Source organism: Camellia sinensis, chromosome 4 (assembly GCF_055761805.1).
Source record: "Camellia sinensis isolate YWXY chromosome 4, ASM5576180v1, whole genome shotgun sequence".
Lineage (NCBI taxonomy): Eukaryota > Viridiplantae > Streptophyta > Magnoliopsida > Ericales > Theaceae > Camellia > Camellia sinensis.
The window spans coordinates 221,647,659-221,791,837 of record NC_138964.1 but is presented as its reverse complement, the minus strand read 5'-3'; the positions used below and the strand labels follow the sequence as shown (position 1 = coordinate 221,791,837).

Here is a 144,179-nt window from a genome sequence, read left to right as displayed (position 1 = left end):
CACTACTGAAACTCAGAGAAATTTTAGTAGTGGAAACTGTGTTTTGAGGTCTCAAATGGGTGGGGGTTGTCTCCCCTCCTCTTTTCTTGTGTGCTTGTGTTGATGGCTCATCAAAGTAGCATGTTTGTTAAGATTGTTTTGGCTCCATCTCAGCCTATTTTTGGCCTTATTTCAGTATGGCATACCTCGGTTTTGGCTTAGTTTAGGCCACCCTTGCATGCTTTATACACTTGTAGTGTAATCCTTGCAAACTAGCCTTGTATGCTTGCTATTGTAGCTTATAATTCTAGCATGTTTTGGCTCCACTCCAGCACATTTTTGGCCATTATTTAACATGCTTTAACTCTATTTTTGGTTTGTTTGATCATTGGTTGCATGCTTCATGCACTTGTAGTGTAAATCCTTTTTGCTAGCCTTGCATGCCTAATGAGTTAGCTTGTTATTCTAGCATGTGTTGGCTTAGTCTCAGCCCATTTTTGGTGTTATTTTGACATGCCATAACTCTGTTTTTGGTTGGTGGAGTCACCTCTTGCTTGGTTTGTGCACTTGTAGTGCAATCTTACTCATTAGCCTAGTGTACTTGGTGTTTTGGCCCTTCATGCTAGCTTACCTTGGCTATACTCCATACATGTTTTAGCATTATTTTGACATGCTTTAGGACTGTTTTGGGTTTCCTTGGCCATATGACTCATGTTTTGCATAGCTATAGTGCAAATGCCTTGATTAGTCCTGAGTTTTGAGGTCCCCACCATGCTATACTTGTGATGTTTACATGCCTTGGCATCATTTGGTATGAAATTTCAGAGCTTATATCTTTTCCATACTCCCATGTTTACCACTCTTTAATTGTGTTTAAGAGTTGTGCCTTTATATCTTGTTTGTGAGCTAATACATGAGCACATCTTTCTTGCCATCTATGTTGCGAGTCTAGCATGTTTTTGCTACTATTCTGACCAGCCTTAGATCTGTTTTGAGTGGTTTAGGTCATTTGAGCATTGCTTAGCATGGTTGTAGTGTAAAGCCCTTGACTAGCTTTGTATTTCAAGTCTCTTGGCATGCTTTATTTGAGCCATGTGTATGATTTGGCATCATTTAACATGATATTTCAGGGCATATAACACTGTCATGTTCTCACTTCTTTCACTCTTTGAATGCTTTTAAGGGTTATGCCTTTATGCCTCGCTTATGGCCTAACTTGTATGCATGCATGCCTAAGCTTTTGAGCTCCCATCTCAACATATTTTGGTCTTTGTTTTGACCTAATTGAGCTCTATCCATGGTTGGTTCAATCATTTGTGCCATGTATTACATGCCTCTTGTGTAGTCCCTTTTGGTAGCCTTGTGTCTTAGGCCTTCTAACATGCTGTGCTTGTGTTGTTTGGATGATTTGACATCATTTAATACTTGATTTCAGAGCATATAGCATTGACATATTCTCATGTTTGTCACTTCTTAATCATGTTTGAGAGTTGTGCTCTTATGCTTAATTGATGAGCCATTACATGAGCATCACCATCTTGCCTTTCATGTCATCATTTTAGAGCATTTTGGCCATTGTCTTGGCATGCATGAAGTCAGTTTGGGGCTGGTTTGGTCCATGGAGTATTGCATTACATAGCTCTTGTGTTGCATCATTCACTAGCTTTTATGCTTAAGGACTCTAGACTTGACATGCTCATGTTGTTTGCATGTTGTTTGGAATATTGTTGCATTGCATTGTGTTTGGATTAAACGTTAATCCAAACACGAGAAACGAGGGACGTTTCATACTTGAAGTGATGAAACGTGTCTCATTTCTCGGTCGCCGACCCTCTTGATCAAGTATGATAGAGGTGAAGGCCCTTATGTGTTATTTGTGCATTCATTGACATTGAATTGTGCAAACTTGGCTTCTCGGCCATCGTGCATTGCGATGCTTGGTTGGTGGCCCGAGAGTCGAGAACCGCACTCCCTTGAGCTCATGAAATGATAGGGAGGGTGGTTGTGCACACATACCTTGCAAATACACTGCTGTGTCCTTTCTTGTTCTCTGTTGCAGCAAAATGGAGCTTGGGCAGAATTTCTGGTCGGCAGACTAGAAAAAGTAGCTGGCCGACCACTTTTTCTGGTCTGTAGCATGCTCAGGTGGTCTACACCACTATCAATTGGTCAGCAACGCTCCTGGGGGTCCCCATTTTGGAGTAGAAGCTATCTGGAGCTTTGTGCAGTGTTCTGAGATCAAATGCAAACAGAGGCAAGTTGTGGCATAGCGATGGATTTCCGAGCGAGGAACCAAATGCATGCATTGCTCAACTTTCCAAAGCAGAGCTGAGTAGTGTAGTTTAATGCTTATTTGTCTAGCTTGAATTTGTAACTTAATTAATTTATTGATTAGTTAAGGTGCTGTAATAACTAGTTGTAGCTAGTCATTCATTTTGTTGTGTAATAACTAGTCTAATTAGCTTTATTAGATTAGTTAGATAGTTTAGCTTAGATTAGCTAGTTAGCTTATTATTCAGACCCTCCGTCGAGAGGGCACAATGTTATAATAAGCGTGCGTGTGTGTGTGATTGTCTTCTAACCCCACGTCTTTCTCCCTTTTATTTACCAGCTTTTGATGGTTAGTTTTAGGGCATGTTTTCATTAGCATCCTTATGCTTGCATGTTTGCATCCATTCATTCGTATTGCATGCACCGGGCTCGGCGCATCATTCAAACTACATTGTATTTCAATTCCTATTTGAATACATGTTATCTAGTTACATTCACATGACATCTTAGAATAGCCGAGTCTATCTTAGTTGCATTTTTGCATGTGTTGCATTAGACATTCTTGGCATAGCTAAGATTATGCATTAATTACTAACTGGCTTTTGTTTTAGCTCGGAGTACAGTGTGAGTGTTTACGCTTTAACATCCTTGCATGTGTGTAAGTGATTGCCATGATAGCATGCTTGCCATGAGGCTATGTGCTTAACTGCTATAACTGCATAAATGCATGTGGGTGGAGGCTTGATTGCCTGAATTGGGACAACTCGATGATTATAAGTTTTAAGCCCACTTGAGGTGGCAAAATCATGTTTTTCTAAGCCCACTTGAGGGTGGCAAATCCGCGTCTTAGCCTACTTGTGAGTAGCACTTTCAAACCATTTTCAAAAACAAACATGAGCTGTTTTGTTCAAATTCCGTGTGATTAAGTCTATACTTGTATGCTGTGCGCATCACGTAGTAAGATAAGTTAATAAACCGGAATAAGAACACATGTATTTTCAAAAAAACATATCATGTTAGTAGAGGCCGATCCTTTGATCGGGCGAGCGAGGGTACTCATTTCAGGACCTTCCCCTCTCGTACCCAAGTTCCCGAATCGAGGCAATTTTGGTGATGACGGACACATGGCCTTAGGCACGAGTCAGCGTTTCCTAAATTTTCCAAAAATAAAATATTTAGGTGGCGACTCTGAAATCTGGCAAAGCAGTTCATATTTGGCGCTTTTTTTATTAAAATCGATTTTCCAAAACGATTTGCCGGATTTGGACTCTTTGGTGATTTATTAGTCTTACATTGCACTTTGTGATATTAGATTCAGAACCGTGACAGGAGTCCGAACTGTAGTAGCTAGAACTACAATTCGCGCCCTCGCGCACAGAGCGGAGTTCGGGCGGTCTACAGCATGTTTTAGTTAAAGACAACTTAAATTTTAAAATAAAATAAAATTTAAAAGTTTATTTAATTAATTTTTATGTAAGTTTGTTGGTATTTTGACCGATTTTAATGATTTTATTAAATACATATATTATTTTTAAAAGGTATGTTTAAATTTTATAACAAACTTTAATATAGAAAAAAAATAAAACTAAAAAAATTATTAAACGAAATTTATTTTTATTTTATCATAAATATAATTTTTAATTTTTTTTTCAACTTTACCAATTAAATAATAATATCTATATTTTATTGTGAACTTAGAATATAAAAATAATGACATGACAACTGCATTATCTATTTTAATAAAATGATTAAAATTTAATTTATTCTAAATTGTTTTTATTTACTTTTTATATAAATTTTATGTTTTTATTTAATTTTAAAATTATTTTTAATTATTTATTTAACTCGTGCATTGCACAGTTTCATATGCTAGTTCTTAATAAATGTTAATGTTAAATTAAATTGACACAATATAAAAAATTGAGACAACAAAAATCAAATTAATATAAAATCTAATCACAGAAACCATACGTATAATTTACTTTATATTTAATTTTATGCATGTAAATTTACTCCGTACACATGATGAAATCCAATAATGAGAATGTGGAAGCTCTATAAATTTCAATTCTTAGGTTTTGATCAACTACTTTCTGAAAATTTTCCAATACAAATTGAATGTGGGGCAGCAAATAATTAATAAATGTTCAATAACTGGCCTTATTTTTTTTTTCAAACCTAAAATCCTAAAATATAAAATAAAAATAAAAAAGTAGTTCAATGTTATTCAAGTTCCTCTAACCCCATAGGGGTGGTCTAGTAGGTGCAGTTTAAACTCTCAAGGTTTGCTCTCTAGATTTCGGATTCAACTTCTACTTAATGCTATAAATACCTTGGAGCATGTGAATTCTGCTTGGGATTTGTCTGATCTGTGTGGAGGGACGTTTTGCATAGATCCCATAATTAATCGAAATACGTGTAAATTAATTTAGACACCCAGTCATAAATAAATAAAATAAAAATAAAATAAAATTCTCTAGGACACGGTTTGATATATTTCTTTTTCACAATTTTGTTTTTAATGTATTTATTATCCTTTTCAGTTGTTGGTCAGTCTTTTTAAAAATGATCTAGTCCCTAAGTTATATGTCATTTAACTTATAAGAGTGAGTTGTGAACTTTCATTGTATAACGTGTTTAAGTTGATAACATTGTATAGACTAAGGTGGACACCACTAGTGGCATCAACAACTTTTGTTGCACGAGCAAGCAACAACTAATTTCAACTTGAGAAATGATTTTTTTCCCAAAAAAATCATTCCCCCGAATCTCCCGAATCTGAAGAAATCGAAGGCAAGAGAGAGAGGCGGTGAAAGAGAGAGGAGAAGAGAGAGGGAAACAAAGGGAGAGAAGAGAGAAGAGGGAATGGAGAGAGAGAGAGAGGGCCCCTCCTTCGCCTCCGCCGCCGCCGATCGATGGCAGATCGACCGACCGATCGTCGCAGCAGCTCTGATCATCGCCGCCGTAGCTCGTCGCAGCCCCGCCTCCGACCGCCGTCGCCTCCGGCCCCGCCTCCGCCTCCAGCCCGATTTTGTTGGCCCCCTTCCCTCCAGTTCTTCTTCTTCTTCTTCTCCTCCTCCTCCTCCTTCTTCCTCTGATTTTCTTCTTCTGAAGAAAAAAAAAAAAAATCAGAAACGACGTCGTTTTTTGAATTCGGGGGATTAGGGGGGCTCAAACTCGAGCTACCAATCACTACTCTTTCAGCCTTTATTGTACAACAAACTTAAAATTGTAATGTTCAACAATAATCACACGAAATGGCACCTTTCTAATCATATTTGATACATTTAATTAACTAATGTCAACCTTCATTGTACAACAAATTTAAAATTGCAATGTTCAACAATAATCACAGGAAATGACATTTTTCTAAATCATATTTTGGTACATTTAAATTTTCTTACCAGTTTTGTATTTGGGATTTCAAGTTTAGAGATGGAAGGGATGCTAAAGAATCCAATATTAATTTTGGCTTTTGCTTTTCTAACCAGTAAGTTCAATAATTTCTAAAAATAAATAAATCAATCTATCAATTGAGGAAGCTGTGAATATAAAATATATAGAATTTCACATAAATTTTTTTTTTTTCGAATTGTTCATTTCATTAATTTAAATAAGTTGTATCAAAAGAAAAATAAATAGACTATTTATTTTTTAAGAGATAAATGTAATAACATAAAAAATTTATTATTATTAGATCAACTTAATTTTATTTATAAATGATATAAAAGACTTTACAAAATAAACAGTTTAAATTTTTAAAATAAAACCAGTGATGAGCCTACGGATTGTCAAATTGTCAGTTCATGTATTAGTCTATGAGGACACAACACTTTGTATTTTAAATTAAGAGATATGCTCTAGCCTCCTGATGATTTCCTGTAGTCGAAAGAGCACGCCTACACAGATGATGTCATTTATTTATCATACTGTAATCTAATCTAATCAAATACCTACTATTGTAACCATCTTGACTAAAATAAAGAAAATATATATATATATATATTATTAATAAAATGACCAATAAAAACTTCAATAGTAGCGATTAGAGGTATATTGAATTAAGTTCAATCCATCTGCTCATAGTTTTTAAAATCCGGGTTGACTAACTCAACTTTATACTCAATTAACCAAATATATAAAGAAAAATGTTATACAAATTAGCAAATTTTATGATTTTTTAAATTAATTAATGTTATGCACTAATGGAATTTTAAAATATAGAATAATACACGTCGATTTCAATAATAAAATTTTGAAATATAAAATAAGTTTCTTTTTAATAATGTCATAAGTGACATATCAATAAAAAAAAGGGGTTTTTTTTTTAAGCTCCCTAATAATAACAATTTTCTGCATAAAGGACATTACAAAATCTAATACTGCCTCAGGTCCCTAACCAAAATACCAGCTCATTTTATCAATTTCTTGGACCAAAATACCCTACGTCTGTTGGATATTCTCCTTTGTCATGCTGGTACTGGTGTTGGGTATTTTCCGGTGAGTACGAAAACAAATTCAGCAAAACAAAAGTACTAAGTTTGGCAAATTTGATTTTCTGGGTAAACAAACAGAGTGGAGTGGAGTTGATAGATGTATATATATATATATGATACATACATATATATATATATATATACAATCTGTTGCTTACTGTCTTGACTAGTATATATATCATAATTAATCAATTAAGACCATTTGCAACCATAATCAAACAGTCACTCTTAGTTATCTTATCTATGGTTGCAAACATATATATATATATATATATGATACATACATATATATATATACAATGTCAGCACATATATATATATATATATATATATATATATATATATCCAGTGTTGAATATAATATCTTCAAGTTCAGAGAAATTTGAATTTTCTCTGGATTCAACCCAGAGAAATTCAACCCAGAGAAAGTGATCCAGAGAAATTTGAATTTTCTCTGGATTCAACCCAGAGAAATTCAACCCAGAGAAAGTGATCCAGAGAAATTTGAATTTTCTCTGGATTCAACCCAGAGAAATTCATACCATTAAGTTTAAAGAAAATCTATCACAAACTCATAGAAGAACTATTAATTTGTTTGTGCAGGAAATTGTGATTGAATCAGCAGCAGCAAAACCAATGACAAATTGATCAAATCAGAGTTTTATCATTCCAGAGAAATTCTGGACCAGAGAAATTTTTCTCTAGGTTGAATCCAGAGAAATTCTTTGGAAGTCCAGAATTTCTTTGCTTCCAACTGATGATGGGTTGCTTTCCTTCCAACTGTCAAAATTGAACTGCTTTCTGTGCATTTGGGGCTTCTTATTGAAGCTTCTTGTGTTCTTGTTTTTGTAAATTTCTCTAGCTTGTTACATTTGTGTTTCTCTATTGTGTAATTTTATCTGGCATGCTTATGTTTCTGCATTATTTTCTCAAGCAAATTATCTGTGGCTTACTACTCTATTGGTGTGGCTAATTTTCTCTGGCATTTATAATTTTCTCTGGCCAAATTACTTTTCTTACTTGTGTGTTTAATTTTCTCTGGCAGCATTTATAATTTTCTCTGGCCACAATATGTTTATGTCTTGTGTCTAATTTTCTCTGGCATATTTATTTTGTTTAATGCTCCATTTCCTCAAAATTTCTCTGTTGTGTAATTTTCTCTGTCATGTTTATGTTGCTACCTTGTAACACAACATATAAGTCCAGAGAAATTTGTAATACTTATCATTTGTAATACAATCATATGATTTTCTCTGGACTACAAAGAAAAGTCCAGAGAAATTTGTGAACTCATATTCACTTTCAATATAACAAAAACAACACATTAACATCAAGAGACAAAAATATATCAAACACAAGCACATAAAAAAATCACAGAGAAGATCTGTTATGTTCACAAAACATTCAATTCAAAAAATTAAAAAAAAAAACAAAACAAAACACTTACTACTCTATTGCTACATCTGTAAATTTCTCTGCCTACTTACAATTTTCTCTGTGATTTTCACTGCACTACAAGTTTACAATTTTCTCTGTGATTTGAGTTCAATTATAGTAACAAACCTGCAATTTTCTCTGCACTACACAAAAAATGCAAAGTGAACAAAAAACAGAGCACAAAAACGTAAAAAAACAGAGCACCAAAAAACAACTCATAACCATGTTGACAGAGAATGAAAAAGCAACTCCAAAAATCAAAATCAACTCCATCGAAAATTCATCAATAACAGATAATGAAAAATTAACTTCAAAAATCAAAAACAACAACACTGAGTTCGTCTCTCTCACATTGATCAAAACTAAAAACAAAAACCTAATTCAACACCTACACGATCAAATCAAATCAAAAATTGAAAACTTATCTAATTCAACTCCACATGAAATCAAATCAAACACAATGAACCAGATTTCAACTCCTACACGATCGATCAACATCTACAAATAACGAACATGATTTCAACTCGTATAGGATTTCAACACCTACAAACAACGAACAGGATTTCAACACCTACAAAAACCCTAGAAAATCTCCACAAAAATCTGAATCGTCAAGTTCATCCTCACGTAATCTCCCACAAAATATCAATATGATCTTTAGCTGCCAAATTCAAAAAAAACGTATATCATAAATAAGGGTAAGACAGGTATTTTACACTCTAAAATAACATTGAGGGACCTTAGGCTACAAAAGAACACATTGTGGACCTAATCCATTACTAAAAGTTGGATAGGGACCTTAAACCGATTTTCCCTAAAAAAAATTTATTATAAAATTTATTAATATATACTTATATAAACATATCCAGCAGATATGACGATGGCAAAGTTTAGTCGTGATTGGTGGCAAATGCATGTTTGGCGCACATGTTGTGGTCGTAATTGTTTTTATTTTTGAGATGTTCTCTATTTCTAAAATGTTCTCAATTTTTATGTTCAAAACCATGTTGTGCCCACAAACCATGGGCTGGCCATTTCATCAGAAACCATTTAAGAAATAAATAAACCTAAAAAAAAACTAAATTAAAGGAGCATTTACCCCTAACAAAGCATCGTTGAATAAAAATATAAATGAGATTAAATAGTTTTGTAGAAATGTCGGAGAAACAAAAAAAACCAACAAAGTTTTTTGTTTTTAACTTTTCTAAGGTATGGTTATTTTTGGCTTACAAAGTAAATTCCAAATACATATAATCACTTATTAATCACATGTATTAAACGGAAAATTATTCAATATTCTCGAAGTAACACGTATTTGTACTCCTTCACTAATCATCATTCAATGTACTCTTCATGTTCTCCAATCACTCAACCCAATATATCAGCTACCTACCTACCTTCTCCACCAATCACAATGCTATGAAATACCACGTGTCTATACTCCGAGATTACTGAATAAATACCAATATTAGACGCATCTAGATGTATTATAAAAAATAATTGTCCAAAATGTTAGAATTTACCATTCGTTTCATTTTAGGAATCCTTAACATCTGTGAGAACAGAACACGTTGGTTAATTAATTATTTCAAAGTTTGTTTTTAGGTTTTATTTGTTTTATAGTGAATTTATCTTTTAGTGGTGGAGGTAAATTTGCATTGAATTAACATTTATCTTGGTAATATGTACTTTTAAAACACATGAAAAAATTATACATTTTTCTTATACTTATTATTTTTATGCATACTGTATAATTATTTCAAGCTGCTCATATGTTAACAAATTCCTACTAATAATATTTATAAAATAAAATAAAAAAGAATTAAAGAAAAGACAAATATAAGAATAATATGGATAAAGATGAGATGTTTTTGTGAAATTTTGTACGAATAAATAATGGAAGGTGTAGGTGGTACAGGCATCCCAACAATTGGTGAGTATATATGACAAATTATTTGATATTTGTAGAGCACTACGTGGATACTTTTTCATCAATCACTAATTACTATGTTTTTGTTATTTTTTATTATCCAATACAAAATTATAAATCATATTCTTTTCATCAATCACAACACATCGAGAATATTATTTGATCATACTCAAGACCACTAGATAACTTCTTGAGTATATATAGATTTTTTTTTTTTTTTTGGGGGGTGTGGAAGCATATATGGACTTTAAGAGGGTCCATGTAGTGTCCGACTAAAATATCTACAAAGTTAGTTTGGAAGATGGGAACGCACCAAAAAAACGTACATTATTATGATGATATGTCAAAACAAAAACAAAAAACGTGTCAAATGCATTTATAATTTCAACAATAATTATGTTTATAAGAAAATGAATGAATGGTGTTAAAAAAATACATTATTGTGATGATATGTCAAAACAAAAACAAAAACAAAAAGCTTGTCAATGCATTTATAATTTCAACAACAATTATGTTTATAAGAAAATGAATGAAGGCTGTTAAAAAAAACAATGAATGAATGAACGAAAAACAGACTGGGTAATTGCAGTGCGGACTGGTACCCCACCCACGCCACTCACGCCGAATAGTGCTCCATCTCTTTTACTAGTAGTTGAGAATCTCTCTCCTAATCTCACACGCACATATATATCTATTCTTAATTAATTAGACACATTTTATACTTTTAAATATTATTATTGGTAGAAGAATTAATGGAAAAAGGTTGGTAGGAATGCCCAAATTATTCAATTCTATCGTATTTGTTTTTAGGTGAAATATCAATAAATTTTAAAAATATTATGAATTATTAATGTTTTATTTTTTTTATGAATTTAAAGATCTTGTTAAAGTGAAAATTATATAAAAGCGTAGTCACTTACTCGTTTGGATTTAATAATTTTGAAAAATTATCTATAAATCATATCTTGAGAAGTGATGATCCATTTAGTCTCAAGAATTTTCTTATAAACCAATTAATCCTATTGATTTTGGAAATGCAGATTTAATATATTATTTGAAAATTAAATTTATGATTATATTCTTATTTCTATTATGTTTCCTTCTATTTTTTTATTTTGTGCTAGAAATGTAAGGTATACAATTTATGGGAATTAAATTTTGAATGAATTTTTATATGAAAATCTTTTTTATTTGGAAAACATTTTAAAAAGAATATAAAAATAACTTGAAATATGAGAATCTTCAAAAATTTCAAAAGGATGTGAGATTCTTCAATTTTAAAAGGAGTACAAAATCTCCTTAGTAAATTTTGAACAAATGTATAATTTCAAATTGTAACACTCCAATGTAACACTAAAAAAAAAAAAAATCCTAATATATATTTTTTTCAAACATGACACTCTAAAAAAACTTCAAACCATTTCAGAAGGAGTACAACAATTTGTTAATAAATTTTGAGTAAATGTATAATTTTAAACGGTGACGTTTAAAAAAAGTATATTAAAAAATTTTTAATATTTTTTTATTGTGTTACATTGGAGTATTATATTTGGAATTACATTAATTGGAGTGTTACATCTAGAAAAGTACACTAAGATTTTTTTTTTATGTGTTATATTGGAATGTTACGTTTCGAAAAAGTATACTAAGAAGTTTTTTCAGAGTGTTACATTATTATATTTGAGAAAAGTACAGTAAAGAGTTTTTTTTTGTGTGTTACACTGGAGTGTTACATTGAGATATTATGTCTTTGTTCGTAATGTGAAATTTGTTCTAGAATGATGAAAAATTCAAAACCTTTATAGTATGGATTGCTCAAATGTATAATTTTACATTTAGGTTTCGTTTGGAAAGTGGGTTGACTTTTTGACTTTTTTGACTATTTTAGCCTAGGGTTAAAAAGCCTGGTTTGTGAAGGACTTTTGATTTTTTTGATCTTTTTGTGAGAGAAATAATTTAATTATTATGGATTGGATGTAATGTTTTATCTTATTGGGCTAAAAAATCTATTTTATTTTTTGTGGCTATTTTAGTCAAAAAAATCTTCAAACCCAACTTCCCAAACATAGAGAAACTCATTTTTATTCCTAAAAAATTAAATCCAAACATGTAAATGACTACATTTTTATGTAAATTTCATTTTAATGGGACATTTGGATTCATAAGGAAGAAAGGAAGAACTAAATAGTTCACAAGATCACATTTTAAAATTTATTGGCACTTCACCCTTCAATTTTTTTAGAGATAAAAGTAGGTTTCTCCAATTGTAAAATTACGTATTTGGACAATCTGCACTATGGAGGTCTTGGATTTTTTCTCATTTTTGAACAAATCTCACATTACTAATAAGAACTTAACACTTTAATGTAACACACTAAAAACTATTTAGCGTACTTTTTTCAAACATAGCAACGTAACACTTCAAATTTTTCCAAACGTAACACTTTAAATTTTTCCAAACGTAATGCTCTAATGTAATAAAATATATATATATATATATATATATAGTGTACTTTTCCCAAACATAACACTTCAATCAATGTAATCTGAAACATAATACTCCAATTTACATTTGAAAAAAGTAAATTAAGAATTTTTTTTATGTGTTAAATTTGAGTATTACACTAAAGAGTTTTTTTTTTAGTATTACGTTTGAGCGTTATATTAGAATGTTAGAGATTGAAATTATACATTTGCTCAAAACTTAAGAAATTTTCGTACTCCTTTTGAAGTATTTGAAGAATTCTATATTTTAACTCATTTCAAATAAAAAAGATTCACATATAAAAATTCATTCCAAATTTAATTTTCTTAAGTTGTGTATCTTACCTTTCTGGCCAAAAGAAAAAAGAAAATATAATAGAAATAAGGGTATATTCGTAAATTTAAATTTTAAGTAATATATTACATATAATTTTTTAAAATTAATGAAATTAATTGATCTATAAAAAAATTCTAGAGACTAATCGAATCACTATTTTTCAACATAGAATTTATAGGTAAAAGGTTCTTTATTCTAACTCAATTTTAATTAAAAAAAGGTTTGAAAAAGTACCTGTAGGTAGGATAGGGTGAATTGTAGGGACGGATAGGTTAAAACTATCAGGTTTAAGATAACAGCAATGCTACAGACCCCACTGGGGATGACCCCCAGTGACCCCCCAGTGCCACGTGTCGGCCTGGGGTTGGCTGAAAATTTAAAAAAAAAAAAAAAAAAAAAACTTTTTTTTTTTGGACCAATGGGAGGTGACCCCAGTACCCCACTGGGGGTCCAAAGCTTTATTCTTAAGATAAAATATGAAATTATTTCACTAAAAAAAATGAATTTAAATTCTAAAATCCCAAGCTTTGCTATCTATGGGTGGGGTTGTAGTTACACACCAGTTAAGTGGATGCATAAAACCAAACCCATTTGTTTGGATTTATTGGATAAGAACTCAAACGTAGCAGCAGTATAATAATACAATTTTTTTTATTTTGTTTTGGGTTGCAGTATAATAATACAATTTTTTTTATTTTGTTTTGGGTTGGGGTCTGAAAAGAACAAGTTGACTGAACTAGGGGTGCAACTCGGGCAGGCTCAACCCGAGCAACCCGAGCCCAGTCCGAGTTTTTTTAGGGCTTGGGCAACTATATCTTGTAATCTGGACGGGCTTGGGCAGATTTTTGATGCCCGAATTGCAATTCGGGCCGGGCTTGGGCAGAACCAATAGCCAACCCGAGCAACCCGAACCCGAATTCAATTTAATATATTATATAAATTATATAATATATAATATATAATATATATATATAATTTAATAAATTATGTAATATATATAAATTAAGTAAAAGAGTTAGTCTTAATTTTTATTTATTTATTTATTTATTTTTTGGTTAGTCTTCTATTAAGTAAAAGAGTTAGTCTTAATTTTTATTTTTTATTTTTTTTTGGTTAGTTTTCTACCATTAGATTAGCATCTTTTATGTCTACCCTTAGATCTACCTACAGGTTTCTGAACTCGGGCAATTCGGGCAATTCGGGCAACCCGAGTTCAAAATACAAAACTTGGGCCGGGCTTGGGCAACAATGTTCGGGTTCATGGTCGGGCTTGGGCGGGCTTGGGCAGTGCCAAATACAATTCGGGTCGGGCTTGGGCAGACCCCCAACCCGACCGAACCCGCCCGAGTTGCACCCCTAGACTGAACCCTCATTTGGATCAGTATAGGCCCGTACTTACTATTGATGGGGTTGAACAAGTTGATGGGCTTAAGCAATATTTAAAAATATAAATTTGGAGGCCGAATGGAACGACCTGGGCTTAAACAAGTTGATGGGCTTGAAGCATCTTTCAAGTTGGATGATCAACGTCAAATTAAATTAGACGACGGGGTAGGTAGGTAAGTAAAAGAAGCAAAATATAACGGGAGTAAAAATGTCACAGATTTAAAAACTTCTGTTAAAATTTTTATCAAATATTTTATATAGAGATGGGATTTCTATTAAAATTTTTATCAAATTTTTTATATAGAGATGAGATTTATATAAGATTTACATAAGAAATATTTAGTAAAATTTTTGAGATTTCTACATTATTCTAATGGGAGTGTTTGGCATGTTGATTTGGACTATTTTTTGGTTAAAATTTATAAAAAAATGAAATAAATTGAAATAATTAAAAAAAAAAATGTTACATTAAATTCATAATTTTTTTTTTTTGTACAAACGTGACATTCAATTACAAAAAAAATTAATTATCTTCTCAAAAATAAAAATTTCAACTTATTAAAATAATCAAAAATTAAAATAGTAACTTTCCAATGGGGCTAGTCTAAAAACGGACATCGTCAGGAGGACATCCACATTCACATCCACATGCCAGCAGCAACAGATCTATCTCGGAGTGGATTCCAAGGCCAAAAGATGCCGACAGCGAAGATAGCACTGTCGATGCTGTCATCGGACTTCGCCAACTTGGTCTCTAAGGCCCATCGCATGCTTCACTTCGGCGTCGATTGGCTTCACATGGACATCATGCTCTCTCTCTCTCTCTCATAGTTTCTTTTCTGTTATACTATGTTTAGATTGGGTGATTTGGAAATAAAAGAAAGGAAATTGAAAGATATATATTTTCTTTACTTGTTTTGACAAGTTTAGTAAAGAGAAATGGAAAGAAATTGAGAGAAACTTATTTACCTTATAATCCTCATTTTCAATCTTCCTAAAAGTAGAGAGATTGGAAGAGAAAAGAAATCAAAAGATTTTTATATTTTCATAATACCAATTTTATCTCTATAAAAATAAAAGAAATAAAATGATTGACACCTATATCCTCAAAATATAAAAATGTTATTTTGGTAATATAACATAAAACAGTTTATTTTTTTTCTTTTAAATCTAACCAAATAAAAGAGAGAAATTATAATCATTTCGTTTCTTTTATTTGTTAATTACCCAAACAAGAATGAGAGAAATTACAATTTTTTTTTTCTCTTATAATTTAAGTAATTATTTCTTTTCTTTTTTCTCCTCGGTTCCAAACATAGTGTTAATTTTGATTTGGTTTTTCAGTATATGTTTCGGGGTGATGGTAAAAAAGACAGAAAGAAAGTGATACGAATGCAATGGGTGTTTCGAGATTTTGCATTTCTGTTTCCAAAACCACAAAAAACTAACAGAGGAGTACAAACCAGAATTTTTTAACCAATTTACTCATAAATAGTAACTACGGTTCAAATTCATTTCACTTATATATCTACGCTTCAATTTGATCTCCATCATGAACAAATTCTGGGACCATAAATCTAGGTTCCTAACTTTTTCAAAAAACTAAGGACAGATTATACTAATAGTTTTATAGTTTGGAAAACTCATCTCATTTGGTTTTAATTTTTTAATTGTGACATATTTGATCTGAATTTTGAAACTTGTTCTAAATAAGAACAATTAAAAATATTATTGCTTAATTTCAAGGGTAAAATTACCAATTTGATAAAATATAAACTAATTTAATAAAAATAAATGTCAAAAAAATATTTTAAAAATTTTAAAAATTATTTCTATCCACAAAAGATAAAATTATGTAAAATTGATAAATCTTTTAAGCATTTTTTTTTTACCAAATTAATATTTACTATATATTTAGATGATGATTATGTAATGGATGTTTGTTAAAATTTTAATGTGTAATCGATATATTTAATATATAAATTGTTTTTAATTTTGAATTTTTTGATTTAATAGATAGGTTTGATAATGATATCAAAGTTGTCGTCATATTTGACTTTTGAAAAAATAGAAACTAATTTAATGAAAATAAAAACAATCACTCATTACATGATTATCATCCAAACACATAATAAAAATTAATTTGATAAAATAAATAAATAAATTTCTAAAAGTTATATAAATTTTACATAATTTTATCTTTAGAGTGTGGAAATAATTTTTAAAAATTCAAAAATATTTTTTGACATTTATTTTTGTAAAATTTATATTTTATCAAATTGACGATTTTGCCCTTGAAATTAAACAATGGTATCTTCAATTGTCCTTATTTGGAATAAGATTCAAAATTTAGGATCAAATGTATCACAATTGAAAAATCAAGGACTAAAGTGACACAAAACTCAAATTATAGGGACCGTTAGTACAATTTGCCCAAAAAACTAATAAGGAAATTTTGAAAACTATACCAAACAAATCTAGTTTCTACCTTAGCTAGGATTTATGCTAGATTTATCTTCTTCTTTTTTTCTCTTTTTTGGCAGCTGGTATATGTTCATTTGGTTGAACTGATTTTCTCTATCAGTTTAAATAATTTTCTTCCAAAAAAAAAAAAACTTACTGGGTTTTATGTTGGTTTATCTGCAGGATGGGTAGGTTGGACTCTTGGCTAAAACCATAATATCCTTACCCGTCATTGCCAGTAATGGGATCTCTAACTTGTAACAATTTTATTGTTTGAACTTATGTTGGGTTTTCTTTTTCACAGACACTTTGTCGCAAATCTCACAATTGGTGCTCCTGTCATTCAAAGTCTTAGAAAGCACACAAAGTAATGTCACTTTGCTTCTAAATTATTCTAAATATCAACTTCAAAAGGGTGTTGGAATATTTTCAGTTTAGAAAGAGCAAGTATGGTTTCTTCTTTTCTTCAAGGGCGTATTTGGATTGTCACCTTATGGTCACAAATCCTATTGATTATGTGGAACCTTTTGGAAAAGCTGGTGCTTCCGGTTTTACATTTCATGTTGAGGTATCCAAAGGTGTGCTACTCTATTGTCCGGATTGTTCTTTCGTTTTTCTGGGTGTTTGTTTGTTTCTCAATTTTTTGATGATGGAAGGGTTACATGGTTTTGCCTTTTACAGACAATTGCCAAGAACTTGTTGTGGGGATATATTTTCTGAGTACCAACACGTGGCAAGGTGATGCCGACGTGTCAGCCGAGGTGCCACGTGTCTTGGTCGTGACGCCGAGGTGATCTCGGTAAAGCCGAGATTATCTCCGAAGATATCGGAATCCGAGATAAGCGGATAAGGGACAAAAGTCCTAGAATGGGAGAAGACTTCAGTTTGGATTAATATAAGACTCTTAAAGAGTTTATCCTAATTCAAGTGTGAGTCCAAGATTAGCAGTAATCCTGAGTCCATAGAAGTCAGGCTTCTATTGAGACTAGGTTTATGTTGGCTATAAAAGAGAGGCACCCCCATGGGTCTAAGGTATGCTTTTGATACTCAAGCTTATGAGTTTAGTACTTGATTTATCTTTGAGAGATATGCTGACTTGATCGTCGGAGTGCCCCCGGGTGGTCGAAACCACCGCGGGATTCTTATATTTCTGTTGCAGGTCAGTCAGGTGCCATCTATTCTGCTGATACTCTCCAGCTGGTTACTAAGCGGGCAGTGTGGTCGGAAAATCACCCACACAATTTGGCGCCATCTGTGGGAAAGAAAGAAGAATAGATGGCCAATGACGGACAGAAGGATCAGATTAGAAACAATGCTCCTATTAAGAGTGGGAGACCTATCAATCTCGACATTGAAGGGGACGATCGCAACATAGAAACTCGTGACCAGAGTCACAGAGTGAAAGACGCCGGCCAGGAAGGTGACGCACCAAAGACAACAGATCGAAGCGGATACTACAACGAAGATGACCTCCAGGTATGGAAGGATAGATACTTGCGGAGGAACGAAGACCCTTCCAGAAGGGATGCAAAGACAGGGGGCATGAGCACTCCCAAGGAGATAACATTCAAGTATAGAAGAGCTCAACTTGAGTGAGCAAAACTCGGATCCCAGATCCCAGAAGACATGATCTCGACCTAGATGAGTAGGTCCGAGAAAAGAAGCGCTCAACTTGAGTGAGCAGATCCAAGATTCCAGAAGATAAGATCTCGGCACCTGAGTCCGAGAAGAGAAGAGAACAATGAGCAGATCTCAGATCCCAGAAGATAAAAAGGAAACACACAAGATTAGACTAAAGTTGGCCAGAATTGAGACGTATGCTAGGGCCAAGGAGGACATGCCGGGAACAAAGGCATCGGAACAAGAAAAGAGAAACGGCTCGCCGATGCGAGGCCGAAAATCAAACTCAGGTTAGAGCCAAATAGAGAAACCAAGGCCGACAACCTCGGCTTGAATTCAACCTCGGCGACAAGGTCGAAGCTACATGTATGATGAGAACCCAAATGGATTTTAAGTTCACATTGGGGGCGCAGAGAAGAAGAATGTGTTTACCACTTGTTGAAATTTGTGGACAATTTACAAGTTGGTTAAACCGAAAAGTATTGCTTAACACTTGTTGAAATTTGTAGCAATTTACAAGTTGAAGTTAAGCCGAGATGGTTCCTTATCTTCACTTGTTGAAATTTGTAGCAATTTACAAGTTGAAGTTAAGCCGAGATGGTTCCTTATCTTCACTTGTTGAAATTTGTAGCAATTTACAAGTTGAAGTTAAGCTGAGATGGTTCCTTATCTTCACTTGTTGAAATTCGTAGCAATTTACAAGTTGAAGTTAAGCTGAGATTATTCCTTATCTTCACTTGTTGAAATTTGTAGCAATTTACAAGTTGAAGTTAAGCCAAGATTACTGTTTCTCTTCGCTTGTTTAAATTCGTAGCAATTTACGAGTTGAAGCAAAGCCGAGGTTATTGCTAAACACTTGTAGCAATCTACAAGTTGGTTAAAACAGAGAAGATGCTTAACACTTGTTGAAATTTGTAGCAATTTACAAGATAACGTTAAGTCGACATATAATCATCTGTTGAAATTTGCAGCAATTTACAGGTTGAGGAAAAAGCTAAGTATGTTGTTTAAACACTTGTTGAAATTCGTAACAATTTACAAATAGATTATTGTTTAACACTTGTTATGTTAATCCTTGTTGATCCCTGTTACAGTATATGTTAATCCTTGTTGAAATTTGTAGTAATTTACAAGTCAGCTAGACCGAGATCACCGTTTAAACACTTGTTGAAACTTGAGAAAAAGTTTGCAAAGTTAACATTGAGTAGTATATCTTTCGCACTTGTTAGAATTTATGAAAAGTTTGCAGGTCAGTATCTTACCGAAGTAAAAGTTTTTTAGCTATTATACCCGAGGTATGTAACCCCGAGAAGATTGCACAAAGGAGGCAAAGTATGAAAGGCATGCAAAATATTCTAAGTATAGAATCATGCAATAGCAGTTAGAAGAAGATCAAGACAGAATTCATGGTGATTGACACGCCTTCACCATACAATATCATCTTGGGAAGGCCATGGCTGCATACAATGGGGGCAGTTCCCTCAACGTTGCATCAACTACTGCGGTTCCCAACAGAACATGGGATTGAAGAAGTCAGAGGGGATCAACTGCAGGCGGAGAATTGCTCCATGGCAACAATGAAATCCACCTGCAACATTCGAGAACTAGAGAAGGCAGAGATTGAAAACGAGGACATAGAGGTACTAGATGATGTCAGCAAGGAACCAGTCGAGAGGTGTGAAGAGACACTGAAAGCCCTCGTCCAGGAGAATGATCAAGAAACGCTTCTTTCTTCTCGGCTTAGGCTTAGCCGAAGAAGAAGAAAGGGAATTGGAAGCTTTTTTGAGAGCAAACATTGAGGTATTTGCTTGGACACCTTACGAAATGCCTGGCATTGACCCCGAGGTCACGTGTTGCAAATTGAACGTCGACAGGTCAACCAAACCTGTACTCCAACGAGCAAGAGGCCAACGTTGATGCACGTCGAAGCAATAGAAGTAGACAGACTTCTGGAGCTCAGGGCCATCCGAGAAGTCAATTACCCGACATGGCTATCAAATACAGTGAAAAAAGGAATGATAATCAAGGAGCAAGAGATGTTAACATCGGCCAACAACAGACATTTTTCAGAAACAAAAAAGTTAGCTGGGAGAGTTTCTCTACCATGATCTCGGCGACAATTTTAAGAAGGGACGTGGTTCTAAGACTATGCAGAAAACAGAAACGAAGACAAGAATCTGGAAATACAACAAGAAAAAACAAGAAAAGAAAAATCAGAGTCAAGAAGATGACAAAGTTCAAAAATAAAGCCAAGTGCACAGGCACTAAGTAAGTATGTAAAGAACAAAAAAGTAATGACCCAGACACAATGCTAGCAACAGAAAGCGGATATGACAAGAACAAGTGCCAGGCATTCAAACAATTCAAGACTTGAAGACAGATGAAAATAGAAGGCAACAGATGGCAAATAAACAGATTTAAAGTAAACAGATTCAAAAGACTTATGAAAGATTGAGCTTAATAGCAAATAAAGAGTTTATGAACCTACAAAGTGAAATGAACGCCGATATGAAAATCGCCGGAGTCAAATAGATGACTGGAAATCGGGAACTCACCAGAGAGTGTGAGTGGAGCAGTTGCAAAGCTCTTGGAGTTTACGAATTAATGGAATCAGAACCTCTGCTAGGAGGTGTGATTTCAAGCAGCTTGGAAAACATGAAGCTTGATACTTGACACAAGTGGACAGTAAGGTCCAAGGAACTTTGAGGTCGGCGAGTTCGATCTCGGACAGAGGGGCACAAATGAACGAACAGTGTAGGTTCTATCACCTCAGAATACCGAGGTAATAGAACCTAGGGGGCAGTTGTGGGGATATATTTTTTGAGTACCAACACGTGGCAAGGTGATGCCGACGTGTCAGCCGAGGTGCCACATGTCTTGGTCGTGACGCCGAGGTGATCTCGGTAAAGCCGAGGTTATCTCCGAAGATATCGGAATCCAAGATAAGTGGATAAGGGACAAGAGTCCTAGAATGGGAGAAGACTTCAGTTTGGATTAAGATAAGACTCTTAAAGAGTTTATCCTAATTCAAGTGTGAGTCCAAGATTAGCAGTAACCCTGAGTCCATAGAAGTCAGGCTTCTATTGAGACTAGGTTTATGTTGGCTATAAAAGAGAGGCACCCCCATGGGTCTAAGGTATGCTTTTGATACTCAAGCTTGTGAGTTTAGTACTTGATTTATCTTTGAGAGATATGCTGACTTGATCGTCGGAGTGCCCCCGGGTGGTCGAAATCACCGCGGGATTCTTATATTTCTGTTGCAGGTCAGTCAGCTGCCATCTATTCTGCCGGTGCTCTCCAGCTGGTAACTAAGCGGGCAGTGTGGTCGGAAAATCACCCACACATTTGTCAAACAGATTATGTCAAAGGGTATCCTATCTAAAAAAAAAAAAAGATTATGTCAAAGGGTATGAGTCCTGGTGTGGCTTTAAAGCCTGGAACTCCTATTGAAGATGTGTATCCACTTGTAAGCATTTGCCTTATTTCTTGTTATTTTAAGTTCTTAAGTTTTGATATTTACCTGGCATTTTCCCTTTAACAAAGTGAAGAAGTTACAGTGATGTATTTAAACTAAAGATTATTTGATAACGTGTGTTGGTGAGTAGAAACAAATTTGCATGCTTCGTTAGCGGAGTAGAGTTACATTGAAATTAAAATAAAGATTGTTTGATCCTTATTTGTCATTAAATAGAAACTAAATGCTTCTGTAGAGTATGCTAGCATTTAGCAGTTTCCTACTCTGCAGCTCGATGGTGAAAATCCTGTGGAAATGGTTCTTGTGATGACTGTGGAACCTGGACTTGGTGGACAGAAGTTCATGCCAGAAACAATGGATAAGGTGCATAAACACCGTTGTTCTTTCTATTGATGTTGTTATTCCATCCTTCTCATTTTGGTTGTCCGTAACTGTGGTTTTCAGGTATGCACACTCAGAAAGACGTATCCATCACTTGATATAGAGGTAAGCCCATTTCTAACTGTGATGCTTTAGTTTTATATTCTACTTGAATACCGTGATTGAATTCACTATGCATGTTGCTGTTTTGCTAGTCTGCATCGAAGCTACCTGAAACTAACTCTCCAAACACCAAATGCTATTAGGGATTTTTTATTATTGGCATCTAGTGATGGATTCTTGAAACCTATCAGAGATTTTTTGGAAACGCTAAACACACTGCGTTGCTGCTAGAATTTTCATGAATCGAAAAAAAAACGTTATGAAGTTGTTTATAACGAGAAAATACCTGTCTTAATAGATGAAGGTGGGTCTCAATTAGATGTGTTTTTGAAAATGTGAGAGCAGTGACATCAAAAATTATCTATTAAGTGACGTCTTTATTCTAGCCATAGTGAAAAGAGATTGATATACATTAATGCTAATGTGAATTTAGAGCTTATAATAGTTAATTCACCTACTATTTTGCTGGTTCAATGCGAACTACATTCTTGACACAGCTGGATGATTTGTAGACTCAAAAAGACAATGCACTGCACCCAAATACTTAAAACATGGAACATACTTATGAACATCTTTCAATTTTTTTTTCTTGTTTAAAGTGACAATTTTTTTGGATGCCCTTTGACTTTGTTATGCAGGTGGATGGCGGTTTGGGGCCTTCAACCATTGACGTGGCGGCTTCAGCAGGAGCAAACTGCATTGTTGCGGGAAGTTCAGTTTTAGGAGCTTCTGAGCCAGCCCAAGTTATATCACTCTTGAGAAAGAGCGTGGAGGAAGCCGATAAAGGCAAGATACTTGCATGATGATTGAATAAACGCATTTACTGTGTACACTAATGATCTGTTAATGTTTTACTATATGAAATAAATAATGTAATGAAATAATAGGTTTTGCTAGTGTCATGCTTTGTTTTGGCATTTTTGTACTTTTTGGTGAAGCTCATACACAGTTTTTCTGCAAACTGTAAGTTTAAGTGAAGGTTTGAAGTTGAATCATGTCAATGTTGTTTTGCATATTCTCAATAAATGTAGGGTAGAAGTTAAATTCAGTTCTTGATTTTTCTATCATTCTTTTTTTTTTTTTTTTTCATTTGATAAATTAAGCTCATATTTGGTTAGCTGTCAAAACCCCAAAATCCAATTTGGGATCAGTTCTTCTACTTGCACAATGAGATCAGATCTTCTACTTATACAAAAACCAATTCATGGACATCTTCATTTGGGATTTCCAGACAATAATATCCAATTGATCAATCATCGCAAGGGAAAATCAAAATTGTGGAGGATCGGAATTTCGCTTCTTTTTTTTTTTCTTTTTTTTTTTTTTTGAGGAATTTTGCTGTTAGTGAGTGGGGGTTGTGTTTGGAACAAGCATAGCACATCACTCATAATTTGCCATCTCCATTTTGTCTCTTACAGCACGACACAAAAGTGATGGCTGCTTATTTGTTACAAATTATCATATCATTTTTTTTTATTTTTTTACATATTTTTTTTTTTATAAAAAATTAAAAAATTACTTAATAAATAATTTCCAAAAACATTCTAATTGGGGCATTATATGATAACGTCTCAAGATCACTCAATAACTTATTCTAAAATTCAGTAAATTTTTTCTGAGATAAAATTTTGGGTCTCTATTAAGGAGAATGATATGTAAATTATTATACAAAATTTATAAAAAGAATCATATGATAGTAATATTTATAAAAAAAATAAAATGAAGATAATAATAAGTATTTTTATTATAATGAATAAATCACGAGTATAAGAAAATTCTTTACATAAATTTGTTTGTCAATTAATGGCGTTCAAAAAAATGTTAACGGGTCTTAGACTTTTGGTTTCTTGATACGCCAAGTTGGTAGGATCACGTGTATATTGTATTTAACAATCTAAATTTAATGCACACGCGTTGTGTATATAATGAATCTCAAATTGAGCTTTTAGGTCACAAGTAAAAAAAAAATCAAAAATGTTAGAGGTCTCAAAAATTCTACTAAAAGTTTTACCAAATGTTTCACATAGGTTGGGACCCATATGGGACACATCCCACACTCATATGAAACATTTGGTAAAACTTTTAATAGAATATTTGAGATCTCTAATATTGCTAAAAAAATACTTTTTCGTGATGGTGATATTTGTGGAGTTCTTCCACAATAAAAAAGATGTCGGTGCGATTTGTGACACGTTTCCGATTGATTTTTTTTTTTTGGGTGTTGCAGTTCGTCACATGTTGTAGGTCATTAGATTATGAAGTCAAGAGTCAAACACATTCTTCCTTTCTCTAATGAGAAAAATTAGTTCGGCACATGTTGTAGGTTGATTGGATTATAAATTTAACAAATTTTTTCTCTAATGAAAATTTTTAGAAAGTTGGTCAAAATTTGATTTTTTTATTTTTTTTTTAAAAATATAAAAATGTAGAGAGGTGAGGGCCACTATGTAAAATTTAACTTAATATTTAACTTTTAACTACCGGACCTAATTATATCGTGATTTAGGGTTGCTATATTGTTATACTCTTATCAATTATAAATTATTATATTCCTTATTATTTTTTAATTATTTAATATAAAATTATGAGTCTCATTTTATTTGTCAATCACAATATACTGTAAATACTAGATCACCAATTAACTTCTCCTCCAATAAACTTCATTAATCTTCTACACCAAAAAATAAATTAAGAAAGAAAAATGGCATGAACCGAGACGTATCAATTCATAATTAATTTAGAATGTGTTTGTATAGTGCATATTAAATAGATAAAGTGTGAAACCTATAAGTAAAGTAAATTTCAACCATTAATTTTTTTTAAAAATAAATTCTAGGTTCATAAGTCTAAATTTTAAATTTATAGTGTGGGGATATATTTTCTGAGTACCAACACGTGGCAAGGTGACGTCGACGTGTCAACCGAGGTGTCACGTGTCCTGGTCGTGACGCCGAGGTGATCTCGGCAAGGCCGAGGTTATCTCCGAAGATGTCGGAATCCGAGATAAATAGATAAGGGACAAGAGCCCTAGAATGAAAAGGGAACTCAACCTGGATGAGGGACAAGAGTCCTAGAATGAGAGAAGATTTCAGTTTGTATTAAGATAAGACTCTTAGAGAGTTTATCTTAATCTTACTGGGAGTTCAAGATTAGCAGTAATCCTGAGTCCATAGAAGTTAAGCTTCTATTGGGAATATGTTTATGTTGGCTATAAAAGAGAGGCACCCCCATTGGTCTAAGGTATGCCTTTTAGGCTCAAGCTTGTGAGTTGAATAATTGATTATCTTTGAGAGATATACTGACTTGATCGTCGGAGTGCCCCCGGGTGGATGAACCACCGCGGGATTCTTATATTTCTGTTGCAGGTCAGTCAGATGCCATCTATTCTGCCAGTGCTCTCCAGCTGAATTACTGAGTTGGTAATGTGGTCCGAAAATTTCCCACCCATATAGTATTGTTGATAAATAAATACAGCATATTTGTAGAATTAAGGTGCGTTGAAAAAACCTTTTTCACAAATTAGTCTTATGGAGTTGATGCTGTTGGGGATGTTTCTCGAATTTAATCGGGAGATTGATAATATATAAATATAAAATTTTTATATATAATAATTTAACTCAGTGTAAACATTTAGGGATTATTTGAGATATTTTAAATAAGTGTATTTTTTGACTTTTTATGAAATATAAATTGGGTTTGAAATGATGTGGAAGAGAGATGATGTGACTTAAATAGGATAACAACTTTTTTAGAGATGTCAAACTTAACCTTAATTTTAAAACAAAGCACTTAAGAACACATATTTTGTGTTGTAAATAAATATAACTTCTCATAAATGTGCTAAGCTAAGGCAATTGAGAAAGAGAAGGATTAAATTAGCGAAAACCAACTGGGCTTAGCTTAATTGGTCATCATATTTTTCGTAGGGCTTAGTCCTAAGGAGCTTATGGGTTTAATTTTTCTTAGGAATGTTGAATTAAGGGAGTGCAAGTACTTAGGTGCTTTGTCAAAAGTAAAGAAATTTTGTCACATAAATGCTAATCTAACAACTAACAACTAATATTTGTCGTTAAAAAAAAAAAAGGAATAAATTAGCGAAGGGCACCAAGTGAACAAAAAGAATCATTAAGGCGGGTTGCACAAGGGGTGTCCGCGGTTCGGATTTGGACAATTTGCGGATCGGTTTGAACCTGCCCACTTCTATGCGGTTTGGGAAAAAGTCAACCCGCAACCACCCGCAGTGCGGTTTGCGGTTTGTACGGAGAGGGTTCGCGAATGTGTGGACGGTTGTGGGCAGTTTGCAGATTGGACTTTTTTCTTCAAAAATTTATTTTTGAACTTTTTTATCCCATTTTGTAAAAATTTATTTTGAGCTCTTTTCTCCTCATTTTTTAAAATGCTCCAACATTAATAATTAATGAATTAAAACTTATAAAATTAAAAATACAACAAAATCAATTTATAACACAAACAAATCATTCAAAATTTTAAATCAAATCATAAACTAACACAGGTATATATTTCAAAATCCTAAACTAAAACTCCATATTTATTAAGGAATTTACAATTCCAAATCACATTTCATCCGAGACAAGTTCAGTTATGAAACAATAACAATATGATCAATATTTATTCAGTTTTAGTTAATATAATACTATTAGCAAAGGTAATGCTAGAGTAAGTTCAAAACTAAATGGTGTTTTGTTTTGGGCAAAAATATCTAGGTAGGATATAAGAATGAAATCAACGGTTAAGATTAAAAAAAAATAATTAAAAAAAAGTACAGGTGGGTTCTTGCAGGTGCGAGTTAAACCCATAACTCGCCTGTAACCTGCAAACATGTCATATTTTAAACTACATCCGCATGTATTGTGTCTGCGAAACCGCCCATTTATATACGGGTTAGGCGGATTGGGCGGGTTTTGCGGATTGGATAAACCGTTGCCTACCCTTAAGCTGCACCCACTTCGAATTTTTTTTTGCCTATTTTGAGAAATGTTTTTTCTTTTAGTTTATTAATTTTTTATTAAAAAAAATGTATAAAAAAATAGAGAAATAATTTGACTCAAATAAATCAATAAACTATTTTTTATTTTTTATTTATAATCTTTTCCAAAGAGGCCATGAATTAGTGAATTGGACAAAATCTTTTATACAATAACACGTTACGGGTGAAATAAATTTCATTGTGAATATGAAATACGAGATAGATAACAAATAAAAATGCGAGATAGATAACAAAGATGCAGGTTGCTTAGGATCATTCATAGATTTTCGACTTCGAAACTGAAAACTGCACTAACCGTTAAACCCAAAGAAGTAAAAAATGTATCATCTCGTATAAAATATAAAATTGTTAACAGAGTTGGTACATTATAATTTTTTAAAGGACAAATTACAAAAAAAAAATAGGATTTCATGTGTTTTTTAATTTAAATCCCAAGGTTTAATTTGTCAGGTTCCAATTTTGACAAATTAAACTCTGAAATTTTTTCCGTATTTCAATATGAACCCTCCGTTCATATATTAAACGAACGGAATCTTGGCAAAATTTTCAAATTCAAACACACATGTTCAAGCACTTATATTTCTCTCATCGTAATTTCGTTTTGTCTCATTTTTGTGTCGTTGGATTCACCTCATGGCCTAGGTATTCATTTCACCCATCATACGCCTTGTTTCACCTCTTTTTACATGTCGTTGGAATTCTGAAAGTCGGCTAAAAATAAGATTTTTCTCTCTTTGTCAAAATTTTCAGATTTAAACACACATATTCAAGCACTTGTATCTCCTTCGTCGAAACTCCATTTTACCTTATTTTTGTGTCGTTGGATTTACTTCATGGCTTAACTTTTGTTTCACCTCTCATAAGCCATGTTTCACTCCTTTTTTCATACTGTCGAAGCTCTGAAATTTGGCCAAAAATAAGATTTTTCTCTCTTTGGACAAAATTTTCATATTCACACCTACATATTCAAGTGTTTGTATCTCCCTCATTGTAACTTCTTTTCGCCTCATTTTTGCGTTATTGAATTCATCTTATGACCTAATTTTCATTTCACTCCTCATATGTCTTGTTCCACATCTTTTTGCATGCGGTCAAAGCTTCAAAAGTTGGCCAAAAATAAAAAAATAAAAAATCTCTTTTTTTTTCCCCTTCTTTCTCTATTTTCTATCTCCATGCTTCTTCCTTCTTACTTTCTTTCCACTATTATTCTTGTTTTACCTTTTCCTTTATGGTCCTTCCACTGAGCTTGTGATGGCCATCGAACCGCCAACGGTGGCGGTGTCGTCAAGTATATATATATATATATAACTTACAAGAATGGAAAGAAGCATAAGAGTGGGGGAAGGGCCATGAAAGAAAAGGAAAAGAGAGAATAATTGTGACAAAAAATGAGAAATGAAGAAATATGGAGATAGAAGATAGACGAAGAAAGAAAGAAGAGAGAGAGAGACCTCTAACAACACATAAAAAGAGGTGAAACAAGGTGTATGAGGAGTGGAATGAAAATTAGACCATGAGATGAATCTAACGACACGAAAATGATGTGAAACAGAACTACGACGAGAGAGATATAAGTGTTTAAACATGTGTACTTGAATCTAAAAATTTTGTTCAGAGAGCAAAAAAAAAAATAATAATAATAATCTTTTTGGCTAACTTTCAGAACTTTGACAGCAATAAAAAAGAGATGGAACGAGGCGCATGAGGGGTGGAATGAAAACTAGGTCATGAGGTCAATTCAATGACACAAAAATAAAGCGAAACGAAGTTACAATAAGGGAGATACAAATGCTTGAACGTATATATTTGAATTTGAGAATTTTGCCCAAATTCCGTTAGTTCAATCGAACGGATATAGATGGGGGTTCATATTGAAACACGGAAGAAACTCCAGAGTTTAATTTGTCAAAATTGAAGCCCTAAGGTTTAAATTAAAAAACACACGAATTCTTGGAGTTTTTTTTTTTTGGAAAAATTATGCAAATAGTCTCTATAGTTTACACGATGTGTCAACTTGGTCCTTATTATTTCAATTTTCTCGATTTTGCTTCTTAATTTAACGAATTGTGTCATTTTAGTCAAATAAATAACGGTTGTTAAATTAATTTAACGGAAAGTCAAACAATGTGTTAATTTGGTCCTGAATTTTTCATAATGTGTGAATGTAGTCCCTGTCAAAATCGAGAAAATTGAAACTAAAATGACCAAATTGACACATCGTGTAAAGTACAGGGACCAAATTAACACATTGTTTAACTTTCTATTAAATTAACTTAATAACCGTTATTTATTAGACTAAAATAATACAATCCATTAAATTAACAGGTAAAATCGAACAAATTGAAACTGCAGGGACCAAATGGACACATCGTGCAAACTATAGAGACTATATGCATAATTTACCTTCTTTTATTTATTTATTTATAATTTGCCCTTTTTTAAATATAATGAAACTCTTTTGTCTTTTTAGCCCCGTCCATGTATGCTTATTTATGCTCGAACACTTGAAGAACAATTTATCATAAGAATAAATTAAATTTAAAAAATAAATAAAAAAAAGTATTACATTGGCCTGGAAGGCGCGAAAAAAGAACAGTAATCTGAAAGAATGTTATTCATAAGATATATACATTGCCGCGTGAACATGATCATCAAGATTCAAATGCATATACAGAAAAGTAGACAACGTAGTAATCTCTGCTCATCTAAGACATCATAATCCTAAATTCATCAAAACTGAGAACACCATCGCCATTAAGATCATAGTAAGCTATCATCAACTTACAGTCTCCAATGCTTTTCGACTCGCCAAGCTTCTTAAGCATCCTCTTCAAGCTCTTAGGCGTAATGCAACCACGCCCATCCACATCATACATTTTGAAAACCTCTCTCAATTCTCTCACCTTCTCTTCTTCTCCTTCCTCTCCTCCTTCCATTAACCTCTCAAAGTCCTCCAACCCCAACAACCCATCTCCATCAGAATCCATCAACAAGATCGCCGCCTCAGCCTCTTCAAGCGAAAGCTCGCCGCCTATTGAACCGACACAAAGTTGCAGCTCTGAAGCTGATATCTTGCCATTTCCATCGCCGTCGAAGTGGTTGAATACACGTTTGTATTGCTGGCTTAAGCTCTTCTCCATTTTAAAGCAAATAGTACAGAACAGATTGAATTACAAAGTATATTAAGAGTGGATATGAAATATCAATAGCAGAATTCAAGTTAAGTTAAATTGAATGAATGAGATATACATAGAGAAGAAGAAAGTATTTATTTATGTGGAGATAGTAGGTGGATACGTGTGTGCAGATATGTATGGATGGAGTTGGGGTTGGATTTGAGCTGAAAAAGGTGGGATATGTGTATAGAATTTGTTGTCTTTGACTAATATTATATTGTATATAGGCGTGGGCTTTACGCGTGGCAAGGGTGCGAGGTGGTTCTCAGAAACCGACTTTCTTTGCGGGGTCGATAGGTAAGAGATGAGAAGTTGCGGGGTGTTTTCGTAGAAACATTTTGGTTGGATCATCAACCGCCCCAACAATTTTTTTTTTTTTAAAAGAACCGCCATATTAAAAACTTTAATCATGTCTTCTATGGGTATTTATTAAAATTTAAATGATAAGATAGATAGTGTCACTCATTTAGGAGAAGTTGTTGGTAAGAATATGATATATATATATATATATATATTTTGTGATTGACGAATGAAATTAGATTCATAATTTTGTACTGAATACTTAAAAAACTTAAAGAAGTATAGAGATCTGTAATTGGCCTACTTTATAGTCACGGAGTGACTCAGAAATAATCAATAATTTTTTCTCTTCTTAATTGAGATATGTTGTAGTTTAGTATTTATTGTAATTACTATCAGTACTAGCTTTGACTTTTTCCGAGATCAAAACGGATACTAAATATGGAGCATTTCATATAGGTTTTTTTTAAAAAAAATGGTACTTACAAAAAGTCTATTAAATTTTGCTTAAATATATATAATAAAATTTACAAAAAATTAAAAAATATATAAAATTGTTAATAATTTTTTTTAAAAAAATAGATAAATAGTTTTGTAAAATCAATAAATAAATAAAATAGATAGAAAAAGAAAATACTTTCACTATTGGTGATGGATGAAAGTTGAGAGAAGATTAATAATGTTGAGTTTTAGGCCTCAAATTTCTCTTTTTTTGAACTTTAATTAATCTTTAGGTGACTATGGCCCCGTTTGGTAGAGCTATGAGAAACTGGTTATAACTTATAGCCTAACAGCTTATAACTTATAACTGTGAACATAAGCTGATTTTTTATTTATAAATTAAACTTCTCTTCCCTTACTCAAAGAATAAGTTAATTTTTGACTTACAAAAAGCTATAAGTTGTATTATTAAACTAAACCAAATACATCAAAATAACTTAAATTAAAATAAAAATTAAAATAAACTGAAAATAAATTCTAGCAAGCAGAACCTATGCGTAACTTGCTTTTGCTTTGCTCTAGGACTTCTCTTCTTTTTTTTCTCTCCAATTTTGATTGTCAGTAAAGGAGGCACGAACAGCGACACAGGTACTATGATGATAGATTGGTTGAGCCTAAAATTTCTTTATACTTTAGTTTTAAAATATTTTAGAATATAAGTCGCGAGTTATTTGGTTAAAAAATTTTATTTGTCAATTTTAATTAAAAAGTTGAAAAATTATAATAAATTATCACATCGCTCTCTTTATTTTTCTATATAATTTTTCATAAAAAATTAAAAAATTATTAAAGTAACATGTCTCAAATGAGATCTTAATTTAGATTTATGTATTTATATTGGGCCTTTTTATGAATTTATATTTTAGATTGGGGCTTTTATCCATTAAGAGATGAGAAGTTGCGGGGTGTTTTCGTAGAAACATTTTGGTTGGATCATCAACCGCCACAACAAATTATTATTATTATTATTATTTTTTAGAATGAATCGCCATATTAACAACTTTAATCATGTCTTCCATCGGTATTTATTAAAATTTAAATGATATGATAGATAGGATCACTCATTTAGAAGAAGTTATTGGTCGGTTTAAAAACAGTATTTATATATATATATATATATATATATATATTGTGATTGGCTAATGAAATGAGATTTACAATTTTATATTAAGTGATTAAGAAACTTAATAATTAATAACTTCATAGAAATCTGTGATTGGTCTACTTTGTAGTCACATGGTGACTCAAAAATAATTAATAATTTTTTTTCATCTCATAATTGAGATACGTTATAGTTTAGTATATATTGTGAATAATATCAATACTAGATTTGACTTTTTCAGATGTCAAAGTGGATATGGAGCCTTTCATACATATTTTTAAAAAAAATGATACGTACGAAAAGTGTATTAAATTTTTCTTAAATATCTAATAAAATTTACAAAAAAAATAAAAAATATATGTAAAATGTTCATAAATTAAAAAAAAAATAGATAAATAGTTTTGTAAAATCAATCAATAAATAAAATAGATAGGAAAAGAAAATACTTTCACTGTTTGTGATGGATGAAAGTTGAGAGAAGATTAATAATGTTGAGTTTTAGGCCTCCAATTTCTCTTCTTTTGAACTTCAATTAATCTTTAGTACTGTGTTTGGTTGGAAAATTTGGGGAGGAATCTGGAAAGACAAAGGAAAAAGGTATGTAAAATTATGTGAAATATAATTATATTTTATTCACATTTCACCTATCTTTTTTATTTCTTTTTCTAAATCCCTCTTCAAATCCCCTAACTAAATACATAAATGACTATGTGTAACTTGCATTTGCTTTACTCTAGGACTTCTCTCTCTTTCTTTCTTTTCTCTCCAATTTTGATAGTCAGTTAGCGCCTCAAATTTCTTTATACTTAATTTAAAATTATTTTAGAATATAGGCCTCGAGTTTTTGGGTCTTTTTAATTTGTATAATGAATTTGTATTGGGCCTTTTTATAAATTTATATTTTAGATTGGGCCTTTTATCTATTAAGTTTAAATTGGGCATTTCATTCATTTAGGCTTTCGAACTTGTAATATTGAATTGAGCATTTTTTTAATGAAGTTAGAACAAGATTATAAATATTTTTGAGATCCCATTTTCAGCCTTTTTTGGATGGCCCAAAGAAGCTACTCTGTGGGCTTGCCCAAAACCGGGCCAGAATACTACTTAAATGATGTAATATGGTATTAGAAAAAAAAATTTAATCTTTAAATACTAACTCAGAATATAGAAATCGATATGCATGGTGTAGATTAGTTTATGAGATTCATTATAAGTCTTATTTTAATTATTTAAACGATTTTTTTTATTGACTCATAATTAATGGAAAAAAAATTGATAATTATAATTACAAATTTTTTTATATTTACTTTCCAAAGAATAGGCAATAAGTATACTTTTGAAATAGATTATCTAAATATGATGAAATCATGTAGTTATGATTATCAATTTTTTAATTTTATTTTATTGATGAACTATATACTGCGACCAATAAATTGAATTATTTATATTATTGAAGTGGAATTCCTAATTAGTTTCATTGCCCAAACAACAACATTCTGCAATCCAGTTGAATGGAATGTGGGTGCGAATTTGAGACTTATTGCTACATGGTTGAGAGGCATTGCTATATAACACTATCGAAGGTTGACTAGAACTTTGACTCTTTAGAATCTAACCTCAAAGATCACCCATCCATAATTAGACTCTTTTTTGAATGCATACATACAGCAACAAAGACACAATAAGGCTAAGGGGGGCCATGTCCACCCTTGATTTTGAAGAATTCTTTGGAATGACTAAGTTAAACTCAATGTCAAGCTGAGTTGGATTGAGACAACTCATTTGCTATTATTACATAGTGTTTTGAACTTGGTCTAACCTGATATTTGTCAACTTCATCCTAGAATAAAATCTTTGACAAGCAAGAACACATTATGGTGTTGAGACTGTTGATTAAAAGGTTAGGAAAACCTTTCAAGGAAAAGCCCGTCTAGCTCAGTTGGTAGAGCGCAAGGCTCTTAACCTTGTGGTCGTGGGTTCGAGCCCCACGGTGGGCGTGTTTTTGTGAACCATTTTTTAAACTCTGCATGCAAGGAAGGAGATCTCCACTGTCTAGTATATCAAGTACGCCACGCGTCGTCCATCAAACCACTAACCTCTCTACTACAGTGTTTTTTTTATAAAAAAAAAACTAAAATAGTTAATAAAGATAAAATAAATTAAAATTATTAATAAAAAAAAATATCTCATAATTATTTTACTTTTGTTTTCACAGCTATCAAATTAACTATAAAAAAAATATTAACTATCTTTCTAAATACAACTATTTTAATTAGATTAAAGTAACTAAATAGTCAATTTTGTTCACGTCGGAACCTACTTAATGATTTTATTTCGTAAATTCTCTTTTTATAGCTTTAAATTAAATAACGAAATTGTAATATATTTTTTATATAAAAACAAAAATAATATTTTCTTAGTAATATATAATATTTGAACAGTAGTCTTGATGTAATATTTTGAGTTTTATCATTTTTTGAATATAATGAATCTCTCGTATGAATTAAGACTTTTTATTGCTAACTTGTAAATAATCTTACAATATTATTTTTACATCTTTACTTTTTGTATCAGACGAATTATCAAATACTTTTGAAACACTCATTAACAAAAATCTTTTTATTATCTATTTACCATATCCTCTTCAGAAATTATCTAGTTTTTCTGATTTTTTTAATTTTAGTTTTATTTTTTATTTTTTAAATGTATAACATTGTAATATTTCAAAGCGAAAAAAGCTAGAAACCTAAAAATTCAAAATTTGTTCAGAATTAATAAAAGGAAAATTTACTCATAAATCACATATGAGGGAATATTACTCCATTTAGGTCTCGTTTGGTAGGGGTGAACATGGTCCGGATTAGAATAAAATCAGGACTAATCCGTTATGTAAGATTTCTAAAAATTTGAAACCGATTCAATCCGTTCAAATCGTAGAACTAATCCGAACCAATCCGTTTAAACATGGATTGGATTGGATTAGGATCACGAATTCTCATAATTAAATAACAAAACAGATATGTCCCATATAAACAAAAAAAAAATTACTTGCAGATAGATTGATTAACAATGATACAAGTATGACAGATTGATTACTTACAAATAAATTGATAAAAAAAAATTTACTTACAAATAGATTGATTAACAATGATACCAAATGATTAATAATGATACATGTATCTCTTAAAAATAGAAAAAAATCAAATGATAAAAATAGAACTATAAACACACCCATATAAAAATAGAAAAATAATCTGAGATGAACAATAATCTGAGATACACACACAATGATCAACAATCAACATAGATTTTTTTATAGATCTCTACACACTCATATCAACAAAGATTTTTAAAGACAGAACTATACACACACCCATATAAAAACAGAAACACTGCAACAAAAAGTGTCTTTAGAGACGAAAATTAATAACGGAAATAAATTTTGTCACGAAAGACGTACCTTTTAGTGAAGAAAATAATATTTCGTCTCCAGATGTACCATTTTTAGAGACAAAAATAAAATTTCGTCACCAATCTACGTACATAATAAAAAAAATTAGGTGACGAAATTATTTTTTGTCATTATTTATATTTTTTTTGTCATCGAAGATTCTTCCGCTAATTTTTCGGATGGTGCCAAAATTTTCAGACTTTTGGTGAGAAAAAAATTGGTCATCAATTATAAAATTATTAATGACGAATATATTTTCGTCACCAATAATTTTTAATATTTTAATATCATTTAGTGAGAAAACTATTTTCGTGGTGAATAATTTTATCTTTTGGTGAAGAAATAATTTTGTCACCAAATCAATGGTTTAGTTGCTAAAGGTTTTAGAGGGAAATGAATATATTGGCACTTTAGATGTATTGGTTCTTCTTCTCACATACATATTTGACCACCAAACCTCACCCTACGTCACCTCACCTTAGCGCACACCACCAACGTCGCTCGCCACCACTCGCAGATCACCACCACCTCATCTTCACAAGTATTCTCTCACTCTCGGTCTATCTCTCTCTCACTCGCGGTTTGTTTTTCGCTCTGTCTACCTTGCTCACTCTCTCTTCCTCTCTGTCCCCCTTTCTCAATCGTGCTCTAGGGTTGTTATGATTTATTCAATTTAATTTGGTGTTGATTTCGAAAAATGGGTTTGGTTGAAGTGGTTTGATTTGTAAAGTTTTGTGGATTTTATGTCCTAAATGGGTTTGATTTTAGTAGTTTCATACATTTTCCCTCTTTTTCCTTTCTCTCTCATTAGTTTTAAAGCCCTAATCCATTGATTGTGTATGTATTTGCATGTATATTTGGTCCCTCATTGTGTATGTATTGAAATCCCTAATCTATTGCATTGAAAAACATTCTTCTAGGGAGTTTTCACTCATTAGTAAAAAATATTTTTTACCACAATAAACAGAGTGGCTATACAAGGATTTCTATTGTGACAGTCTAACTGATGGCAAATTTGGATCTGAAAAGGAGTTAATTTGGTAGATAAGGATTTATATTGTATTTATGTACGGGTGGTTTGGGTGCTATTTTTGATCATTTTGATCCCACATTTTAGCTTAATGGAATCTTTATTTGTTGATAAATAATAATAATAGCTTAACTACATGATGAGTGATAGAGTGAAATTGGAAATAGCAATCTAAAACTACATGTCATATTTGTAATTTTTCATGTCGTCTATGAGAAGTTAAGGTTGAAAGGGATCTCTTGATTTAACTCTACTTCTTATTGTTGACTTTGTTGGGGACTGGGTCCATGTCACTTTTGGTGTTGTTTAGCTCACATGATGGCAATATAGTTTCAAATTAATTGCACATGTTCACCTGTTATGAAAATAGAATATTTTAAATGTATTTGTAGGACACTTTACCAGTATAGTTTTGATTGAGAATATTTATGTATATGTACGTTGTGGCCATTATCAATATATATATATATATATATATATATATATATATATTGTATTGGATCAATTTTATCACCTAAAATAATGAACAATTTCAACTTCAACTATCATTTTGTTGATTGTGGCTGCTATTCCTATAACGAATGCAGTTGAGGAGATGGTTTGAGAAAGAAAATTACATATGAACCATAAGTGAACCAATTGAATTTTTTGACCTCTATGCTCCCAAGCATGCTCTTCATTATGTTGTCTATATTGAAGTTTATGAACAATTGTTAGTGTGCTGCAAATTTCTATCCTTTTTTTTCTATGTTTATTATTATTATTATTATTATTATTATTATTATTATTATTATTACAGGAAATTTGGGTGATAATGTAACAATCTGAAAATTTAAGTTATTCTTTAAATTTTATATTAGTATTGTTTAATTATAAATGAGAAAAATTCTAAATGTTTAATTAAATATTCCGTAAAAGTAAAATAAAATATTAAATGTTATGCGTGTATGAGATAAAGTGTAATTAAATTAGAGATTATATATTATCGGGGGAAAAAAAGAGTACATAATTAGTTTAAGATTTGGGCCCAAATATAATTAAGCAACTATTTAAACTTATCCATTGGAAGGATAAGCTTCAAATCTAGAGCGTAATAATAGCTGTGATATAGGAAGGCTACGTGGGGTGCTACGTGTCACCCCAAAACTTGTTGAGCAAGTGTTACACCATAGTATATAAGGAGGTGTGGGGCTGTGAACAAGAAGAAGAAAAATAAATAAGGAAAGGGGACGAAAATACTATCAAGAAGGCTTTGATAGTAGAAAAAAAGAGTGAGGTATTAATTTTAAGGTGAATTATATTATATCTTGAGTTACCATTATATGTTTTACGTATGTTTTAAGTTATCATAATTTATTTTATGTAAATTGTGTTTTATTAATCATATTAGCATTTCTAGTTTATGAATCTTATTTTATATAATAAGGAAAACCCAATGGATATAACTATTTATTAAAATGTATTTTGAGTAATTATTTTATAAGTACCACCACGGAGGTTCCATGCCTTGGGGACTTAAATAACCATTGGCCCTCTAATTAGTCACTTTGTAACCCTTTGTCTGTCACGGATCCACTGACACTTTGATTTGTGGTGTGGAGCAAAGTGCTGTACAGAGCTAAGTGCTACACTATTGTGGGAATTACCTCTAGAGTTCATACGAGCCACCTCTTGAGTTCATACATCTGTTCTGTTCCGTTCTGTACCGTGGTTATGATTATTTTATATTATATGTTAAAAGATTTCCGTATTATATATTCTGTATTTTAATATCAAGTCCTGTTTAGCCAATACTTATCCATGGTGAATTTTGTGCCCTTATGCTCTTAGTACAATATTTCTCACTCTGCCATATGCTTATAGCTGTTTACTAATTTTCAGAAAACAATGCAATTCAAAAATAACTTTTGGAAAGTCTTAGATGCAGGGCTGCGGAATAGACACACACAGCACTTTTATGATATTTTTATATGTAAATATCGCCCTTTTTGATCAATAAATTTTGTAATAAAAATAAAAGCTCCGGTAATTATTTTGGTACCCCCACTTAAATATTATTTCCGCTCGCGTTTATTAATTTGTTCAAGAATTGGCCGGAGGTAACTTCAGTTACTGGCCATCATGATACTTAACCTTTGGGTACGGGGAGCAGGTCGTGACAGATAAGGGTAAATTTAATTGTTCAACATTATTTGCCTAATATGTTCTCCATATTCTTTCAAGTTGTTAATTAAATATTAAGGCCTTAAAATAGTTTAAGTTACGACTTACAAATGAATCCTAAAAAAGACAAGTGGGTGCATGTAAACTCTCTATTGGTTGATGATGTGGTGGTGATTGACAACAAATTTATAGAGCAGTTTAACTATTTTATGAAAAAATGGTAATGTTGCTATGTGTATAGTTTCATTTTTTTTTTTACCCTTTATGTACTTTTTGTACAATTCTTATTCTTTTTTTCTTTTTTTTAAGATATTATATGGTTCTGTGAAGTTCATGGGATGGATGTAGTGATTGAATCAGTTTCTTACATATCACTGAACTGATGGAGGAAGTTACACTTAGAAGAATTTTAACTACAGAAGGAAATTAGCTAAAGACAGAAATCAAGAACAAAATGAATCAATGTGGCAGTGACCTTATTTTATTTTTGTGTATTACACTTTAAATAGGACCTAATATTTAAACCTATCATGCTATTTTCCTTGTTTTTTTCCGTTGGTATACTGTCAATTTATCTACAAATTGAATAGAGAGTAATTGGGTAACTATGTTTCTCAAAACCCAAATACTTGAATAATGTTCCATTTGAAGTTCTATATAGAAGACCTAGGGAACACCTCAAACACCTCGGGAAGGACCAATGTAAGTTGTGAAAACTTGCGGAACTAGCACAAGACTACCGGTTTGAAAACTAAGTCAAAAAATGCACTTTTCCAACACTTAAGCTTGAAAATAGGCCATCGGGGGGGCCAAAATCGTATAACAGCCACGAGAAGGCTAGGGGAACACATCAAACACCTCGGGAGGGACCAATGTAAGTTGTGACAACTTACGGAAGTAGCACGGGACTCCCCGTTTGAAAACTAAGTCAAAAAATGCACTTTTCCAACACTTAAGCTTAAAAATAGGCCACCGGCGGCCAAAATAGTGTAGCAGCCATGACAAGGCCCGAGAAACACCTCAAATACCTCGAGAAGGACAAATGTAAGTTGTGAAAACTTACAGAAGTAGCACGGGACTCCCGATTTGAAAACTAAGTCAAAAAATGCACTTTTACGACACTCAAGCTTGAAAATAGGCCATCGAGGGCCAAAATCGCGTAACAGCCATAAGAAGGCCAGGGGAACACCTCAAACACCTCGGGAGGGACCAATGTAAGTTGTGAAAACTTACGGAACTGACACTGGACTCCTGGTTTGAAAACTAAGTCAAAAAATGCACTTTTCCAACACTTAAGTTTGAAAATAGGCCATCGGGGGCCAAAATCGTGTAACAGCCACGAGAAAGCCCAGGGAACACCTCAAATACCTCGGGAGGAACCAACGTTAGTTGTGAAAACTTACAGAATTGGCACGAGACTCCCGGTTTGAAAACTAAGTCAAAAAATACATTTTTCCAACACTTAAGCTTAAAAATAAGCCATTGGAGGCCAAAATCGAGTAACAGCCTTGAGAAGGCTTGGGAAACACCTTAAACACCTCAGGAAGGACCAATGTAATTTGTGGAAACTTACGAAATTAGCACGGGACTCCCAGTTTGAAAACTAAGTCAAAAAATACACTTTTCTAACACTTAAGTTTGAAAATAAGCCATCGAGGGCAAAAATTGTGTAACAGCCATGAGAAGTCCCGGGGAACACCTTAAACACCTCGGGAGGGACCAATGTAAGTTATGAAAACTTACGGAAGTAGCACGAGACTCCCGGGTTGAAAACTAAGTCAAAAAATATATTTTTCCAACACTTAAACTTGAAAATAAGCCATTGGGGGCCAAAATCGTTAAACAACCACGAGAAGGCCCGGGGAACACCTCAAACACCTCGTAAGGGGCCATTTTAACTTTTGTAAACTTACATAACTAGCATGGGACTCTCGGTTTGAAATTGAAAAATACATTTTTCCAACACTTAAGCTTGAAAATAGACTATCGGGGGCCAAAATCATGTAACAACCATGAAAAGGTCCAGGGAACACCTCAAATACTTCGGGAGGGACCAATGTAAGTTATGGAAATTTAAGGAACTAGCACCGGCCTCCCGGTTTAAAAACTAAGTCAAAAAATACATTTTTTCAACACTTAAGCTTGAAAATAGGTCATCAGAAGCCAAAATCGTTAAACAACCATGAAAAGGCCCGGGAAACACCTCAAACACCTCAGAAGGGACCATTGTAATTTGTGTAAACTTACGGATCTAGCACGAGACTCCCGGTTTGAAAACTAAGTCGAAAAATACATTTTCCCAACACTTAATCTTGTAAATAGACCATTGGGGGGCCAAAATCGTGTAACAAGTACGGAAAGGGCCGGGAAAACCTTAAATACCTCGGGAGGGACCAATGTAAGTTGTGAAAACTTACAGCACTAGCACATGACTCCCGATTTAAAAACTAAGTCAAAAAATGCATGTTAAATTGTATATTTGATTAATAAGATAATTATTGTCTAACTTACATTCTTTTGTTTTTTTTTTTTTTTGTGTTTTGTTTTGTTACAGATTCGAGTTTAGATATGGACATGTTTGGTAATCTGAAGAGTAGAAGCTAGCTCATTTTGTGTTTTTGTTCATATTACCTTACAAGTATTTTGGTTACTTTGTAAATTTTATATTTTTGTGAGTATTACAGGACGTGTTTTGTAATCCGCACTTGATATTATATTTGTGTGGATATTGGTAGACATGTTTTTTGTGGATATTAGGAAACGTGTTTGGTAATTCGCATGCAGTTGATAGTGTATTTTTGTGGATATTGTGCTGAAATTCGACTGTGGTGTTTATGAAAATAAACAGATTTTTGTATTGATTTGTAATAGATATTTTATTAAACAGATTATTGAAATGTGCATGGAATTTTTAGTGAAAAGAAAATTTTGAAATTGAAAATATTACTCCCATTTTAAAAAAAAAATTAATTATTATTACAGATGAAAAAAAAATGTCGCTATTAGTTTTAGAACAACATGATGAATAATTTTGTCACTAATGATATAGTACTAAACAAATAATTTCCTCACATATACTAAATATTTCGTCGCTAAATTAAAATATTTCATTCAAGAATTTTCTTTTGTGCTCTTTTTGGTGACGAATTTTTTTGTCACTTTAATCTATATCATTGGTGAGGATAAATTGCGTCACTAAAACCTATTTAGTGACGAAATATTTTGTCGCTAAAACAATTAAAATAAAATATTATCTAATTCTGGTGACAAAATTGATGTTGTAGAGGATGAAAATTGCAACATTTAGAGATGAAAAATTCCGTCGCCAAAAAAAAAAAAAAATAGGCAACAAAATTATTTTTCGTCACCAGGTACTTTCTATGGCAACATATAGGCGGCAACCGTGGTGACAAAAATTTTTCATCACTGATCACTTTGATGACAAAAATTTGATGTTTGGAGACAAAATCAGTCTGTCACCAAAGGCCTTTTTTGTTGTAGTGAAAATAATCTGAGATGAACAATGATCAATAGAGATGAACAATAATCTGAGATACACACAATGATCAACAATCAACAGAGATTTTTGACAGATCAACACAGAGAGAGAGAGCTCACCAAGAGAGAGAAAGAGAGAGCTCGAACAAATTTATTCATCAAATGTAACAAATCTGGGACTGGAAAAATCAGCAAACAGAACATGATTCTCACAAAAACAAAATATAATATACATATATATATATATAGAAAGAGCTCACCGAGAAGAGAGAGAGCTACAACTACAAATCTGAGATGGATGATCTGAGATAAATGATGATCGGAGATGGAGGATATGAGAGTCTCTGAGAAAGAGAAGAGAGAGAGATGGGAGTGTGAGAGGCAGTGATTGAGCGGCGTGTGAGGTTGAAGATCTGAGATGGATGATCGGAGATGGAGGATCTGAGAGTGTCTGAGAAAGAGAAGAGAGAGAGAGTATCGAAAGAGAGATGAGAGTGTGAGAGACAGTGAGTGAATGAGCGGCATGTGAGGTTGCAAATCTGAGATGAATGATCGAAGATGCATAATGATCGGAGAGCGTCTGAGAAAGAGAAGAGAGAGAGAGTACCGAAAGAGAGAGATGCAAGTGTGAGAGGCAGTAATGAGTGAGCAAGCTAAGCGGTATGTGAGGTGAATTAGGGTTAGTGTTTAGCTTTTATACGAAACAAGAAATGATATTATGTGGGAGGGTATATGGTATAAATATAGACTAAATGTATACGGTATGGATCAGTTCAAATCCGGAATCATGAGGTTCAATCCGGAACCGATCCGTGGCCAATAGATTTTTAATTTTTTATTCGGAACCGAACCACGGATTCAAAAAACCAATCCAATCCTACCAGATTGGACTGAACCGGATTGGATTACGGATTATACGAATTTCTTGCTTAGCTCTATCATTTGGCATGCAACACTTTAACCTAAAAAAAGTTAAAAAGTTATTAAAAAATCAAAAAACTTATAACCTATTCCAAAAAGTTAAAGATTCTCTTTTCACTCTATTTTTTGTATATTTTTTCTTAAAAAAATAAAAAGTCATTTCAAACATACTAATTTTTTTTATTTCATATTTTAGCCTAAAAATCAAAAAGTTACTAAAATAGCATATTCCCAAACGAGACGATGATGAGAGTTTTCTTATGAATCAATTAATCTTATGAAAATTGTATCTATTTGATTTTGTGTCATTTGAGTTTAAGTGAACGCCTTTTTGTGATTCATTTTTTTTTTTTTTTTTTTGTGATTCATTTTTTTGATGGGAATGAAAACGTGAGGTATGGAAGATTCTTTTTAGAGGTATTGATGGATGAAGTATTGATTGTCAAGCATGAAAATTTACATTTCTGTTAATGTGTAATGCCCCCAAGATAATATAATGAACCCAACTCATAAGTGAAAGAATAATAGAAACAAAATGCTTTCATTCATCAGAGTTTGCATTACAAAAGATAACACATGCAATATACATGCATAAATGTTCATTCTGAAACTATAACATGTAATACTAGTTGATAATCAACAAAATAAATACCCTACGGGCTTATATCTTTCCAAAACGTTGCTTGGTTACAACAAAAGTAAGAGTCTAACTCAATACAACTTAAGCCCTTGGCTATACAAAATAAACACTACAAAAATGAAGCTCTTGCTCCAAACTCCCTCCAAGCTACTACCTTGGCGGAAGCATGTCACCAGCACCTGAAAATGGTTTTTCCCAAATAAGGTGAGCCACAGCCCAGTAAAAATAATCTAACACAATATATGAGATTTAACAAAGATATAAGTACAATATGCATAAACAATGCCTATGACAAAATATTCATATTTTATATAGTCAAAAGGTACCAAATCCAAATCTTTAATCCATTCCCATTCAATTCATTTCAATACATGAGCCAACTTCATTATCTTTTAATAACTTAATTGAGACTACAACTCAATGGTTCCATAATCACACAATTAGCACACAAACACTTCAATCTGTCATTTTACGGAAATTTCGTCCGTAGGATCAGCACCCATGTATAAATTTCGGGAGTTTCACCCAGGACACTTCGGCTAACTTAATTCTAACGAAGTTTATCCCCTTTCTCCTCCCAAACAGTGGAGTACATCCCCTTTCTCCTCCTAAAAAACCATGCATATACAATGTATTTAAACGCATAATCATACGTGGAGTACATCCCATTTCTCCTCTCAAACAATCATACATATACAATGTATTTACAACATGATCATATTCAATGATAACCAACCATGGATTAGTTTTAATTCACTTAACCCTCATACAATTTCTACAACAATCATAGTTATCTTCCACCGATGTTCCAATATGGTTATTTGTAAACAAATATACAATCTCAAGACATATAATTTATTTAAAATTTCTAAAGATGAGACGTATCATCTACTCAATTCCACCGTGTATCTCAATACTCGTCCAATTTTATGTTTACAACACCAATTTCATTTCTTCATACAAAATAAATACCATAATCACTTTAGGGCAAACTCCCTCTCCTCCCAAGTCTCAACCAAGTACCAAAATAAAAAAATTTAACACCATACAACATCATTTTCAAACCCCACAATCATTTATCTCTCATTCACCAAAAACCCCTCTTCTCATTTTACACCCAAACCCTGGGTTTGTTCACATTAACCCCAAATCCCACCATTGTTACACAACGACAAATAACTAAGTGAAAAACCATATTAAAGTGTAGAAAATCCCTACCTCAAGAAGAAAAGACCAAGCAAAGCAAGGTAGAACCCTCAACAATGCTAAGACCAAGTTCCAATTAGATCAAAATGAAGCTTTTGGAATGCTCTAACTTTTTCTCAAAGACATTAGGGTAAAGAACCCAAAGAATCTAGGCCAAAATGTAGAGAAAGAGAGAGAGTTTTAGAGAGAGAGAGTCAAAATCTAGGTTTTTGAAAAGTTTTAGAGAGAGAGAAAATAATGAAAAAGTGATAGAAAATATCAGTTTTGCGATCTGATATAAGTACAGTCCACTCGAGCAGAAGTTGACGCTCGAGCGAAAGACATAAAAAGTTATTCCGCTCGAGCACAATAATGGCCGTTCGAGCGTCAAGACACAACGAACGCTCACCGTAAGAATTCCCATCTTGAGCATAAAAAACACACATCCAAAAGTTTTGCAGGCAACAAACCAACGCTCGAGCGCAAGAAAGGTCGCTCGAGCGCCCACCCGTTCGAGCGTAGAAAACGTCGTTCAAGTGTGGAAAACACCCCTCCAGTACTTTTGCAAACGTGCAAAGTACTGAGAGTTTGCAAATCCCGCTTGTGTGCAAGAAGGCCCGCTCGAGCGGAGGACCAAAATTCTGGGCAACACAAGGTTTAAAAACTAAGCAACTAACCTGTTCCAAACACACTCAAAACACCTAAATAACCAAATTTAAGGAGGAATAAAGAGGAAAGACAATTAACAACATTCAGAAACCATAAACTCGAGTCCGGAATACAACAAGTGAATGGTCAAAACCGGAATCACTATATAATGTGGTTTTCTGGTGTTACATTATTTGTTATATTAGTGTGCTACGTTTGGAAAAAAATACACTAAAAAGTTTTTGTGTATTATATTGATTGAAGTGTAACGTTTGAAAAGAAAATACACTAAAAAAGGTTTTTGGAATATTACTTGTTACGTTTGAGAAAAGTATACTACGCAATTTTTGTGTGTTACATTGATTAGAGTATTACATTTGAGAAAAATATACTAAGGAATTTTTTTGGAATGTTACGTTGTTATGTTTGAAAAAAATATATTAAAGAATTTTTTATTATGGTGATGTTTGGGAAATGAGATTTTAGCATTTTTTAGACTAAAATTCACAAAAAGACAAAATAGACTAAAACAAACAATAAAATGAAATGTCACATCAAATCTATAATCATTTGTTTGACGATGTTTGTCACCATAGCATTTGTTTGGTGATGTTTGTGTTACATTGAATGGAGTATTATTTTTAATACATATATATATATATATATATTAACGAGTTTTTTTTAAGTGTTACATTTAGTAATTTTAACATTATGAGAAAATTTACATTTATCTCTCAACATATAATACACGCACATTTATACTTAACTCTTTCTTGATGTTTGCCAAAGACTTTTTTTGACTTTTTGAGCTAAAATTCACAAAATGACAAAATAGACTAAAATAGCTAATAAGACAAAATATCAGATCAAATCCATAATCATTTCATTTTTTCTCTCACAAACATCACATCCAACTACAAAAAAATCTAACTATTTTCTAAACACAAAAATTTTAGCTTACTAAAATAGTCAAAAACTAAAATAGCCTACTAAAGGGTTCGTTTGGGAAGTGGGTTGGCTTTTTAACTTTTTGGCTATTTTATCCTAGAGCTAAAAGTCTTGTTTGGAAATGATTTTTTTATTTTTTATTTTTGTCTTTTTTGACTTTTTATGAGAGAGAATGTAATGATTATGAATTGGATGTGATGTTTTGTCTTATTGGACTAAAAAGTCTATTTTATTTTTTTGTGGCTATTTTAGCCAAAAAAGCCCAAACCCTCCCTTCCCAAACAAGTCCAAAATTGCAACTTTCCAAACACTCACTTTATGTAATTTATATTAGAATAAGACATTTAAATTTATAAAAAAAAAATCAAATAATTTATAAATTCATTATTTAAGATTTATCGGTTATTCAACCGATAATAAAAATAAAATAAAATAAAAATAAATAAATAAACTGGTCTGTAATGCAGTTGATTTCGAAAGGATTAATAATTAAACTCGTGGCTCCGCTCTCATTGGATCGAAATACTTTTTGTGGGCCCAACGTTCATAAAACCCAGTGCATAGCAACCAATGCCATCCATCCATTTGGCATTCCCTACGGCTAGATCAAAGGGCATTAACGTAATTACAGTTCAAAGGCAGCGCCAATTTCATATTCTCTTCTCTCCCTCAAAACTCAAAAAGGGAGCTTCTATTAACACACATCATTTCCTCTATTACCACATACTTAACGATCTTTTTTTTATTACACTTTTGTTCCAAAATAAAATTACCAAAATACCTATTTCTTCTTCAACCAAAAATCCTAATCCTAATCACCCCCTCCGTCGCCTCTCCCACCAGCCCCCTCTTCTCAAATCGAAGCCTCTCCTCACTCCATCACTCGTCGCTCACACTCTCCAATCCCTCTTTTCTCTCGTTAAAGCCCCCTTCCTGTCATCTGCAACTCTCTCTCTCTCTGCGGCCACCTTCGAACCAAACATATTGATTCGAAAGTACAGTGTCGAACCAATGTGTTTTATTCGGATGGTCGAACCAATGTGTTTTGTTTGGATGTTGATGGTCGAATCGATGTGTGATTTTCGATCCTAGTTTATCGAACGGCGGGTGTGTCGCGATGGTGGGTCGCCGCTACGATGGTGGTAGTAGCAGGGACAAGGAGTGGTCGACAGAGGGGTTGGACGGATATGTAGGCTGCGATAGTGGGTGGAGGAATCGACGAGCCATGGTGTCGCCGACAGCTGGTTTAGGGTTAGGGTTTGGAAAATGAAAAATGTAAGGGAAGGTGGGTGGATTGAGTGTGTTAGAAAGTTGTGTATGTATGGATATAATTAGAATAATAGTGTGTGTAATGAGTAAATATATATATATATATATATATATATATATATATATATATATATTTTATTTTTATATATTTTTGTTTTGGGTGTGTGAATTAAGAAGGATGTGTATAGAGAGTGTTGTGTGTGCAAATAGAAACTCCCACTGAAAAGCCCTTTCGTTCACCTCTTTCAGCCTCCGCCTCTCCCTCTCTCTCTCTCTCCTCTCTCCGCCGCCATGGCCGCGCTTCGCCGCTTGATACCGGCGGCGCAACCAGAGGCCCTCCGCCGTCTGGGGTTCATCGACAGCCGAGCCTATGGATCGGCTTCTGCGGCTCAGCTTCAGTATGATTACGACTACGAAGAGTACTCGGACGACTCGGAGGGATCGATTCCAGGAAGAGGAGTGCAGTGGGTGATCATGGGGGATCCACTGGCGAAGAAACAGGTTTATGCTGAGAGGCTCTCGAAGCTTCTTCGAGTCCCTCACATTTCTATGGGCTCGCTTGTTCGCCAAGAGCTACACCCTCAGTCTTCTCTCTACAAACAGGTTCAATTGTTTTCTTTTCTGTTTGGTTGCCGAGAAAATGTGGCAATTGGATTTTTTTATGTTTTTAGGTTTCCACAGGTTATATGTTTTGATTTATCTTAACTAATTGTACCAATTTTGCAAAATATTTGAACGAATTTGAGATTATTTGATGCTTGAAGATACCCGAATTGTATTTATCAAAAAAAAAAAAAAGGAAAAAAAGAAGAGATACCCGAAATGTAGTACAAATATATGGAATTTTGAGTTCTTAGAGGCAAATCATTAACAGCTTCTTTTTTTTTTTAATTAACCTTTTGATTGTATTAATGTATTTGTTTATTTTTTATGGTGAATTTAGATTTCAAATGCTGTGAACCAACGGAAGCTTGTTCCAGAAGATATAATTTTCGGTCTGTTGTCCAAGAGGTTGGAAGAAGGATACTCCAAGGGTGAAACTGGGTTTATTCTGGATGGAATTCCTCGTACAAGAATGCAAGCTGTAAGTTTTAGAGTTTCTTTCTGAAAATTTTTCTCTTTTTTGGGGAAGAAACAAATACCCTTTGATTAGTAGTTCCAGAGGCCAATTCATTGGCATTGACAATAGAAAATTAAATTTTCTATTTAGGTTGTAATTACCCTGAAATTATGTCTGGCAAGGTTTAGTTTGTGTTGATTTCTTTCATGGTTGGGCTCGGTAATGTTTACTATTTGGATTGTTAATGTACTGCAGGAGATCCTTGACCGAATTGCTGATATTGATTTAGTTGTGAATTTCAAATGCTCAGAGGAGTGCTTGTTGAAGCATGTGAGAAATGGAATATATTCTACTGGTCAAGAATTTCTGAGCATGGGATCTTCCGGTGCTGATGTGCAAGGTGCTTGGAAAGAGAAACTTTGTATTCATGCAGAGCAGGTATACTTCATAATCCATATTATTACTTCTAGATCAGAAACTAAACTATGGTGACAATGTGCAAATTTAAGATACTTCTTTATTACCCCGATTTGATCCTGAGTATTCATAGTAACCTGCAACAAGTTATGTTCCATCTATCATATTGTATTCCAAAAATAACTAATAAACTATGGGTGTTTTTTGTGCTCTGTTTGTACGAGTCTGATGCTCTTTTTAGTTCTCTTAATACATTCTACTTGGGACATGACTGTACACTTCAAATTTTAAGAGATATTTTCTCATTTGTGATTTTAATCTATGACAAGGGGTAGTAAGATTTGAAGTTAGCATCTTTTCTGCTCAAGAATTGCATGAAAGACACTTTTCACTGATAAAGCTATTGATTTATCTATTTATCTTTTCAGAGCAAACCATTGGTAGACTACTACAGAAAACAGAAGAAGCTTCTTGACTTTCAAGTGGTTGGTGCACCCGGAGAAACGTGGCAAGGTCTCTTGGCAGCTTTACATCTTCAGCATATGAATGCCATCAATACTTCACAGAAGTTGACTGCATGATTTGTCCAATGCAATCTTCAAATTTACTTCATTTTTGTTCAGGCTCTATATTAAACATACGCAACTTGAGTGTAGCATAGTTGGCTGGAGTTTTCCACTTTGACAAATGTCCAGCTTAAGCATAGTTTTGAAGACTTCATTGTTTTTCTTTTTGTTTTCGTTTTCTTTTTTCTTTTTCCCCCATTTTTGTTTGGAAAGTGCAATGCATTTTTGGTGATGCTTTGTTTGTAATCTTGTTCCAGCAAGAAGCTGAATGGTGGAGAAGGATATTGGCGATTTTGAGCATTATATGAAGTTAGCCTATTATTTTATGTGTTGGTATTTGTTTTGTTTTGCTTTACGATGTATGTTTTTGTGCCCTCGTATACATTCAACGAGTATTTTTGGCTTGTCTCTCTTTCTCATAATATTTGAATCTTCATGATTAGATCTTGTTCTCTGGTTCCTGAATTCAATGGAAACTTGAAATATATTATTTATAGATCCGAGAGCTTTCTTAGAAGATTTCGAGTTTCACAATAGCAGGAGTGGAAAAAAGTCGTGTTTATTTGCAGCACCGGGAGGGCTAACTCATCCAGATACAATTCAAGTGTTTTGAGTAATGGAAATCTTCTTTGTGTTAGGTTGTAATATGTATTTGGGAGTTGGGATTAGGATTTGAAACATAATTTGGCAAATTTCTTAAATTCACACCTTGAGACAACTTTAAGCACAGTAACCAAAGTTCGAGCATGCCAACAGAATAATTTCCGAATTTTTGCTGTATGACCTTTGATAATATTTTCTTTTCAGAAAAAAAAAAAAATAAAAAAAAAAATGCAACACTTGAAATTATCACCTCCAAAAGGGAGTGGCTATTTTAGCCAAAAAGTCAAAAAGCCAACTAAAACTAGTCACATTGCCTCTCTACTTTTCAGCACATCTTTTCGTAAAAAGTCAAAAAGTTACTAAAATAGCTTGTTCTCAAACAAGGCTATGTATTTAAGGGTGCTGTTAAGGTTGCACACCATGTGCAACCAACACAAAAGGTGTAAATGGAAGGTGTAAACATAAAACAGGGCAGCAAACAAAAAGGCGTAAGTGTAAGGTGTAAGTTACACACTTAAGAAAAGTCCTATACTGGAACATCAATAACAAGGCACAATTACAGCTTTCCATGCGCACACACTAAAAAGAAAAAGATTATGTATACTCGTATATACATACACACTTCTTGTTATTTGTCAGTGCCAACTGAAAGGGGTCTATGTGTAGACAACATTGCAACTGCCATTTACTTTTGATATCAAGCAAAAATCCCAGAGACTGTCTATTCTTCAAAATTATAGGATGCTTTGAATCTGTCAAATCTATTACTCTTACTCGCTGTTCATCCATACCTCCCGAAGAAGCTGATACCTGACAGCATTTTGACTTCCTTTTTCCTTTGATATCCAGCTGGGTTTTGTCGGAGTAGGTGAAGCCTGGAAGGTCTCGACAATGGCAGTTAAGGGTGAATCCAATTCATCAAGCTCGTCATCACTAGTGTATGATTTCTTGAGCACTGAGGACCTGCTTCTTGTCAGCCGAGATTGACTGCCAATGTCTCCTATAATAGCAGCAACAGAAGATACTGGAGGTGGCAAGTAGACTATTGGAGCTGCACTGCACGGGAAGTTTGTGATCAAACCTACCTCGGCCTCAAGAGGATCCTGAATCAAATTAAACCAAAAATAGTACTGCAGTGAATTTTCAAAGTAGAATTTATAAGCTCAAGTGTTTTATTACCATGGGAAAACTATGACGCATACATGTTTTTTTGTTTATTTTTGTTTTTCAAAAACTTGGGAACTCTCTTGGAACCACAAGGTATATCCATGTTTAGATAACTTGGTTTTCAAAGGGACAAACCTCAGAATCCAGAGCTTCAAGGACAACCTTAGGAATTGGGTCCGGGCAAAATTCATCTGGGATGAAATTGTTAACAACCCTCTTGATCAGCGGCGGACCAAATATGGGGCATACCTTCAAAAATAAAAATAAAAAACATTTAACACTGATGACAACAAGTACAGCATCTATGGATCATGTGGACAAAAGACAAACGGAGGGGTTTAAAAGTTTCAGAGTCGAACCTCTTTTCTGGTTGACTGGCTTAAGAGCATGTCCTTTGGAAGCATCATGAGGTCACTCAGTGCATTCAGAAGATGGAAAGACTTGAACGACGTATCGTGGTCTTTTCTTGTGCCATCATCATCATTATCACAGTCATTCTTGTCATCAAGTGAGTCATCATCGTCAAGACCAAATAGATCGGTAAGCCATCTAGACCAGGTCCCAATCTGTCATCCAGAGCACACAAGTCAGTCATTAAGATCATATGGAGCCAACAGCAGCGATTCAGAATTATTAGCATTTACAAATAAATGAGTTCAATATCAGCGGGATAGATTTGTAATTCTCACCACATTTTTGAGTTGTGCACCAGCCCCAAAGCTTGCTTTCCCTGCTGGAATAGGAAGAACCTTGGCATCGCTAATGGGATCAGATACAGGATCGGTTGGAATTTCGTCATCAGATTCACGAAGAATAGCATTCAACATTGCCACGTCCAATCTAGCCACACATTGCTCCATTATCTAGTCAGAATTGGAGTAACATGTTAGTAATTTTCATTCTTTTCAATGGGTCCAACAAAATATATGAAGTGGAAGCTATAGCTTCATAAGAAAACAGATTTTTTTGAAAGAATGGGCAAAATAGAGCTTCAAGGACTGGACAGATACGCCAAACCATTGTGCATACAGAGACGGGACATCTCTACACATTTGAGAAAGGGGCAAAAGACCAGGTAATGCTCAAGGATTGTAGGAGTAATTTGGGCATAGAAACACGGTATGCTCCTAGACGTGTTCTCCTTAACAATGAATCGGCAAAGCATGGGTTCCAACATAGCATACACAACATGAATCTACGCCATAGATAGTCCCTAAGAAGCACGGATACAAACATGTGACACAACACCAACACGGAAATTTTCACAAAAATGTAGGACACGACAAGTGGGAGACATGTGCAAAATATATAATTTTATATATTTATTATGTTACATATAAAGATATGAATATTTAACTCAAAAGGAAAATAGAGCATATAGAATTTACCAATCTAGCCAGCACGGGTAAGCAACCACACTCGTGCCCTCCAGCTCGAACAGGACAAAGGCGTTCACACGCATCCTTGAAAGCCTTCTTCCAGAGCTCTAATGAAAAGTTTACCCTCTCTTGATCACCTGAACTAGATGTCCTTCGATAGGTTTTACTTGCTTTCGAAGCCATACCTGAACTTATTGCCTTGGCAGCAGCAGTTTGCATATGTGGTGTTAAAGTCTGGAGAAAACATACAACAAAGTCAGGTCAGCCACATTAAAGGGATTCATTTAGCCTGTGTTTGGATATTGGATTTGGATATTTCCTTTCCCTCCACAAATCCCTCACCAAATCGTAGATCCAAACACAGCCCTATGATTCACCTAATATTTGTAATTATTATCTTTATTAGATTTGGCACAGATCCTACCCCACCCAATGAAGGCAGCCTTCAAGCTCCTAGAGAGACTTGAATCCAAGTCCACGGAAATGGAAAGACAAAAAAATCCATTACTCAGTGGAGGTCCAGCAACTCTTTCCAACATGGGGAGTTGGGACAGGTGGACCAGTATCGGACATTAATTTCAAATAAATTTACAAAAAGAAAGAAGACATTAAATTATGGTATGACCTGCCACCAGACAGATTCAATGATTCTTGAGAAGATCCAAGCTTCGATCTTTTCCAATGCTGACGCAAATGTAGGAGGGTCCTCCCAGTCATCATAACTTGCAAATAAAGCACCTTTCTTCTCCTTGCTCAAAGAGAACTCTGTCCATTTTAGTAGAGAAAATTGCTTCTGGTTTCCCTTCCTGCTACCAGTCCTCTCAATACAAGGTCTAGCAGAATGTGGTAATTGAGCTCTGCTTATGATAGCTCTCAGTACAACCAAATTTGATAACCAAAAAGTCAACCTGTGTTTCACAGTGTAGGAAAGTAAATGAGCTCTTTAAGGAAAGAAAATGTAAAACATCCATAAAACAATAAATATGGTTAAACATCGTGCTTACCAATGTTCAATATTCACTCCTCAAGTTAGGTAGGTCTCTAGAGCTAGTTTCTAGATTTTCCTTCCTATTAGATTTTGTTCATTATTTCATCTAATAGAACAAGTGGTTCAAAAAAATAAATTATCATCATCCTATAAAATTGATAGGAACACTTGACGCAAATCAAATTGCCATACGAGCTATAAAAATTAAAAAGGTCACAGATTCTGATTTCTGCAACCAACCAATCAAAAAGATTTTATTTGTTGGTTCCAAAACGAACTTACATAAAAATAAAATAGGATGATGTATGGATGTGATGGATGTTTTCATGGGATTGGAACAAATATTGTTGTTTGAAAGTACCTTGGAACATCATTTCCACATGCTTTTGCGACCAAAACTAATCCGGAGGCAGCACTTCTAGCCACACTTGCTCTCCTTGATTGGGAACTCTCTTTGCAAGCATGAAGATAGAGCCTAGATAGGCGGCGAGCCGGAGCATGGACCTTATTTGTGGAACTTCCATGTTCTGCAACAACTGAGTAAAGGCTAATCTCAATCGCAGCAGCCTCTCTCAACTCTCCTTCAAGCATCTTTATTCTATGTTCCAGTTGTTGGATTCTACCATTAGAAGTGATGTTTTTTGTCTCCTTTGGATAAAGTTTGGTGTCATTTCTTTCATTGCTAACAAAGCGTAGAGCACCATTCTGAGCATCTCCCAACGTGCTACTCCTAACAGATCCATTGCTCCTACCTGATTCCACAAGTGATCGGACAGACTTCACATACTTCAACCTATCACTGTTTAGGATATTACCATTTACTCCAAGATTGTCCCCATTGTAAGATAGCACATCACTTCCCGCTGAGACTTGCTTCATGGTATCATCTTGTGAAAATCTATTCCACGGTTCATCTTCTACAGAATGCCAAGCATTACCGCTAATTTCACTTCCATCATTAGCAACCTTCTTCTCATCAACCTCCTGAATCAAACTGTCACAATCTTTGCTTCGAATGTTTGTGTTTACATCTTCCTTTGCACCTTCATAAGTTATAGATGAGGATGAAGATTCAACACTACGAGCACCAATTTTCTTTGCCATTGATGTCAAGCTTGTCTCGGGAAAATTGGATAATGTAGCCTGACCATTTTCTAGGCTGCCCCTATTAGAAGATAAGTCTGTTGATAATGAGCAAGATGAACTAACCTTCAAGATTTCCCACGGTTCATCCACAGACTTCATATCTAATTTTTCAAGTCCCTGCTTTGAAGTTAAGTGATGTTGGTTGTAAGCCTCTCCAGGGCTATCCTTAACTGTCTGTGAGCGGTTCTGTAATAGGAACATCAACTGATCATCAAATTATCTGAAACTGTGCAACTACAACTATCAAGAGAAGCCATGAAGCCAATGATCACCCGGAAGGTTGATATTAACCTAAACACAACATGCTATCCACTATGCCAGTGAACTGTTTCGCTACTACTTATATGGTTGGTTTATGTGTCAGGAAAGATGCAGAAATGCAGAAACAGGAACACACCTCATCAATTCATAGGACATAATTAAATGAAAGTTGTTGCAAAATGAACTATTGTTATTTAAATGAGGGTGGAAGTAGATATAGAGCATAATTAAAATGAAAGATGTTGCAAAATGAAATGAAAGATGTTGCAAAATGAAATATTGCTATCAATATGAGAGTAGAAGTAGATATACCTCTTCACTGTTTGGGGACAAACCCCCATTAGTCTCAAAAGCTGAAGAAGAAACAGCCAGAGATGAGTGGGAGGAAACATCATCATCAGTAACTGATGCAATCTCAGCTTCCTCAGCATGTTCTTCGTTCACCAAGACAGAAGCAGACTCGCTACCATTTCTCTCCATGCATGCATCTTTAGATAGGTTGTCTCTGGATGAGAAGCTGGTGCGCCCTTTTTCAACAGACTGAATTTTAATAAACAGAAACGGTTGTGCTGCGTTGTTAAAGATCCTCTTGGAATGAATTGGAACACTTACACTCACAATCTCTTTAACGACACCATAGTCTGCCAGGTCTATAATGGCAGTTCCCAACAATTGACCTCTCACCGTCTTATCCCTCCGAGGTTCATACAAATTCAACTCTAAACAATTCTTCTGAAAAGTATCACCATCCCCACTTTTAGTAGACATTTGCCTTAATAGTGTCACGGGAAGCCTAAAAGACTCATTAAATTCAATTTTTCCATCGCCAACACCAGACCCAAGCAAAGGGACAACTGGGTTAGTAGACCCAGAATTCCTACCACCATGTTCCCATTGAATGAGAACGGAACGAAGGGTTCTCAGTGACTGAGATGGGGGCCAAGGTTTAACCTCATGAACATGAATCAGATAATCTTGCTGAACAGAGGGACTTTTCCTGTTTTTTGTCTTCTGTCCCATAACCATAATTACAGTAAAACTTGTACCACCCTGTTATGCAAGAACGTGGTTTCAATCACAAAATAAACAATAACAAAAAGAACAAGCACGCCTACGTCCACGGCAGAGAACAAACAAAATTCACTATAGGCAAGAAGGATTACAAGAACAACTCCGCAACTCTCTTTTTCTACTCCAGGCCTCAGCCCTCCGCCTCTGTAAAAGGCCCTTACAGTACTTTACAGTAAATACAAGACACCTCACAATACACCCCAAATGAGCAGGGTGATACAAATTCAATCACTAAACACCTAAACCCCCAAAAACAAAACCAGTCAGAATCAAATAAAGTGGAAAAGAATTAACCCATAAATTAAAAATAAAAATATATGCTTGGCTTAAAAGCTTTCTTTTGGGATTCAAGCTATTCCTATAGCTTAAAGCATAATAACAAGAAATATATATCCTCAATAAACATAAATGTGGGTTTCAGAAGAAGAAAAATCCACTACGATGTGCTCAGTTCATTAAAAAACAAGCAAAATTCATTATTCAAAAACGAAAAAGAAAAAAGAACAAATAGAAAGAAAAGGAAACTAAACAATAAATGAACTCACAATCAAATCCACAATCACTTGTTCATATATATATATATATATATATACCTGAGTGAAATTGGTGCGCTTGAAGCTCAAACCACCGACACAGACAAGAAGAAGATGAGGATTCAGAGAAGAGGGAAAAAGATGAACATTGGCAGAGGCTTGAAGGACTGAAACATATCAGATCCGAGAATTAGAAACACAGTGAGATCGAAAGCTCATCAACCACAAACAAAGCTTCTACCATTGTCACCAACCGAACAAATTCAAACAACGTCCGTATCAAAATCAATATAGAACAAATCGTTTATATACTAACAAATACTAATGAGTAGAATGATATTCATAGCATCAAAATTTTACTTACTTTACAAGGAATTAAAAATAAAATGAGGGAAATTGAAACACTTTATATTGTGAATATCGTATTGTAAATATATGTGCAGAGAGAGAGAGAGAGAGAGAGAGAGACTGTGAGACGGTGAGCCTGGCGAGTGGAATAACCGCACTTTTTATCTTTTTATAAAAAAATTTGTAGAAAAATAAAAAATTGATATGATGAAAAATAGATTAAAAAATAGATTATTTTAAAGTTGTCAAATTTGGCGTAATTAGCCACAATATTCCAAAATATAAAACAAGAGCAATGCTATATGTATTAAGTAGCCTATCAATTGGTATATCAATTAATAATGTGGCATAATTTAAGAAATTTTTTATATTTATAATTTGTATAATGAGTTTAGTCAATAATAATGTCATAATTAGTGTTGGTATATCAATTAATAATGTGGCATAATTTAAGAAATTTTTTATATTTATAATTTGTATAATGAGTTTAGTCAATAATAATGTCATAATTAGTGTTGGTATACTAGTTAGTACACTAAGGCCATATCTGATTCCGGTGGTGCTACATGCACCAATTAATGTACTAACTAGTATACTAACACTAGTTATAATATTATTATTGACCCCACTCATTAATTATATTACAAAATTCAAAAATCTCTTAAATTATGTCACGTCATCAATTAATATATTAATTAGTACATTAATTGGTGCATAAAACATTATTCATTTGATTCACAAGACTAATAGTGAAGGTATTAATAGTCTTAGAAAAATGCTTGGGAGCACTAATTAGTGCTCCCACTAATTAGGTGGCAGTGGGTCCCGCCATGAATGATGTGATGTTTTGGTCTTGGAGTTGTAATTTTTTTTATTTTTTTTATTTTTTTTATTTTTTTAATGTATTAGTGCTATTAGTGGTGATATTTTTAGTGGGATGAATCATTGTTGATAATCTTATTAAATTAGTGTGGTATTCACTATTCAATTGGATTAGTAGAATAAATTATTCCCTGGCTCATTGTTTGATTTCCATTGAATAAAAAAACATACGAATGTAAAATTATAAGTATATTGATCTTCTTTTCTAATTTTACCCTAAATCAATCTTTCTTCACAATCTTTACTTTATCAAAATTTCTTCATAAAAGTGGTTTTGAAAAAAATTATAAATAAATAAATAAAAGCAAAATAAAAATACAAACGCCATGTTTGTTTGTTTTTTTTTAAATATAAACTAATTTGATAAAATAAATATCAAAAAATATTTTCAAATTTTTTAAAATTATTTTTAGCCTTCTAAAATATAAAATTATATAAAAATAATAAGTGTTTTAATTTTTAGTCAAGGGTAAAAGAGTTTTTTTATTTTATTTCTCAACTCAGGATATATAATTTCATTCCTACCCCATTATTAATAATTTTACAAATTTGTTGAATCAATTATCCATTAGATAAATAATTCTAAACCAAAATTTCAAAACAAATATAGGATTATTGGGTTCACGGATTAATAATCTCAATCTTATACTCTAGTCCTGTTAATCAAGCATGCCCTAATTGGTGTATGTAACACCACTGATAAAATAAATCAACAACATATAAACTAAATAAATTTTGTTAATCTTTGTTTTTAGAGACAATTATGCTATATTCCCTAATATAGTTGTGGAATGTAGAAGATTCTCCATAGAGAATATGAGATGAGATGATCCTTTCTGTATTCTACAAAGAGAAACCAATTGATCAATGATCTCCCTGATCAGATTTGGTCGGGAAGACTCTCTGACGATCAAATTAGACATGAGATCGACAGTGTAATATTTATTTATGGAGATAAGCTTTATACTTATTTTCTTTTTGTTTCTTGTCATTTCTTTGCTTTCTCTTACTTTCTCTTTTACAGTGTTGTAGTCCTGGTCTTGATCGTTCGATCGGCATCTTCATATAGGGGTCCTGGTTATCGCCAAACTTTGGTCGGATAAGTGGCCTGGTTGTTTCGATCTTTTGTTGTTGGATTGCTTTACTGTGTGTTGCTCAGATTATATCAGGTCTCTTAAGGATAACCTACTAATTGCCTCATTTGTCCAATCATGTTCATCAATGACCATTTTGTTTATACGGGCTACGTCTATACACCTATCTCTAGCGATCATGATCTTCACCATTCGTTGTGGATTAATTTAATAACCCTTTTGCATTCTACAGATCTTTTTCTAGAAGGCGATTTTGTTTAGGCCTTACTCACGTGACATTGTCCCTTTCCCTATCGAATCCATCAATGGTTTGGGCCTTCCATGATTTAAGGTTGCTAGGTTGGACTTGACTTTTAGGTTTTGGGCCGAACATGTTTAGTCATTGGCCAAATATTTTCCCCTCTTCACAATAGTAAAATATCATTTCGACTTCTAATGAAGTGGAAAAGAGATGAAGAGATGAGAGATAAGAGAATGGTGCTATATTTCCTAATACATCACTCTTTTGACCTCTAATGAGATGAAAGGGAGAGATAAAAAGAGGAGTCTAGGTCCCCTTCATATGGTCCATTCAATTTCATTAGGAGTGGATTGGGAGTGCTTAATTAAAGCTTCCAAGCATTTTTTAGATATGAGGAATAAGGGTTCACCTCTTTACATAGTCCATTACATATCATTAGAGATGAATTAAAAGTGTTCAATTAGTTCTTCCAAACATTTTTTCATGTTAAGATGTTTAAAAAGATCATACATCACCTTGAAAGTGAGTATACTAAAAAATATGCAAAATCTTTTAAGTTTTCTTAATATATATCCTAAAGTTACATGTTAACAAAATTTAAATTAAATATAATATTAAGTGGCATTTATGTCAAATAATAACAGAAACTCGAGTTAGAGGTCTATTCCAGTAACTATCGAGTTAATAAGCCCAAGTTTAAATATTTTGTTATCTATTTGTTCAATACTTACATATATGTATATGTTCAAAAGTTATATACTTGTACACGTAACACCAACATATCCAATTATGTGTTCAAATCTCACCTATTGGTACACGTGTTGCATACCTATTCACCTATCTATTCAATGTTACTTATTTACCCACTTCACTATCACCAATCGCCACTGTTGACCACCGTCATAAATTTTTCTAACTAATTTTTCGACGTTGATAACTTTTTTACGCGCATCTTTATCACAACAAAAATATATATATTAAACCTTAAATTAAACAATATATGATCCCATTTCACCACCCAATGACAAAACTTAGGTAATATTTTGTATTTTAGTTGGTACTTTTGTTTGCATATCAAGTAATATTTTTAACATTAGTGAACATGAGGTGGTGCGTAGAATAAATTGTGAGGTGGTTCATTTGACTTAGAACCTTTATACTGATTTGTAGTTTAAAATTTTCTACCCACATATGTTGTTTCTTATATATTTATTAGGATTTTTTCTCATACATTAATTATGTGTTGTATTCTATTTTTATTATTATGATTGTACTCCTATTCCTTTTTGTTAATCCTAAGCAATTCCTATTAAATGATTAGAAATATATGTTTTTTTTAAATTAGGATTATTGGAGCAAATGCTTTGAAATTTAAATTAATACAATAATTACATGCTTTCTACTATAAAAAAGAGAGGATAAGAACTCTTGAATTTCATTAACGTAAATTCTACACGACGTCGCGTATGCACGCTTTCCTTTTTTATTTCGGAATTTGGACGGCACGACGTGATGTTTTGCGAGTAAACAGAGATATTTTTTATCTCTATCGAGTAATAATGGATTATGGAACAGCTTAAAAAGTTAGATTTTAATAATTTTTCTAAGAAATTTTCTAAAATGTAAATGCTAATTTAAAAAAAAAAAATTAGCCATTTAATCATACAGAATAGAAAGAAAATTGTTAATGTCATATGTCTTCTCAAAATAATGTGAAAAAATGTGTCGCATCAAATTTTATTTATTTATTTTTGTAATGATACATGTTTTTTAATAGAAAAGGTCCTTCTTGGCAAGTTGTTTTTTAGCTTCTTTTTTTTTTATTATTAAAATAGTTAATAAAAATAAAATGACACATCCAATTCATAATCATTTTATTTTTTTTTCCTTATAATTATCAAATTAACTCAAAAAAAAAAATAAAATCAACTATCTTTCTGAATACAACTATTTTAGCCAACTAAAAATAACCAAAAAACTAAATAACCAACTAAAATAATTAACTTCCAAATAGGGCTATGAATAATTTTCAACTTCTAAAGAATGTTAGGTAAATCACTCCTTTAGTAGATCGTGTAATACATGCTCTGGGTTTGTTATATAGAGTGTCTATTACAAAAATGACTTATTTATAATTTATTTTAATGTAAGAGTTCATATTAAATTATTTTGGTATAGTTTTTGGATACGATTTGCTCCATAGAAATAAATTAAATAAATTAAAAAAATTAATTATCTTGAAATTAGGGAGAGATAATTTTAGCTTATGTTTTTTTTTATTACCATTAATTTTTAACTTACTATAAATTATGACCCTGTTTGGGGATTTTATTTTTTTATTAAAATAATTAATAAAGACAAAAAAATATTAAAATAGTTAATAAAATAAGGGAGGAGCTTCCCTCTCCTTCTAGATCGGATTGGGAGATATTGTTCGGCCTGTGGAGGCCTATCATGGATTGTGTTTCGATAATCTGAATTGTTAATGTGTAGAACTCGTCAAGTACTATATGCTTATAGACAATCATGTTGATCGGATATCGATAGCTATGTGATCAAATTAGTTTTGTAAAAAAAAAGGTAGATGGTGAACAAATTAACGGTTAACAGAAAACTGATTCGATAAGATAGCTATCGATATCCGATTAAAGTAATTCTTTATAAGCATATAGTACTCGACGAGTTCTACATATTGAACGATTTCCATTATTGAAACGGAACCCGTGATGGACCTCCACAAGCCGAACAGCACCCTCCAGTCCAATCTAGGATTGAAAGAAAGCTGCTTCCATAAAATAAAATGTCACATCTTACCTATCATCTTTCACAACCATTTATTCAATGGCAAAAAAATCACAAATCATCCAAAATGTAACTTTTTTTTCATATCATAAAATAGTCAAAAAATCAACTAAAATAGTCATGTTCGCATACTGAACAGTTAGGTCATGTTTGTTTGGCCCCATAGGTTGGGGATTGGACTATTAATCATGTGAATCCTACATAGCCCATGCTTGGTTAACAAAAGTAGAAGGAGACTAGTAGTCCCATGAGACTATGAATACCCTCACATAGACGGATTGGCTTGGTTGGATTTTGGATGGAATTAAGAAAATAGTGAGGGGATTGAGTCTATTTTATATAAAAAATTATTTTTTTTTAATTTTTTTTTTTTACCAAATGCACCTGTTTGTTTTGATATTGTTATAATTTTTTTAATATAGAAATAATTTATTTATTTATTTTATATAAAAATAATTTAATAATCTCATCATTTCATCTCCCATACTATCATCAAAACAAACACACTTTTACTTAATCTATTCACTAACAACCCCCACAATCTCTTTACTAACAATCATTTCACTAACAATCGCATCTAACCTAATCCGCCAAACAAACGTGACCTTAGAGAAAAAATTCTTGCCACATATATATCATAAACAAAAAAAAATATTAATAATTATTACGGGTAAGTTTGGAAAGTAATTATAATAGTAAAAAAGTTAAATAATTATATCAAAAAATCACTTTTTTTTACTTTTTGCATTTTTTTCTGTAAAATATCAAATATTTATTCCAAATATATTACTTTTTTCATCACATATTTTAACTAAAAAAATCAAAAATTACGAAAATAATTTATTTCCAAACCAATCCTAAATAGTAATACCATGTAATTAGTATCACGTTAAATTTTGAAACATGTTTTTTTCAGACTTGATAGCATCTGGCAACCGTCGTCAGTTGAATTTGGTGTTGTGGAGGTGGGTGTAGTTAGTACCAAACGAACCCAACTCGAAAACCGACATGTTTTTCATGGCACCTGTGTAATATGTAAAGCAAGCGTGCGTCGTTATTACGTGACTTGGGTTTGTTTGTTTTTATTCGCCGACAGCATGCATGTTTTCCGAGGAGACTCTAAAAACAGAAAAATTATAAAATAATTTCAAAATATCAGGTGCGGTCATATTTACCACTAATCATTATTTATTAGGAAAATGTTATCAATACTGAATAATTTATTAAGTATTTGACTAAATTTTTTAGGTGGGTATGAGATTTATACAAATTTACATATATGTAGATCTCACATCTATATAAGAAATTTAGTAAAACATTTAATAAATTATTTGGGATCCTTAATATTAGATTGGAACAGGGGTCCCTGCTGTACTCAAAGCACATCAGTGACTGTGGTGCCTTGTTTTGAGGTGTATTATGATTTTATTTTTATGATCTAAACCGTTCATATTTTAGGGTTTGTTGAGTACTTCATGCCTACCAAAAATCATATTAATCGGATATCAATAACTATATGATCGAATTGCATATTGTTTATGCTATTTCTCAAAAGAAAAACTTATTATTTATTTTTTTGGTTATCGATCATATAGTTGTTGGTATCCGATTAATATGATTTTTGGTAGACATGAAGTACTCAACAAATCCTACAAAATAAACGATTTGGATCATAAAAATAAGATTATAATACACCTCAAACAGAGGTACCACAGTCACTGCTGTGCTTTGAGCACAACAATAACCCCTTTTCCTATTAGATTCATTAAATTCACTTATTTTTTTCAATCATTTAATGTAAATAATCCATACTTCATATTATTTACTAATTATACTAACACCTCAAAACGCCTGTTTCCCTGTTTTTCTCTTTTGAAATGTTGTTTTTTTATTTAATCCAATAATCTCACACTTATGATTTTTATATGAAAATTACTATTCACACCTTTATTATAAGAAGTTAAAGAATTTTGTGCTAAAAGGTTTATTTTAGATGTTACATAGCAATTTTTTTTTTTTTTTTAAAAAAAATAGTTATTATTTTCATGATATATATTAGGAATATTGTATTTATGTTATATATTTTCTTAGTTTTGAGAAAAATTATGAATATTTGTGATGTAATTAGAAGATGAACACACCAACAATATTATATATAATAACATTTCTCTTTTGTAGTAAGCTATCCATCATATTTAGGTATTAATAGAGCTTAATACCTTAATATTTAGAACTCTTTTGGCATATAGATTTTTTTTGTTAAAAAAGATAAAATTTAACAGAAAGTTAAAATTAAAATATCACATAATATATATCAATTAATTTTTTCCTTCACAATTATCTATTCAATTAAAAAAATCATTCTAAACACATTAACTTCTTTCACCTAATAATAAAATTAAAAACTCACTGAAAAAGTCAAATTTTCAAACAATGCAATGCAATGCAATTTCTCTTCATTTTTGTCTCTCTTCTGTTCCAGTGTTTTGCATTAATTCCTTCAACTCAAACCAAACAATCATTTTACTCTAGAGTGTAGAGAGACAAAGAAAAATACAGAGAAAATAAGTTGAAATGTCCACTTCAAGATGATCAAACCAGAGATGGCTAATGTTGGTGGAGGGGAAATATTGTGCATTTATTTGAAATATTCTTTTATTTTATATTTTTATGGTAGGATTTCACTCTCCTACATCCCTATAACATATGTATATTGTAAGTTCTCACGTCACATCTTGCAACAACAATAATTAGGCCCCCATATATATACATAGTAACGTCACAAATTAAAAATTTATTGTTATTATAATTCGAAAAAATGGGCAAAAGATTAATTATACTAATCAAATTTGATCTAGATCATTTTTTTAAAACTTTTAAAATAATTTTTTTTATTTTTTTTATTATTTTTTTTTATAACTTGTAATTAATGTTATAAAAAAATTTCAAACCAAATATAGCCTTCGTTTTGGATATGGATTGACTTTTTTACTTTTTAGCTATTTTTAGCTTGGGCTAAAAAACCTCGTTTGAGATAAATTTTTTGATTTTTTTGACTTTTGTAAGAGAAAAATAAAATGATTATAAAGTCAATGTTGTCCTATTTGACTAAAATAGTCGATTTTGTCCTATATGGCTATTTTAACCCAAAGTAATATCCCAAACATAACCTAATCTCATACTCGTAACTATCACAAACACATCTAGCAAGTAAAGAGAAACTTGTATTTGGATCTCATTTTTTGATGTGCAACGCCTAGCCTAATTGGCTGCCATACCTAATGAGAGATTTGTAAATAAAAAATAAAAATTTAATGAAAAAATAATTTTAATTTCATTCACTTTTTGTTTTTTCTTTACAAATCTTTTTTTTTTAATCCAAAATTTAAAATATTATTTCAAGTTATTTATTCTTACCTTTTTTTTTCTTTTCTTTTTTTCCTTTATTTTTTTTTTTTTGGAACTAAGGCTTGTTTTGAGAAATTAGTTAAAAGCTGCTTTTTTTATTTATTTAAAAAAACATAAAAATAGAGATGTTGTGATTCAAAATAGATTAAAATTCAAAATTTAATTTTTAGCCATCTTTCTAAAAGAATCCCAAATTATTCTTACCTACATCATGTAGTGTTACTAAATGAAATGGGCTGCTCTTTTTCATGCTTTTTCGACCCATGTTTGCTTGGCCCAAAACACTTCACATGAAGAAGAAAAAACCTCGTTGAAAATGTTTGACCCAGGAGGGATAAAAAAAGATAAAAACTAAAAGGTAAACTTTTCCATTAACCGGGCTTGATATTGCCAATGAACCCTATTGCGATAGATGTTCAGTGCATAAAACAGATATTTGGGCTTAGGCCCAGAAAAGTAGTTCATTGGGTTGCCTTACAACTTTTCAGACCATTATAGTCTGCCCAATGAGCCTATTTTGTTAAGTTTCATGCTTTTCCAAATACATTTTTTTTTTTTTTTCTCTATAAAAATTTAAAAAAATACTCATTGTTTCCCTGTCGTTTTTTTATTTTTCTACAAAAATAATTTCTTAATATTAACTAAAATGTGGGTTGTTACAAACAATTTTTTTCGAACAAAACAATGAGTGACACCGTCAGGTATTGTAAACCCTGGATACTAAGCTTTGGGTTCAATGGGAGATCTGGGGAGCCTCCCCGCAAGGGATGGCGGGTTTGCATTGCCCTAATTTCTATACTTATAAATATATGAAGGAGGTGCCTCTTGTATTGTATAGAGTTGTAATCATTTTTTTATCATAGCAAAAATTGTAACAACTATAGACATAACTTTATTTTGCGGTGAACCACGTAAATTTTTATGTTCTTGTCTATGAGATTTTTTTTATTTTATTTTATCTTTTTTGTTTCGTATTTTGTATCTCACCGATCCTAATTAAGAATAGTCGATTTCTTAATAGACACAAACACTATTCCAAAGAGTAATAATGTGTTTGATTCATTTAAGATAAGTTACTTGACTTCATTATCACTCTTAAAATAGATGAAGACATGGCTTAAAGGGTTGGTTACCTTCTCCTTTTAAAAAAGTTCTTCCGCCCAAATTATTTCATAATTCGAAGAAGAAAAATCATACTTGCTTGCTTGTGTTTGACAACTTTCAGACACAAGGAACTTGATTAAAATTAGATTAGTTTGAGACAAATCTGTCTTCCTCTCTCAAAAAATAAAATATAAAATAAAACAAGAATACTTTAAGGTCCATATTGTGTAGAAATGATGACCCACAAACCATTTGTTGATTGATTCAATTAGGGATGGCAATGGATAACCTACCCTGTGGGTATTCATGGAGACCCAACCCAAATACATGGGTTTTCCCCTCTTTTTCTTATCCATTGGGTAGGGTAGGTGATATTCTTTAAATATCCACAGGGGATGGGTTGGGGATGGGTACCCACTAATTTCCCCATATGTTTTTTTTTTTTTAAAGATTCACAACTAAAACTAAATATACATTCAATCTTTTTTCTTTTATTTATTTATTTATTTTTTCAGGTTCACAACCAATTTTTTTTTTTTTTTTTTAAGATCCACAACCAAAGCTAAATATACCTCCAATCTTTTTTTATTTTATTTTTAAGGTTCACAACCATTTTTTTTTAATTTTTAAGATTCACAACAAAAGCTAAATATACATTTAATTTTTTTCCTTTTTTTAATTTTTTTTAAGGTTCACAACCATTTTTTTTTTTTAAGATTCACAACCAAAGCTAAATATATATTTAAATTTTTTTTTCTTTTTTTTTAAATTTTTTTTTAAGGTTCACAACCATTTTTTTTTTTTTTTTTTTTTTTAAGATTCACAACCAAAGCTATACATTCAATCTTATTTTATTTTATTTGGCTCAACAATAAAATCAAATACACATTAATTAACATTGTCACATTATTCTTGTCAAATTTTATGCATATCTAGAATTTTTTAAATTTATTTAAAAAAAATTAAGGACATTGTCTAGTGTAGGTTTCGGTTTGCTTTTCTATGTTATTTTATTTTGTTGTGTATTGTAATTTTCAGAATGGTTTGCTTGTTCTGAAATTTCAATTAACGAGTATGAATCTATTTGTTTTATGTTATCACACAATTTATACAACATATATATATATATATATGAAGGTATTTGAAAATAAGGAAATTGTAGAGAATCAAAACACGCATGAGTTGTGATTGGTTAGAAATGATGGGTACATAGATTTATTTGCTAGAAAAACAAAAAGGGGATACAAAGTCATACTAAATAATTTTTTTTAAATTAAAAGAATTTTTCTTAGTTATGAACAGATTTAACTGAAATCAGCTTGTTTCCCAATGTTATGCTTCATTTATTTAGATAGAAAATATTTTTTAATGAAAAATATTTTTTATAAAAAAAATTCAAAATATATTTTTTTATATTTGGTGGTGGTGGTGGTGATGGAACGAAGGTGAAAGTAGAAATTGTTACATAGTGGTGGGGTGATGGCGGCAGTGATGATGGTAGTGGCTATGGTGATGGTAGTGTGACAGTGAAAGTGAGAATAGTGGTGATGGTGTTGTGAAATTAGTAAAAATTTAATTGAAAAAACATTTTTTGTTTTTTAAAAGTAACAAACAACAAAATTCGTGGGGGACTAAAGGAAGAAGATGGAGGATGGATTGGGTGTGGTAATGCATAGATATCTTAAAATGAGTGGTTCAGATTTGTTAAAGGTATAATTAGATTTTGGATAAATTAAAATGAATTGTTCAAATTCGCTAAGAGAAAAATGGTTTAATGTCTAAATTGTTCGTGGCTAACAATTCCTTATTTATGCCCTGATGCAATTTAATATGAGTCTTATAACACTTTCTTCAAACAAACTTTTTGATTTTCTCAAAATTATATATTTGATTATTATAAAACAAACTTTTTAATTAATTAATTAATGTGTATTTGATTTTGTTGTTGAACCAAATAAAATAAAATAAGATTGAATGTATATTTAGCTTTTGTTGTGAACCTTAAAAAAATAAAAAATAAAATAAAAAAATAAGTTGTTAACATTAAATATATTAAAAAAGAAAGAAAAAAGATTGAAGGTATATTTAGCTAAAACCTTTATAAAAAAAAGACAAAAGAAAAACAAGAAGGTTGTTAACATTAAATATATTAAAAAAGAAAGAAAAAAGATTGAAGGTATATTTAACTTTTGTTGTGAACCTTAAATAAAAATAAAAAAAAAATTGTTAACATTAAATATATTAAAAAAGAAAGAAAAAAGATTGAAGGTATATTTAACTTTTGTTGTGAACCTTAAAAAAAATAAATAAATAAATAAATAAAAATTGTTAACATTAAATATATTAAAAAAGAAAGAAAAAAGATTGAAGGTATATTTAACTTTTGTTGTGAACCTTAAAAAAAATAAATAAATAAATAAATAAATAAATAAAAATTGTTAACATTAAATATATTAAAAAAGAAAGAAAAAAGATTGAAGGTATATTTAACTTTTGTTGTGAACTTTAAAAAAAAATAAAAAATAAAAAATAAAAAAAATAAAAAATTGTTAACATTAAATATATTTAATAAGAAAGAAAAAAGATTGAAGGTATATTTAGTTTTTGTTGTGAACCTTAAAAAAAAAAAATGGTTGTTAACATTAAATATAAAAAATAAAAATGGGGATTAAAGTGGGTTGGGGAAAATCCATACCCATTAAAAAATGGAGATGGTGGTACCCATGGGAAATGGGGAATGGGGAATGGAGAAAATTTATTATAGGAGAATGGGAATGGAGAATTAATATCCACCCCGTTGCCCCCCATTGCCATTCCTAGATTCAATTGTGCCTTGTTGTTAAAGCTTTTCCATGTATCATTTGATATAGGCAACAACAAGAAGGTCATCAAACTTGAAAGTGTGATAATTTGTTTTATGTATGAGAAAACTCATGATTGCCATTGACCCTACCTTTGCATCAGCTCCTTAGTGGCTCCAATGCTGTTCAAAATTTCAGTGATGGGGATCGAATTTCAAATATATGATATTGAGATAAGCTCCATTTGCTAGGCCCTCCTCATTGTTCTGGTATAAGTTTTTTTTTTTTTTTCCTTAAATAAAAACATTAAAAAATTCAGAAGAATGTGTGAGGGGTTGGAAGATGCAAAGAAGGGTCTACATTGTCTCAATTGTGGAAGACATGGTGGGATGAACTCCAATCTCATGGTAGTGGCCAAGAATGTCTGGTCCATTTTTAGGGAGCCTTTTACATGGGACACCCAATAAAATTTTCATAAGTTAGTGTTGGAAGTTTGTGTGTGATCATTAATTGGTTACATGACTCTGATGAAAAATTAAATTATTGATCGAGTGATAAAATTTTAAAAATAAAATTTAAGTTTCGTTTGGGATGTGAGTTGATTTTTAATTTTTTAATTTTTAACTTGGAGCTAAAAAATCTCGTTTGGAATAGGATTTTTTTTATTTTTGTGAAAGAAAAAATAAAATAATTATGATTTGAATGTGATATTTTATCTTATTAACTTTTTAACTTATTTTAACTTTTTATAACTAATTTAGTCACCAAAAAAAAAAAAACTATATACCAAACCAGGGCTTAAAGTTTTGAGTTTGTATCACTTTAAGGCCATGTTTGTTTGGGCGGACTGGATTAGCATTCTCATGACTAATAGTCCTAGGACTACGAATTCGTTGGATTATGTATCCTATCTTAACTAATAGTCAAGTTTAAAATAATTAGTCCGTACTTCAATTATTTAATCAAACATCGGATTAGTAATTTTATTGGATTATTAGTCCAATCCCAAGCTCATGTCCACCCAAACAAACATGACCTAAGGGTTTATTTGGGAAGTGGGTTGGCTTTTTAGCCTCTGTTTGGGAAGATGGGTTGGGTTAGGTTTGGGTCTATTTTAGGTACAAAAAGATAAAATAAACTTTTTAGTCCAATAAGACAAAACTTCACATTTAACCCATAATTATTACATTTTTTCTTTCACAAAAAGTCAAAAAATCCAAAAAATCCTTTCCGAACGAGACTTTTTAGTCCCAGACCAAAAAGTTAAAAAGCCAACTCACTTCCCAAACGCACCCTTAGCTCATTGACTTTTTGACTATTTTAACATGAAACTAAAAAGCCTCGTTTGAAAAAGACTTTTTATTTTCTTTTACTTTTTATAAAAAAAAATATAATAATTATAAATTAAATGTGATATTTTATCTTATTGAATTAAAAAACTTATTTTATATTTTTATAACTAAAATAACTCTAAACCCAACCCAGCCTATCTTTTCAAAAATGGACTGGTTGTATCTCTTTTTGAACATGGTTGAGTAATCATTTACAAGGGGAGTAAGCGGGACAAAGCTAATATCAACATCGTACGTGAGTTAGTGAGAGAAGGACCGCATAAATTCAAAGTCCCAAAGGGATTAATGAGACTCACATGAAGGATGCGTGTGTCGTACGTACCACACACACACGGAGGAAAGCCAGCCCCTTCTCCAAAGGACTGGGCTTCCTATCGGATATTATTAGACCTGTGGTAATGTATCGTAGGTTTCTGTATTGATATTTTGAATCGTACAATGTGTAAAATTTATTGAGTATTATATGTCTGTAAAATATCACGTAAATCGAATATCAATAGTTACGGGATCAAATAAGTTTTGTATAAAAAATGAATGGTAAAAAAATAAACGGTTGATCAAAATTTGATTCGATGAGACAACTATCGATATTTGATCAACGTGATTTTTTTATAAGCATATAGTATTCAACGAATTCTACATATTGATGGTTTAGATTATCGAAACTGTTAATGTACACCTCCTACACCACTAAAACCTACCACTACCACTACACACCTCCACTACTCCTCACCCACTCCACCTATCACCTCCACTTTACCTACTACCACCACCCACTCTACACCTACTACTCCCAAAACCTCTCTATATATAGGACTTGTAATATACAGATACAAATATCAATATATACAACAATCTTGTAATTCATCAATCAATATATACACAATTTATTTTCTCTCTCTCTATCAATTTATCTTACATGGTATCAGAGCTAAGTTAAGAACTTAGTCTTTTTCGCTTCACCGGCGGGCGGCAACCTCGCCTTGGCCGCCCGCCGGACCTCAACCTATTCCGTTTATTTTCTACACATACCTTCACTCCGCTGAATTGCATCGCATGTTGAATGAGGATGAGCTGCGAGATGCAGTGTTGCTTGTATTTGCTAACAAACAAGATCTTCCTAATGCGATGAACGCTGCCGAAATAACTGACAAGCTTGGCCTCAACTCTCTCCGACAGCGTCACTGGTACATCCAGAGCACCTGTGCAACCTCTGGGGAGGGGCTCTATGAGGGGCTGGAGTGGCTCTCCAACATCTTCGTTTGACATGACATCCCAAAGACCATCACTTGCCAATATTAGACACTCATCCTCATCGCTCCTTGTTGTGGAAGAGATTTCAGGAACAGGACTTCTGCTCTTTAACATGGACAGGTCCCATAAAGAAGTTCTCATATATTTCAGTGCAGCCTTGAAGAAAGCGAAGAAGCACTAACATGCTTGCATTAAGAGCTGGGGGGGATAATAGGACCCATAACAGTTCCAAGATTCACCACAACCACATCCAAACCTTTTTCCTTAGTAAATTCCCAAGCTGCTTTCTCAGCTAGTGTTTTAGAAAGTGGATACCATAATCCATTCTGCTTGCAATATTCAACATCAGTCCAGCAATCCTTGTTCTTGACCTTGTCGGCCGGCCAGTTAGGGCTCGGGGTGATAGCCGATATAGACGAGGTCACCACCACCCGCCGAACCCCCAATTCCTTGGCCGCCGTGAGCACGTTGAGTGTCCCCTTAATTGCCGGTTCCAATAGCTCCCTCTCGGGATCTTTAACTTGATCGATGATGCAAGGGGAAGCGAGGTGGAAGACGCCGGAGGAGCCAGTGACGGCGGCGACGATGGAGTCGTAATCGAGGAGATCGATCTGAAAGAGACGCGATTCTGCTCCTTCTAGGACTTCTAGATGCTTCGTTTCTTTCTCATCCTTGAGATCCTTGACGGTGGCGTGAACGGTGTAGCCGCGGTCGAGGAGGAGGCGGACGAGCCAGGAGCCGATGAAGCTGCTGCCTCCTGTAACGCACACTACCTGTCTTCTACATCGGCGAACGGGCAGTGGACTATGGAGTTCATAAGCTCTGGGAGTACAACAATGTTGGGAAGCGGTATGAGGACATTCCCGTTTTGGGACAGAGACCAGCTGAATTACCAATCTCTCTTTTTCTCATCTATCACACATCCACCGCCCACATCCCTCACTTTCTTCACACTCATCTTTCACTCACATGGGCTTGTCCCCATTCTCCCATCATCTTTTCAACTTTTTTAACATTTTCCCAGTGTTTGGTCTGCCCAAGCCGTGGCTCCAAACAAATACCCACCACACTATTCTCACTAAACTTTCTTTACACTCATCTTTTCCACTACCCACTTTTATTTTATTATATACTCCACCCCCATCATGTGTTGTTGCCATCATTCATCCCACTCACTTTTTTTTTTTTATTTTAACTCCATCTTTTGAAATGCCACCAACACACCCGCCCACAACTTTAACTCTCCCATTTCTTTTTTATTTTTTATTTTTTCTTCCTTTCACATTCACACACTTCTCTTCCATTTTCTTTTCTTTTATACTTTATTTTTGTTAGTCTTCTATCCGCACAACATGGGTATGAGTACAACAAATAAAAAAAAATAAATAAATAAATAAATAAACAAAAAAAAAAAATACACAACAAAAAAAAAAAAAAAACAAAAAAAAAAAAAAAAAAAAAAAAAAACACAACAACAACAAAATGGCACACCAACCCTTCTCTTATTTTATTCATCTCCGAGAACAACCCCGCTCACATTTTTTTTTTTTTTTTTTTTTTACACAAAAAAAAAAAAAAAAAAAAAAAAAAAAAAAAAAAAAACAAAAACCAAAACAAACACAACAACAAAAACCACAAAAACACAAAAAATAACAAACAAAACAAACACATCCCCCGGCGGGATTTTTCTTCTCTACTCTGCCGCCGGTCTCTTCTTTTTGCCTCCGTCCTGGACGGCCCTTGACGGTGTTGCCTCCGTGCTTCCTAGACCACCAAGCAAGTTGCCTACTCCCTGCTCCTCCACTGCAGCATATGGCGGCCCTCCAAATCGGAACATCACGGTGGCCTTCCGCTTCAGCTCCTTGTTTTCTGCCCTTAGCACGCTTATCTCTGCTCGCGCATCCTTATACATGCGTTGGAGCAGAGCCAGCTGGGAGTTTAACTGCTGCACCTCATTTGTCCTACTCTGCAGCCGGTGTGACAGGTTTGTGACCGCCGTCATGGACTCCACACATGCCTTCAAAGTATACTGATTAGCCTCCACATCCGACAGCACTGCCATTCTTTGCTCCACCGACCGCATCGGAAAGTTCAACGGAGTATACCCAGCGGTGTTTGGTTGAGGTTCACGGGACACCGCACCTGCTATCTCTCTTGTGGACTCGTTGAGGTCGGGAAAGAGAGTAAGTAGACCACGGGACGACGAAGCCATTTTCTCTCGCAACAGAGTGTTACAGACTCTCTCTCTCAGCACAACAGTGTTACAGCCTCTCTCTCTCAGCACAACGCAGACTTCTTCAGAGGTTTCTCTCAGTTTCTTGTCTGAGCCTCTGCCTCGGCCTCAGCTCCGTCTTGGTTAAATAGCCGAGGCAGCCACGCGCATCGCGCGCCTCTTGATGCCAGACAAACGGGCACGCCAGCCAAGGCACTCCCGTGCCTCGCCATCATATCTGGCACGTCTTTTGATGCATCGGGCACGCCTTTTGATGGCACGCCTTTTGACAGATTGGGCACACCTTTTGAGGGCTCGATATCTACATCCATGTATATTTTTTGGGCAGCCTATATACACACTCATACAGTATCTTCTACACCGGTCAGCTTTATCAATCCCTTTGTTTCAACCTCAAATAGGTTTCTATCTTCACACCTATTTGAGTTTGAGGGGGGGTTATACACAGTATCATGTATAAGTCGCTCATGGCGCACTCCCTAAGTCGCCCCCTTGGTGCACCACCACAACTCATGCTACATCGGTCCGACATGACCCCGTAAACTGTCTTCTACAACGGTCTGACACGACCACACAGTGTCTGCTACATCGGTCCGACATGACCCCGTAAACTGTCTTCTACAACGGTCCGACATGACCCCGTAAACTGTCTGCTACATCGGTCCGACATGACCCCGTAAACTGTCCTGCTACATCGGTCCGACATGACCCCGTAAACTGTCTTCTACAACGGTCCGACATGACCCCGTAAACTGTCTGCTACATCGGTCCGACATGACCCCGTAAACTGTCCTGCTACATCGGTCCGACATGACCCCGTAAACTGTCTTCTACAACGGTCCGACATGACCCCGTAAACTGTCCTTCTACATCGGTCCGACATGACCCCATAAACTGTCTTCTACATCGGTCTGACACGACCACACAGTGTCTGCTACAACGGTCCGACATGACCCCGTAAACTGTCTCCTTCAACGGTCCGACACGACCATACCGTGTCTCCTATCCTGTTTTTATTTATCAGTTTACTTTCCTGTTTTGTTACTCTCTTCAAACTCAAGTTGGTTAGTTCCTATCCTCCTTGAGTTTGAGGGGGGCTGTTAATGTACACCTCCTACACCACTAAAACCTACCACTACCACTACACACCTCCACTACTCCTCACCCACTCCACCTATCACCTCCACTTTACCTACTACCACCACCCACTCTACACCTACTACTCCCAAAACCTCTCTATATATAGGACTTGTAATATACAGATACAAATATCAATATATACAACAATCTTGTAATTCATCAATCAATATATACACAATTTATTTTCTCTCTCTCTATCAATTTATCTTACAGAAACAGAGCCCATAATAAGCCCCACATACTGGAGGCAAGTCCAACTCTTTTGAGAACATGAAATTTGACTTTCAACTTAGTTGATATTATTTCTTTATTTTTTTATATATATTTTTTGAAAAACAGTTTTAAAAAGTTAAAAAAGTAATTTTTAATCAACTTTTCAAAATAATCTTTAAATAAATTTATTTTTTGATTTTTTTATTAGAAAATGATGTGTAAAAAAAAATAAAAAGATAATATTATTAAAAAAGAAAATTTTTGTAGGAATTGCCAAACAACCCTTTCGTATTATTATTAATTTATTATCCAATAATAATAACAAAAAAGCATTAACAAGAGTAGTTTCTTGCCCCCGTCAGGTCTCTTTCTCCACGTTAAGCTGCGATGCAATAAGGTTTCTCTCTTCTCAAGTGCACCAAACTGTTTATCTTGCGTTTAAATTATAAATTTAGATAAGAATTTTAAAAATTAAAAAAAAAAGTTAAATATAATTATATTTTATTGATAATTTTTTATTTGCAGATCTCTATTTTAATTTGTAATCAAAACACAACTAATGTTGACTGTTTGAGAAGGAGGTGAGTCACCCAGCAATCCTTGGATCTGGGGGGTTGTTGTGTCCCATTGTGGAAAATCGTTCCGAATGTGTTTCAATGATTTGGATTGTTTGTATTATAGAGTTCGTTAAGAATATAATTCTTGTAAAAAATTAAGGTAATTTGATATTTGTAATCCTATTATTAGCTCTTAATTGTTTTTAAAAATTTATGAAAGTGATGTTAACCATTATTTCTTATAAAACTAATTGTGTCTTTCTCGGCTGCAGATATCTAATCAATTTGATTTTTTACGTGGCTGATTTACTCGACAAAATCTACAATATGAACAGTTTGAATTATCAAAAGAAATTTGAGACAATGCTTCACAAGAGAGCACAGCAGATCCCAAATCAGCAATCCTTCACTTGTTCAGCGGAAGGCATTATAATGTTTTGTTTATATCAACTAAAATTAAATAAAATTGGATTAGTCTGAAGTTATGACGAGTGGTTGTGTATTTTGATTTTTAAATCTGTAATTCCAACCTCATTATTTCTCATTTTGTATTCTACTTCTTTTCGTGAGACTAATTAGTGTGTTTGATTTTAATTTTTAAAATTTAATTTTTTAAAAATTAAAATTTTTATTTTTTGCTTTTAATGAATATTTTTTAAATTTTAAGTATTTTTTTAAAAAAAATTAGATACACATTACTTAGATATATCTAAAAAATAAAATATTTGTGAAAAAAATATTTAAAAAAATTGATAAATACACAAAAATATTAAAAAAAATATACTGAATTTTCATATTTTTTAATATTTTTGGTATTTAGTAAATTTTTTAAAGATTTTTTTTACAAAAATTATATTTTTTAAGTGTATTTATGTTAAGTGCGTCTAAAAATTTAAAAAATTATTTAAAATATTTTAAAAAATCAGTGAAAATAAAAAAAATGCAGAAAATAAAAAAGTAATTTTTTTAAAAAAATAAATTTTGAAAATTAGACCAACCAGAGTGAATAATAATTTGGATAAATTTATCATATCTTAAAGCCCAATAATTATTTAGATGAGATAATATTTCAATGATAAGAATCTTCGGATTATCAAGTACAGGCAACATACGCCACGTGCAGCTAAATGGTGCCGTTAAACCGGCCCCATCATCATAGCCTTTCGTGCACTCACTCGCTTTCCCTTTTTGACTCTTTTTGATTAACTTGTAGAAGACGGATCTCTTTGTCTTGGAGCAATTTTTAGGACCCAAAATTATGCACCACGCTTGCAAAGATTATTCACTGGTCCACTTTTTTTTTTTTTTTTTTTTTTTTTTTTTTTTTTTTTTTTTTGGTGATTCACTGGTCCTCACTCCTCACTTAGGGCCCTGTTTAGCAAGTGGACTTCTATTTTTTTTTTTTTTTTTTTTTGTGACTAAAATTCATAAAAAAATAAATATGTTAAAATAATTAATAAAATAAAATATCACATCAAATTTATAATCATTTTATTTTTATTCTTACAAATATAACATCTAATTATAAAAAATCTAATCATCTTTCCAAACATTTTAACTTATTAAAATAATCAAAAACTAAAATAATCCATTAAAATGACTAACTTTCTAAACAAGACCTTAGTTATTACTCCCTCCGTTACAACACTCATGTCATTTAGTTAAAGAAATTTTTTTATAAAAAAAATTATGAATTAAAATATCTCAATTAATTATTGTAGATGGGCTACTTTGGAAAGTAAAAATTTTAGTCAAAAAATATTACAAAAATATCAATTATTCTCTCTAATTTTTTACATTTTTTATTATAAAAAGTCAAAAAAATCACTAAAACAAAAAATCAATTCTCAAACAACACAAATCTTCAAATTTGTTAACAAAACCTTGTACAATAGCTCTGATAGAGAACACCAATGCACTATCACTCATATGGACTTGTTTGGTTTGTATTTGAGAAATATGTTTTGAGATAAAAAGTACGAAAATTTGTTTGGTTTAGTTTTTTTTCAAAAGATGTTTTGAAAAATTATTTTAAGAGAGAGTTTTGAAAAAAGTGATTGATTTGATGTGTATGAGAGAAGGATTTGTTTGGAAAACTTATAAACCAAACAAGTTTTAGAAAAAAAATTTGGGAAAATTTGTTTGATTTCACTACTTTTGAAAACTTATTTGTAAAAAAAAAATTTCAAAATTTTTTGAGAAATACAAACCAAACAAGGCCAAAATTAGGAAACTTGTTTTTAGTAAAATAGTAGAGAAATAGTTTAATTTTCATAATAGTTCATTTATATGTTCAGTGTAATTTTTTTTTTTTTTTGTAAAAATAATACTAAAAAATATTTTATTACACTCCTCATTAAGGGCTATTTTAGCCACAAAATAGGCTATTTTAATCACAACAAACAAAATATCACATCCAATCCATAATCATTACACTCTTTTCTCACAAAAAAAAGTCAAAAAAATCAAAAAAATCCTTCACAAACCAAATTTTTTAACCCAAACTAAAATAATCAAAAAATCTAAAAAGCTAACCCATTTCCCCCCCAACGAAGCCTAATGGTCCGCTAATTGCAATTTTCCCAATAAAATTGCAGATGCATGGTCAAACTTGGAGTGGAGCAGCAGGAACATCTGGTGGTGCTTGAAGATTCTCCCAACTCCTTGATTTCCCTTGTTGTAGCTGATGTGTGTGGTGTTAGCTATAGCAAGGATTAATCCCCAATTTTTTTCTTTCTTCGTTGGACTCTCTTTTTTTCCTTTTTTCTTTCTTCTTTTTTCTTTTTTCTTTTTATTTTTTTATTTTTTATTTTTTATTTTTCTCTTTGTTCCAGTGTCACTTCTCTTGAATCAAAAAATAATTATTGTACGGGGAGGAAATAATTCTCCTCGTATAATCCTGTTGACCAAGTCCACGCTCCTCCGTACGACGTCGCTTTGTCACCTGAAAACACAAACGTGAGCTAGCCGGCGGGTGTGTGCCGGAAACCTCTCCGATGCCTAAGTCAGAAAACTTGACCAATAGACAAAGCTCTAAGTTCTCAGAAAGATTGTCTTCAATTACCTCCTCCAAGGTGATGCTTGTGAGCTTTTATAAGTTTCATATGGCACAATCCTAATAGGACTTGTACTTCTCCATGCAGAGTCCTCCTAGGATTCATTCTCCTAAGGATAATGCTTATCCTTTTACACCCTCCCCACTGCTTAAACCAAGTGGGATGGTTTTCTTCATGGCCGAACTACAACATGACCGAAATAACACTGGCTATGCTGAGCCACATAGAAGGCCGAACTATCCTTAACTCGGTCTTCTCCTCTAACTAGCCAGAGTATGTCATGACCGGACTAACTCCGAAGCCGGTCTTCCCAGAGCATACTGCGACCGGACTAACTCCAAGACCCTACTCCGAGTTGTCTCTGGACCGGAGTAGAATTACTCTTCCTTGGGCCGAAGCAACTATCTCTTCTTGAGCCGGAATAAACTCACCTCCTTGGGCCGAAGTAACTTTGTCTCCCCAAGGCCGGAGTAACCTTGCCCTCTAGGCCGGAGTATTCAGTACGGCCTTTTTACCTAGTCCTCTGCGCTTTGGGCCTCAAAACCCAACTCGAAGCTCGGCCCAATTTTTCCAAAAATTACCCTCTCAATTATAAAATAGAATAGAATAAAAAATAAAAAATAAAAACCAAATGTGCTGCTCACACTGGGCACCACTACCAAACGATTTCAATCAGATACCCATTCGAAGGGGGAAAAATAAAGGGCAAATTACATATACACCCCTCGAGGTTTGGCCAAATTACAGATGCCCCCCTGAGGTTTGAGAAATTACGAATTCCCCCCTGAATACTATATTTGCATAAGAAATTAGGGGGTTATTTGTTATGAAATATAAAGCTCAGGGGGCAAATTGTTATGAAAATACAAACCTCAGGGGGCGGGATGTAATTTCCGAAACCTCAGGGGGGTATCTGTAATTTAGCCAAACCTCGAGGGGTGTATATGTAATTTGCCCAAAAATTAAAAGAAATAAAAAAGGATAATTGACAGTTTCAACCAGCGGAGAAAAAAAAAGCTTCACACTATGGTCGTTGGGATGTTTTGAGAAAATAATTAAAAATTATTTTTTAATTTTTTTATAAGAAAATTAAAAATTAAAAATTAAAAAATAACTTTTAATTCACTTTTCTGTTATTTGCATTTACTTCTGGGTTTTCAAAATTGGCTGTTATTTGTATTTACTTCTGGGTTTAAGAGAGGGCATTGGTCAAAAAGGTTGACTGAAGTGTGTGACGCTTTTCTGAGAAAAACCCGTTGCTTCTCAAACACTCGTATTGACCACGGGCTAATTTTTTATGTTTTTTTCCTCCAAATCACTGTCCAGAAACACGTAAAAGCAGATACAACAACACAGACACGAGGCTGCAAACATACCTCTCAGAGAATAATATGGTATACTGTTCTGGTAAAAGATTCTGGCATTTATCTCTACATTGCTCATTTGGTACGTAGGTTTGGGTGAGATGGGGATTATTTTAGCTGTAAAAAATAAAATAGGTTTAAATTTTATTTAGGAATAAATTATTTTAGCAATTTTTAAATTTTTTATAAAAAAAATATTAAAAAAAAAAAGAAGAAAGATGTGACAATTTATAATGATTTTTTAGTTAAAATAGTTATTCCCCAAACGAGGCCGACAAAATATCACATCTAAAATATAATCATTTTATTTTTTTTGTCACAAAAGTCAAAAAAACTAAAAAATTTTATCCCAAACTAAGTCTTGGTTTGGGATACCAAAAAAATCTAAAAAGTTAAAAAGTTATTAAAAAAATTAAAAAGTTAGTACTATTTACAAAAAAAAAAAAAAAAAATTAATATTATACAAAATTAATTTCCAAACAACTCTGACGTCCCTATAGGCAGAGCTGACTTTTTGAAAAAATTGCACAGGCGGGGTACACAAATAATACGGTGTTGTTCAGTCCGTGGGGGCCATCAGAGGTCCCGTTTTAATAATCTGAACCGTTGAATGTGTAGAACTCGTTGAGTGTTATATATCTATACAAAATCACGTTGATCGGATATCGCTAACTACATGATCAAATCAGTTTTGTATAAAAAATGGATGGTGTTATAATGAACGGCTAAAAAAAAATAATTCGATCAGATAACTATCGATATCCGATCAACGTGATTTTTTACAAACATATAGTACTCAACGAATTTTACACATTGAACGGTTTTGATTAGCAAAACAGGACCCATAGTGGGCCCTCACAAGCCGAACAACGCCTCTAATTCAATACCCGAAAAGCATGGAACCATCTCGTAACCTATACCCTACCCATGTTATCCCTTGATTCATCTCACCGTACAGCCTATTCTATCCCAAACTTTTTCTATACATTAATTTATATAATTTTTTAATATATATTTTTTTATAAAAAGTCAAAAAATTATCTCAAACAATCAACTTTTTTTTCTCAACTTTTTAGTCCAAAAAGTATACTTATTTAGAACATTAGAACACCCCAAACAACTCCTAAAATAATCAAAAATTTAAAAAATCAATCCACATCCCTAACGAACCCATAGTGTATCTCCTCTCATATAGGGATTTTAAATATGTTATTAATATTTTTATCAAATATTTTACATAAAATGTAAAATAAATTCCATAATTTTATGAGATATTTAATAAAAATATTAATAAAACATTTAAAATCCATAACATTTTTTTTTTTCGTCGCATCACCGGCCTTTCCTGCCAACGAAGAACTCCAATTGTCCATTTTAGGATTTGTCTTGCACCAATATGGCTTTTGAATCTAGATCGTAGATGGACCCCACTGATTTTCATTTTCATTACAGAAATATTATTCTAATTTAACATAAATTAATCGTAAAATTTAACACAATTTGCAAAGGTGTGTGACCTATAAAAAAAGGAAACTCACCTCATGTGAGAATATTTCTTCAAATTCACTAAGCCATCGTTTGGGAAGAATGGTTGTGTTGAGTTTGGGACTATTTAAGTCACAAAAAAATAAAATAAAATATTTAATTTAATAAGACAAAATATCATATATAATCTATAATCATTACATTCTTTCTTCTACAAAAAGTCAAAAAATTAAAAAAATCCTTCCCAAACGAGATTTTTTAACCCCAGACTAAAATAGTCAAAAAAATCAAAAAATCAACCCACTTTCCAAATGAACCCTAATTAACTTATGTATTTTTTGGGAAGTTGGTAAAAAGCTGACGTTTGGCTTTTTACCAAACTTTTTGACTTTTTTGGAAGTGATTTGGAAAGTTGATAAAAAGTTGACTTATTGCTTTTTAGTTTAATATTTATTTATGGTGTCAAATCAAATTAAAATAACCAAAATACCCTTACCTAACATAAGAGATTTATTTTTTTATTTTTTTTTTCATAAGTCCTAATTTGTAATTTTATGGCTGCGTTTTTTGCACTTGCCAAATGGGCTTTCTATGTCAAAAAACGTGACTTTTTACCATGTTCCCAAAATGACACATTCTCATTAACAATTTTATTAATGAATAATTATTTACCTTATCAAAACATCATGTTGATAGTCTCTACGGAGCCCAATAATAGAGAAGGGTTTGGCTTCCCTCCGATTTGCAGATTAAAGGGTACTATTGAATCTGGGGAGACTTATCACAGGTCTCGTTTCGATAATCTGAACTATTCAATGTGTACAACTCGGCGAGTACTATATATCTGTAAAAAAATCACGTTGATCATATATCGATAGCTATTTCATCGGATCAGATTTCTATCGACCATTTATTTTTTCACTGTCATTTTTTTTTATACAAAACTAATTTGATTACGTAATTATCGATATTCAATCAATTTAATTTTTTATAGGTATATAGTATTTAACAAGTTCTACACATTAAACGGTTCATATTATCAAAACGAGACCCGTAGTAGGCCTACATGAACCCAACAATACTCTTTAGTCTAATCACGGACTGAAAGGAGACCAATCCCAATAGAAAAATATGTGTTTAAATGATCTAACCAGTATGAATAATAATGAACAAATAATAAAAATTCATTAATTGAGTACATGGTCATGTAATGCTTCGAATCCATATCATAATTTAAGTTCACGATACACTTACAAACTTCGGTGCTGTATGGATTAGGCTAAAATCTCAAAAAAAAAAAAAAAAAAAAAAAAAAAAAAAAAAAAAAAAAAAAAAAAAACTCTAATTGGGAAGTGGATTGGCTTTTTGGTTTTTTTAATTATTTTGGTCTGGGGGGTTAAAAAGCCTGATTTGAGAAGGATTTTTGGCTTTTTAAACTTTTATGTGAGAAAAATAATGTAATAATTATGGATTAAATGTGATATTTTGTCTTATTAAGCTAAAAAGTCTATTTTGTTTTTTATGCCTATTTTAGCCAAAAAAATCCACAAACCAACTTTCCAAACGGAGCTAAAATAGACTAAAGTAGTCAATAAGATAAAATATCACATCAAATTCATAACCATTTTATTTTTTTCTCTTATAAACATCACATTTAGGCTTCGTTTGGAAAGTGGGCTGGCTTTTTGTCTTTTTTTACTATTTTAACCTGGTTAAAAAGCTTGGTTTATGAAGGACTTTTTGATTTTTTTAAATTTTTTTGTGAAAAAAGAGTGTAATGATTATGGGTTAGATGTGATATTTTATTTGTTGTAACTAAAATAACATATTTTCTCTTTTGTGGCTAAAATAACCAAAAAAAATCCATAAACCATCTTCCCAAACAGAGCTTAATTACAAAAAAAATCTAATAATCTTTCTAAATATAAAACTTTTAACTAAACTAAAATAATTAAAAATTAAAATAACTTACTAAAATAATAACTTCCTAAATATCCCTTTTATGTTTCCTAGCACTCAAGATCCCTTATATCCATAAAACGGGTAATTATCATGTATTTCAGAAATTCTACGTTGATGGTGCCCAACCAATAATACTGACCTAAAGAATTACACAATTTTATAAACAAAGAAATGATGGATAAATAAGAAGATATTATTGGAAGGACATATAGGCCCGTGAAAAAGCGATTAAAAATTATAACTAAACAACTTATAATTTATAATTTTGAACATAAACTGTTAATCTATTTGGTGCAGTTATAAAATTATGAATTTAAGTAGCAGAGTAATGTTTATTTAATAAGCTGTAAAATAACTTTTTACTGTATAATTATCCTTTTTGCCCTTATATGATATAAAAAGGATTATTTTGTCATTTTTTTCAGTTTTAATTTAAAAAAAAAGTTATTTCATTAATAAATGTTAATATAATTAGTATTATAAAAATTATTATTTTCATTAATAGGATCAATTAGTATAAAATTATTTCATTTTTTCATTATAAATTAATTAGTGCCAATTAATGGCTTGATTAGCATCAATATTTTTTTTTCTTTATTTCTTTTTTCTTTTCCTCCTTATTTTCTTTTCTCTTCTTTCTTTTTCTCCTTAGTATTGATGTTGTGATGTCATTACATTATTTTTCTTTATATTAATTTCAATTAGTTATTTAATAGAAGGTATAGTATTCAAATTTTTTTTTCATTTAATATAAGTTATTTCATTTTGTATTTCATTTTTTTTCTTCAATCTTAATTTTTTTTTAAAATTGTGATTCTATTTTTATTAATTTTTTTTCATTACAATTAATAATATAACAATTGTTATTTTTTTAATTTGGTGATATTTCATTTTTTCCATTTTTTTTGTGATATTTCATTTATTTCATTTTTAGTAATTCATTTATTCATTTGACAAATCCTTTCGTTTTGTTCAATTTATATCATTTTTTTTAGTGATATTTTACTTTTTTCATTTTTAGTAATTCATTGATTCATTTGACAAATCCTTTCATTTTTTTCAATTTATATCATTTATTTTTAGTGATATTTCATTTTTTTCATTTTTAGTAATTCATTTATTCATTTCACAAATCCTTTCATTTTTTTCAATTTATATCATTTTTTTAGTGATATTTTTATTCATTTGACAAATGCTTAATTATTATTATGAATTTTTTTTTATTAAAAAAACATTGAAAACCTCAAAAAAAATAAAAATAAACCATCGCCGGAGAGAAAGAACAGCAGCTATGAACCAATGCCGGAGAGAGAGAGCAGCAGCAACAAACCAAAGCCGAATGATGACGAATGGTTGATCGTCACCGTCGATCGTCACACAGTCGATCGTGACTCAAGGGTTTCAGATCGCGATCGTCACGCAGTCGATGGTTAGGGTTTCGATCACGAAGCTGGGTTTCTGTCACGATTCAAACCCGCCCATATAGGTTTAGCGTCGTAACCGGTCAATAATCCTTTGATTACCAAAGGCCTCTTGACATAACAACATATAATAAGGGGCTGCAAAAGCAAAAATAGAGAATATACAGCGTCCATAGAGCCGTGTTAACATATATGAGACAAAAATCTTCAAAACAAACTTATATATATACAACGTCATAATTACATTATTTACACATCGCTCATTCATAAACATGAAACCAAAAGGGGACTTAGCCCAGTACAAATATACAGAACAAAATCAACTAAAGCCTTGACAAGGTTCTTTCAAAGGAACCTCCTCGGGAGGCACAGTAGTTGGCTGACGAAATAGGATCTTAGGCTATGAACTCTAGGCCTGGTCACGTGCTTGCTCACCTACATACATAATATAAATAGTGAGCTGGAACTCAGTGAATAATAACAGAGTAAAGGATTTAAATGAATGATGTCCATAACAGGTACCGAAATCAGAGTTCATATTAGAAACATATATATTTATGTTCTTGTTCAACTATATACAGAAATTAGAGTTCACGCTTCGTTATACATGGTACATCCATTAGCATTAACTTGCTTGGTAGTTCCATTGGGAACCTGCGGTACTGGGAAACTTATAACTTGCTTGAATCACGGTATTATTACCCCCAGGTAAGGGCCATGAGACCACGGTATTATTACTCAGGCAAGGGCCTTGCTTGTAAAGGCATGGTATTGTTACCCTCGGGCAAGGCCTTGTGTTAAGGATGCCACGAATACATTTCAGAAACTTTGATAATCATTCATTGCATAGAATATAACATTTTATAAAATAGATCTTAATTTGTATCGTTTAGAAAATAATTAAATTAAACATAGCTTTACTAAGTTATTACTCACAGATGGCTCCACTTGCAGAATAGACAAATCAAATAACTTGTGGCGCGTGTCCTACACACACATAGCAGAACACATAATGAAACACAAACTCGATTGGTACTTAACTTCTTTCATTTCATTCTAGTGTGTTTCTAAGTCTTAACCTCTTATTGAGTCTTAATCATGGCCTAGGAGTGCCTAGGATGTAATGAGGACGCTAAAATGCACTTGAATACATTTAACAAAACTTGCAGAAAATAGGGATCTCGCTCGAGCGCACCTTCCCTTGCTCGAGCGGACATGCAAATATGTGAGAGGACGCTCGAGCGCAACTTCCCTAGCTCGAGCAATCTGTAAACTTTGAAAAAGTACTAGTTATGCGAAATCTCTGCTCGATGGCCGCTCGACTCTCGCTTGAGCGTGAGACTCATGCCCTCGCTCGAGCGCAACTCTTGCCGCTCGAGCGGTCTGCAAAACACATAAACTTCTAGAAGCATGCATTTCACACTCGAGTGGACTTCAGGTCGCTCGAACAGAAGTGTAAGATCACAGAGTGGCCGCTCGACCGTAGATTCTGCCACTCGAGCAGAAGTGCATAATCTGGAATTTTCAAATTGCACTCTTAAGCTCCAAACTTGAATTCAAAGCCATTAAACTCAACCTTCGACCCCCAAAACTTGAGAAAACAAGTCTAAACTTGGAAAACATAAAGGATTGAACATCATCTCATGAAATCAAGGCCCAAAAGTATGTCAATTGACCAAAACCCAACTCGAAATATACAAAACATATCATGTATGCAATGGTTTGACTCCAAAGCTTCAAAAACATGATCAAGTAATATAAATTGATACAGCATAAGATGAATTCTCAAAACACATATGAGATGAGTACATGCAAGTTGAAATCCTTTGAGATTAACATTCAAACTTCATGAATTACACATGCATGTGAAAATCGTTAGAAACATACTCAAAATGCTATGATATATATATATAGATATAGATATGCATGCATAGAATGATCCTCTTTTCTAGTTCATTAGCTCATCTCTTGTATTATTTAGCTTAATCCTCAAGAATTCTTGTATTAAAGTCTTGATTACAAGGTTTGAGGACAAAATTCTTACCTAGAGTCTCAATTGCACAAGTATAGAACTTCAACTCCCAATTTCTTGCAAATCTCCAACAATTCATAGCTTTGAGTTCAATTTTCTTTCTATCTTTTTGTTTCCTACGTTTTCCTCTTGAAATAGGGTGATAGAAGAGTGTAAAAGTGAACTAAAAGTTCACATGGGCCTTATATAGGCTCAAATAAAGAACTTAATTAAGTTTGACTTAATTAAACAAATTTGCACTATTTTGTTCTAATTATTTCGTCTCGAATCGAATTTCAATTAAATCTAACATAAAATTCTAAAAATCTCAAATAACACATAAATGAAGTCAATTTCTGGATCTGATGCCGATAAGGCCTTTAATTCGCAAACCGAAACGGAAACATGAATAGATTTTTCTACGTGAAATAGATATAAACACAATGAGGCAACATATGATAAAAAATTTCACTTTAATTACTTATTAGGCGTAGTTATGCATGGATTAACGTTAATCATGGGTCGGGGTTGTTACAATTTCGATCGCTAAGAGAGAGAGAGAGAGAGAAAAGATTTGGTTCGTGAGTGTGAAAGAGAGGGAGAGCACTAGTTCGTGAGAGAGAGAGAGAGAGAGAGAGAGGAGAGAGAGCACTGGTTCGTTGAGCACCGAAAATCACCTCTCTATCTCTCTCTCTCTCTCTCTCTTAGAGAATGAACAATGATACTTTGTGGTTTATATAATGGCAATTTGGTAATGTTTCAAATTAATAAAGGGCATTTAAGTAATTTTTTCCCTCAATTTGTAGCTTCTCTCTTAAGCTGAATGAGTTAAGCACCCTGAAGGCCACTCAGTCAAAAAGCACTTTTTTGGCTTAATTTAAGTTACAAAAAGTGATTTTAAGTTTTACTAAACACACCAAAACAACTTAAGATAATCTAAAAGCTGCTCAGCTTTTAAGCTTTACGAAACACCCCCATAATTACATGATCTTCTTAAACCACATGATAATTTTTTACTTTAAGGGAAGTTGATATTCTGACCAAAGTTTCCCTAAGTTGTGTTTATTTTGGTTAGAAGATTTGATAAGAGAAATGGAAATGAAAAAGGAAATAGAAAGAAAAAAAAAAAAGAATTTATATAATTAGAATTCTAAGTTATGTTTGGTTGAATTGAAAATTAGAGGGGGAAGTCTATGTAAACCCAAAAGACAAAAAATAGAATTGCACTTTTTTCTCGTGTTCTATTTCATTGTGTTTTCCATTATAACTAAATAAAAGTAAGATTGCATGTTTTATTTTTTTTCTATTTCTCTTATTAAATCCTTCAATCAAGTACAACCAAAAAAGTTGTTTAATCTATATAGTGATTTGCTTTTATTAAATTCATAGTTTTATTGAATTAAATGAGTTTGAACGGTTTAAAAGTCCAAATTAAAGAGAATGTGGTATTTGGTAAAAGACTATGGAAATCATAATCATAATCATAACTACGGTACAGAACGGAATAGAACAGATGTATGGACTCAAGAGATGACTCATACGAACTCTAGAGATGGCTTCCACCATAGTGTAGTACTTAGTTTCGTATAGCACTTTGCTCCACACCAGAAGTCATGACCATGGTACAAAACCGAACAAATGTATGGACTCAAGAGGTGGCTCGTACGAACTCTAGAGATGGCTCCCACCATAGTGTAGCACTTAGCTCCATACAGTACTTTGCTTCACACCAGAAATTCAGAGGGTCAATGAATTCATGACAGACAGAATAGTTATTTAAGTCTTCAAGGCGTGAGACTCCCGTAGTCGTACTTACAAAACATAATTGTATATAAGGTCATAGTTAAATATTCTTAAAATATAAACAAATATATCCATGGGTAATAGGATTTAGAAATTAAACCACGTAACTGAAATATTAATATAGTTTATAATAATTTATAAAACATAACTTGTATAAAATAAATATGGTAAGTTAAAACATAAGTAAAATACATTTTGGTAACTCAAGGTATAATATAAGTCACTTTAACTTTAATACCTCACTCTTTCTTTCCACCACTAAAAATCTTTTCAACTTCATTATTTTTTTTCTCTCTCCTTCCTCTCCTTTTCCTTTCTCTCTCTCTCCCTCTCTTACTTGCCCTTTCTCTTTGTTTTTTCGTCTCACATGTTCAACTTCTCCCGGTTTATAGAGATTCAATTCGAGAGTTGCAAGCCAAACTCATACATGTGGCCAGTGCGGATCGTGTCACGATTTGATTCAATCTTCCCCTCGATTTGCTTCATTATGGCCCCATTTGATCTAATTGTTAAAATAATTTGTAGATTATAATTTAACAGATTATAGATAATGACTTTAATTAAAAAAATTCAATTTATTTGGTATAATTATTGGATTATAGATTTAAATTACTGAATAGTATTTGTTAAATAAGCTGTGAAATAGTTTTTGGGAAAAAATTGGGCCGAGCTGGGAGTTGGGCATTGAGGCCCAGAAAGCGAAGGACTAAGTAAGAAGGCCGCAATAGATATTCCGGCCCAGAAGGGCAAAGTTACTCCGGCCTTGGGAAGACAAAGTTACTTCGGCCCAAGGAGGTGAAATTACTTCGGCTCACGAAGGGTAGAGTTACGTCGGTTAGAAGATTGTAAATGAACTTCGGTCTGGGAGCAACTTGAAGTTATACCGGCCTTAGAGGCAAACCGGTTTGAGAGTTATACCGGTCGAGTCGTTGGTTCGGTCCGAACACACCACGGTTCATGTATGAGAGAGCCGAGATATGGTGTAGCATGAAGAAGAACCGAACAACTGTTAGTACGGCCTACTTTGTGGCTCGGCATAGCCATTTTTACTTCGGTCAAATGGAAGTTCGGCCATAAAGAAAACCATCCCACTTGGTTTAAGCAGTGGGGGAGGGTGTGAAAGGATAAGCATTATCGTTAAGAGTATGAATCCTAGGAGGACTCTGCATGGAGAAATACAAGTCCTACTAGGATTGTGCCATATGAAACTTATAAAAGCTCACAAGCATCACCTTGGAGGAGGTAATTGAACACAATCTTTCTGAGAACTTAGAGCTTTGTCTATTTGTCAAGTTTTCTGACTTAGGCATCGGAGAGGTTTCCGGCACACACCCGCCGGCTAGCTCACGTTTGTGTTTTCAGGTGACAAAGCGACGTCGTACGGAGGAGCGTGGACTTGGTCAACAGGATTATACGAGGAGAATTATTTCCTCCCCGTACAATTGGCGCCGTCTGTGGGAAGAACAGACAAGAACAAAAACCTCTTGACTAAGCTTCTCCTTTTCTCATTCAATGGCACACATTGAAGACTTGCCGCAGTCCGCCATCGACGGACTAACTCCAGAAGGGGGCGCAAGGCGTGAAGGATTACCTGCTGTCCCTCCCATGGCGGACTTGGAGCCCCAACAACATAATTTCAGGAGGAGTGGCAGGGGAAGGCGGAATGGCAGCCCTCGTCACTCTCAAAGTCCCGACAGGCAAAGGAGGAGGATTGATCCTCAAGCCCTGGAAGATCGCGTAAAGGAACAAGATGAACTAATTCGAAAGATGGCGGCGGACATGGAGGCTTTGAAACGCCAGATGAAGACTAAAGATGTGGCGACAGGAGAGGGGCGCAAGCACAAGACGCCCCCTCGCCACTCAGAGAATCGTAGTAGGAATACTACACCCTCCCAAGGAGAGAGCAGAAGCCTCAGGACAAGCGACACTCACTCCTTATCTTCAAGGACTCGTCACTCCAGGTCTGAGAGGACGAGATCCGAAAGATCATACACTAAAGGAAGCACGTATTGGCCTTCACATTCACACCAAACCAGATCCAGACAAACAGAGCTGCCCAGGTCATCCGACTTACGAACCGTGCTAGAAGAGAAAGCACGATGCAAGGAGGATGCCAGGGCAAGAGATCCACACCGAGTTTCGGCCTTACAACGGTTGGCTCCTCGGACGCATGGAAGCGTCGAGGTTGGAATGCCAATACCGCGACCGGCCTACGAACCAACGGACAAGGCATTGGCAAGACTACAGACTTCGCCGTTTGTCCCAGCGATCGAAAACGCACCCCTACCATCAGGCTTCCTTCAGCCGAAATTCAATACATATGAAGGGAAGACGGACCCGTATTCACACTTGAGCCACTTTCGCCAAGTCATGGCTGTGTACAGACGAAACGAGGCCCTAATGTGCATACTCTTCCCGTCAAGTCTGGGCGACCTAGGCTTGACTTGGTTCGAAAAGCTCCCAGAGGGCAGCATAGCCTCCTGGGCACAATTGGCAGAAGCGTTCGTAACAAGGTTTCGAACAAACACAAAAACACCGGTGGAGATAGACCAGTTACTCTCCATCGACATGGGTGAAAAAGAGATCCTCAGATCTTACAACAGTCGCTACTGGGAGACATTCAACCAGATTGGAGACTGCCCCACCAATCTAGCCATTGCGCAATATAAAAGAGGCCTACCAGTAGGGAACCGACTAAGGGATTCAATTACCATGACGCCACCCCTCACCATGGAGGCCCTGATGGAGAGAGTGCATCAGCACATCAGGGTAGAAGAGGATGGCGCACGTACAAAAGCAAAATCTAGCGCGACCGTAGTACCAAAAAAGAAGACCTCAGCAAAGGTCAATACAGTAGATCGGCAGAATAAAAACGGGCGTGACAGACGAGATAACGGAGAAGACCCAGACAAAAGATGGTTGAGAATCCGCACTGCCATAACAACGGTGTTCAAAAAACCAATATATCGGATTCTGAGCGAAATAAAAGACGAGCCATTTGTGAAGTGGCCAGCCAAGCTAGAGGAAGGTCAGAAAAATTACGATGACAGATCACGGTGCACTTTCCACAAAGAAAAGGGGCACCGAACTGAGAATTGCACACCACTGAGACAGCACTTGGAAGAATTGGTGGCAGCAGGCCACTTGGACGAATACATTGAAGGAGGAGCACAACCGGCCCCCCAAGATCACAATGACCATCCCAACAGAATGCCAAACGATGCACCACCTCAAGGCATTATCAATGTAATTCATGGAGTTTTTGAACCTGAGCGCGTATGCGAGCTCAGAGGTTCAATCAAGAAGGCTGAGCACTTTAGGGAAGTATTGAGTGCCCAACCTGCCGTCAAGAAGGGGAGGACAGAGGCAACAAACGTCATGTCCTTTTCAGATAAGGACTTGGAACGAATTTACTGCCCCCATAATGATGCCCTGGTTGTCACTCTTCGAGTCAAGGATTTTGACGTCAAGCGGATTCTGATTGACCAGGGTAGTTCATGTGAGATCATGTATTACGACACATTCAAGCAACTAAAACTGCAAGACAAAGATTTGGCACCTGCAGTTTCTCCCCTGATTGGATTCAACTCCATGCCAGAGTGGCCTGTCGGCAAAATAATCCTTCCAGTCAGAGCAGGAAGTGTAACAAAACAAGTGGAGTTCTGGGTGTTGAAGGTTCCCTTCACCTACAACATCATCCTGGGCCGAACATGGCTGCATGCCATGCGTTCGGTAGCGTCATCATACCATCAGGTAATGCGGTTCCCCAATGACGCCGGTATAATAGAAGAAGTCTATGGCGATCAGATCATGTCAAAACAGTGCTTCGCCACAGCGAATGGAAGCCGAGCTGCCAAAGGATACGTTCATTCGGTGGAAGAGCCAGAAAGTAATGAACTATTTGCGGACGTCGGCAAAGAGGCTGATCAGAAAGCGGTAGAAGACTTGGTGGAGGTAAAAATAGATGAGAAGAACCCGGATAAGTTCTTCTTGCTTGGCTCATCGTTGTCCAGCGCTGAGAGATTAGAGGTCTTGGAATTCTTGACCTCTAATATCGAAGTGTTTGCCTGGACGCCTTACGACATGCCAGGCATTGATCCAAACTTCATCAGTCACCAACTCAATGTCCACCCATCCGCCAGACCAGTCATTCAACGCATACGCAGATCGGCACTCCACCACGCCGAAATAGTAGCAGAAGAGGTAGGCAACCTGCTGGAGGCAGGAGCAATAAGGGAAGTGCACTACCCAAGATGGATCTCCAACACAGTTGTAGTGCCAAAAAAGAATGGTAAATGGCGTGTCTGCGTCGACTACAAAACAGTCAACAAGGCGTGCCCAAAAGATAGCTTCCCTCTACCAAGGATAGATCAACTGGTGGACCTAACGGCAGGGCATAACCGACTTAGCTTTCTGGATGCATACAGAGGCTACCACCAGATCGCCATGCACGAACCAGACCAGGAGGTCACATCCTTCACAACACCAAGGGGGTTATATTGCTACAAGGTCATGCCCTTTGGCCTAAAGAACGCAGGGGCGACATTCCAAAGGATGGTCACCAAGATGTTTGAACCATTGTTAGGCAGAACAATGGAGGCTTACATCGACGACATGGTGGTCAAAAGCAAGAATGAGAATGACCATCTGAAAGATTTGGGCGAGATGTTCCAGATCCTGAAGAAACACAAGTTGCGCCTCAACGCGTCCAAATGCGCGTTCGGAGTTGGATCTGGCAAATTCTTGGGCTTCCTGGTGACCAACCGAGGTATAGAAGCAGACCCCTCTCAGATCAAAGCAATCCAAGAATTGGAGAGACCAAACTCAGTCAAAGAAGTGCAGCATCTCACTGGTATGGCGGCTGCACTCAACCGGTTCATAAGCAGGTCATCAGACAGACTACGACCATTCTTCCAAGCTTTAAAGGCCAAATTTGAGTGGGATGAAGAATGCGACCGAGCTCTGGAAAGCTTGAAGGAATACATGTCTTCCCCACCACTACTTGTTACTCCAGTACCTGGCGAAGAACTCTTTTTGTACCTGACAGTCTCTCAGCATGCAGTCAGCGCAGTGTTGGTTCGTGCAGAAGGAATACAACACTTGCCCATCTTTTATGTCAGCAAGACATTGTTGGGAGCCGAAACAAGGTACTTGCCATTGGAGAAACTAGCATTAGCATTAATGATGGCATCCAGAAAATTAGCGCACTACTTTCACGCCCACACCATAGTCGTCCTCACAGCCTTTCCACTAAAAGCTCTGTTTGAAAGGGCGAACTTTAGTGGGCGAATTTTGAAGTGGGCAGTAGAGTTGGGACAATTCAACGTCAAATTCCAACCTAAAACCGCAATAAAAGCCCAATCCTTGGCAGACTTCGTCGCAGAATTTACTCCTGGAAGTCATCATATTTGCCCAGTCGACCTAACTGACACAACCGAACTAGGGACGGAAGTTGACGCCGGAATAGCGCAACCCCTAGTAGAAGGTAGTCAATCAAGCACCAAGGCAAACTACACCAAGGACAACAAGGAAGAGACAAACAAAGGCTCACCAACAGTTCAAACAGAGGACGAAGGACAGACAACCAACATGGACCTCGAAGAAAACACTATTCTTGACCTCACGACATCGTCTGATCCTTCCACTTGCTGGAAACTATTCGTTGGAGAGATGTGGAAGCTCTTTGTGGATGGAGCATCCAACCGGCATGGTGCAGGGCTTGGCATAGTCCTCATCTCTCCAGACGGCCTGGTTATAGAGCAAGCAATCAACCTTGGCTTCCCAGCATCCAACAACGAAGCGGAGTATGAGGCGCTTCTCGCAGGACTCAAGTCAGCACACTTCATGAAAGCGACCGAACTAATGGTGTACAGTGACTCTCTGCTGGTGGTAAACCAAATTTCTGGCGAATACGAAGCAAAGGACGACAGAATGGCCAAGTACCAAGAGTTAGTCAGAACAGAGATCAAGAAGTTTGATGTGGTAAGGATAGAACAAATTGGCAGGGAGGAAAACAGCCGAGCGGACGAGCTAGCAGGCCTTGCCTCAATGGCAGATACATCAATCCCTCATCCTTTACTCATCGACTTCTTACCAAAACCAAGCATAGAAAGACCCCGAAGCAGAAGAAGTATGTTGCGCAGAATTAGGCCCTTCTTGGATGGATCCCATCATCCTGTTCCTAAAAGACGGCATCCTACTAGAAGAGAAAAAAGAAGCCAACAAAATAAGGGCAAAGTCGCAACGATTTTGGCTATCTCCATCTTTGGCATTATACAAGAAGTCATTCTCTGGGCCTTACCTCAAGTGCGTTCATCCCAGCAAAGTAGAAGCATTCCTGTTCGAAATACACGAAGGGGTATGTGGAAGTCATCAAGGAGGAAGGTCGCTCGCCTACAGGGCTATTTCACAAGGATATTGGTGGCCATATATGCAAGCAGACTCAGAGAAATATGTGAAGAAGTGTGAAAAATGCCAGAAATTCGCACACCAAATACATCAACCAGCAAGAGAACTCCTACCCTTAACCAGCCCATGGCCTTTCGCAATGTGGGGCTTAGACATAGTAGGACCACTTCCAACAGCACCCGGGGGCAGAAAATTCTTTCTCGCAGCAACAGACTACTTCACAAAGTGGGTGGAAGCAGAAGCATTGGCATCAATCAAAGAAAAAGATGTGAAGAAGTTTGTCTGGCAGAATATTATCACTCGGTTTGGCATACCAAAAGCACTGATCTCTGACAATGGAACTCAGTTCGACGGCAGAATCTTTAGAAGCTTTTGTGAAGAATACAAGATAGAGTTCTACAATTCCACACCGGCATATCCTCAAGCAAATGGGCAGGCTGAAGCATCAAATAAAGTCGTCTTGGATGGACTAAAGAAAAGGCTAGAGAAAGCAAAAGGCAAGTGGGCAGATGAACTTCCTCACGTCTTATGGGCTTACCGCACCACGCCCCGGCGATCAATTGGAGAAACACCATTCTCCTTAGCCTATGGAATGGAAGCGGTGATCCCACTAGAAGTTGGCCTCCCTACAATTCGAAGCGAAAGTTTTGATCCAGATTTAAATGGAGAAGCCATAGCCTTAGAACTCAACCTTGCAGAAGAAAGAAGAGAAAGAGCACTGGTCCACATCGCCTCATACCAACGAGAGTTAATCAGAAAATACAGCAAAAAGGTCCATCCAAGACAATTCAAGATTGGGGATTGGGTACTACGCAAAGTAATGGGAAATACCTTGATCCCAGGAGACGGCAAGTTAGGCCCAAATTGGGAAGGTCCTTATAAGGTGGTTGGGTTAGCAGGCAAAGGGGCATACCACCTAGAAGACAAGGATGGCAAGGCAATCCCCAGGCCATGGAATACGGCCAATCTCAAGTTATTTTACTTTTAGTTTTTTCTTTTTCAAACATATGTAATTTTCTCTTCCTTCAATAAAATGAGAAATTCTTTTTAGCACAAGTTGTTCCTTGTAACAGTTAGCTTTAGTACAGATTAGGCGCATTACTAGCATTTTTTCATTCTAAGTTAGCCGGAAAAACTAACTCAGAGGTTGGCTGGAATAAACCAACTCTTGTTACTCTTTAGCCAAAGTAAGTGCATGGCTGAAGAGTGGTTGGCTGGAATAAACCAACTCTTGTTACTCTTCAGCCGAAGTAAGTGCATGGCTGAAGAGTGGTTGGCTGGAATACACCAACTCTTGTTACTCTTCAGCCGAAGTAAGTGCACAGCTGAAGAGTGGTTGGCTGGAATAAACCAACACCCTTCCTAAGCCCAGGATAAGGATCCAGGCTGCAGGACATTTGGTCGGAATAACCAAATACTATAAGTTAGCTGGAAAAACTAACTTCGATGGTTGGCTGGAATAAACCAACTCTTAATACTCTTCAGCCGAAGTAAGGGCATGGCTGGAGAGTGGTTGGCTGGAATAAACCAACTCTTGTTACTCTTCAGCCGAAGTAAGTGCATGGCTGAAGAGTGGTTGGCTGGAATGAACCAACTCTTGTTACTCTTCAGCCGAAGTAAGTGCATGGCTGAAGAGTGGTTGGCTGGAATAAACCAACTCTTGTTACTCTTCAGCCGAAATAAGTGCATGGCTGAAGAGTGGTTGGCTGGAACAAACCAACTCTTGTTACCCTTCAGCCGAAGTAAGTGCACGGCTGAAGAGTGGTTGGCTGGAATAAACCAACACTTTGTACTCCTTAGCCGAAGTAAGTATATCGGCTAAGGAGTGGTTGGCTGGTAAGCATAGATTAAAAAGCCAAAACCGAAATAGAAGTTGGAGTAATAGAAGACATTACAAAATGCAAGCATACACACAACAACCGGAATAAGAGTTGCGTAAAATTTTCATTGCAAGAAAAGTCATTACAAAGGGACTTAGTTCGGTTACAAAGAACAGAGTGCCAAATTAAGAAAAAAGTTCATCTATTTCGGTGTCAAAAGCTGCATCATCACCAACTCGGAGACCGGTCTCAAGAGGAAGCTCATTCTCGGCTGCCATGATTCCTTCGGTTGGAACCACGTCTTCATTCGGCTGCTCGTTAGGAAGGTCCTCTACCATGGGTTCCAACCGAAGTGATGGGTCGGCGCCAACAACCGGAATGTCTTCAGGAGCAGAGGAGTCATCAGTGTCAGAGTCCTCCAGGAACTCTTGTTGCAAGGCATCTGCATACGCCGCAAGAGACTTCGGTATAAAGTACGCTGGAGGGTCGAAAACCTCGGTCTGTTCATCATGACCGAGCTTCTCCACAGCCGCCCTCCAGCCGCACCTGAAGAAAAGCTCCTTAGCGGCGTCGCATTGTTTGACATAGGCCTCCTCTGCCTCCTTGTAACCTCGCTTGTACCCCTCCTTTTCGGCCGCCTTCATGTTCTTTTTTAGTTCGTTTATTTCGGCGTCTTTTCTCTTCTCTAGCTTCAGCAGCTCGCGCAGATATTTGTCTTTCATTACAATGGCCGCTTTTTGCTTCTCCGCTTCAGCCGAGTTAACCAGCTCGGCAAGTCGGCCGTTCTCCGCTTGAAGCTCGGTCATTCTCCTTTCGGCCTCCACTAGTTCGGCCGCCTTCGCTTCGGCTTCCGCCATCGCTTGCCTTGTGGTCTTGCGGAGTTCTTGGACTTTCCTATAAGTGATATTGTTCTTTTGCAAGGCCTGGCAAAACAAAGATTTCTTCTCAGCCGAAGTAAAAGTTGGAAAAATTTAGACAGAAAAAACAACAGAGCTACTTACCAAGATCATGGACTTGGAAGCAGACCGAATTGATTTCATTTCGGTGTTCAGCTGCTTCAAGTGGTGCTCCATGTCCTTGGGGAGGCACACACTTTTGGCCAGGTTAAAGGCCAGTTGGTGGTCTTTTTCGGCTACGACCGAGTCAGTGGCTTGGATGTTTCGGTCGTTGAAGGTCAGCGGCGGAGCCCACTTCGGAGATTCAGCTCGGTCAGTTTGCTCCGGTTGAGGGGAAGGTTGAGGGCTCTGGGGGATGGATTCAACCTCATCGACAAGTTGCTGTTCGGTCGATGTAGGTCGGGCGCGTTTGGAAGGTCGAGATGTAGAAGGCTGCTGAGAAGGGAGGGCCACAACGGCAGGCTGTGCCTCGACGGATGGTTGTACTTCGGCTCTGGTTGTTGAAGTTAGAAAGGCCCTGACTCTGCTCTTCTTTGCCATTTCTTCCTCAGCAGTTAATGGAACAAGTCTTATTTCGGGCAACGTTGGGTCCGGTTCTGGGTCTTCCTCAAGAAGAAAATCGGTTACCTTTGCTTTTCGGCGACCGCTGTACCGGTAGGTCGGTTCAAAGTTCAAAAGCTTAGCCCAACTCCTTTCTTGACACCGTAGTGCGGCTCGCAAAATCGCAAGGTTGGGATAGCTATATAGAGAACGGAGGTGGGCAAAATCTGCAAAAAAGAGAAGTGTTAGTTCGGTCAATGGACTGAAGAACCGAAATAAAATGCAAGGAAGAAGACCGAAGTTAAATTACCAGGCTCTCCCATTTTCCAATTTATAGGTCGGCCAGGAATTTGAGCTTGAAAATCCTCAAAGTTCCCAGAGACCCAAAAGAAATCATCATCATTAAGATCTTTGTCCGGAGTGTGTTTAATTATCTTCTCTCGGCGGCGGCGAATTCTAAGGTAATAGACCCACCCAGCATTCTTTGAGCCAATAGAGTATTGATGAAAGATCTCGGCCAGACCAAGATTTAGTCCGGTTTGGTGGTTTAATGCGGCTATTCCCATTATAATACGATATGTATTGGTGGACAGTTGGGTGGGGCACAACCTAGTCTGTCTAAGAAACTCGCAGATTAGCGGTTGGACAGGAAACCGTAGTCCGGTTTCTATTATGGATTGAAGGGTAAAAGGGACGAAGCCTTCATTGTCCCAGGGAGTAGCATCTTTCTTGGCCAACACCAGTTGGACATCATCAGGAATCTGGTAATCTTGCCTAAATTCGGCCATGCCACCAGGGGTTTCGACTAAATATCTATACTTACCCATTCGTTGTATAATTTATGAATAAATTATTTCGGTACAAAAATTAGGCTCGGTAGCTCGGTTGAGCACACGCAGGAATGCCTGGGCAACCTAAGTCTGCAAGGTAGAAAACAAAGGGGTTAAGCACAGATCGTTGGACCGCGCTACAAATTATAGCAAGATATGCAAATCCTACTTTGGCTTAGTGGGCTGATTCTACCTCGGTTTATCAATAGGTTTGTTAGCTCGGTCTTGAGCAGATTAGACCGGTTTATCGTCTAGGGGCAGCTTTCTGAGTTCGGTCTAAAAAACTAAGAAAGCTGGTCTAGTCCCAAGGCCTAAATCAGTTGTGGAATGAATAAAGTTACTTCGGTTAAGCTTCTAGGGGCGGCTTTCTGAGTTCGGTTTAGGAACCAAGAACGGCTTGACCCCGAAAGCTTAGTTCGGTTGACAACCGAAGTTCCTGGTTATCTATATTCAAAATGTGGTGGTCTTATTTCGGCTAAAGTGAGTCAGGCTCTGGTAACCCATTGAAGCTTTTAAGTTCTAATTCGGTTATTGACTACAGAGATCTACTTGTGGGGGCAAACAGGATCCTAGTTCGGTTACTATGTGATTTTGGATCTAGGGATGGTTTTCTACATAATAGTTCATACATACATGGAGTTCTACTGGTTTCTTCGTAAAAGTACAAAAGCAAAGCAGACAAATGGAGAAAAATGTTTGCAAAAAGCATACAAAACAAAAACAGATGAAAAAACTGGCAAAACAAGAAGGATAGGCGTGTTTACCCGTATAAGAGAGAAGCTAGAGATGGAGACAGCAGCAGCAATGGAGACACGAGCACAGCAAGAACACAGATAGGAAATGAAGAATGGAAGGTAAAGTGATTCAAGGAAAAGAGAGGTTGTTTTGTGAAAGAAGAGAGAGAAAAAGGCGGAAAGAAAAGGCGGGAACTGTTTCAAAATCACGAAACACGAAGACGGCGTGACAGCCGTCCTTAACCAATCAAAACATGCCACGTGTCATAAGAATGGGAAGCGTTACAGACACTATGATTGAAGAGACGTTTTTGACCGGACAAAACAGGGCCCGGAGTAAAATTAGCTCGGTTGAAAAATTCGAGGGTTTTTAGCTCGGCTGGAATAGCTTAAAACGACGTCAGCTCGGCTGATGGACTGGTAATCCCAATCATGCTATGCAGATGGAATTAAGGGGCAATTGAGAGGGTAATTTTTGGGAAAAAATTGGGCCGAGCTGGGAGTTGGGCATTGAGGCCCAGAAAGCGAAGGACTAAGTAAGAAGGCCGCAATAGATATTCCGGCCCAGAAGGGCAAAGTTACTCCGGCCTTGGGAAGACAAAGTTACTTCGGCCCAAGGAGGTGAAATTACTTCGGCTCACGAAGGGTAGAGTTACGTCGGTTAGAAGATTGTAAATGAACTTCGGTCTGGGAGCAACTTGAAGTTATACCGGCCTTAGAGGCAAACCGGTTTGAGAGTTATACCGGTCGAGTCGTTGGTTCGGTCCGAACACACCACGGTTCATGTATGAGAGAGCCGAGATATAGTGTAGCATGAAGAAGAACCGAACAACTGTTAGTACGGCCTACTTTGTGGCTCGGCATAGCCATTTTTACTTCGGTCAAATGGAAGTTCGGCCATAAAGAAAACCATCCCACTTGGTTTAAGCAGTGGGGGAGGGTGTGAAAGGATAAGCATTATCCTTAAGAGTATGAATCCTAGGAGGACTCTGTATGGAGAAATACAAGTCCTACTAGGATTGTGCCATATGAAACTTATAAAAGCTCACAAGCATCACCTTGGAGGAGGTAATTGAACACAATCTTTCTGAGAACTTAGAGCTTTGTCTATTTGTCAAGTTTTCTGACTTAGGCATCGGAGAGGTTTCCGGCACACACCCGCCGGCTAGCTCACGTTTGTGTTTTCAGGTGACAAAGCGACGTCGTACGGAGGAGCGTGGACTTGGTCAACAGGATTATACGAGGAGAATTATTTCCTCCCCGTACATTTGGTATAATTATTGGATTATAGATTTAAATTACTGAATAGTATTTGTTAAATAAGCTGTGAAATAGTTTTTTCAATTAATTTTTATTTTTTATTATTTACTACTTATCTACATTTCTCATAAAAAATAATAATAATAATTTATAGTCCATTTGAGTCTTTTTCTATTTTTAAAAAAATAAAAAACAAAAAAATCTAAGAGTATAACCATAAATTAACATGTCCACAGCAGAAGCCGATAATCAGAAGCAAGGGGTGAGCAGCTTATCAGAATCAGTTTTTTTGAGTTAAAATAAGCTATTAGAATCAGAAGCTGTTTAAAATAAGTTTAACCAAACAGTCAAAAATAACTTTTTCAAAACTAAAAGTTATAAGTTAGATTTGAAAAGCTTAAACAAACACCCCCTATAACTACAGATTATAACTTATCTTAATAAATATTTAAGATAATTATATTTTGACCCAAATTTCTAACATAATTATATAAGAAATTAATCCTTAATTAAATTATACTTTATCATATATCAACAGAAAATTAATTAATTATTTTGTTACCACACCCATTATTGTTATTATTATTATTATTTTGACCTCTAAATTTTTAATAATTATATTATTTTACAAAATTACACATAATAATATATAATAAATTATATATTTTCTTAACTGTGATTAAGGCTAGGTTTGACATATTCAAAAAAATTCAAAAAGTCAAAAAGTTACTATCCTATTTAAGTCACATCATCTTATTTAAGTCACACTACTTCTTTACCGCATCACTTCAAACCCAACCCATATTTCATAAAAGGTCAAAAAGTGCACTTATTTAGAATATTAATATTAGTATAAATTATACAGAATAAGTAAAAATCTGGGTTGTTAAAGCTTTTTAGCTATTTTAGCCTGTGATTAAAAAGTCCCGTTTATGAAGAATTTTTTAGTTTTCTTTTAATTTTTTGTGAGAGAGTTAATGTAATGATTATGGATTAAATGTGATATTTTGTCTTACTAGACTGAAAAACTTATTTTATCTTTTTGTAACTAAAATAGCCTCAAACCTAACCCAACCTTTCTTACTAAACGAAGCCTTAATTTCATTGAGGGTGTTTGGCAACTTAGGTTTTTGGTTATTTTTTAGTTAAAATTTACAAAAAAAAGGCAAAATATATTAAAATAACTAATAAGATAAAATGTCACATAAAATTTATAATTATTTTACTTTTTCTTTTATAAAAATTATATCCAATTACAAAAAAATTCAATCATCTTCTCAAATATAAAAATTTTAACCTAGTAAAATAATTGAAAACTAAAACAACTTACTAAAATAACAACTTCTTAGGGCATCTGCATCTGCATCAAGCTCTTCAAATTTTTAGACTAAGGGGTTGTTTGGGGTGTCCTAAATAAGTGTACTTTTTGTCTTTTTGAACTAAAAAATTGAGGTTGAAAATATGGATGTTTGGGTTAACTTTTTGACTTTTTATGAAAAAAATGTGTAATAAAAAATTGTAAAAATTGATTTGTAGGGAAAAATTTGAATTGGGAGTTGTGCAGCTGTAATTGTTGACTTTTGGTGAATAGTGTTAACTTTTTAACTTTTTGAGTAACTTTTCGACTTTTTAACTTTTTTGCAAGTACCCACACGTAGCCTAATTTAACCCAAAATTCACTTTTTCTATTTTAACTAATCACCTTTTTAGTATTCACAGTATCAAATTCTCTATTCTAACTCAATCTTATTAAAATATTAATTTGTTATTATATTTGTTATTCTTTCTTTTTTTATTAAATTGATGAGGTGCTAGCCAAACAATTCTTAAAAAATGTAAAAAAAAAAAAAAAAAGTTGACCAGTCAACTGGGGGTCGATTGGTTAGGTTAATTTTTGGCATTTTTAGCTCAATTTTTCTAAAAAAAATATAATAAAAAATTATATAACGAATGAACAATGCTTCAACAAAGTTATTGAAGTACTGTAACAAATCTAAAAAAATTTTAATTTAAAAAAAAATTTACTGAAATTGATAAAGGAAGCATTTGATAATTTATTAACTATATTTTAATTTTTTTTGTTATTTTGATGATCTTGACGTGGATGCTCTTAGACACCCACGTTATACTGAACTCGCAACATTAGGCGGATCACAGCTGGACTGAAGAAGCCTTGCGTCAAAATAGCAGTATTGCTCTGCCGCCAGTCCACTCAACTCATCACTACCAGTCCACATTAATCACCCAATGGCAGTAGCAGGGGAGAAATTATTGATTGCCCCCATGGCAAATTTTGGCATGTCTAAGTATTGATTTGGCATATACTAAATAAGTCAAAAAGTCAAAAAGTCACTATCTTATTTAAGGGTTGGTTTGAGATGTCCTAAAAAAGTTTATTTTTTGACTTATTGGTGGGTTTGGGTTGGGTTTGATGTGATGTGTTAGAGAGGTGATGTGATTTAAATAAGATGATGTGACTTAGGGTTAGTTTGGCATGTACTAAATAAGTCAAAAAGTCACTATCTCATTTAAGTCACATCATCTTATTTAAATCACATCACCTCTCTAACACATCACATCAAACCCAACCCAAACCCAATCCAAACCCACCAATAAGTTAAAAAGTGCACTTTTTTAGGACATCCCAAACCAACCCTTAAGTATTATTGATTAAAATAATGAGTTTTAATATTTATTTATCTCTTTTAGAGAGATAATTAGATATTTATTCAAATATGAATACTCTTAAAATAATAAATAAATTCTTAATAATAGGGTTGTTTGGCAACTTTGAAAAAATAAAAAAGATTATTTACAAATTTTTTTATGCTTATTGTATATTTTTTCGTAAAAAATTATAAACTAAAATTAAAATTTTTCACATTATATTTTAACAGAAAAAATTATTAAAAAAACTACTTTCCAAATGATCACACACCCTAAAAAATATTACTTAATGAACAAAAAATTTATTACAAATTTTACATAATACTTACATGAATTTAAAGACTCTCGATGTATAAAATCCACACTCAAGTCAATATTGTATAGAACTTTTGGAATTTTTTTTGGAGTTTCTGGCATTTGTGTCAAAAATAAATAAATAATAAAACTGCATTTTGGTGTTAGAAACACCAAAAAATTACATTTGAATTTTTTTTTTTTTAAAAAGAAAGAAAGAAAGAAAGGTGCAACTCATTTTTTTTTAACCCCCACTTGTTTGAATTTTTTCTTATCAAAATTGCTCCTCATATATATTGTTCTTTGAATCCCACTGTAATACCAACTATATCTCATTTCTTTGACACTCTCGCACTTCTGGTAGTTTTTTTTTTTGCCTTTTCACCTCCAACAACCCTCTAATTCCCTTTCTTGCTAGTGGCGGTCGAGATAGAGCAGGAGTAGGTGCTACTGGCAACATTTCTTGAAAAATAATTGTAAGTAGATTGAATGTCTATAATTTAGAACGATACTACCCATTTTCCTCTTGAATTTACTAATGTATCATTTCCTCTTTCATTTTATCATTCTCCTTTACAATTACAATGACCAACCATTATAAACAATCTTTTCTCGTCATTGTCACTACTATTGCCAACCTTCTCTATCATCTCGAACCCTTCCTTCGCCATGGTTACTACTATTACCATCCTTTCCACTACCTCTATCGCTTTTCAACCACTCTTAACCCTTGATCTCTTTCCATCCAACAACCATTTTCACACAAAAATTAACCATCACAAACGTTACAAACTTTATCAACCCCTCCTCATCGTGACCCAAAATCGTAACACATAGGTTACATTTGCCCTAAGTATAAGTCATATCTATACCAAAAACAATGAGGATTGGGAATTTTAGAGTTTGACAAGAACTTATTCTCGACAAATATGCTAGGCGAAATAATAACAAAAGAGGCCAACAATATGAAAATTTCAAATTATTTGAGTTTGATAAATTTATTTCAAAATCACATAATTTTGATAAAAAAAAATAGACATAATATACTCTCAACTAAACCATTTCAAAAGTTATTTTAGGCTTTATTTGGAAAATTAGATTTATAGTTTAAAAAAATTATAAATTATCATATCACAATCTCTATTTTTTATACATATTTTCATAAAAAATTAACTAACAAATTTTCAACTGAACCTTGCATGCTTGAAAAATGTTTGAACAAAATATATTTATTATTTAGTTATTTCAATTTAATATATATATATATATATACAGATAAATTACACTGACACACTTGAGATTTAGTCTAATTACATTTCTTCCCTGATGTTTTGGAAATTATATTTCCATCCCTATAGTTAATAGTTTAATTTCACAAATATTTTTATTTATATAAAAAGTAACAACTCCTATTAGAAAAATAAAGAAAATCACATTGAAAGAAAAAGTAAAGTTTTAAAAAAAAAAGAAAAAAAAAGAAAAGAATATGTGAATTTAATATTTTTTTATTTAAATAATTATAATAACAAAAAAATTAATGTAATTATCTAAACGTCAAAAATAATAATATTAAATTTAAATCTCCAAAGTATAAGTATATGTATTTTTACACAACTTGAAAAATAGGACTCAACAAACAAACTCATGTTTGTTTAGAGTGTTATAAATAAGTATATTTTTTTGATTTTTTAGATTAAAAAATTAAGAAAAAAAATATAAATATTTAGATTAATTTTTTAATTTTTTATAAAAAAATATATATTAAAAATTATATAAATTAATGTGTAAAAAAAATTAAAATTAAAAATTATACAGTCATAATTTTTTAATTTTAAATAAATAATAATAAATTCTTAACTTTTTAAATAACTTTTTTTTCAACTTGTGCCTCAACCGTTACTCTTGGACTCAAAAGTAAAAGTGAGATCCATCTCTGACATCGCAGTTAAAATACTCTTTAACCGTGGTTAAAGACTAAACCACATCGCCATGAATGCTCCCCTCACTGCTTCCCTCTCCTTTGTCTCTGCCGCTCACTTCTTTCAAGTTTCTCTCCCCTAACTCCCCTCCCCTCCCCTCCCCACTCCCTCTCGACTCTCGTGTCTCTAGACAGAAAAACTAATAAAACTATTCTATTAATATCCAAACCAGCGTGACAAGCATTTAAGAGAGAGATAGTAAAGAGAGGGAGAGAGACTAGAGTAGTGAGGGCGCTGAACTCTCTACTTGCAAGTTGTAACAAACCACCTCTTGTTCCGCCGGAAATGACGGTGTTCGGCCACTCGGGCGGAGGCGGAGGTTTTCTCGCCGGGAAGCAGGTGTTCCCGGTGGACTACGAAGCGGAGGTCTCGCAACGCCTCCTCGAAGCTTCGCACTGCAATGATCTCAAAGCGGCCCTCGAATGCATCGCCGATTCGTTCGTCGATGTCAACTTCGTTGGCGCTGTGTGCTTGAAGATTCGAAAAGCGGAAGTGTCGTGTGACGACGAATCGGCGAATGAAGTTCGTGTTGAGTACGAAGAGTTCAGGACTGACGTCACGCCGTTGTTCCTCGCCGTTCATGGCGGGAATGCGATGCTCGTCAGGAAACTACTGGTTAGACTTTCCTGAACTGTATCTATTGGATCGGTGTGGTTGAATTTGGCTTGTTGCTTGATTTCGTTTCGCTGATTTTGAAGCGTTTTATGTGTTCGTTTGCGAGTTTGTTAATCTACATCTGGTTGATCTGTATTTCAGAATCTCTCTCGTCTCGTTGTTTTATTTGAATTCCGGGTTTTTCGTTTTGCCATCCCTTTCTATTCAAAATTTGAAACCAGGTGCCTTTAGTGACTCTGCCTTTTACATTTTGAATTTTGTACTAATTTTCTGATTATAGTTTCATCTTATACTTAATTACTATGAATTGCCGGATCAGTATATCGAATTAGGCATATCAATGTTTTTCTTCTTCTTTTTTTTTTTTTTTTTTTTTTCCCCCATAAAAGATTTTTGAAGCAATTTTTTTTCCCCTTCCTAAGCTTTTGAACAATTTTTACTTTAGTCAATCTGCCCTTTTTGTTTTGTTTTTGTTCTTGTTTTTTTTTTTAATTTTAATATGTCTGTTTAATTACTGAAATTTGCTGGACCACGACATTTTTTTTATCGTTAGCATTAGAATCAATTAAATTTTTTTGCCTGAGAACGAAAGTTTGGCGTTATTTTTTGAGAAATTAGTCTTTATTGTATTTGTTTCTTTTAGTATACATTGACTGCTTTTTTTCACTACTGTGGTCCCATTGCAGGTTTAATTATTTTTTCATTTTCATTGAAAATAAAGGAAATTAATGTTAATAGTGTGTTTGAAATCTAGATTCTATGATGATTCCTGAATTACACAAGCCACTCGAATCTTATTTTGTTGGTAGATTGCATTTATTGTAGGGTGGTGGCTATTTGCACTCCTCTTCTCACCAAAAGTGCTATCTAAAATAGGGCTGTTTAAATTATGTAAGTTTTGCACAAATATAATTTGGCCTTTTGCTGTTGTTTACCATTTTTTATAGTTTTTCACTAATAAAATTTGTACCCAGCAAAAATATATATATATTAAAATTTGCTGTACAGCGGAGGATTTGAAGTACAGCGGGCGTTTATTTTTTGGAAATTAATCTTTATTCCTTTTGTTTCTTAAGGATACACTGACTGCTTTTTCCACTAATGAAGTCCCATTGCATGTTTAATATTGTTTCATTTTTCATTACACATAAAGGAAATAAATGCTCATCTGTTTTTGAGGAGTGTTGCTATACTGACTCAAAAATTAGATCCACTCTAGACTCGGTGATAAGCCAAGAAAATGATTGGTTGATACTTACAGAATATTTAATTATCAACCAATTATCTTTTCGATATATTAATGGGTCTAGAAAATGAATTTAAAAAGTCGACTTATATATAATTTTCCTTTTGGAATCTAGATTCTATGGCCATTCCTGATGTATAAAATCCACTCAAATCTTATTTATTTTGTTGGTTGGTTGCATTTATTTTAGGGTGGTGCTATTGGCACTCCTCTTCTAACCAAAATCCTAGTTTGATTTTATTAACTTTTGCACAAATGTCAAAATTGCCACTTCTTGGAGAAAAAAGAAGCGGAATTGTACAGGTCTGTGGGGGCAAAAATTTGAATTTTGTCTAATAAAGACAAAAGGTGAAGTTTTTTTGGTGAACGGAGTCTGAATAGCACCATCCTTAATTTATTTCAGTTTTGTGTCATACATACTGGGAGGAATAAACTCTTTCACCCCAGAAGTAGAGTTTTTCCATTGGAATTTGCTTTGCTTTTGTCTGGTTTTATTCTTCCAGTGCAAATTTAAGTAATGCCCTAATACCAATCTTGTTTGAAGAGCTCCAGCTTCATGGTATTCTCTACATTCAGACAGAAAAATAAAAAATTCTCCCTGCTTCACTGCTTATTTTCTTTTTCTTCTTCAACTGAATGATAAGTTTCCGTTTGACTAATTTATTTCCAATAAAAAATGAAAAGAGTTAACTTGCTGTGTTCTTTGATTAATGAAATGCAAGTTAAAAAATTTAAGCGGTTTGATTCTCATCTGGCTTTTTGATGTTGTTTACCATTTCTTTAGTTTCTTTTATATATTCTTTGCTATCCTTTCCACAAATTTGTAAATTTATTGTAAAATTAATTGGTAGCAATAAGATTTTGATCTTATTTTACAATGTAATAAGGAAGCAAGAGTTATTTATTAGTGAAAAGTGAGCATTCGTGATTTTTTTTTTTAAAATTTTTTTCTCTCTCATAGTTGTCTTATTTTATTTCACACAGTGTTGCTTGGGCATGAATTACAAAGTTTGCAAGGAAAAAATGAAGGAAATATTATCTATGAGATAAGCTTTTTTGTATTGAGTTTGTGTCAGCAAGGCCCATTTTGGGTTGTCTCTAACAGGACTACATAGCAGCACAGATACATGATACATAATACATTATTCCCCCGTTGCTTCATATTAATGACCTTCCATTGTTGATACCTATGAAGCACGGGTACTCCAAAAATAGTGCCGTACGAGTACCGGGTACTTACCGGGTGCGGGTACGCGTACCGGTACAGCGGTACGCGTACCGGGTACGGCAAAAGAGGGTCCGGTACGTTTGGCTTATTCGGGTACGGCATGGGTACGCCACGGGTACGCCATGGGTACGGCGTGGGTACGCCAAGGCCTTTTTTTTTTTTTTTTTTCTGCCCTTGCAAATTAGCAATTATTATTATTATTTTTTATTTTTTTTGGTGCCCTTGCAGATCAGTAATTTTGATGTTTCTCTGTTGTCCTGTTTGTCTGTATAAATTGTAGAAGCATATCAACAAATGATTTTAATGTTTTTAAAAAGCAATTTGAACCAAAAAAAATAACAAGGCCTATAAAGGGTAGTTCTGTGTATGACTATGCATTATGCTTTTGCTTTAGATCCTCCTAGAATTTCTTTATAAAATCTTTAATCATAACAAACTTTTAAAGTTTATGCACAAAACATTAAAAATTGATACTGTATTAGTTGATTAGTAGTTGTTGGGAATGATGCAATTTTATATATTATGCAAATTGCAATTGACAACCTGCACCAATTGAGAATTTTTTTCCTTTATTGTTGGTAATTAACTTTAAATCTTTCTTTGGTCTCCTGTTATTTCTTTGGTCTCACCCTATAAAAATAGCAAATTGATGAGCAAAAAGAAAGATTTTAAAAATAAATTATGATCACAAATTCACAGTGCATAACATATCAAAGTGAGAGATTTCACAAATATTATTTTTAACGCTTAATGGTTTTAAATTATAGGAAAATGAGTAGTTCTTTTTTTAGTTTTGATATTTAATTTTAATTTGTAGGTTGGATCCTTTAATCAAAATTATATTTAAAAAAAAATAAAAAAATATCGGCGTACCGTAGCCGTACCCGTATCATACTTTTTTTGAGTTTTGCCGAATCGGCATACCCGCACTCGTACCCGTACCGTATTCGTACCCGCACCCGTGCTTCCTTGGTTGATACATTCTCCATTATCTGTCACAACAGTTATGTTCCCTGTTTTTGTTTGTTTGTGGCCATTATTACTTGTCCTCAATGAAGAATCCAAGGCGCTTACTATGCTGCTGGTTTTGTTGTCTTCTTAACCAATCCGTGTTAAGATTTTGAGCAATTCAAAGAATGAATAACTAACATGTCTTCTTGTGGAGTCTTTTCATTACTTTTGCAATGTACTGAGGGTTGCCATTTTAAAAAAATGATAAGAGTATTGGAGCAGACGTAAACCAGAAGCTCTTCAGGGGCTTCGCAACAACAGCGGCAGTGAGGGAGGGCCATCTTGAGATTTTGGAGATCTTAGTAAAAGCCGGTTCTTCACAGCCTGCTTGTGAAGAGGCGTTGTTAGAAGCAAGTTGTCATGGGTGTGCAAGGCTTGCGGAGCTGCTCATGGGATCGGATCTGATTCGGCCCCATGTCGCGGTGCATGCTCTTGTCACTGCATGCTGCAGAGGGTTCAAGGATGTGGTGGATGCTCTCATTAAGGTAATCTTATTGACAGATTTAAATAGGCTATTGAGCAGCAGTTTTACTATTACATACTGAAGGCATTATAGAAAACAAACATGAACACTGAAAATACTTTCACTATCCAATCACGACAATTATTTCTGAGAAACTAAAACATCATATTCAATAATAGGGGATTATCCAGGAACTAGTCAATTGGCCGAATGTCTTTGTGCTTTATATCATGCTAATTTGAAATATCATTTTGAAATAATAGCCCTTTCCTATTGACAGTGTGGAGTCAATGCAAATGCAAGTGATCGGGTCTTGCTTCAATCATATAGGCCTTCTCTACACACAAATGTCGACTGTAATGCACTCTTTGCTGCTGTTGTGTCTAGGCAGATCTCTGTCGTCCGTCTGTTGCTTCAGGTAAGGTTCTAATCTTGATTTTGATAATCAGTAGAATGACTCGTGCATTTTAGATGTATCCTAAAGTAAATTTGTCCCCTTTTTTTTATCTTATAATAATTGAAACAAAATTAATTGTTTATACAGTTTTACCAGAAGAGTTGAAAAATAATGAAAAGCCTTACAATGACAAACATTTTGCATCTATTTTTGGTACACATAACTCCAAATCGTGGAAAATTATTTATTGGGAGAAATGGCATTGTTTCAAGCTAATCTCACATCACTTGTGTCATGTGATGTGAAATTGGTCTGTGCCAATTCTACACACCAATAATTGTTCTCATATCGCAGTCATCACATATAAATGGGTCCCCTTCTTGGTGTTTCAACTATGAAACAGCTGGACTTTCTCTTGATGACAATTCCATGGTGCTTGATTATATATGTTCGGCACAAAAATCTCAACAGCAACTTACCTGATCTCCGTCTCCTTGGTAGACCAAGTACGAATCAAGATTCTTTATGAAGAAATTTATAAAGTTAAATTGTAAAGTAAATTTTATATTACATATTTATGGAGAAGTTGATAGTTTAATGTTTTAATATATATAAAGTTTTTCATTAATACGTAAATATTTTTTCAAAAGTCAGTTTGATTTGATATTTTTTCAATTAATACCCCCTTTCCCTTGCACTTTGATTGCATAGTATAAAAATCATCTCATATAAAAACATAGATGCACCTTCTTTACAGTTAATTCTACAAAAGTTCAGAAGATTTAGAAAGTGACAATATTTAAAATCCTTCTTATTTTATATATAAAATAAAAGAATGTTCTTTTCTTCCCTCCTATGACTAACCTCTCTTCACTCCTCTCCCAAAATGGTAAAACAAGGCTAGTGCCAGAACAGACATCAAAGTTCAACTGGGGGCATGGTCATGGGATACAGTTTCAGGGGAAGAGTTTCGTGTGGGTGCAGGACTAGCAGAGCCCTACCCCATCACCTGGTGCGCTGTGGAGTATTTTGAGCACACTGGTACTATCCTGAGCATGCTCCTCCAACAAGTCTCATCCGATGCCACTCACCTTGGAAGAAACCTCCTCCACCATGCCATTCTCTGCGGCAATGCTGGAGCTGTCAACGTGCTTTTGAATTGCGGTGCAAATGTAGAATCTCCTGTTAAAACAACCCAGAAAACTGAGTTCCATCCAATACACATGGCTGCCCGTCTTGGACACTCAACTGTGCTCCAGTGCCTAATTGACTATGGCTGTGATATGAACTCGAGGACAGACACAGGTGATAGTGCTCTGATGATCTCTGCAAAACATAAGAGGGATGAATGTATCAAAGTATTGGCCACAGCTGGTGCTGATTTTGGTTTGGTGAATATAGCAGGTCAGTCTGTGTATTCAATCCCAGGGTCAAACCAATGGCCTCTTTGTTTTCAACAAGCCGTGCTAGATGTAATTAGGGCTGGAAAGGTTCTGAAATCAAGTAACGTGTCAATTTTTTCACCTTTAATGTTTGTAGCTCGATCGGGTGATATTCTAGCCTTGGAAGCCCTAATTGGGCGACCAGAAATCGATCTTGATTATCAGGATGATAGGGGTTTCTCTGCAGTCATGGTTACCGCTATGGAAGGTCATGTTGAAGCTTTCCGGTTGCTTGTCTATGCTGGGGCTGATGTTAAGCTGTGCAACAAATCTGGTGAGACTGCTATTACCTTATCCGAATTCAACCAAAGTCGCGATCTATTTGAGAAAGTAATGCTCGAATTCGCTCTTGAAAAGGGTAACCGCAATGGCGGAGGTTTTTACGCCCTACATTGTGCAGCCCGCCGTGGAGACTTAGACGCAGTGAGATTATTGATGCATAAGGGTTATGATGTAAATGTCCCTGATGGGGATGGCTACACGCCACTCATGTTGGCAGCAAGGGAAGGCCATGGAAGCACTAGTCGGCTCTTGATTAAATCAGGAGCACGATGCGACTTGAAGAATGTTAAGGGCGAAACTGCACTCTCACTTGCAAGGAACAATGGCAGTCATGATGCAGTACAGGTGATACTCGACGAGCTTGCTCGGAAACTGGTGTTGAGTGGCGCTATTGTGATGAAGCATACAAAAGGAGGAAAAGGAGCTCCGCATAGTAAAGTTATTAAAATGATGGAGGCTACCGGGGTATTGAGGTGGGGGAATTCAAGCCGGAGGAACGTGATATGCCGAGAGATTGAGGTGGGACCGAGCTTGAATTTTAAGAGGCTGAGGCTGAGGCAGAGGAAGGGGGATGCGGATGAAGCTGGAGTGTTTCGGGTGGTGACTACGAAGAACAAGGAAGTGCATTTTGTGTGCGAGGGTGGGTTTGAGACGGCGGAGATGTGGGTGAGGGGAATACAGCTTGTGACAAGGGAAGCTGTTTCTGGTAAGAAGTAGAGGGAAGCATAATGGAGAGAGGGTATGACTAGGAATCTAGTATATTTATCCCCCAAAAAAGGAGACTAGGAATCGAGCTTGCATAGATGTTTGGGGAAGTACTTTTTCTCGAAGTACTTGGATCTATATCCTGTTTTCACTGTACAAATTTTGACAACCCTAGTTGTAAATGTATTTTGGAAGTGAAAGCATGTGTTTTTGTTAAATATTATGTGTGTGGATTATAAATTTAAGCTTCCGTTTGGGAAGTGGGTTGGTTTTTTGACTTTTTGACTTTTTAGCTATTTTAGCCTAGGCTATTTTAACCTGGTTTGGGAAGGGTTTTTTGGTTTTTTAGTTTTTTTGACTTTTTTGTGAAAAATGATTGTAATGATTATGGGTTGGATTTGATGTTTTATTTTTTGTGGCTAAAATAGCTTATTTTGTTTTTTGTGACTATTTTAGCCAAAAAAGCCTGACTTTTTTCTTCCCAAACGGAGCCTAAGTAGCCATTTGTGAAAGAGAGAATGAAAAAAATATTTACATCAAATTAGTTAAATTTTTATTTTTCTATTTTAGCCAATCACTTTTTCAAATAAACCCTTCAACAAGCTCTCTATTTATTTGTGTATTCTTGCTTTATATTGATATTATTTTTTGAAAAATGTTTGGGGGCCCTAATTCTGTGGCTCAAATGTGGCTCAAATGGCCAAAACGACGTCGTTTTGGCTATTTTGATGTTGTTTTGTACTCAAAACGACGTCGTTTTGGCTATTTTGATGTTGTTTTGTACTCAAAACGACGTCGTTTTGGCCATTTGAGCCACATTTGAGCCACAGAATTTGGGCCCTCTACCATTGCTCTTATTTTTGTTGCAGATTCATATTTGAAGGGAGAGGGATTGTAGTATCCTTGTCCAATATTTTATAATAATGATAGAATAGTACTCTCTCTTTTTTTTTTTGAGTAAACAATGATATTTTTACCAATGTTCACCATTTCATGTATTTTATATATATATATACATACTAGCAGCTGCCACACGCGATGCGTGTGTAATTTAAATAAATATAAATAAAATAAATCATTTATCATATATTGTGTGCTAGTTAAGTGGTAAGAGTCTTATTCATTTGACATAAGTCTAAGGTTCAAATCTCCTTCTCTCATTTATCTAATTTTTTTTTTATTTCAAATAAAAGAGTAGACACGTGGCAGCATAAGAAACAAAGGTTTCAAGACACCATAAAGAGGTGTTCAATTTATAATAGTATAGATATATATATATATATATATTAATTTAATACGTATCATTACTTATATTTTATAATAAATTTATAACCGTGTCATATATCACCGAAATAGTTTATCGTTACCTTCTGTGCAGGCTATTATGTTGATAAATTTCACTATTTATTATTAAATTTGGTGAGTCTTATATATATATAATTTTTGTTGCATCAATACATTTAGGAAGTGAAATAAAATTGATGATAAATAACATTTTTCTATTTATTGAAAAAAAAAAAAAAGTGATTGAGACATAAAATATAATTATTTTAACATTATTAAATATTTTATAATTTAAAATTATTTGTGGAGTTGTTTGGTGTTAACGACTCGTAGCAATGGTTTTGAGTTTTACGAAAATAACTAACCAATTGACGTGTTTAATGAAGTGCTCTTTGATTGATTTGGGCTATGAAATAGCTAAGGAGATGGTTTAGTGAGCTTAATATGAATGCTCTGCTTATAAGAGATCCAAACACAATCTTATGATTTTCCTACTGGCCTAGGCTGGTCTCTTGGTTTAGTCATAGAGATTGTTTGGTGTAACGCTGCTACGTAGTTCGAAAAACACTTGGCCCGAAATAACTCGAATCCAAAACGACGTTGTTTTGAGAATTTTTTTTTTCATCTGTTTCTCCTCTCCCTCTCTTCACAATCCCCAAACTGAAATCAAGCTCAATTTTTTTTCCCCTTCTTGCCGGCATCATCATCATCAACAACACATCATCATCATACACAGATTTTGGACAATCCCCCCCCTTCTTATATCCTTAAACAGACGGAGAAAGAGAGAAGAGAAAACAGATCTGTGGTTGACCGGATTGGTTGTGGTCGGGCGGTGGAGAAGAATCAGAGATCAGAGGCGACGATTGACGATTGTGATTTGATGATGGCAGCGGCGATTGAGCCAATCAGCAAAGAAGAGACGAGTGCTCTCTCTTCCCCCTCCCTCTTCTCTCTTCCTTTCTTTTGTCTCTTTCTATTTCTCTTCTTCTCTCTTCTCTCTTCTCTCTCTTCGGCCATATATAAGAGGGAAAGAAAGAAGGGAAAAAAAAAAAAAAGATTTCGAATTACGAGAGATTATTCTTGTTCGATGTAAACTTACAGACACGCTTATAACTTTTCTTTTTTATTTTAAAAATTTGTGCCGAAATATTTAGTACATCTTTTTGCTGAGATGAGATAAAAAATAATTTAAATAAGTTTAAAAAAATAATTATGAGAAAATAGAGGGAGAAGTTATTCTAATTTCTGTTTTTGATTATTAAAAGTTGTACCAACCAGGGCCATAAAAGTAATCGAAAGAATTTATGGGACACCATGCCTCTTTGAGTTAGGACGACTCTGCCTATCCACCCAGGCTCATTTTGAGCTTTCATGCATGCAAATTGCAATGATAAAGGCCCAGAATAAGAAATGTATGAGCATCTTCACTTGATAATGTTGTTGTTGCTATCCCTGTGCCATTGTTTGCTTTTCAGCAAACCCAAAATTTTAATTAGGGCTGCAATATGGAACAAATTGTTCCAAGTCCAGTCCCAAAAAACAGAGAGATCTGCCCAAGTTCAAATTTTAATCGAAACTGACTTGTCCAAAGCTTGACTGCTCAAGATCAACTACATGAATTTGAGTTGGACTTGGGTTCGTCCAAATAAACAAAGAAAAATAGAATTGGAACACAAACAATTGATCCAAGAACTAATAATGATGCAAAATTGATGTCTGCTCAAAATCAATAACTAAACTTGAGATATGCTTTTTATCCAAGATATTGTCCCGCTAGTCATAATGAGGCCTCCTAATATGATTTAATGAAATGGGTAGAATTCAAACTAGATCATTTCTTTCCCCCTAGTTTAACAACATTTGGTTCTTTACCAAAAGGGTTGAAACATTTATCATTTTCAGTTTCAAACATCACAAGACACGCAATGAATACACTTCCAATTGTTACCTCGGAATAAGGAGGCCTTGAATTCCCATTATCATGTCAAAGCTATTGTCAAGATGGAATTGTGACGGTTCTTTTTCCCACATTAAATCTTCTTGTCATTCTCAGAACTCGCCTTGCTCATGGTGGTTTCTAATCCCTAAAATTGTTTAACTACATTATTCTAAGGTCTACAAACAACGATGAGAACTTAAAAATTCTCAACTATGGAACTTAACGTGTAAAAGCCTTCAAAATGAAAACAAACCGGTACCAACGGAGATATTTGGAATACCGATAAGCCACCACTCAGCCTGCAGCAATCTCCTTTTCCTTCGCCTTGCACATATCCTCTGCCGACTTGATAAACTTCTTAGTTAATTCATCAACCTAGGGAAATGAACAAGCATCAGGTATGAGCACAATCCTTAAAAAACCGTCAAGTGTTTCTTCAGTAGTTATCCACTATTTAACTCACTTCTTTCTCCAATCTTTTGGCATCATCTTTTGGGAAACTTGAACCCGCTTTCTTCATCGTATCCAATGCCTGTACAAGGAAAAGGAGTTTGCCTAGACTATTAAACAATGCTACAGTATTTCATAAAGCAAATAACATAAAATTTGTAACCATTGTTGCAGCTTCTTCTGTGTGTAGTATGCGCTTGTAAAGTTTTTAGCAGTTTAGTTTGTTGATAGGGTGTTCATGTTAATCATAAAAAATAACAGAGATTAAAAACAAATATCTGCTCCAAATTAAGACCAGCAATATGCACTAGTTTTCCAGTAAAATATACTACTAAGCCAAATATATTGATAAATCACCAAATATGCATGAGAAATCATGATTCTTCCACTAAGCCACCATATTAACCAAAATGGCACTCAGAGCATGTCAATAATCTGTGACATCCAAAAGCAAAAAATGCCTTTAGTGGTTTCATTCTTTGTAATCTTCTCCTCTTATTTGGTTTTCTATCCAAGGAACAATAACACTTTGCAACATAATATAGTTCAAATGGAGAAAAATAACTTTTTTTTTTTTGCAGCTATACCTTCTGGCGAGCTCTTCTTATACTCTGCTTGACATCTTCAGAAGATTTAGTCACCACCTTGCACACAGCCTAGCAAAAAAGTGGCTTGATGCTAATAGCAATTGCAGAGAAAATGAATAAAAAGGACAAAGCAATATATATATTTTTGATAAATAAAAGGACACAGCAATATTGAACTCACCTGCATATGCTCCTTAGTCAATCTGCATATTGCAAGTATAAAACAAATATACATTAGCCAAGTTGCATAAGAATTGAACTATGTATGTCTTAATTTTCAATCTGTCCTTTGTGGATGTGTGAAATTAGGTATGGGAAATATGGTAACATGCTTAGGATAGCAGCAGACAAGTGGACATGATCTTGGTGAGAGCTGAGGGGTTTTTACAGGAAGAGAGAGAGATATTTTGGAGATGGAGATCAGAACCTCCAAGTAGACTAGCATAAAAGCATGAGGTGCCATGGAGAGAAGGGTACTCAAGGTATAAGAGAGATGTGCTCAATCAAGTTCTAGGCCCTGGGCAAATAGAAGGTGCCTTTGTAGTGTGTCTACACATACCAAGGTTTGAGATTAAGACCCCGCGCATATTATCCTCACTTGGGACAGGTATCGCTCACAACCCATTGGGGAAGCTTGTAGCACATGCGCCCATGTATGAGTTGGCATGTGTGACCTTATGAGGATGCCATGGGCAGAACCAATGGCTGCGATGAAATGATGTGATGATGGCATGTAGCAAGGTGAGGTGGACCATGTACCCACATCTTGCAAGAAAACAAAACTTGAAGCTTGATTCACCAATAAGGTAAACTCATCAAAGAAAGAAAAACTAAGATCTTCACAACCAAATTATGATGTTTGTCTACGCTTGATTTAAGCAAGCATAAGTGGATAAGTAGAGTTTAAATAGAATCAATGCTTACGGAGGGATAGGTACAATCAATCGATCGCCATCTGTGTTAGGATTTAAACCTAGTGGTGATGAAACAATGGCGCTCAACAATTCCTTTAGGCCCTGTGGAAGTACAGTCACTCAGTCAGGACTCACGAGTATATTCTTTTCTTTTTTTTTGATAAATAACTCATGAGTATATTCTACCAAGCTATATTATGTGATTCACAAGTAGCAACAAATGGGAAGTCATTCAAAGCTACTTATATTCGCAAGGTGATAGAGAAGCATAAACCAAATTCATTGATATTGTACTATCATTACAAGTGAAGCTGAGCTCACTTAGCATACATACTCCAAAATATACCATGCAAAATTGGGTAAAACTGACACAATTAATCGGTATTACAATAGGTTTGTAGTTCAAATGCATTGAGAATATGTGCTACTGTTGGCACAAACAAAACAAATACTCCAAAAATAAAAACATATTTAAGTGAGACACAATTCATTACATTTGGATCATAAGGAGTTACAGACAAGGTTTTCGAATCTAGGACAGAGACAACAGACAATCGGCTCAGGGACATCCTGACTCCACCAGTTTCGACAATAATATGGTCGAGCATTCCTGTAAACAAAACTCAAAAACTGACCATGTTAAAATAAATCACCATCAAATTTAACTCCAACCCCCATTGAAAATCACAAACAATGGCATACCAGCAGATGCCCTCCCCGTTCGAAGCTTGCTTAGTTCTCGCGATAGTGCATCAACTGCTGCTTCCATCTGCAGCACAGCGGCCGCCTTAACACTAGGTCCAATATCCACAATTTCAACTGTGTTGGCGTCATCATCACCCTCTAAAAATTTCATACACCATAAATAAATATAAAAGGTACGAATTGAAATTTCAAAAGTATAATCTTTGACCATAGTAATATGAATATATAATGGTTGCTAGAATCATACAATTCAACATTCGATTCATACGATTCGAAATGAGTTTCAACAAAAACAATTTGCATCGTGCTGTTGAATCAAAAATTGAGTGAATCGTATAATTCAATTGACAATTCATTACGATTCAGTCCTATTTCCATTTTTGTTTACATAATGCATGAAACGACATCATTTTCACTGAACTTCATAAGAAGATATATAGGAAAGATTAATTAATTATATTGATATACGTGTGATTTTATATGTATATACATATATATAATTTAGTCATATTGATAATTTACGTTATTCAAGCATTGTATGTATTTATATATATATATATATAATTATATATCATATTATATGCCAATCAAAAAAAAAAAAAATTATATCATATTATACGATTGAGAATTCATTATTTTAGCACAACAATTCATGATTGGATTCGCGATTTGACAAGGATGTATATACATATCATTCAAATGTTAAGGATTGTTAAGCACTCAGGCTCAGGCTCAGGCTCAGGCTTAGTGTGGATCGCGGATTTCTGGATATAATTGAAAAAAACTAAAAAAATATAGGAAGAAAATGAAGTTCAATAATCTAAATTTATCATTTGTTTTCGAAACATAAGATAAAAGTAATATAAAATTACACTAGTCAAGGGTGTTAATTAAGGTTTTTGTTATTAATCTACGAAATGAATCCGTTAAGTGTACAGTGTGCATTTGTATGTATATGGATTTGAAGAGAGATAGAAAGATACTTGATTTTCTTCCTTTGGCGAAACATCTGCGACTTTCTCTGATGAAATTGATCGGTGGCGAATTGGGGACGGTGTGAGAAGACGAAGAATCGTAGAGAATGGGAGAGGAGGCAAGGTGTGAGAGATGGCGAGAGTGGAGAGAAGTCCGAAGGAGAAGAGAGATGTTGCGAGAAGAGATCAAAGAGCGTCTCAGTGAGACCGCCATTGTTGTGGACTCTCTTTCTCTCTCAGTTCTCCTCTGCTGCTCTCTACGCACGCATGTATGTAATCGTTAGGGTTTTGATTTGATAAACCCTCTCACCTCTGTCTGCCAACTGTAGTCCCGGGGCTTTTCCCCACGGGGAGTGATTGAGAGCTCTAAGTAGAGCTGGCTCTACTGAGCTGGCAACCAATAAAGAAAAAAAAAAAATAGAAAAAGACAAAATAAAAGCCACTAAAAGACAATTTAATGCTAATTTAGTGGTGCTCTTTTAGAGCTCTAAAGCAATTTTGTTTCCCCACCTAAGCCTCTACGCTAATTTATTTTTCAAATTAATTGTAGTTTGGATGAATTTTCCAAACTAAGTTGAAAATGTATTTTCTATACGCTTTCATTATTTTTGTGATTCGAACGGGTAAAATAAATAAAATTATAAAAACGTATTCAAAAAATGCGATTTTAGTGTAAGGCCAAGTTTGGGAAGACTAAATAAGTGCACTTTTTGTCTTTTTGGACTAAAAAATTGAGATTGAAAATATGGATGTTTGGGTTAACTTTTTGACTTTTTATGGAAAAATGTGTAATAAAAAATTGTAAAAATTGGTTTGTAGAGGAAAATTTGAATTGGGAGTTGTGCAGCCGTAATTGTTGACTTTTGGTGAATAGTGTTAACTTTTTAACTTTTTGAGTAACTTTTTGGCTTTTTGACTTATTTGGGACTTCCCAAACTTAGCCTAAGTCGTGCGGTTGTAAATCACGTGTTTACTAATCATTGTGTCAATTAATAAAATATAATTAAAAAATATATAATATAAAAATATGTTTTGAAAACATGCTTTTTTATAAAAGAAATTAATTAATTTTACACTCACATCACACACACTCATGTAGGGGTGCAATTTAGGTGGGCTCAACCCGAGTCTAACTCGAATTTTTTTAGAGTTTGGACAAAATATTTTCAAATTCGGTATGGATTTGGGCAAAAATTCAATAGTCCAAATTAAATTTGAGCGGGCTTGGACAAAGACGTCAAGCAACCCGAAAATCGAATTATACATAAATAGATATATAAAAATATTAAATATACATATAAATTATTAATCATTACATGATATTAAAGTAATTTATATTATTAAATTATATTGAATATATATTATATATACAAATAACATAAAATCTTATTTTTTTCTTTTTATTTTCACTCATAAATTGTAAGGACTACTATGTGGCATCTCTCTTACATTATAGAAATTATTTGTTTTGATGGTATTAATGATCTTTTTTTAAAAAAAAATAATAATAATAATTGTAAATAGAGTCCAATTTTAATAATTTCATAGTGTAGCTGCAAAAAAAAAAAAAAAAAACTAAAATTAATTTATAATTCGGACAACTCGGGTTTAACTCGAGTCGGGCTTAGGCAGACAATCTCGGGTTACAATTCGGGCTTGGACAGGTCTCAGCACAACTTGGGCTGGATTTAGACAACCTCCTAACCCGACCGAACTCACCCGAGTTGCACCCTAGCACTCACACTCACACTCTTTTTTTTTTTTTCTCTCTCACACACATACACACTTACACCCACATCACTCAAACCCGCATCACTCCACTCACTCTCTTTCTTTCACACACATCCACACACGCTTAAAATAAATAAATAAAAATAAAAATAATTATTTTGATTCATTATATTTATTTAATAAAATTAATACCAATAAAAAGATATCAATCATATTTTTAAAATGAGACCAACATTAAATATATATATATATATATATATATGTAATAATTTATAATAACAAATAATAACCATTCTGTTTGATTTGATTATTATGTATTATTATAAATTATTGTTACATATATTTGATATTCGTCTATAAAAAATAACAATCACTCTATTTGGTTTGATTATCTTTAAAATGAGACCAACATTAAATATATATATATATATATATATATATATATATGTAATAATTTATAATAACAAATAATAATCATTCTGTTTGATTTGATTATTATGTATTATTATAAATTATTGTTACATATATTTGATATTCGTCTATAAAAAATAACAATCACTCTATTTGGTTTGATTATCTTTAAAATGAGACTAATAATTTTTAAAAAATATATTTAAAAAATATAACTAAACCAAGCAGAGTAATTATTATTTATTATTATAAATTATTATTATTATATATATATATATATATTTAATATTGGTCTCATTTTAAAAAAAGGATTGATATCTTTTTATTGGTATTAATTTTATAAAAATAAAATTTATATATATTAAAAATTATATATGTTTTATTAAAATAAATATAATGAATAAAATTAATTATTTTTATTTTTATTTATTTATTATAAGTGTGTGTGGATATGTGTGAAAGAGAGAGAGTGGAGTGATGTGGGTGTAAGTGTGTCAGAAAGCGAGAGAGAGAGAGAGAGAAGAGTGTGGGTGTGTGCGATGTCTGACGCTAAACCTTATCTTTTTTTTTTTGGCCGCGAGGTCACTGCTGTGACCCAGATTGTGTGTTTTTATTGTGCTTAAAACGACACAGTTTTATCTTCTTCTTTTTTTATGTTCTTACTATGTTTTTTGGCATCATAAATTACACTTTGCCCTAAATCTTAAATCTTAAACCCTAAAATAAAAATAAATAAATTTTAAAAATTAAACCCTAGACCCTAAAATAAAAAAAAAAATTAAGAATTAAACTCTAAAATAAAAAAATAAATTTTAAGAATTAAACTATAAATTCTAAATCCTAAATCCTAAACCCTAAAATAAAAATAAATTTTAAGAATTAAACCCTAAATCCTAAAATAAAATAAAAATTATCCCTAAACCCTAAAATAAAAAAAAAATTAAGAATTAAACCCTAAATCCTAAACTTTAAAATTAAAAAAAAAAAATTAAGAATTAAAGTAAAAAGGTGATCATTTTATATAGTTTATTACTATTTGTTACTATAAATTATTATTATATATATTTAATATTGGTCTCAATTTTATAAAATAATTTTTTTTATTAAAATAAATATAATGAATAAAACTAATTATTTTTATATTTATTTATTTATTATAAGTGTGTGTAAATGTGTGTGAAAGAGAGAGAGAGTGGAGTGATGTGAGTCTGAGTGATGTGGGTGTAAGTGTGTGTAAGAGAGAGAGAGAGAGAGAGAGAGAGAGAAAAGAGAGTGCGAGGGATGTTGGCATGGGTGACTCTCATGGGACTTCATTAGGGATACTTTATATGAATTTAAACTCAATGAACAATGGGTGGATTTGATTATGTGTTGTGTTACTAATACCAAATCTTCTATTCTTTGGAATGGCGAAATTCTGAATGGCATTCCTATTGAGCGAGGGCTTAGACAAGGTGATCCCCTATCACCCTACCTTTTTGTGCTTTGTATGGAAAGGTTATCCAACATGATAAACCTTAAAGTGAGTGAGGGATCTTGGCATGGTATCCAAGCTTCTAGGAATAGCCCCCCTCTATCCCACTTGTTTTTCGCTGATGACCTCATATTATTTGCTAAAGCTGACCACCCCAATTGTGAAACTATTATGGCTGTCCTTAATGACTTCTGTCATATCTCTAGTCAGAAAATTAATCACTTGAAGTCCAAAATATTTGTTTCTCCCAACATCTCTTCTACCCAAGCCAGGTCTCTAAGTAACCAGTGTGGTATTTCCCTTACTCAAGATCTTGGAAAGTATTTGGGATCTCCCCTACTTCACACTAGGCTTAGCAAGCATATTTTCAATGATGTCCTCGAGAAACTAAAGTCTAGATTATCAGGTTGGAAAGCTAAAAACCTCTCCCTTGTAGGAATGCTTACTCTCATTCAGTCTGTCACCTCTGATATCCCTTCCTACAATATGCAAACCATGGAACTCCCTAGGAAAGTTTGTGATGAAATAGATAAAATCAATCGGAATTTTCTATGGGGAGATACTGAGTATAAAAGGAAAATACATCTTGTCAACTGGGACAGTGTATGCAAAAGTAAAGATGATGGTGGTCTTGGAATTAAAAAAACTAGAGAACAAAAAGCACTTCTCACCAAACTTGGGTGGACTTTACTGAGTGACAATAGTAAACTCTGGTGCCAAATTCTTCAATCCAAATATCTTAAAAACCATTCTTTATTCAGCTGGCCCCAGAAGAAGTCTTCATCCTACATCTGGAAGAGTATCTGCCACACCAGAGATACCCTCAAAAACTGTGCTAAGTGGAGAGTAGGCAATGGTGATACCATCTCTTTTTGGAATGATTGGTGGTGTGGAACACAGCCACTGGCCAATAATTATAATCCCACTCATGCCAATGATTCAACCAAGGTCAGCAATGTTCTTGATGATGAAAGGAATTAAGACACTGATACTCTTGCCAACCTTGTTAACCAATAGGACCTCCAAGAGATCATAAAGATTTATAGGCCCAGATTTGTGACTTATCCAGATGCCCCCTCCTGGAATGAATCAATTAATGGTCTTTTTACCACTGCCTCCGCTTACAAAGCTATCACTGCCCAAGAAGGTATTGGTAGAGATTGGAAATGGATCTGGAAATTACAATTTCCCCAGAAATTAAAATGTTTTCTCTGGCTTATTTTAAAGGGCAGATTACCTACCAACCACTTAAGACTTGTGAGAAACATGGCATTATTTGATCTTTGCCCTCGATGCGGGCTGTTTAGTGAGGATATGAGTCACCTTCTCAGAGATTGCCCCACTTCCAAAGCTGTCTGGACTGAAATCACCAATCATATTCGATGGAAGCAAGGATGTGGTCAACCTGTGTTTGAATGGGTATCATCTAATTTGAAAAATAAAATACTGCTTTGTGGTTTTAAATGGCCCCTCATATTTATTGTCACTCTTTGGTAAATTTGGAAGGAGCGTAATTCTTTGTTTTTTGACAACATTTTGATACCCATTCAAACCAGTCTTAAGAGCATAAGGACTTATGCTCAAAAGATTGAACAGGCTTTCCACTCCCCTCTCCACCCCAACCCTTCTCATCCTAAACTATTTCGCTGGTGTTTTCCATGTGCAGGTCAACTCAAACTCAACACAGATGGATGCTCAAAAGACGACCCAGGCCAAGCTGGATAAGGAGGACTATTGAAGGATGAAATTGGTACTTGGCTATGGGGATATACTTAGTCTAGAAGCTGAATTATAGGGCATATACAGGGGACTCACCATTCTCTTTCAAAAATGTACCATGAATGTGACTATTGAAACTGATTCTACCCAAACTATCATACAAATCCATGATGGACCAAATCATCACTCACCTTATAAGGCCCTCATTGAAGACACCAAGTTTCTCGTGAAACACTGCAACTGCTCAATCAAAGACTCCTTCCGCGAGGGTAACAGAGTAGCTGACAAAGCAACAAACTTGGGGGCAGTCTAACATGACCATGTGGTGGTCCTAGAAGACCCACCTGCAGAAGTGAGATCTCTAGTCATTGATGACATGACTGGAGTTAGTCTTGTGAGGGACTAATTTCTTGAATTGTAAGGATAACGTAACTTTTGTTTGTTTACCTTTCATTTGAATAAAAAAAAAAAAGAGTAAGTGTGTGTGATGTAGGTGTAAAATTAATTATTATTTTTTATTGAAAGCGTGCTTTCAAAACACATTTTCATGTTGCACGTTTTTCAATTGCGTTTTATTAATTAACACGATAATTAGTAAACGTGCAATTTGTAATCGCGCGACTTTAATTGAAGGCGTGTTTAAACACGCCTTCATAATTTTATTTATTTTGTCTGTCTAGACCACAAAAATGCTGAAAGCATGTTTAATAAACACGTTTTAGCTTAGTTTGGGAAATTCGGCCAAACTAAACTTAATTTGAAAAACAAAACAGTGTAGGGGCTTGGTTTGGGAAAAGCCTCGTAGTCCCCTCTCCTGTTTTATATTTTCCATGCTTATATTTTTTTTTTTATTAAAAAAAGAGCAATCTGCAAGCCCACACATTTATGGTATGGGAATGGAAATTATAACTAATCAAATGATGTCTACCATGATATATTACTATGATAAAGTGTGAGAGTTTTTTTGGGATCTCAAATAATTTCTTTTGAAAAATATTATCCAACTCGTTTATGGTAAATATATTATGACAAGTCAATCTGCAAACCCACACATTTATGGTATGTGAATAGAAATTATAACTAATCAAATGATGTCTACCATGATATATTACTATGGTAAAGTGTGAGAGTTTTTTTGGGAACTCAAATAATTTCTTTTGAAAATTATTATCCCAACTTGTTTATGGTAAATATATTATGACAAGTCAATTTATCATATATGATAACATTAGGAACACGTTTGACTGAAAATGAAATGTTAGGGAAAATATATGATTTCCCACAAGTAAATCAATCAATGGGAATAAAAACTAATGCGGAAAAATTAAATCAAAAGCAACACAAGAATTTTTACGTGGTTCCCTCAATGTGAGGTACGTCTACAGGATCGAAATTCAATTCCACTATCAACCAAAAAGTTTCCAAACGATTACAAACGAGACACGAATGGTCTCACAAAATCACCAGAGTTGAAGAAGATCCAAAATAATAATCCAAATCAACTTCACCAAAACAATCAAGATGCACATGTACAATTCCACACATAGGAGCAGAAAATTAGCATTTTTCACTCATCCAAATTTGATTCCACTGAATTAATTTTCAATCTATAGCAGCCGTACAGTATATGCTTCGGGAACAACAAAGACCATATATATATATTGTTAAATCTTGGATTTTTATCAAAATCTTAGTTTCTATCAAATTGACTATCAAATACCTATTAGGATTTCAAAAGTTAGATATAATATATAAAATATATTATACTTAGATCAAACTAAATTAAAATATTTTTAATAAACCAATTGGGTTCCAAACTCCACTAAGGAGATATAACCCAATGATTCTCCCCCTACTGACTTAGGTGGAGACATCAACCATACCCGCCAAAGTTCAACACTTTAAATGTTTGTACCTCGACAAAGTCTTAGTCAACATATCCGAAATATTATCATCTGTGTGAACCTTTTCGAGTTGCAATAATTTTGAATCTAACACATCACGAATCCAATGGTATCTCACATCAATGTGTTTCGATCTCGAATGAAAAGTAGAATTTTTACTCAAATAAATAGCACTTTGACTATCATAATAAAGCGTATACCTTTCTTGCTTCAAATCCAATTCTTGAAAAAAAAAATTCAACCATAACTCTTTTTTGCAAGCTTTCATAATGGCAATAAACTCAGCTTTGGTAGTTGAGAGAGCAACACATTTTTGTAATTTATATTGCTATGCCACAGCTCCCCCTGCAAATGTCATCACATACCCCGAAGTACATTTCCTAGAATCAACATCACCAGCCATGTTAGAATTTGTGAACCCATCAAGCATCGGCTTACCATCTTCAAAACACAAACACACATTCGAAGTCCCTCGAAGATACCTTAGAATTTATTTTACCGCTGCCCAATGTTCTTTACCTGGTTTAGAGAGAAACCGACTCACCACACTAACGGTGTGAGCAATATCTGGCCTTGTACAAACCATGGCGTACATCAAAGAACCAATTGTTGAAGCATAAGGAATTTTCAACATCTCTTCTTTGTCTTTGTCACTTGTAGGACATTGATTCGAACTAAGCTTGAAGTGACCCGCAAGTAGACAACCAATCGACTTTGCTTTATCCATGTTGAATCTCTTAAGAACCTTCTCAATATAGCTTTCTTGAGACAACCAAATCAGCTCCTCTTTGCGATCACGAACAATTTTCATATCAAGTATTTGCTTTGCCAGCCCCAAATCTTTCATAGCAAAATACTTGCTTAACTCTTATTTTAACCTGTTAATCATAGTGTAATCTTGATCTACAATTAACATGTCATCAACATAAAGCAAAAGAATAATAAATTTACCATCCGAGAAATTTTTCACAAACACACAATGATCCGAAGTGGTTTTAGAAAAATCATTATTCATCATGAAAGAGTCAAATTTTTTATACCATTACCGCGGGACTTGCTTGAGGCCATACAAACTGTTATCCCAGATAGGCAACCCAAGAGGGGGGGTGAATTGGGTTATTAAAAATTTTACAATATTAAAAATAACACAATATTCAGAATTTTAATAAATAAAAAAACAGAATAATAATTATCAATATAAAAGTAGAAGAGATAGAGAGAGAAAATCAAACACTGCGATTTATAGTGGTTCGGCACGCCAGGCCTACGTCCACTCCCCAAGGAACCTCCTTGAGAATTTCTTTACTATCAATTGAATAAATACACCACCAAGCTTGTGGATTTGGCACAGGACTTACTCTTATCTATTGAGCCTCACTCAACAATAAATGCCTTACCCTTACAAAATCTCTCACAAAAATAAGGAATAAGAATAAGTGGTAATTGAACCCACTTTTACAATAATTCTCTCACAAAGAGTAGATATGAAAGTGTAAGAACAAAAACTAGACTTAGATCTGAAAGTGAAAGAGCAGAATACTTAGAATTTTGGAGGTCACAGAAATATTTTCTCTTCAAGTTCTTGATTTTTTCTCCACATCCAACACCTCTATTTATACACAAAAATATACCCGTTGGACGCTCCTTGCTGACGTCATGGCTTACATAAGCACGCTCCTGACGTCATCGCTTACATAAGCACGCTCCTGATGTCATCGCTTACATAAGCAGGCTCTTGATGTCATTGCTTACATAAGCGCACTCCTTAAATTTTGAATAGTCAACAAAAGATAAAAAATAAGACTGATTTTTTTCTTTTTGTTATTTCAAACATGGAGCCACCATTTTTGTAGACAATTTAATACAAAGTTCACAACTTTCAAACAAATAATTTTCTCCATCTAGTTTATAATATATATATATATATACACATATATATATAACTCCATCTTTTTCTTCTTGTTTGATTATAATATGATATAATCAATGTAATGTAAAAAATTTAATAGCGCACGTGATGTATTCTGCATATAATGCTATATAAGTTCTGATCAAAATTTTGCATACAGAAAAATCTCTATAAATAATATTTATGATGGATCTGAAAATATATGTCATCTTTAAAATATTGTATATGTTGTAAAGATTTTAAACTAAATGTATTTTACCACTCCATATTAATTTTGTCAAAATAAGACAACCCATAAATATCAAATTTGTCAAAATAATACAACCAATCAATCATTTTTGTCAAAATAATATAATTAATCAATTTGTCAAAAGATGAATAGTAATTAACCCTATTTTTCAAAAAGTGAATAGTAAAGTTTTTGAAAATATTTAAAATAATCATTTTTGTCAAAATAATATAATTAATCGATTTGTCAAAAGATGAATAGTAATTAACCCTATTTTTCAAAAAGTGAATAGTAAAGTTTTTGAAAATATTTAAAATAATATTTAACATATATATTTTAAAAAGATAATATTATTTTATTTAAATAATATTTAACAAATATATATATTTTAAAAAGATAATAATTTGTGTCACATAATATGTATATTAACTAATATATTTTAGACATCATCAAAATTAAATAATATGATTAACAATCTCCCCCTTTTTGATGATGACAATATTTGTATGGATTTGACACAAAATAAATTTGACAAAATATTTGACAACCCTGCGACATATAATTTTCAAAATCATATTTTTTCTCCCCCTTTGACATCATCAAAATAAAGATGAAGATAAGAAACAAACACAGTGGATACAATAATCTGGGTGGCCAAAAATAAAATAAGGGGCCGGCTGTCTTGTCGGAATCATTGTGGGGATTTTGGAGCATCTCGAGCGCAGGAAGTATGGACAAACAAAAGATTTGAGCAGAGATAGCAGATATGCATCGAGGAATGGAGCAATGGAGTGTATAAAAAGTGACACAGATCAGAGGCAAAGATACAAAATTATCAAGTGTTTTGAGAGAAAAATTTGTTTTAGCTTCTTTTGTAATCATGTCATTCCTTACCTTGGCTATCAATGAGTCGGACCTGCATGAGGTGCCTGTAATGCAGGCAAATGAGAGAGTACCAGTGACGCAGGCACATGCTATGCCTGTAAATGAGGGTTCTAGTGGTATTGGCAATCGAAATGATTTCGATGCTATTAATCACACTATGGCTCTTAGTACACAGGCCATGACTGCAGTTTCCAATATGGCGCGACGATTACAAGCAAGAGTACAAGAAAATCAGCAATGGAGAGATGAGGTGTGCTTGTTAAAACAACAAGTAGTGAATATGTGTAAGGAGAAGAAAGAGCTAAAAAGAAAAAATGCACAGTTGGAGAATGCAGTGCAGTATTATGCAACGGTGATAATGCCAAGACTCACAGAAATCGAAAATAGAGAGAGGCATGTAACAGAGGCTCATGAAAAATTGTTGAGAGAAGTGAAAAAGAAAAAATCTGTGAAACCTTCTGAAAATTTACCTGTAATCGAGTAATATTTTCTTTTTCTGAAATAAAATTGTGAGCATTTCTTCCTTTATTTATTTATTATTATTATTATTTTTTTTTTTAAATTTTGACTTTACACAAAAAAATTATTTGTTGGTGCAGATAAGGAGTATGGCAGATAAAAAAAATGTATATATATACTCCCCCTAAAATTATGCACAGAATATACACATGCCCTTTATATATATATATATATATATATATATTTATAATGATTGTTAATCTCAAAATATGAGTCTCCCCCTGAGTTAATGCACTAGAAATTTCATAAAATTGAAGAAATAAATTACCAATCTATGACACCAAAGGCCCTTAAGATCTGGCCATAAACAACTACACCAAGTGCACTAGCAAAAAAGGAGAAAATAAAAATAAAAACAAATACTTCAATCAAGGTAGAAGCAACCAATATTAAATCCAAGAAAATTTGGAGCACATATAACAAGTAAAAAAATACAACACAGTGCAACAAAAATTTTAACATGTTGATCGGTGATAACCTTGATGAACGGAAGAAATTGAGACGATTGGGTAGATCGGTGACGAATTTTTGTAGATCGGCAATGGATCTTGATGGATCAGTCACGGATCTTGATGGATCGGTGATGGAACTTGATGAATCGGTGAAGATGGTGATGCAGATTTCGGGTGGAGAAGTGATGGAGTTTGGAAGATTAGTGAGGGATTTGGATGGATGGTGATAGTGATGAAAGTGATCGATGATTTTGTGGATGGTGGAGTTGGTTGTAGGCTATGGTGAGGGTGGAGATGGAGTCGGCTAAGGGTAGAGGAAGAAGGGGAGAGCGAGACAGCAAGAGAAGGAGAAAAAGAGAGAGTAAGGGAGAGAGTGGGTGAGAGATAGAGACGGAACGGAAGAGAGAGAGAGAAAAATTATATATATAAATATATGTATATTATTATTATGGTTATTATTTTTTATAATAATAATTATTATTACAATATTTATTTTATTTAATTATTAAAAAATTATTTTTAATATAAACATTATATTGGAGTATTCATTATACCAAGTTCTGTTCTAATATAACAAAATTGTTCTTCATTTAGAGGCTTGGTAAATATGTCAGCTAATTGACAATTTGTAGGCACAAATTCGAGTTCAATGTCACCTTTGAGTACATGATCTCTCAGAAAATGATGCCTTATTTCAATGTGTTTAGTGCGTGAGTGCTGAATAGGATTTTTTGAAAGGTTAATGGCACTTGTGTTGTCACATTTTATAGGAATATGATCATAGTGAAGTCCAAAATCTTGAAGTTGTTGTTTCATCCAAAGCAATTGTGCACAACACCCAGCGGCGGCAATGTATTCTGCTTCAGCAGTTGACAAAGCCACTGAGTTTTGTTTTTTGCAAAACCAAGAGGTGAGTGAGTGTCCAAGAAAATGACAAGTGCCACTAGTGCTTTTTCGGTCAAGTCTACATCCCGCAAAGTCGGCATCTGAGTAACCAAAAAGTTCAAAGGTGGTTCCCTTAGGATACCATAATCCCAAATTTTGAGTGCCGACAAGATATCTGAAAATGCGTTTGACTGCGATGATGTGTGACTCTTTCGGTGCGGATTGAAAACGTGCACACATACAAACACTAAACATTATGTCGGGCCTACTTGCAGTAAGATAAAGTAAAGAACCAATCATACCTCGATATTTCTTCTCATCTACGGGTTTACCTTGCTCATCTTTGTCGATTTTTATCGATGTGCTCATTGGAGTTGCTGCAGGCTTTGATGATTCCATTTCAAACCTTTTGAGTAGATCTTTGATATATTTCGTTTGATTTAAATGGATTCCATCATTAGTTTGTTTAATTTGTAGACCAAGGAAGTAATTTAATTCCCCCATCATACTCATTTCAAACTCACCCTGTATGTCTTTAGCAAACTCTTTGCACAAATTTTCATTAGTAGCACCAAAAATGATATCATCAACATAAATTTGAACGATTAGCATATCTTCCTTTTTGATTTTTATAAAAAGTGTTGTATCAATTTTTCCTCTACAAAAACCTTTGTCAAGTAGAAAATTACTCAATCTTTCATACCATGCTCTAGGAGCTTGTTTCAAGCCATATAAGGCTTTTGAAAGTTTGAAAACATGATCCGGGTATTTATAATTTTCAAAACCGGGAGGTTGTTCAACATAGACTTCCTCCGAAATGTACCCATTTAAAAAAGCACTTTTAACATCCATTTGATATAATTTAAAATCTTTAAAACACGCAAAAGCAAGTAACATTCTAATAGCTTCAAGTATAGCAACTGGTGCAAAAGTTTCATCAAAATCAATTCCCTCTTCTTGATTATAGCCTTGAGCTACTAATCTAGCTTTATTTCTAGTAACAACTCCAGATTCGTCCATTTTATTTCGAAAAACCCATTTTGTACCAATAACGGGATGATCCTTAGGTCGAGGGGTCAAAAACCAAACTTCATTTCTTTCAAATTGATTTAATTCTTCTTGCATTGCTAAAATCCAGTTTTCATCATTTTCAGCTTCTAAAAATGATTTTGGTTCAATTTGTGAAACAAATGCCAAGTTACCACAAATATTTCTAACAGAGGAACGAGTTTTTATACCTTCCGCCGCATCACCTATGATGAGGTCTTTGGGGTGGCCATGAGCATACTTCCATTCTTTTGGTAGATTTGAGTCATTTTCTGGAAGAGCATATATTTCTTGAAGATTCTCCATTGTCATTTCTTCGTCATGTTTGCGTAATGGATTTTCTTCATTTTCCTTTTTATAAATACTCTCCATGCTTGGTTGATTTTCTACAATATCATTACTTAAAAGATTCTTGGAAATAATATCGTTAGATTCATCAAAAACAACATGCACAGATTCTTCAACAAGTAGAGTTCTTTTATTAAATACTCTATAAGCTTTACTAGACATAGAATAACCAAGAAATATAGCTTCATCCGATTTAGCATCAAATTTTCCTAAATTATCTTTATTGTTATTTAATACAAAGCATTTACAACCAAAAGCACGCAAGTGACTAATATTAGGTTTTCTACCTTTCCAAAGTTCGTAAGGAGTTTTCTTAAAAATAGGTCTAATTATGGCACGGTTTATAACATAGCATGCAGTGTTTACAGCTTCCGCCCAAAAATATTTAGGCAAATTATTTTCACAAAGCATAGTACGAGCCATTTCTTCAAGAGTTCTATTTTTTCTTTCAACCACACCGTTTTGTTGAGGAGTCCTAGGGGCTGAGAAATTATGATCTATTCCTAAGTCATCACAAAACTTAATAAAATCATCATTTTCAAATTCTCTACCATGGTCACTTCTAATACTACAAATATTAAGATTTTTCTCATTTTGAATTCTTTTACAAAGTTTTGAGAAATTATAAAAAGCTTCATTTTTGTGTGTTAAAAATAATACCCATGTATATCTAGTGTAATCATCAACACAAACAAGGGCATAAGATTTTCCTCCTAAACTTAATGTTCTAGATGGTCCGAATAGATCAATATGCAAGAGTTGAAGCGGTCTAGTAGTTGAAACGATATTTTTGGATTTAAAAGAAATTCTAGTTTGTTTTCCAAATTGATATGCATCACAAAGTTTATCTTTTTCAAAAACAATTTTTGGTAAACCTATGACTAACTCATTTTTTGAAAGCTTGGAAATTAAATCAAAATGAGCATGTCCTAATCTTCTATGCCAAAGCCAACCATTATCATTTATAGCAGATAAACATTTAATGTTAAAATGAGAAGATAAATCATGTAAATCAAACACATATACATTCTCATGTCTATAACCTACAAATAAAGTTTTGTTTTCTAAGGTATTTTCAATAGTGCAATGAGTTTTCTCAAAAATAACTCTATAACCTTTATCACATAATTGACTAATACTAAGCAAGTTATGTTTTAAACCTTCAACAAATAAAACATTTTCAATAATAGGAGAGGGATTTTTACCAATACTTCCTACACCAATGATTTTACCCTTGCTATTGTCGCCAAAAGTCACATATCCGCCATCCTTTGGTTGGAGCGTGGCGAACATAGCTTTATTTCCAGTCATGTGCCTCGAACATGCACTGTCGAGATACCATCTATCGTTACTGGATTTTGTCTTGAAACATACCTACAAAAATTTGATTTCTCTATTGGTACCCATTTTTTCTTGGGTCCATAAAAGTTAGAATTTGATACCCTTGAGATATCTTTAGGAACCCACATCTTTTTTATTTTAGCAAAAGGATTTCTTTTAATAGGACATAAAGGTGAAATATGACCTTTTGTTCCACAAAAATGACATGTGAGATGAGAGTGATTAGAAGATGCATATACAAAACCATTTTTGGCAGTTTTTACTTTTGAAAAAGGTTTATATCCAATTCCGGCTCTACCAAAAGTACGGTTTTGATTTTTAAGAATTTTATCTAAAGTCTCTCTACCTTGAGTGAACTTTGAAAGAGTAGTTTTCAAGTCTTCAATATTTTCTTTTAAAACAATTTGCTCATTTTTTAAAGACTCGTTTTCTTTTTGCAATACAACTAAATGTTTTTCAGAAATTGAAGACTCTTTTTGAGTTAAAATCTCATTTTCCTTTTTCATTTTCATGGCTTCATTTTCTAAAGCATTTATCTTGGAAGTCAATGATTCATTTTCTTTTGATAAACTTGAAATTACTTTCTTTTGACAATTATTTTTCAAACTAAGTTTCTTAAATTCTGCATGTAATTCATCAAAAGCTAATTGTAATTCATCAAATGTAAAGGATTCGTCATTTACCTCATTTTCATTTCCAAGTGCCATTAAACATAGGTTAGCAACCTCGTTTTTGCAAACTTCGGTTTCTGTGTCGCTTTCATCACTATCTTCTCCCCATGCTGCAATCATAGCTTTCTTTTTGTCCTTCTTGAATTTTTTCTTAAGTTCTGGACATTCTGATTTGTAGTGTCCAGGTTTGTTGCATTCATAGCAGGTTACTTCTGATTTTTTGTGATTTTCTCCTCTTTGAAAATCCCTGTTGTTGAAGTCTTTTCTGAAAAAATTTCGTACACCTTGTTTCTTTCTCACAAACCTTTGGAACTTTCTAGTGATGAATGCCATTTCCTCATCCTCATCTGAATCATCTTCCTTATCCTCTTGATGTTTCGAGGTGGATTTGAAAGCTATTCCTTTCTTCTTGTTGTTGTCCTCCTCTTCCTTTCCTTCTTGCATTATGAGCTCATGAGTTAAGAGAGATCCCATTAACTCATCTAGACTTAGCTTTGATAAATCCTTGGCTTCGGTAATGGCAATGACTTTTGTCTCCCAACTTTTTGGCAATGACCTAAGCACTTTTCTTACAATTTCAGCATTAGTATATATTTTGCCAAGAGAAGTTAAACCATTAATAATATCAGTAAAACGAGTAAACATTTGAGGAATAGTTTCATCAGGCTTCATTTTAAAAAGTTCATAATTATGGACTAGCAAACTGACTCTAGATTCTTTAACTTGTTCGGTTCCCTCATGAGTCACTATAAGCTTGTCCCAAATTTCTTTAGCGGTTTTACATGTGGAAATTCTATTGAACTCGTTGGCATCTAAAGCACAGTATAACATGTTTGTAGCTTTGACATTAATTTGGGCCATTCTAGTATCCGATTCATCCCACTCATCTTCAGGTTTTGGTACCCTAAGTCCATCTATAGTTTTGGTAGGAATTTTTGGACCATTACAAATAATTTTCCAACATTCATAATCATTAGATTGAATATGTATGGTCATCCTAGTTTTCCAATAACTAAAATTTGTGCCGCTAAATAGAGGTGGCCTATTAGATGTTTGTCCCTCGGGTAAGGAATAACTAGGGGTTGCCATGATCTACTGTGAGACGGTTAAGTCACAAAAACTAGAGTCTAGGCTCTGATACCAATTGTTATCCCAGATAGGCAACCCAAGAGGAGGGGTGAATTGGGTTATTAAAAATTTTACAATATTAAAAATAACACAATATTCAGAATTTTAATAAATAAAAAAACAGAATAATAATTATCAATATAAAAGTAGAAGAGATAGAGAGAGAAAATTAAACACTGCGATTTATAGTGGTTCGGCACGCCAGGCCTACGTCCACTCCCCAAGGAACCTCCTTGAAAATTTCTTTACTATCAATTGAATAAATACACCACCAAGCTTGTGGATTTGGCACAGGACTTACTCTTATCTATTGAGCCTCACTCAACAATAAATGCCTTACCCTTACAAAATCTCTCACAAAAATAAGGAATAAGAATAAGTGGTAATTGAACCCACTTTTACAATAATTCTCTCACAAAGAGTAGATATGAAAGTGTAAGAACAAAAACTAGACTTAGATCTGAAAGTGAAAGAGCAGAATACTTAGAATTTTGGAGCTCACAGAAATATTTTCTCTTCAAGTTCTTGATTTTTTCTCCACATCCAACACCTCTATTTATACACAAAAATATACCCGTTGGACGCTCCTTGCTGACGTCATGGCTTACATAAGCACGCTCCTGACGTCATCGCTTACATAAGTACGCTCCTGATGTCATCGCTTACATAAGCAGGCTCTTGATGTCATTGCTTACATAAGCACACTCCTTAAATTTTGAATAGTCAACAAAAGATAAAAAATAAGACTGATTTTTTTCTTTTTGTTATTTCAAACATGAAGCCACCATTTTTGTAGACAATTTAATACAAAGTTCACAACTTTCAAACAAATAATTTTCTCCATCTAGTTTATAATATATATATATATATATATATATACACATATATATATAACTCCATCTTTTTCTTCTTGTTTGATTATAATATGATATAATCAATGTAATGTAAAAAATTTAATAGCGCACGTGATGTATTCTGCATATAATGCTATATAAGTTCTGATCAAAATTTTGCATACAGAAAAATCTCTATAAATAATATTTATGATGGATCTGAAAATATATGTCATCTTTAAAATATTGTATATGTTGTAAAGATTTTAAACTAAATGTATTTTACCACTCCATATTAATTTTGTCAAAATAAGACAACCCATAAATATCAAATTTGTCAAAATAATACAACCAATCAATCATTTTTGTCAAAATAATATAATTAATCAATTTGTCAAAAGATGAATAGTAATTAACCCTATTTTTCAAAAAGTGAATAGTAAAGTTTTTGAAAATATTTAAAATAATCATTTTTGTCAAAATAATATAATTAATCGATTTGTCAAAAGATGAATAGTAATTAACCCTATTTTTCAAAAAGTGAATAGTAAAGTTTTTGAAAATATTTAAAATAATATTTAACATATATATTTTAAAAAGATAATATTATTTTATTTAAATAATATTTAACAAATATATATATTTTAAAAAGATAATAATTTGTGTCAAATAATATGTATATTAACTAATATATTTTAGACATCATCAAAATTAAATAATATGATTAACACAAACTTTTCTTCAATTTGCAAACAAATTTTTCTCTCCCTTTTTCCACAAAACCTTCTGGTTGCTCCATGTAAATTTCTTCTTCAAGATTGCCATGAAGAAATGCGGTCTTCACATCAAGTTATTCAACTTCAAGGTTCATACTTGCAGCCATGCCAAGTACAACCCGAATAGAAGACATCTTCACAGCCGGCGAAAAAATCTCATCAAAGTCAATACCTTTCTTTTGCCCAAAGCTTTTCACAACAAGACGTGCCTTGTACCTCAGATTCTTGCCATCATTCTTCAATTTGAAAACCCACTTATTTTTTAGAATTTTCCTCCCCTTAGGCAACATCACTAAATCATAAGTGTGATTTTCAAGTAAGGAATTCATCTCCTTTTCCATGGCCTTTTTCCAATCACTTTTCTTTGCATGCTCAACTGCTTCTTGGTAGCTCTCGGGCTCTCCTTGATCGAATATCAATACAAATTCATTGGGAGGATACTTTCTTGAAGGTTGCCAGTCCCTTGTAGATTTTCTCAACTCAAGTTGTGGTGGCGGTTCTTGAGTTGGATGCTCTTTTTCAATTTCTGGCTCAACTTCATTAGGATTAGCATCATCATCTACATCTTCAATGGGTGGTTGCACATCTCCCTCATTTTCATCATCAACTGAAGATGAAGGAGATGGATCCATGTCAATGTGATCACTAGATTTTGGCTCTGGTTGATCACCTTTGCTAAAGTCTTCAATTGTTTGGTCTTCAAGAAACACAAAATCACGACTTCGAATGACTTTCTTGTTGACCGGATCCCACAATCTGTACTAGAATTCATCACGCCCATAGCCAAGAAAAATACATTGTCTTGACTTACTATAAAGCTTGGACCTCTCACCCTTTGGAATGTGAACAAAAGCTCGGCAAGCAAACACTCTCAGGTGCTCATAAGACACATCTTTACCGATCCAAACTCTTCTTGGAACATCACCATTCAAAGGATAGGAAGGAGACAAATTGATCACGTCAACTGTTGTCCTCATTGCCTCACCCTAAAAGGATCGTGGCAATTTAGCTTGTGAAAGCAAACACCTTGTTCTTTTCACAATGGTGCGGTTCATCCTCTCAGCAATGTCATTTTGTTGAGGAGTCTTCTTAACTGTCTTTTGGTGCTGAATACCTTGGCTGCAGCAATACTCATCAAATGGCTCAATGTATTCACCACCATTGTCTGATCGGATGCACTTCAATTTCTGTCATGTTTCTCTTTCAACCATGGACTGAAAATGCTTAAATACTTCTAAAACTTGATCTTCAGTTTTTAGTATAAAAGCTCAAACTTTCCTTGAATAATCATCAATTAAAGTAACAAAATAAAGTGCACTACTATGTGTTCTAACTTTCAAAGGATCACAATATCTGAATTGTTAGACTTATTTATTTTGATGATTTATTTAATTATATTTTAATCAAAATTTATTTTGATGATTTATTTGAAAGAGAAAAATAGAATTAAAATTTATTTTGATGATTTATTTGAAAGAGAAAAATAAAATCAAAATTTATTTTGTCCCATTATTTCTTACCTAAACCTTTATCCTAAATGTTGTTAGAATGCATTTAATATTTGATTAAATCAGGAGTTCAAATTTGAAAGAGAAAAATAAAAATAAAATTTATTTTTATGATTTATTTGAAAGAGAAAAATATAATCAAAATTTATTTTGTCTCATTATTTCTCACCTAAACCTTTATCCTAAATGTTGTCAGAATGTATTTAATATTTGATTAAATCAGGAGTTCAAACAGTCCAAAACAAAGGTTCAAACAGCCTAGCACAGCAGCAGACCAAAAGGTTCAAGTAAAAGATATTCAAATTAGTAATGATGGAAGTACAACAGCTATAAACGACTATAAAGGTTCAAAAGGCCAAAAAGTTCAAAAGGTTCAAGTGTAAGATATTCAAATTTGTAATGATGGAGTGAAAGATATTCAAATTGATAATAATGGAAGTACAACGGTTATAAACGGCTATAAATTCAAATGACTGCAACGGTTATAAACGTTTATAAATTCAAATTAATACAACAGCTATAAACGGCTATAATTTTAATTATATATACCAAAGCCTCTAATGTAAACAAGTGACAAAAAAACCTGAAAATATTCTTTGATCTATAATCGCTCACATCTGTTCTCAGAAATTATACACTGAGCCTTATAGCTTTAAGCCTATCTTTCCTGTGTGAGATTTATAGAAAAATCAAAACTTCATTTTACATAACTATCTTTGAGAGATATTTATTGTAAACTTTCTTTGAAAGAAAAAATACCATTTCATCTTATAAAAGTGTTGTAAACACTGTGTTCTTGAAATCTTGAGAGTGATTATGAATCACCTAAGATTTGCAAGGGTTTGGGCTTATGAAGTCTGTGTAAAATCTGTGAAGGATTGCTCCATTTGTAAAGAGGTTGCTAGCACCCCTGTGAAGTTAGAAGATAGTGGAAAATCTTAAGTGAAACTTAAGGAGTGGATACAGGCTTGGTTGAAACCGAACCACTATAAATCTGTTTGTCTCCTCTTCCTTAATCTCTTTATTTTCATACTACTGCTATAGTTATCCAATATTCATGTGTTAATCATTTGATTTACCCTGTATGTTAGTTATACTTTATTGTTATTTCGCTTGATCATTTACTGCTAAGTTCATCATTATGCTTATTAATAATTTGTTGTACTAGTAGTTAATTTTATTATGGTATTATTAATTTTCTTTTGTAGAAACCTAATTCACCCTCCTCTTAGGTTGCTTTTTGGATAACACGAATGAACCAACTCCAAAACATTTTCTTTTCTAGAAGCAACATTTTTATGAAAAGAAACTCTATGTTGTTTACCCGCCAAACAATGAACACAAGTTTTAAGATGTGTACCTTTCAAACCGAGTAAAAGCTCTTTCTTGAACAAAACTTGTAGCCCCTTTTCACTCATATGGCCAAGCTGCTTGTACCACAATTCGGTAGAAGTATCATCTTCAAGTGCATTGACAATACCTTTACAAATTTTTCCTTACATCGAATAAAGTGTATGAGTCTTCTTGCACTTAGCCACCACCAAAGAACCCTTTGTGAGCTTCCATATTCCATTACCAAATTTGTTGTTGAAGCTTTTATCATCTAGCTTGCTAGTAGAGATCAAATTGAGGCGAATGTCAGGAACATGCCTCACATCTTTAAGCAACAACTTGTAGCCCAAATTTGCTTCCAAGCAAACATCACCCATGCCAATAATCTTGGACAAACCTTCATTTCCCATTCGAATAGAACCATAATCTCTTTTGGTGTAGGTAGTGAAGAAAATCAACTCGAGAAGTCACATGAAAAGAAGCACAAGAATCAATCACCCAATTGCTCTCTTGGCTTACAAAATTGATACAATCATCTTCACAAATGACCATGAGATTATCGGTAGTAACTGCCATTGTGTCTTCTTGCTTCTTATCTATACTTTTGTCACGCCTTTTCTCCTTGTTCTTGAGCTTTTGACATTCCCACTTCATGTGTCCTTTCTCATGGCAATAATAACACTCAATGTCTGTCTTTGAAAAAGAACCATCTCTTGATTTGTCACGGTTTGATCATGACTATAAGGAGTCTTACTCCTCCCCATTATTTTGCTTCGGCCTCTCACAACAAATGCTTCTGAATGAGAGGAACCTGCTGATTTTCTTTTAGCTTCTTTATTCAACAAGCTACTAGTGACTTGGCCCATTGTGACAATTTTATTGAGCGCCGAATTACTAACTGTCACAACCAAAGTCTCCTAATTTTCGGGTAAAGAACTAAGTAGCATCAAAACCTGCAACTCATCATCAAAAATAATTTTTATAGAAGCAAGTTGGTTAACAATACTCTTTATTTCATTCAAATATTTTGGAATAGGACTGCCCTCTTTATATTTTAAATTAACCAACTTACGAAACAGAAAAACTTTATTTGTGACTGATTTCCTATCATGAACGCCTTCTAATTTTTTTCCATAAATCATGTGCTAAAGTTTCAATAACAACATGATGAAACGCACTGTCATCAATCCATTGACGGATAACACCAACGGCTTTTCGATTAAGCCTCTTCCATTCATCATCTTTCATATCATCAGGTTTGCCACTATCACCCTCAATAGGCCCATACAAATCTTTACAAAATAATAGGTCCTCCATTTTAGTTTTTCAAGTTACCCAATTGCTTCCATTGAAGTTAGACATACGACTCACATTCTCCTCCATTGATTTACACAAATAAATAGACCCAAATAAACTGTAAGCTCTGATACCAGTTGTTAGAGAAAATATATGATTCCTCACAAGTAAATCAATAAATGGGA

The 144,179-nt window shown here is 33.9% G+C and overlaps 6 protein-coding genes, 1 long non-coding RNA gene, 1 other non-coding gene and 1 pseudogene across 9 annotated transcripts; 4 read left to right on the top strand and 5 right to left on the bottom strand.

The window, feature by feature from the left end:
- The first annotated feature begins 15,016 nt into the window (after positions 1–15,016).
- LOC114284554 (ribulose-phosphate 3-epimerase, cytoplasmic isoform) lies at positions 15,017–23,409 on the top strand. The gene is given in 8 exon segments (XM_082867645.1): positions 15,017–15,150; positions 17,088–17,150; positions 17,255–17,361; positions 17,465–17,485; positions 21,793–21,869; positions 22,149–22,241; positions 22,323–22,364; positions 23,000–23,409. Coding segments are annotated over 8 exon segments (702 nt in total). The 3' UTR covers positions 23,165–23,409.
- Positions 23,410–29,959: 6,550 nt separating this feature from the next.
- LOC114286337 (putative calcium-binding protein CML23) lies at positions 29,960–30,737 on the bottom strand. The gene has a single exon (XM_028229528.2). It carries the CDS (start codon positions 30,507–30,509, stop codon positions 30,075–30,077), a length of 435 nt encoding a protein of 144 aa, XP_028085329.2. The 5' UTR covers positions 30,510–30,737; the 3' UTR covers positions 29,960–30,074.
- A 3,635-nt stretch (positions 30,738–34,372) lies between these two features.
- Positions 34,373–34,445, top strand: TRNAK-CUU (transfer RNA lysine (anticodon CUU)). The gene has a single exon. It is a non-coding gene; the product is annotated as a tRNA-Lys (tRNA).
- Positions 34,446–48,354: 13,909 nt separating this feature from the next.
- LOC114286267 (putative adenylate kinase 7, mitochondrial) lies at positions 48,355–50,570 on the top strand. Its single transcript, XM_082867644.1, has 4 exons — positions 48,355–48,804; positions 49,145–49,285; positions 49,517–49,699; positions 50,107–50,570. The coding sequence occupies exons 1-4, from the start codon at positions 48,493–48,495 to the stop codon at positions 50,257–50,259; spliced, it is 789 nt and encodes a 262-aa protein (XP_082723770.1). The 5' UTR covers positions 48,355–48,492; the 3' UTR covers positions 50,260–50,570.
- A 766-nt stretch (positions 50,571–51,336) lies between these two features.
- On the bottom strand, positions 51,337–57,886 carry LOC114286083 (uncharacterized). Of its 2 annotated transcripts, XM_028229192.2 has the most exons (10): positions 57,757–57,886; positions 57,453–57,559; positions 56,101–56,838; positions 54,743–55,713; positions 54,019–54,301; positions 53,403–53,627; positions 52,704–52,877; positions 52,374–52,580; positions 52,150–52,263; positions 51,337–51,950 (listed from the first exon to the last, which is right to left on the bottom strand). In XM_028229192.2, the coding sequence occupies exons 3-10, from the start codon at positions 56,812–56,814 to the stop codon at positions 51,618–51,620; spliced, it is 3,021 nt and encodes a 1,006-aa protein (XP_028084993.2). In that variant the 5' UTR covers positions 56,815–56,838; positions 57,453–57,559; positions 57,757–57,886; the 3' UTR covers positions 51,337–51,617. The 2 variants fall into 2 exon arrangements, with proteins under 2 accessions (XP_028084993.2, XP_082723769.1); XM_082867643.1 differs by lacking the exon at positions 57,757–57,886 and having other exon boundaries at positions 57,453–57,670.
- Positions 57,887–72,431: 14,545 nt separating this feature from the next.
- LOC145824462 (phenylacetaldehyde reductase pseudogene) lies at positions 72,432–99,008 on the bottom strand (annotated as a pseudogene).
- An 8,323-nt stretch (positions 99,009–107,331) lies between these two features.
- LOC114285873 (uncharacterized) lies at positions 107,332–114,958 on the top strand. Its single transcript, XM_082867642.1, has 4 exons — positions 107,332–107,966; positions 111,661–111,936; positions 112,195–112,332; positions 113,211–114,958. The coding sequence occupies exons 1-4, from the start codon at positions 107,637–107,639 to the stop codon at positions 114,750–114,752; spliced, it is 2,286 nt and encodes a 761-aa protein (XP_082723768.1). The 5' UTR covers positions 107,332–107,636; the 3' UTR covers positions 114,753–114,958.
- LOC145789947 (uncharacterized) lies at positions 110,341–111,662 on the bottom strand. Its single transcript, XR_014328462.1, has 2 exons — positions 111,421–111,662; positions 110,341–110,399 (listed from the first exon to the last, which is right to left on the bottom strand). It is a non-coding gene; the product is annotated as an uncharacterized LOC145789947 (long non-coding RNA).
- Positions 114,959–117,968: 3,010 nt separating the features above from the next.
- LOC114302270 (uncharacterized) lies at positions 117,969–121,939 on the bottom strand. Its single transcript, XM_028247269.2, has 8 exons — positions 121,606–121,939; positions 120,620–120,760; positions 120,412–120,527; positions 119,928–120,019; positions 119,185–119,206; positions 119,004–119,072; positions 118,430–118,498; positions 117,969–118,341 (listed from the first exon to the last, which is right to left on the bottom strand). Exons 1-8 carry the CDS (start codon positions 121,808–121,810, stop codon positions 118,261–118,263), a joined length of 795 nt encoding a protein of 264 aa, XP_028103070.2. The 5' UTR covers positions 121,811–121,939; the 3' UTR covers positions 117,969–118,260.
- Positions 121,940–144,179: the final 22,240 nt, after the last annotated feature.

Bases quoted from the DNA above. Each gene is read 5' to 3' on its own strand.
- LOC114286083 (XM_028229192.2), bottom strand. From the start codon at position 56,814: ATGGTTATGGGACAGAAGACAAAAAACAGGAAAAGTCCCTCTGTTCAG. The intron at 52,581-52,703 runs GTGAGAATTACA...TCTGGATGACAG, and splicing joins GTGCACAACTCAAAAATGTG to ATTGGGACCTGGTCTAGATG. The intron at 52,264-52,373 runs GTTCGACTCTGA...TTATTTTTGAAG, and splicing joins GCCAGTCAACCAGAAAAGAG to GTATGCCCCATATTTGGTCC.
- LOC114302270 (XM_028247269.2), bottom strand. From the start codon at position 121,810: ATGGCGGTCTCACTGAGACGCTCTTTGATCTCTTCTCGCAACATCTCT. The intron at 120,761-121,605 runs GTATCTTTCTAT...TGAAATTTTTAG, and splicing joins CGCCAAAGGAAGAAAATCAA to AGGGTGATGATGACGCCAAC. The intron at 120,020-120,411 runs GTAATGAATTGT...GTACTTCCACAG, and splicing joins TAACTCCTTATGATCCAAAT to GGCCTAAAGGAATTGTTGAG.
- LOC114286267 (XM_082867644.1), top strand. From the start codon at position 48,493: ATGGCCGCGCTTCGCCGCTTGATACCGGCGGCGCAACCAGAGGCCCTC. The intron at 48,805-49,144 runs GTTCAATTGTTT...TGGTGAATTTAG, and splicing joins AGTCTTCTCTCTACAAACAG to ATTTCAAATGCTGTGAACCA. The intron at 49,286-49,516 runs GTAAGTTTTAGA...AATGTACTGCAG, and splicing joins CTCGTACAAGAATGCAAGCT to GAGATCCTTGACCGAATTGC.
- LOC114286337 (XM_028229528.2), bottom strand. From the start codon at position 30,509: ATGGAGAAGAGCTTAAGCCAGCAATACAAACGTGTATTCAACCACTTC.
- LOC114285873 (XM_082867642.1), top strand. From the start codon at position 107,637: ATGACGGTGTTCGGCCACTCGGGCGGAGGCGGAGGTTTTCTCGCCGGG. The intron at 107,967-111,660 runs GTTAGACTTTCC...AAAAATGATAAG, and splicing joins TGCTCGTCAGGAAACTACTG to AGTATTGGAGCAGACGTAAA. The intron at 112,333-113,210 runs GTAAGGTTCTAA...TGGTAAAACAAG, and splicing joins TCGTCCGTCTGTTGCTTCAG to GCTAGTGCCAGAACAGACAT.